A 126636-nucleotide genomic window follows, 5' to 3' on the forward strand; every position below is an offset into this window, starting at 1 on the left:
TGGCAGAAACCACAGGAAATGCTGCCCTGTGAGGGCAAGTCCCTTGAAGCAGCAAGTCCTGCACTCATCTTCCCCTTAATTAATGAATTCAGATGGAGACAGACAGGGGCCCACAGTGACCCTCGTGGGAGCCTGTATCAGCCACCCCTGATCTCTGCTGGGGAAGGCTTTGGGCCAACTTCATACAAGTTTTTGGCTAGACTGGTTCTGCCAAGCAAAAAAATGAATGTCCTTACTCTGAAAAGTAGTGCTCTGGAGTTGGATCTGACACAGCTCTGCCATTGCATCATGCAGACACATCATCAGTGCCCTTCAGCTGGGCTCCGTGAATCATCACAAGATGATGCTGACAGGAACGAGAAGCCAGCTTGGTGATGTCTTCTTCTGGCAGCTACTTCTCTAAGATGGGCCACAAAGCCTGTGTGCTCTCTTAGGTGCCATTTACACAGGGAAGAGAGTTTTGCTTGTCTTTCAAAGACCACAGTTTAAAAAAAACGTGGTTTTATGCTTCATGCAAAGGTGGATTTTTCCCATGAACGTGCTTATGAAAGCAAACAAAGAATCCAGCATTCTTCGTGGGAGCAAACCCCTTATCCTAAGCCACTGTCCTGATGTGAGGGGACAACCACGAGGTAAGCCCTGCTGTACCCACCTGTGCCACTGTTCCTATGAAGGCAGCCAAGGAAGAGGGTGGCAGAGACTCAAGGCTATTCCTGTGTGGATGGGACATGCTTCCCATGCTCCTGTGGGCTGGAGGAGACTGTCTGGCTCTGCACCTACCCACTGCACAGACTGCCCATCTTTGGTCTTTTTCCATTTACGTGGGGATTAGTCATGCCAGGGCTTCGATGTTGCAACTTTGATGGTGTAATTCTGCCATGTCTTTGGTAACTCAGAGTCTTCTTGAACAAGATGGCAAAGTTTATTGTCTGATGTGAAATGCAAAAATATTTATAAAGGTGAGTATTAAAGTCCTTCTGGATGAATTAATGTGTCATCAAAAAATGAGAATAGAAATGGTGCAGAGGGGATTTTTTTTGATCTGTCATTGCAGACCACTTTCAACTGTCAATTTCTTGATAAACATTTAATATTCATTACACAATTCCATTTTGACATGAACTCTTCAAGGACGCATAGTTCAAATACAGCAAAAACCACACTTCTAAAAGAAAGTTAAACTGTTCCCGCTCCATGTAGTTATTGTAGTCTTTCCAGATTTCTGTAATCTCTTCACACCAGGGAGCCTGTGGGGACTGTGGTCATTGCACTTTGTGATAAACATCACGGGCAATGAGCTGCCCCTACTGGGGACAGCCCTACCCCCCCATGGTAGTCACCCTATGAGAAATGCATGTGAGGGGTGAGGAGCAGGTGTCTGGCTCTAAGCAAACTGCAAGGGCTCGTGCAAACCTGTGGCTCAGGCCCATCCCCTTCCCCATCAAACAAGGTGTAATTCCCCTTCTGAAGTGGCTCAGTTTGGCCTCTTTAGATTCATGCATCAAAAGCACAGCTAAAACCAAACATCACCTTTACTCAGGCTGCACAGGCATACAGAATGCTTACCCTGGTTTGTTTTGTGTGGATCACATCCTGCATTCACTGAGTTTCTGTTAAACATATCAAACACATTTTGGGGGGTTTCCCTTCAGCCTTCACAGCATCCTTCATTTCTTGCCCTCTGGGGTCATCCTGCTGCTGTTCCACTCCGGGAGCTTACGAGTTTTGCCCAAGTGTTTGTGAAACTCCCTGCACCATAACAAACCTTTTTGAGCTTTGACAGAGCCTGGACTGATGCCCTGAGCAGGGGGGATCCTGAGGGGTCTGCATGAGCACCAAGCCAGCCCAAGGCTGCTGAAGGTGCTGATGGGAGGAAGGTGAGAGTCCTGCCAGGCTGAGAGATGCTTTTGAAGGCTGCAGCTTCATCTGATATGATTTCATAAAGCTAACATTTAAGGGTCAGATAATGAGATATGCTGCCTTCAGACATTGCATACACAAACCCAGCCCACTGCTGAGACAAAAGTGGCTTTAAGCCCCGTCTATCCATCTATCTGATCCATCTGTTTGCCTTTTGCCAGCTGGCATGAAAGGTTCTTTTATCTAAAACTATTTCCAGCTATTTCTTCTCTCAGAATCTCCAAAGTGTTTGCATGATTTGAAAGAACTATTTCCAGGATTTTTGGCTGCACAGCATTCAAGCTTCAGATTTTATGACAGGTATTTGAGCACATTCCCTTGCTTTTGTAAGGACTTTTACAGTAGGTCATCTGTCATGGGAAGGGTGTGTCTCCTGCTCCAAGTGTTCACTTTCTCATGTTATTTTTGATACCTCCTTAGCAATTGCAGGTTGGCAGCATATTACTCCTGGCAAGCCAAGTCCAAAGAATGAGCAGGGAAGTTTTGTGTGTGTGATGAGTCTCCAGCTGGAATGGGGAGAGGTTCTGGGAGGTGAGAGGTGTCTCATTGTGGCTGCATCACTCTGGGACTTAGTGGGCTCTGGGATTTGCAGATGGCCCATTTCAAACTACACAGACACCTCCAGATGTGAAGCCCAGAGCTGCTGCTGAGCTCAGTACTGCCCAGGGAATGGGATAGAGAGAATCCTTTTGCTGTTCTTGAGAGCCTGCCACTGAGACATTGGTAGTTTTTTTACCCAGATCAGCTATTTTGAAAAGACATTTTTATTGCTGCTCAGCACATGGTGGGCAGTGATGATTGCTATGTTTCCTTATGGCAGTACCCAGGCTACTGTATGTTCAGTTTTTTAGGAGTAGCTTTCATAGGTCCAAGTGGGAGGAACTGTGAAGTGGATTGTACCTCACTTGTTTCAGGGAGCTTGAATAACATGTATTTGTCTGCATATCAAACAGCCACAGTTCCCACTTCCCTGGGTAGCATCCACATAAGGGAGCAAACCCTGAAGACTGGACTGTCCCTCACAGTGATGCTGGATGGTGACATAAAGCAGAGAACTTCAGCTACCTGCTGGAGAAGTGTTTGATAACAGTCAAAGCTATTGCCTGCTATGTATTTCAGCATAAAAAGAAAATCTCTGTTTTGTTGTGCTTTTTTAATTTTTTTTTTTTTAAGATGTAGCAATCTGTGTCCAAATCACAGGGACTCGAGGGAGCATTCTTGGCTGAAAAAATTACTTCTGAATTTGGCCTAACATAACTTTAAGATAAAAACTTTCATGTAATCACTAATTCACAGTCACAGTTGCTTTGGCTTCTCTCATTATCATTCCTAAATTATTCTTTTCATGCTGGGAGTTGGATTTTCCTGGCACTACATCTGTTTTTCAGCAATGTATACACCACAATTGCTGACAACTAGGAGTTGGATCCCATGTTCCTCGACCCTGGCTGTAGCTTGTTTTTTCTGGCACCACTTTAAAGTCTCCCATCTGCACTTGTCTCCTGATGACCAGCGGCGGTCCTTCAGCTGTGTGAGAAGTGCCTGATGTTATCCTGTTGCTCTCGCACTCCTCCAGACCCGTTTCTCTGCCGGGCCATGAGCACAGCCCTCGCCTATTCCTAGACAGAGACTTATCAGGGCCAGCCATGGCAATGCTCCCATCCCCTTCCAGCCCTCCCCTGTGGTTACTGGAAGGCCCGTTGGCTCCGTGTGTTTCAGCGTAGCAGAAATACTGCTCTGCTGCTTCTCTGGTTTTCCAGTCCTCTTTGCTTTTCTATAGAAATGTCCCCCTGCCTCTATTCGGTCTAGGCTCTGTAGGAGATCACTTCTGCATCCTTCAGCTGCTGAGAGCCAGAGGAAGAGCTGTGTACCGGTGTCTCTACTTGCCTCTCATCTCCACTGGGCTATTTTTGTTCAAGCCTGGTGCTGGTTGCGCCATATCCAGCTTACTCATAAGATGCCGCTGTTCCTCTTAGCATTATTTTGAATGAGTCCAGCTGTTCTATGCTTGAATTCCTCCTCCTTGGCTCACCAGGAGTATGACTTTTTTAGGGATGTGTGCTGTTTGGTATCAGGCAGGTGCCCTTGCTCAGCCAGGACGCTGGGTATTTCTCTGGGCTTACTCTGTAGTTTGATGTGGGCACGGTGTACTTGACAGATTAACAGTGTGTTCATTCCTCCTCCACTGCTTGTTTGGGTTTGTTTATTTCTGTTATTCCTGTTATATTCAGTTTCATTTGTTATTTTTGGCTTTGTTTTCCAGGCCCCTCTCCTTTATTTACTTTTGTTCAGGTTAAAGGAATCCTTTTTTGAGCTTTCTTAGTATTTCGAGGGAAAACTGATGAGTGTTTCATGCCTTTTAATTTTGCCTCACCAGACAGGGCAGGCAGGAGCTTGCACATACATGTTCTTTCCCTGTCCTCATTCAGATGTCAACTGACTTTGATCTTCCTATACCTCCCAGCATGTGTTGAAGCTTTACTAGGCACTCAGGGTTTCCATTACCCCCATACCACAGCTGAGATGATATAGCAGTTTTCAACCATCCCTCTTTTTGCTGTCATGCACTGGCCACTGCCAGGAAAGCGTTACCCCAGGCTGGGAAATTAGTGGGAATGAGTCCCTCCTGGAGCCCAGCTCCCACCAGCAGCAGCCCTGGTGGTGAGGCACGTAGGCCTGTCTCAGTCAGGAGGGGAGCAGTGTCCCAGCCTGGCTGTGTTTCATGGAAAGCCATTTTTCAGCTGATTTCCTTTCCTGACTGCCAGTGCCCCACTGGTTTCCATGGTATTCGTGGTTGTGTAGGGGTGGCAATTTCAGTATGCTGGCAGCCTTCCAGGCTGCCTCTCCATAAAACCCCGTATGGTTTCAAACGTGTATGTATATATATAAGGGTTTTTTTCTTCTTTTTCCTTCATCCCACAGAGCTGCTGTGTGCTTTTAAGCAATTAATCTATTCCATCCTTCGCTTATCTCACAGGCACAGTGTGAGGTTGTGCCTGTTCTTGCTGGCAAGTGGCTTTGAGGTTCCTCTGATGAAAGGTTTGCTGTAAAGGCAAAAAGTGATCAGAGCCATGTTATCGCTCTCACTTCCAGGGGCTCATACAGAACATCCTACTGAAAGAATAACATGGTCCCAGTGACCACAAGGGATTCTTGGAGCTGAACTTATATGGGCTGGCATCCCCATCACTTCCATCCTATCACATAAGGGCTCCTTCCATAGCTTCATCCACTTCTGAGAGCTGCTGTGGTCACTGTCGGGGGGTGTGAGCTCCCAGCCCAGCCAAACATCTGTAACAGCAGTGCAGAAAAACATCAGAAAATCTTGTTACAGAGGAGATTCTGTCAATCCAGTTTTGTTTAAAAAACAAAACCAAAACAAGCCAGGGCTTTGCTCTAAGCAATATTTGGAGTGAGCTGAACACACATCTGGTATCAGGTTCACGCAGGCTTTCATAATGGTCTCCAGCCACAATAGTCTCATTTTTTGGAAGCGAGTCATTGCTGCTCTTCGGGTTGAATGAACTCTGATCAGGCGTGGACCTCAATGCGTCAGGGTGAAAAAACACCTCATGTCTGGGCTGTGGGAGGCTGGAGGGGTTGGAGACAGGGGGTGCTGTGTTTGGACACACACAATGGCCTCTGTTACACATAACTTGAGAAGAGTGATCAAATGGTGACCTTCTTGGCTAAAGATGGCAGGACTGTGATTTGTCATTTTGGCTGCTGTGGGCTCTGTTTAATCCGATAGGATAGATCTGGCAGCACAGGGGAGTACCAGATTGAAGGCCCTCATTGCTGAGATGGGTTTAATGGCCCTGAGTTGAAGGAAGATGGTCCTTGGTCTGCTAAAGGGAAAGGGGCTGTAAACTGCAACATGTATTAACTATTTCTATCTGAAGAAACCACAGGAACTGATAATCCAGTAGTAACAGCTTCCCCTGGAATTATTTGTGCACATGTTTGGCTCTGAAGCTTTTTACCCAGCTGGCTGGAGGTCACAGTGAGTACAGATAAGTATTTGCCAAACGCTAAGGAGAAGACAAGACAAGGCCAGAAGCTCTTCTGGTAGCAAGGCAGAGCATGTTTAGCAAATGCTGCTATCTCCTGAATTGGGGTGAGAGATTTCATCAACAAAGTACGCAGGGGAGCTCCGAATACAAGCGGAGGGCAGGAAGAATATGCTTTACAGCTTTTGGTTAAGCCAAGAGAAACCTGAGACTTGCTTTTTCCTTCTGAGTCGAGGACTATCTGCCAGCCTGTCCCAGGGACCTACTCCTGCAGATTAGCATCGTGAAACTTCCAAGCCAGGGTCCCTGTCAGCGTGGTTCATATCAGAGATCTGAGTTTAGCACCCTCCTTTTTGTTAAATCAAAATGTGTTTTCATTTTAATACATATTCAAACATAAACTGTCTCCTGTAACTTTTTCTCTCCTCCCTTTGCTCCTCAGATCCTCTCTCTCCTGCCTACAACTTCCTTCTTCTTTCTGTTCAACATTTAATTCAGGGTCCATGCTTCTCTTTGCCCTCTTTCACACCCCTTCCACCCTTCTGTTGCTGGGAATGTGAGAGCAGAGCTATAGGGGTGGTAGTTTTTCCTTTTGCTAAATGCAACTTCTCCCAAGTTGAAGGGAAGGTTGAAAATAAATCAACACAAAAGTGTTACTGGCAAAAATGCTACAGAGGGGAAACTCTGCTAAGACAGATTTTACTCAACTCAGAGGGGTATGAAGAAAAGAGACGAGAAAAAGAAATATGCAAAATATCACAACTATTTTGTGGCAAATGTGGGGGGACAGAAAAGAAGGGAAAATACCTTCACATTTATGGAATATAAAGCACCTCATGTAGCATCTCTGTGAGATGGTTCTCTCCACTTTTGGTAAGCTTTCATCTGTAGAAAACTACAGACTCTTTACAACAGAGATAAAGGGCATTTTTTTCTGTAGAAGTCTCTTCCCACTTGTCCCTGCATCCTCATTTATGTGTTTGCCTTTTAATCTGAAATTGCAAGCAGAGGCAGAGGTCTCATAGAGTCAGAGTGCTGCCAGTGCCCCCCAAACCACGCACCCAAGGCTTGCACAGCCCATTTTGTGTTGTGGAAATGGCCTCTGGAGGCCTGGCTCTCATTTGTGAATTAAAGCTTTTAAGATCTCCACAATTTCAAATGACTGTAGACAGTGTAGGGAGTGACTGTGTCCTCAGTGTTTCCTGCAGGCCCCAGCAAGCAGGACTGATGCTGGTGGCTGGAATTGGTGCCCTGGCCTGTATCACTTCAAGGAGAGAGTTCCTGATGGATGCTTTGGGGAAGCAGTTAGTTGGGTTCATGTTTCCAAATCAATCCGTGAGAAGCAAGCAGGGTGTGCAGAGGTACTGACTCATTTCTTGATCTGAAGGAACACTCTTCTCAGATAAAAATGTCTCAAAATTGTCAGGCAACAGATGTCATGTTACAGACAGAAGCAGAAGGGATAGAAATCTGTTTGGTTTAGTAAAAGGTAATAATTTCAATTTATCTTCCTTCAGGTGATGTTCCAGGAGCTGGCTGCATGCATGAGAGGAGTGCTGGGCAGGCACACTCAGCAGCACCTTTCTCCTGAAGCTATGGCTCTGAGAGTGTCTGACGTTGTCCTTGCAGTGGCAACAATATCTGGGTTAAAAGGGGCTTCAATTCATCTCTGGTTTTATTCTTTTCCACATTTGCAAGAGAAGACAAAACCTGAAGAAGCTCTGCTGTTGGGCTTGTAGTCAATGCCTCCTTTCTCATTGCAAAGGGGAACGGTTGTAAGAAGTCTGAGCAAAAACTGTTCCCTCCACACTGTCATTTAAAATAACAAGGAACAAGTGCATGTCGTAGACACCACTTCTGTCCTTCAGATGAGTGCTAGACACTTGTCAAGCTGATGTGGAGTTCAAGGATGGCCAGGAATGAGCACAAACCAAGGCTGCTTCCTCTGGACCTCCACCATAGAAAACTTGACTGCAGGTCTATCAGGGATCAGAGGCTTTCCTTTTGTTCTCAGAGGACATTTTTATTAGCTTCCTGATAGAAGTATTGAGCTGATTGGAGAAATACTTTTAGGTCCAATCCTAATTGTCTGTGAGAAATTAAAGACCAAAAAGGAAAAGGTGGCTTTTGAAAACCAATCTGACTTACACTGCTAACTATCTTGTGTGGCGAGCAATTAAAAAAAACACCAACCAACAACAGAAAAAGAAAGAAAACCCAACAACCCAGAACCAGCAGGCAAAAGGAAGGTAAGAGTAGCAGCAGAGAGTGTTGGAGATTCTGTGAGCTCTGTTCCCAGCTGCCTGTTGTGAGTGTGAGAAGGCTCAGGTAGCTCTCAGGAATGAAACCCTGCAGGTCTGTGGTGATGACATACCCATCTGCTACGGACCAGAAGATAATTCTGACACAGCTCATTACGTTTCTATTTCTGACTAGGTCCATTGTTGGATTTAATGAATAAGTGATGTTTTGAACTGATAAAAACCCTGCAGCAAATTTTCCATTTTATGTTGTGAAGAACAAGCCAAGAGATTCAGACAAGCTGTAAAAGGCCTTTAACATATGATTTCAGACTTAAGTCAAAGTGGGAGGTGCATCTCAAAGCTAACTTGAAAGTTCTCTCACCTCCGCCACCGAAGTGGAGATAAGATTTCCACAGACTAAGCAGTGTTATCTCTAAAACGAGGCAGCAACTGCTACCAACACTATTGTAGTTTGTTATCACAGGGAAATATAACGTATTATGAAACATAAAAATGGTGATTAACTATTTCACTGCTATTCATTTTAGAGACAAAATACTCCCTTTGTTTATCCCACAGTGTGCATCTTCCTCCTTCTTCCTGCATACCCAAGGCCGACCTTTCCCACACCCACCTGCTAATGTTTCCAGGCTTGATCCTCACACCTTTGATCATGCAATTATTTCCCCGAAGGAAACCACTTGCTACACCAAAATCAGGGAATGTGAGAACAGCATGAAAAAAGAAGTGAAACATCAAAATGGATCTTTCTGGGGACTGCCACGAAAGTGGTGCAATTAAATTTGGCATTAAAGTTTTTAAAAGTCTGCCATCAAAATGTAAACAAAGCTGCCACAAAACTTATTTTTTGATTTAGGATGTTGATGTCAATGACTGTCATGACTTCATTGCACAGTGTGGTTCACATTGTAGTAGATTACAAAACAGCCTGGTAGAGTTAGAAAAACTCAGGTCTGAAAACACTGACTAGTTCATACTCATAAATATTTTTTTTCAAAAGCTCAACAGTAGGTGCTCTTTTCTGTGCCTCAGAGACAAAGAAAAATGAAGTCATAACATCCCTCAGACAGATTTTTATGAGTCTAAAGACCAAAAGTAATGTCTGGCACAGATTATTTAACTGGACTAAAGGGGGAATTAATTCCCTCTGAGACAGGGAATTTGATTTACTATTTCCTTACGGCTTTTGGTAGAATTAGGAGCATGAGAACCTGGTCTGGTATGTGATGCCACAGGAGGTTTTGCCACTCTCACATCTTGGCAGGACAGGCTGACTATTATGGATAGGGTTTGTTCTGCCTGTCAGAAAGAACAGAAAGAAACTGACTTTACCCCACAAAGGACTTCTCTGGAATTTCAGTCATGGCTTGGTGTTCCTCTGTCCCTCCTTTGTAGAATTCATTTTTCCAAGATAATTCCAAACCCCGGAAAAGGTGCAAAACCCAACAATAATTTAGACAACATGAAAGTGCTGCTGGTAGTTTGTAAAAAGGCTCTGAAGGAGAGGGTGCCTTTCCCTATTCCCAAGGAAACATGTCCATGACTGAGGAAAATCATTTTGTGTTCAAATTGCTTCTGAATTCTCCAGAGGTTTCATTGTTTTTCCTTATGCATATGTGCCTGCTTCCCTGTAACTGTGGTCTCCCCACAGCCACCTTCCCCACCCTGGCTCCAAGGGGACCTATGGGGGTGTGTTAATGCCACCCTGCAGCACCCAGGATTGGACACTGATGGGAAAATGTATATAAAACAAGTAACTGAACACTTCCAAAGGTAGTGACATCTGCGTGTGATTACTTGTTTGGCTGCACTGGCTGAAGCTGTAGCTGCTAACTCAGCAGACTGTAAGTAGACACTATTGTCTTCTCAGTGAGTTCTGGCTGCAATTCAGGATGTTAATAGTATCTAGAGAGCTATAGGAGGCTTGGATCCCATCTATCAGGAGCCACCTCTCTCTCCACATACAGTTACAGGAGCAAGACTGGGGAGATGATCTTGCTGACAGTTCCCTAATTTAGCAATGAGCAACAGGCATTTGTTGGGGAGATCTGTGCTGAGTCCAGTATTTATTAAGCTATCACTTAGGATCCAGAATGGGTGCATTTATTTGTAGGGAAGTCTGTAAAAATCTTGATGGCTGTTCTAACATATGTTTATGCATCAGAGTCAATGCTAGGGGGATGCTTTCTTTTTAAATTAGGAATAAAATATCCCCTAAAAGCTAAATATCTGGACATGTTGTTGTATTCTTTCCCCAACACTTACGGCAGCACTGGGAGAACACCCCAGCCAAGCTGACAGGCAGCCAAATATAATTTATGGCATGTTTTAAACTGATTTGTTGACTTCATGAAAGGCCCTGTCAAAAAGAACAGTCCCCTGAGTCCTAACAATGATAACAGTTATATTGCATCAGCGCTGAAAAACTCTTGGATAACAGTGAACCTACCCTGAGAAATCTTAAATTTAAGGTGCCTGAACATTGGATTTTCTGAAAAGAAATGAAACTCGAGCTATCGTTTCATAGTTCATTTCAGTTTTCTTCATTCTTTGTTCATCTTATTTTCCAGTGATTGGAATACTCTCTTCGTAGCATGAAAATAGTTTCCCATATTCCAGTTAATTAAAACCAAAGATATGTGTTGTTTAAAGGAGATGCTGCTAACAAGGCCATGCTAAATTTCTCTTAGGTGCAGCGTTGAATTTGCCAGTGATATCAACATGTTTGTGTCTGCATCAGTCTGAGCCAGAGCGGGACACTCCTGAGCCTCCTATCAGCTGCATTTCTCCCCTCCGTGCTTCACTGAAGCAAAGGGCAACCCCCACGTGCTGTTTGTGCCTGTGCTGTTCAGAGCTCCCTCACCCAAGGACAAGACACACGTCCTTGCTGTATCTGACCCGCATCCTGGGAAGCTCCCAGTCACCAGACCCAGGCTCCTCTGCCACTGTCCTCCTTGTTCTGGCCCCATGACCGTGCTGCTGGGGCAGCCTTGCCCCTGCCTGGCTGTGAGAACAGTGAACACAGCTGCAAAGACCATCTGCTTGCTAAGGTCTTTCCTCCTCGTGTTTTTTATCAGTCTTATCTGCAGTAAGTTCAACTGTGTTGTTTCATTGGTCAGAGTTCTTCCTGGTGGAAATACAGTGCTTCGGTCAGAATATTGTCTTCTAAATCTTGGTAAATTTGACGTGTTCTCTCTTGTCTCCCCCCCTACCTTTACCTGAACTCGCACCCCAGATTTACTGTCCCGCAGCTCTGCAAGTTTTCATTAACCTGACAACTTTTCTGTACTTGGTATTGCTGAATATCAGGATAGCAAAATCCTAGTTTACAGATAAAACAATATCACAGGAAGAATTATAAATATGTTCTCGTCTAAGCACATATAACAATGAGTGAGCCTGTGACAGTTTGGATCTCTGGTTTCCTCCCACCACCGTGGGAAAAGGAAGCAGTTTCTGTGCTTAGACAGCAGCGATTGCCTGTCCGCGATCATCTGTGCGGTGAGGCCGGGGTCAGCCCCTCCTCGGCGCTGCCAGCTGCAGGCACAGTGCGGTGCAGCAGCTCCTGCTCTGCACCTCTGCACTTCTGCACCTCTGTATCTGCACCTCTGCATCTGCACCTCTGCATCTCTGCATCTCTGCAGCTCTCCACCTGTGCACTTCTGTACTTCTGTACCTCTGCAGCTCTGCACTTCTGCACCTCTGTACTTGTGCAGCTCTGCCTGCCACCGCTGTGTGACCAGAGCAGCCTTCACAGCCACGCCGGGACCTGCACATTGCTGAGAACACCTACAGGGCTCAACATGGCTTATGGAAGGAGGGGAAATTCTTGCAAACTGCTCTGATGGCAAGTGTGTGAGATTAGTCCAAGGGAGTGATATAAACTCAGGGAAAGCAGATGCACAGCCCCATGCCCTTCTGTAGGGTGTTTTCTTGATCAGCTTTGGGTTTTTTTGTGAAACTAAAAGCAAATAATTGTATTAAAAATGGCATGTCTTTTTCCTTCATTTTAGGAAAACATAGAACAAAAATCCAGTCCATTTTGTGGAAAGAAAAGAAACCAAGAAGTACTTTAAGGCAGGATATGTTTTTGTACAATTTCTTGTGGAGAAGAACTCCTAGTATTAATTAATGAGCCAAAACTAGAACCAAGTGAGACCTCTGTCATTTACTTCAGGCTGAGCAGGTTTTCATACACATCATAAACAATTACAGTAATTTTCTTTTACCATCTAAACAGTGAAAGTGCTGTGCAACCCACATGGCAAGGTTCTTGTTTTCTCTGAACAAAGTAGATCTCATTTCTTTTATTGGTAGGTACAGCTGGGCAGAAGGTGTGTTGCATAGTTTGGTGTCTGTGGAACTAGGAAAGAGCATTAGATTTTGGTGCTGCAGAAAAAAATATTCAGTGTTGGGTTTTTTTTCTTGGAGGTAAAACTGTTCTAGCTGTTGGGGGGTGAGAGTTGGTGTTGGTGTCGCTTCTAAAGGTTATTTTTTGACGTTCACATTCCACAAATAACAGGAAGGATACTGTGGTTAACATGTGGTTGCAATTCTGGAAAGCAGCAATACAAATTACAATCTGTGATTCTATATTTTATTGTCTCACCAATATCCACGTTAGATTTGCATAGACTGGAAGTAAAAATGTTGTAGGAAAGATTAAAAACATTTTATAACTATCAGTGCAAGTTCACCTTGACGTTAGGAATGTCAAACTATGACCCTGGCCAAAGCATCACAATGATGAAAATCATGGTACAATTTATTTAATATTGCTTTTGATGATCACAGTATCAATAAATAGATTACATCTATTTCATCTGTTATGGCTCGTGAAGAGAAACGGAATTATGCAGAAAACTTTAATTATCACTAAAATTGTAACTCTGACTTGCAACTACACCACTTAATGCAGCAGCATTCAATATTTTGAGGTGTGAGATGGGATTTCTGAATTTGTATTCTACTGTTGAAACTGTTATAAGAATTTTAGCACAGGGAGGCATTTCCCATAATCAAACCTTTGGTGATGCTCAGATATGAACGTGCCTTCGGTGTGCAAGGTGTACTTAATAACATTTTTTTTCTATGCTACAGCCAGTAAAACTTGTTTGAAAGAGCCTTGCTAGGCCAGAACATCAGACACTACATTGCAGTCACAGTTCTCCCATCAGCTGCTGTCCTCAATTTATCCCTTTGGGCCCCGTGCAGTATAGCAAAGGTTAAAGAATACAAACGGCTGAGTGGGCTCACTTTACGTTTGTTTTGAAATCATAAATTTAAGAAGTAGAAAATGGTTTGCTTGGAAGAGTCAGGTGGCTGCAGCCACACGAGCTGAGTGGATTTCAGATTGGACATCAGGAAGAAATTCTTCAGAGGAAGGGCGATCAGCTGTTGGAACGGACTGCCCGGGGAGGCGCTGGAGTCTCCGTCCCTGGGGGCGTTTTAAGTAAAGCCTGGACGTGGCACTTAGTGCCGTGGTCCGGCTGACCGGTAGGTGATCGGTCTTAGGTCGGATTCGGTGATCTCAGAGGTCTTTTCCAACCGAACTGATCTGCGTTTCTGTGCCTTGCCTGGGCTCACCGAGGGAGAGCAGTGGGTGGCACGGCCAGCGCTCCTAGGGGAGCTCACAGGGACAGAGATAACGGGGGCTTGAACCCGCGGACCGGGCAGAAGCTCCGGGGTGTCTGACAGGCAGCCCCCGAGTTCAAACACCACGCAATCTCAGAGACCGCTGAACATTTCTTTCTTGTTGTTACAGGCGTTTTTTGTGAATCCTGAGCTCACGCCTCCCCGCCGACAGCCTCTCCCCACAGCCAGGCTGCACGGCGGGCGCCGCTCGCCGCCTTCCCGCGGCCTTCCCGGGAAGGTTCAGCGGGGCCTTCCCCTTCTCACGGAGCCGCCCCTCGCCCTCAGCTCCCCTACCCGGGCGGTGCCACGGGCCCCGCGCCCCCTCCCTCAGCCGGCGGAGCTCCGCCCGCCGGCCCCGCTCTGCCTACCTGGAGCCACCTCGGTGGGGCGGGGCGGGGACGGGCGGCCGGGCCGGCGGCTGCAGCGACTCCCCTTTGTGTCTGGAGCCGCCCGTGCTGTTGGGGAGGGCGGGCGAGAGGGGGCGCGGGCGGCGGAGCTCCGGCCCTCGCTCGGCTCCCGCCCGCAGCCGGCGGCGGGCAGGGGAAGGAGGCGGTGCGGCCCCTCGCCGGAGAGCCCGGCGCGGGGGGAGGAAGGCGCTGGCGGCGCGAAGGGGCTGAGCGGAGACCGGCGTGAGGAGGCCGGGCCGGGCCGGGCCGCCCAGCGCTGTGGAAACTCGGGGCGGGCGGCGGAGGAGGGGAAGGGCCTTCGCCCGCGGAGAGCAGCCGGGTGCGCTCGCAGCTGGAGCCGCCGAGGAGGGGCCTCGCCGCCCCGGGCCCCACCTTTGGCGGGGTGGCCGGGGGTGGCGTCGGTGTCTGCGGCGGGGGCCGGGGCAGCGCGGAGGAGCCCGCCCGGCGCGGGAGGCAGATGGGCCGGGATGCGGCCGCAGCCCTCGCCGTGAGAGCAGGGGGCCTCGCCGCCGCCTTCCCCGGAGCGTGAGGCAGCGAGGAGGGGCGGCCAGAGGACAGAGACCTTTGCCGGGATGGGACGCGCCGCCGCCGTGAGCCCCTAGCTCGCTCTCCGTGCCCCGGCCGGCCCGCAGGGCCCGCGCTGACCGACACCGCCGAGGGCGCGCCTGGATATGTTCCCTTCCCAACCGGGCGCTTTCTTCGATGTCGTGAAGCTGCGTGGGAAATAGCCCGGTTCCCAGCGGGGTCGGGAGCGTGCCGCCGTCCTCCTCCCCGGCGGGGGAGATGCCTCGGGGCTGGGAGGCAGAGCCAGGCGCTTCCCCCGTGTCCGCTGAGCGCTGCCGGCTCCCGAGGCATGAAGGCAGGCGCCTGTAATGGAGTAAGAGCGAAGACGGCTCCTCTCATCTGCCATTTGCCCTTCCAGACGGGATTGTAAACCGAGAGAGTTAAGGAAGGCTGCGCGAAAGCAGGAGGAATTTCCTCTCTTCGGGGTTTGCCCTTTTTTTATTTTATTTTTTTTTAAACCCCTTTTATTTTTCTCCTGCCGGCTCGAACCGTGGCTTGCCCAGGTATGCCTGCCTCACTGCAGCACCTTGTGCTGGTGCTCCTGCTCTCCAGTGCCACCCTGCTGCTCGGCACTGCGGCTGGTGAGTAGCCACTGGGTGGAACGGACTGGCCATTTTGGCAGCGGCAAGGGGGTGGGGTCCGCTGGTATTTGGGCGCATCTGTGCCTCCTTACAGAGTGGTGTGCATCTATTTCAGCGGCGAAGCCTGATAAAAGTTTTGAAATCCTGATACGTTAAGTGTCTCGGGGAATAAAATCTGCTTTATTGTGTAAATGAGCTCGACCTGCGCTCAGTAAGAATGCTTTGCTTAGATCTGCATCTCTTGTCTAATAACTTACTTCAGTTTTGGAAATATATATAATCTTTTTGTTTTGCATGCCTCGCCCTTTGTAAGGTAATGCAGGAATTTTTAATATATATTTTAATCGTCAGCGAAGCTGTGCCTGTTTTGCTGTGGGATCTTCGGGCACAGCCATTTTTAATTTTATCAGCATCGGTGCTTCCCGGGGCCTTACACATGTGCTGTAGTCTTGTAACAGAATTACTGTAATGTGTATTTTTTCCCCTTGGAGAGGTCGGAAGCAAATACGGAGCTATTTCTTTTGTCATTTGTGATTACAGAACACAAAAAAACCCCGTTATTAAGGAATGCTGAAAGGTCTTGAAGGGTACTTTTTTGTTTTTATAGCAAGAAGTTGGAAGCAGAAATGCTTAGAGAATCTTTACTCATATATTTGGACATTCTAGTCCTATTTTTAATTGTGTTCGGAAGCTCAGTGTTATGTATGCAGTGTTGGAAGAGAGATGTGTGTTGGTCTGGCATCCTTTGCTTTTCTGTCACGGTGACAGATGAACATGTTGGAGCCTTCGAGTGTAACCCAGCTTTGTTAGGCAGGAATACCAATTGTTCTTGCAGTATGCATTTTCCAGCACTTTTGGAAGATTCCTACGACTTTTCTGTCGTTTTACTGATCGGGATCCAATCTGCAGTGCTTGCTTTTTTTTTCGTGTTATTTTGAAATCTGCTGGGTATAGTTCATAAGTGAATCTTGCTGGGAAAATTACTGAATCTTGCTAAGATGACCCCACAAGCTGATGGTAGTTTCCATGTTGTATTTCAGTGAGGTCTTAAAATTAATTTGTCAAAGTTGAAGATACTTGGTATCATTATTAGGAAGATCCTGCCTAAACATGTTAGGCAGTTTCTACATTGCTCTGACTGGATAGTCCCCGATTTCCTTGCTTCTGCTTACTAAGAGGTCTTCAGGAATATTCATAAATGAAAGGCTTGATGTTCCCTGTATCATCCTGACCTTTGACTGCCATTATTTTAGATGGATGTCTGCAGCGTCTCTCTGTGGTCGTTTTTGAGGAGTGTTTTTGTTTTTTTCCCCTCTTCTCTTTTTTTTTTTTTTTTTTCCCCGGGAGAAGGGACTTCTGAAGGTCAAAAATCGTGGTATTAAAGCACATATAAATCAAGAATGTTCGACATTTCAATTTTTCTTTTAAATGTATTTTTTTTTAAGTGTAGGCCTTTTTTTTACCCTTGTGAAAACTTCAGTGAGTTGGTAATTTCTGTGCCCTGGTGAAGAAGGGTTGCTGAAGGAGCAAGTACAGATTTGTACCAGGCCAAGGGCTGGGCAGGTGCTGTAAGAGCCCATTTGCACGGTTTGCCCAATTCACTTCAATTCTGACCTGGCAACAGCATTCACAGTATTTCAGTTCTGCCTTGTTAAAAGGGTATTAATGATGCCAGCTTGTTTGGTTGTTTTGTGAATAGGAACCTATTTTCCCATTGTGATTTATTTCTTAATTGTGAAATTTTAACAATTCACGTTTAAAAAAAAAAAACTTGGTCATAATCCTCTGTAAAAGTAACTACATGGATGATTTGGGCTTTAGTTAAAGAAGCTAATGGTTGATTTTAAGTTTACACTGCATTTCAGAAAAAAATGTCTATACATGGGGAAGCTACACTAATGTGTAATTCTGCCCTTTTATGTTCATGAAAGAGCCAACACTCTTTTCTTCTCTTCCCCTCCCCCAAAGTACTCACTGTATGCTCCCATCAGAGTGAAAATGCTGCCTTTGTAGCTTTGAAACCCCTATTAATTCTTTCTTCTGATTAGTGTACAGATACTATATCTCAGCAGTGTATAGAATTAAGTGCAAAATCATGACATCAGAGGGAAAGTATTTTGATAACAGGTTTTTAAGTTTCTGTCTGGAGGAGAATATCTGGGCTTCTCTGGGGAGAGCTCCACAAAGACCTGGGCTTAGTATGGACAGGAAAGGGAAGATAAGAAGATGAATAAAGAAGATGACAAAAAAAAAAATTACCGTGGGGCTGTAGATGATAGTTCCACTCATAATCTGGAATATGAACGAAGAAAGAATGTATTTTTTCCTTCCCCTTTGTAACTGAAGATGTAATAAAGAACAAGCTCTAGATTCAGAAATATGTGGTGAATATTAGGAGGAAAGTATTACTGGCTTCCTCTGTAAAATACAGATCTTTACAGTTATCTGGTAAATCTGCATTTAAATAATCTATTAGTCCTTGTAAAGAGAAATGCTTCAGTGAGGACATTTTACTGACAGCAGCCTTGGGTAGAGGTTTAAAAAGCAGTATTGGACAAAAAATGGTTGGCAACACTTTGTTCTTTATTTCTCAAGTTATTTGGAAACATATTTCTAAATATATTGTTTAGAACTATGAAACATACATAAATATGTCTTTATATTGTAGAGGATTCTGGTGTGTTAATCAGGAGGGTTTGTGCCTGAAGACGTGGTTGGTGAACCTTTGAGCTGTTCCCCAGTGTTGTGAAATAATTTTGTTTGGGTGTTTGTAGGGACCAGATAGTAAAGATACCATCTTTCTTCATTTCACTTGCTTACGTTTTTTGATATGCAATACTGAACCACTTTTCCTTCTGCATGCATGTCCAGGGTAGACAGCATTCCATTGTCTAATGTGTAAATTTTTTGCAGAAAATATAAGGTGAAAAGTAAAGCAAACAGAATGTCCTTTTATCTTGGGGAGTTATTTTCATAATTCTGTATTTATGTGGTTCAACAGGGCTGCGAAAATTAAACTGTGAAAGGAATTGGATAGAGATTGAATTATTTCTTTAATGATAATTTCAATTATTAATTAAAATGAGTGAACCAAAGAATCTTTATCTAATTCTGTCTTGCTGGTTAAAGTTACTTTAGTGTCTCAACATAATTAGTTTGAAATGTGAATTGAGTGACACAAGGAAAAACCTCCTTTGGACATTCAACTCAGTTCTTCTAATTCAGTGTTTCAGATTAGTAGCTGACTCTGTGTATCTTGCATATTAAACAGTGGGGTTTGTTAAGTCTTATCTGTACCCCAGTTTCTTCTTATTACTAGAGCTAAACCCATTGTTTGTGTTTGGTTTGTTTTTTTTTTTTCAAATGTAACCTAAAAATGCAGGTTGTTTTTCTGTTTGTGTTGGGAGCAGTCTCAGAAATCTTAGCCTGGGAGATGAAAACCAGGCTGTTGGCTTGAGGAACACACTGGTGTGCCTGATGGATAACCACAGCACAAGCACAGCCTGGACACCAGGCTGGGGCTTCGTGGGCTGTCTGCTTGTGTAAAGGAGCTGTGTAGATGGGGAAGAGCCTTTTTCCCATTAGGTGAATCAGCCTGTGTGAACCTCTGTGATATTTCAGCTCGGGTGCTTCCAGTTTCCAAGCCAACTTCAGTACTGGGGTACTGCGCTGTGCAGTGTCGGCACAGCCTGTGGGGAAGTGGAAGCTGTGCTCATCTGGTGGCCAAAGGAACCCAAATTTCAAGCCCTGAGACATAACACAGATACCTTGCTCCAGTGGGAATGGATTTACCCTCAAAGGAACCATGTATAAAAAGTTAACTTGATTATCTTCCTGTCCTTTTCTGATGAAGGCAAGCCAACCTCACTTTACCCTGGACAAAGAGGGAAGCAGAACTGTATTTCTTAAAATTATTCTTACAGTGAAGTTTGTTAAGTGGTTATTTTGATGGCATCTACCTAGCACTTATTCCAAATTCCTGTAAAAAAAAATTTGTTCACTTCTACATTGTTGTTCCCCTTCCTTTTTATATTTAATTTATCAGTAGTTTGTATAGTTGGTGGCATTGTTTCCTTGGCAGATACCATCTTCCTCTGCCTTTCTCACCAGAGAAAAAAGAAAATGATATTGGGTTCTTCAGAAATGTTTTATTCCTAATAACAGAGTGCCTGGTACTGAAGCTGCATTGTGTTTGGACTCAGTCTGGCTTTGCTTTCAATATGTGCTGTCATTTTCTGGGCAGAATATAACTTCATTGCCAGGGCTGTGAGCTGAGTGTAAAGTTTCATTTGGAACAAAATGTTTATGCCCTGAATAAAACAGGCTGGGTGATGATTTAGGTTGGGTAGGACTGGAATCTGTGCATAGCTTACAGGCAGTAACTATTAATTTTATTGGGATAGTAGACTTAGTGGAGCTACTCACTGCTTGATTTTGACTTGAAGAATAAGTGAAATACACAAACTGTTCTCCAAAAACTAACATTTCAGTATGCAAACTGATTTTCTGCAGTGAGTCTTAGAGTGCTTTGTTTTGGGGTTTTTTTCTGTGGGGCTTTTTTGGTTGGTTGTTTTTTACTTGTTTGTGGTTTTTGGTGGTGTGGTGTTTTTTGGGTGTGTGTCCCCCCCCCCCGCCCCCTTTTCTTTTTCTGAAGCAGAAGTTCACAGAGCATAAGGCTTGAAGTGATTTCTTTCTCTCCTCCATGGTCTGGCTGTGTAAGTACAGACAATAATGTCTGTCTAACATCTCTAAAATCTCCAGTGGAAAGGGATTTCACAGCCTGTCTATGTAGTCTGGCCTGTTACAGTGCTTAATTACCATGTTTTTCATAATGCAACAGTAGTAGATCTTTTTTGCTTCTTTTATAATGCAAGATTGTTTAAGATATGCCTTAATTAGTATGTGGCAATCCACCTGAAAATGTAGAGTACACACACAGACAATGGCCAGAGAATATCAGTTTAGGTAAACTCCCATGTTGAAGTTTAGTGTCTTGACCTTGGCTACAGTAATTTGTGATGAAAATCCTGAGTTGACCATCAGTGTTTTTAAATGCAATTTTGCGTTTAAAAAAAAACAAAAAAAAAACTTTGAAAACTGTGCTCTTCCCAGAAGTTTGATTGCCGATGGTGCCTTCCTGACTCAAGATGCCTGTTAATCTGTTAATTGCAGAGCTGGGAGCTGGGCTGAGCAGCTGAGAATCTGATAGCAGAGGTCAGTCAGGGGGTGTGGTGAGGAGGAAGAAGGTCTAGGACAGGAGAGATCTGAAAGGATGAAGGATTCAGTCTGGTTTGCTCTGGGATGAGAACCAAGGCATATTAGACAGCCAGACAGAGATAGTGTCTGAACATTTGTCAGACTTTCTTGGAGAATGAGTGGAATGAACCTTTTACACTGGGAAGAGAGAGAAAGCGTAGTTGTAGGTAGCAGTTTTGAAGATTTCTGTTCTTTCTTGTGGAAATAAATGAGACACACATTCATTTAGATGATGCCTTATCCTTCTCTTTTTCCCTCAGTCTGGTAAGTTTGAAAACCACAAACTTTTGGGTGATGAAGATATTTTGTTTCAAGTCACTGGGATGTGTCAGTTTTGTCAGTAGCCTTCTTGGGTTTGCACCAAATCGTGTGTTTTGTTTTGAGCTGTAGATGTGTCTACCTTTTGCATCTCTCGTTACTCTGTATTTTCTCTTTGGTTTCTTATCTTTGAGAGAAGGAAGGAAAAATAGGCAGTATGGACATAGAAGACTGTCTTTGACATCTGTGAGCCCTTCTATCTTCACTTCTAACTCTGTAATCTGTTAGCCAGTTTCAGCTGTATGTGAAAGATGAGAAAAGTCTCAAGAGATTAATTTGCTACCATGTTTGTTAACAATTAGGAACTCAATACAGGAAGCACTTCCAAGGTAGAGGTTTTTCAAGGGAAAAGAGGAGCATAACTCAGCCCAGGTAATTCTCTTTGCTTAAAACTGGCTGCCTAGTCAGTGCAAGGATGTAAGTGTTGGTGCATACTCTGTTCTGTACTATGCACAGAATATTTTGTTTCCTGTTCACCTGGCATGCTGTATGAGATCTGGGGGAGAATGAGGGATCCCTTCTGTGGGAAATGTGGGAGTTGGCCAAGAAGTGTGGGAGAAGAGTCACATTTCTAGGCAATTAGTTTGACAGTGTAGTAGCCAATTTTTTGACTGAACTTGCAAAACAGTGCCCAAATCACTTTACTGAATGGCTATTGTGCACTTATGAGCTTCATAGTGTGTATGAGTAACTGAAATGCTATGCATTGTTTTTCACACTTTCAGAACTGCGTTTAGTTGATTGTCCTGTGTGTACACTGTAGTTCAGATATCCCACACATCAAGCTTCCTTGTGATCTTCTTTTCAACAGTGCTGTAACTCAGGCTTTTCCTTTGAATGCTTTTGTAATGTATTATACTTGCTTCAGTCTGTGAAGTTAATGAAAAATAGTTTTATTCTTTGTTTAAGAAGAAGTAATGGGAAGGTATGTACTGTCACCTTCTGGGCTGGAGTAAGTGGCAGACAATGACATAGGTAGTGGTACAGGGAACCTTGCATTACTTGCCCACCTGCCTCTAACAAGTCAGTACAGTCTTACTGTTACATCCAGCCAAAAGCTGACATTTATGCTGCCTATTCTACTATATATCCTTTGACTGTTTTGACTTGTAGGCAGGATAAGTGTAAGAAAAGATGTGTATGAAGCTTTTTTTGGGTTTTTTTTGGTGGTGGTGAGATGTCTGTAAGCATGGTGGTAGGTCACATATGTTAATTTGTCTCCATACATTAGAGAATGCAGCACTTCATTAATATCAAAGTGTTGGGCGTTGGCACTGTCATCTCATCATTCTTGGCATGAAGTGCACTTCCCTCTGCATAAGTCACAAAGGTCAGGTTCACCTGGTGTGAGAAGCTTTAATGTAGTTCAGGAACAAGAATAACTGACTGAACATGCTCTACTTCTCTTGCTTTTGCCTTATGAGACTTCTTCAGTATGGTTTGGTTTCTGTTAAAAATAGAATATTTTATTTCTACAATTAAACTAGAAGATGGGTGATACAAGACTCCTAGACCATCCTTGTTAAAGAACCTCAGTTAGATTTTTCCAAGGATTAAAGTTAATCCACAGTCCTTTGTTAGGCTTCACAAACTTGTATCAGGAAAAATAGTGGGTTGTGATACCACTAAAACTACATCCTCTAGTAAAGATTGTATTAAATAAATGATCTCATAGCAGTATGCTTAGTTATCCCCTATAAAAAAATGCTTGCTCTTGTTAGTGATGGAGTGGCTGTGTTGTAGGTAGCTTGTTGCTGAATGTACTTGAAAATTAGTCCTTCCTTCTGATGCTGTCCTTCAGAGAGAAGTCAGTAAAGCTGGTTCCTTCTGGGGGCTTAGTGTGCCTGTACCTTCCAAGCTGCAAAAATCTTGGTGCAGACATATTTTATGCAGAAGATAATGTGCTGTGGATTTTTGTCAGTCTTTTTGTTTATTTAAAACCTAAACATGAGAAATTATTTTCCTGTATGTGTTTGTAGAGAAGGGACTTGGCTGAAAAGTTTAAGATGTTTTAAAATTGTTACCAGTTCTTAGAAAAAAATGATTGTATTCACCTATATATGTAAAACCAATATGGTGAAGAAAACGAAGGTTGTATTAGGGAAATTATAGCAGCTGTCTTTTTAGTTAGACAGTGGCACTGCCACATATATATTCAAAGCAGGCACTTAGCCCAAGAAGCAGCTTTCTGTATTAAAATAATTTCAGTTGCAATCAGAGAAGGATAAAAGGAACCTTGTAATGAAGTTCGTCTGGATGCCACCACGGTGTGGGTTTCTTAAGTTTGCATGTGTGAAGTTCTTTTCCTTTATTTCTGGCTGTAATGGCCCAGGCTGGGGAGCTGCAGGCGGAGCAGCTGCCAGGACCAAAATCCGCAGCCAGGCCCGGGCTGGGCAGCTGTAAGAGGGGCCTGGGACCCGGGGGACACCCCAGGGGACACACGGGACCCGGGGGACACCCCAGGGGACACACGGGACACACGCTCCTGCCTCCCTGCTATTGCAGAAGTTCTCAGCTCAGAAGTGGAAGAACTCGTTCCAGCCTTCTGTGCTATTCTTACTCGGCTCTGCAGGCAGGGATGGATGACTCAGTGAATTTAAATGAGTGAAAAAAAGATGTGGAAACAGTAGGAAAAATCATTCCTCATGCCCACTGTGGCAGTATTTGGATCTCTGTGAACTTTTTTTATATAGGAAATATGCAGATTCTCAGTTCTGATGTGTATGATACAGATACAATGAAGTGTAGAACATACATGTATGTATGGGGATGTGTGTGTCTTGTATCCTTATGTACTCGATGTGTTACCAAAATTTCAGCCTACCAGTATGGTCTGCTGCTAAAATCTAATATTTTAATATTAGCAAATTTGGTGTTCTTAATTTTCTGAAAGTCCTTGTAAATGGCTTATTTTGCAGGATGGATAAACTTTACACTTATTAATTACATCCAAATTCTTTCAGGACCTGTTAAATAATTTCTCTTTTAGTTATGCTAGAGTGAATCTGACCTAATTAAATTTTAGTTAAATTTAATATCTAGTAGTTAATGCTTTTGCAGCAGACCACAGTTATTTGGTCACAGTTGTTTCTCCTTGTTTTAGTCAAGAATTTTAAATCTAGTAAATATTTTTCTTGATTTTTTTCCATATAGACTTAGAAATGTCTAAAGTGGCAAAAAAGAGAGACTTTCTTTGCTTTGTTTCCTGTCAGAGAAGTAGTACCATTAAGGAAACTGTCAGCAAATTTAGCTTCCCTTCTTTTAAGAAATTCTGGAATAGAATGTTTGAGTGCAAAATAGATAGCCCCCTAATTATTATTTTACTAATCTTTTTGTGGACTGTGTAGCTACTTAAAACTGAAGATATGGCCTTTGGGCACAGGAATACACAGTCCAAATATGACATCATACAGTAAATTAATTTTAAAAATTGAGAGAAGGGGGGGTTTGTTTAAAGTAAGGAAGACTAGTGATACAGTAATAATTGCTCAAACAACTTTGTGGTTTCACTTTGAGAATGTAAGGATATTTTCTTATTTTGAAATGTGCAAGGGGAAAAAAAATCAGTGGGGTTCTAAGACAGTTGAATAATAAGTGGTGCCATAATATGTGAGGGTGGTAAGAACATTGTAAGCAGGATTTGCTTCACTGAGGAAATGTAGAGGCATTCAAGAGGGAATGTGCAGAAAGGGATGTTGAATTGAGCTCTGTTGAGGAATGGAAGAGTTAAATGTGGAAACAGCTATTCAGATGTTACCTACTTTGAAGCAGTCATCAAAACAAAGTCTTTCATCTTGAAGAAGTGAAGGTCTGCAAAAGGAAGCAAATATTGTCAAAGTGATATCATGGCCAGCAACTTTTCTTGAAAACAAATTTTCTTGACTGGTTTTGGAAGAGTGGGAGAAGGGTTAGTAACAAAAGAGCTGAGTTGAGAACATAAGGCATGCAGAAAAATAAAGAATGGGCTTTTAATGTGGTATAAACAAAACTAGGAACGGACTTGGTGATCCAGTAAGGAGGGAAGAAGATAGGTGGGGGAAAAAAAGCTCTCTGCAGTTAATTAGGGTTCTCATTGAACACCCAGAGACCCTTAGTGAAGAAGAGTGAATTGTGTGTAGCACCAGGGCAATGTGCATTGTCCTCTTACTCCTGGATGCCCTGTTTCAGAATGAAGCTTGCACTAAGCTAAGGGAGAAAGCATCTGAAATTGCCAGTAAATCCAGACTGTGCCTTAGAATTCTGTCTGAACTGCACTGTTTGTAGCCAGTGTTTATGGTGATAGCAGCAACAGGTTTTTGTTTGAACTGTAAAGAAATAGATGGAAACCAACATTTTAACTTTCAAAAAACATTTGAAGAATGTTTTTATGTGGTATATAATGCAAAACTTTACAGAGCTTTTTTACAGAGAGCCTGAATGGCCATGGAGTTTTAAGTACAGTACCTATGTTTTAGTGTTGCCTTAATACAGCAAGATGAGATATGGCTTCTCTTTGGTGCTGGTTTCATGTATTTGTTGTGCATATGGGATCTTTTCTGCCAAGTTTAAATCTTAAAATGTAGTTAAATCCATAGTTCTCAGACCTCATTTAACGACACTATTGTATATCACTTCCAGTCTTCCTGTAATATGTTAATGCATATAATGCAAAAGAAAAACCCAAAGACATCAACAACCTTCAGACAGGCTTCTAATTGAACAGAAATCAAGATAATTCTACATACTGAACTTTTTTGCTGTATCAGCTAACTTGTCTTCTGTATGTGATTGCTGAGGGGAAAATGAACATTTATGTGAATGTTCTGTATTGAAATGGAAATTTTAAAAAGTCACTTTTCCCTTTCTGTGCTGATGTGATGCCAGCTCTGAACCTCTCAGTGTCGCTTTTTTCATGTTTTTCTGTTCACACTGTAAGCTTAAACCCAGAATCACTTTGGGACAATGAAGTCCAGTACCGTTATATTCTATTTCCAGATGCTTATTATACAAGATGCTGGTGTAATCCCACAAGCCTTTTTAGTATTCCTGTGTTCTGAATACTTTATTCATTTGTACATATTTATAGTTTGTTCTTTGAACTTGACAGAGGTTTTGGAGATCAGGCATTTTAGTGAGACTGCCAGGAAACACTGAGAAGTAAGCCTATTGCAATATCCTGGCTTCCCCAGATAAAACTAGACATCCTGGCTGGATGTTTACCAGTGTTATTACAGAAGAAGGTATTTGTGTCTTGATTCTTTCCTAGATTTGTCCATCCTTCTCCACCCTTGCTTTTGTTATTCTTTTTTAGGATGGTTAGAATAAGCATGACGTGAATTTACTTTTGTGTTACCGACATGTGCTTTCAACATGTAACTGCAACCAACTAGTTTAAAATCTAGGAATACCACAAACAAACAGTTATTACATTTAGCTGAAATATTTAATAGCACGGGAGGATGACGTATGCGATGGAACCCGATAGTAAATTCCTTTGTGGCAATTACATAAAGCAGTTAGTTTCAGTGCTTAATTGATAACACTGAAGCTTGCTTCACTTCCGTGAGGTGTGGGAATACGAGGTGCAGAGGTAACTGCATTCCATCGAGTCTCAGTCTAGACAGGCAACAAGAGCATCATTCATCCTGTAGCAAACAAGGCAGGCTAATCACCTTCTTAAAAGTGACCTTGCAGCTGAAGAATGCGCCGTGGAGGGTACGCAGAAAGGCAAGTTGAGAGCTCAGTGCTATCACCAGCAGCACAGGTCCTGGAATTAAGGGTCTCACCTGAAAGGATGGGACCAGAATTGCAGAATGCTGGTTCCTCCTCTTTTTATAGGGGTGGTGGTTTTTGAAAGAAATTGTTTAATGAATTGCTATACGGTTAATTGTGTTTGATTGAAGGGAAAGCTTGTTACTTAGTTGAGGTGGGAGGAAGTTTGAAGTGCACTTTCATAGCAATAAGTATTAGGAGGCTTTAGTAGAAACTCAGTTCCCTTTAATTGAAGAGTAACAGAGTGAGCTTGGACTTTTTCAAACAGCATTTACAGGAAAAAGGCTCTTTTATTGTATTTTTTTTATGAAAGTGCATGGTGTCTATGTCTAAGGCATGGCAAAATTATGAGATGTGTGCTGTAGCACAAAGTGAGCCCTGTTTAAATATTTCTGCTGGATTCAGTAGCCTTATCTCTACACAGACACTACCAGAATTAGTTGGCGAGGACTTAGGAATGGAAAAATATGGAAGCTATTTAAGAAAGTGTGGAAAGGTATTTTCAAGTTTTCTTGGTTATGTGAGAACAAACATTTAATAGCACAGGAGGCACAAAGAGTGAGATGCACCATGGCAGCTTGAGGATAATTGTTACCAGCTCTAAACAAAGAGATGTAAAGGAAGAGGATGAGTTCAGATGGAAACTGGTTTGCTGACTGCTGTGCTTTGATTGACTCTGTGCATGTTCCTAACCTGTGGTAAGTGTTAAGATAGCTCTTGGAAAAAAGTTGTGAGCAAACAGATGCTGAGTTGCTGTAGGATAAATTAAGTAAATTAACATTGTAATTTAAAATTTTATGTTATCTGGCTTTGTGGACATCCTTCCATCTCCCTTGTTCTTTTTGAGCAGGAAATCATAATCCTGCAGATTAAGATCTAAGTGGAGCATTTAAAGAAGGGAAGGTGCAAATGTTCTTAGCAAAGAATGAGCACAGTTTTGTAGTTTTGTTTCCACTCACAAAATCAAAATTACCTAAAACCAGAGCATTATAAATAATCATGAAATTAGTCATATAAACCCTTAAACTATCATTATAGCAACTATCTGACCTTAATTTAGATGCTTTGTGCATAACTATGATGAATTTTATGAGGTGTTTTTCTCTGCAGGGCATTTACCTCATTTGGTGAAAATGGGGAAATTTCAAGGCCTTGCAGGGAATAGACTTTCACAGCTGCACTCTCTCCTGCTTCTCTCTTCCCCATGGATGTTATATCCCCCAGTTCAGAGCTGATTCTTTATGTGTGCTTCTTTCTTGATACTATCTCTTCTTAAATTTCACTTAATGCCCTTATTTCAGTTATTGTAGAAAGACATTTTTATTTCCACTTGAGCGTTGCTGTTTTATGCATTTCTTCTCTTTAATGAAAAGAAACGAGTTGTATCATGTTACTAAAAAGAGATCTTTGATAAGTGCTCAGATCAACTGGGGTGCATAAAGGAAGTGCAAGAGACTGAAGTTTATTCTTCCCTAGAGGAATGCTTAGCTTCTCTGACTCTTCTGGTATGCTTTCAAAAAGTAAGGCTCCTTTATTTTTCTCCTTCTATTGTCTTGCAGAACACAAACTCTGAGATTCTTAATTGACAGATGCACTGTGGATGTATAATTTGTTCTGGGGGAGATGCTGTAGAGTGAGATTAGAGGTAGTGTAGGACAGTCATTGCCTACTTAAACTTGGCTCAATATAGCTCACAAGAGGTGGATCACCTACTAAACTTCTTTTAAACATGCATGAGCTTGAGTGAGTAATTAAGGAAGTGATTTCAGATATATATTTAAATAATTCTTTCAGAAGAATTATAAGAAGCTATGGTTAAGATCTGGGGAGAGGAAGCAGGTAAGGTAAAATTGTGTGAAGGGCAATTCCAGTCCTTGAGGAATATGCAGGTTCCATGCCACAGATTTCCGAACTGTTTCTCCCATGGTGCTTTTTATTAAAAGGTTCCAGGACTTTTGAGAGGCAAGCTGGTAGTATGTCACTGAGCAGACAAAACCCAAAATTATTCTCAGCATTGTCAACTCCTGTATGGCAGGCGAAAGTGGGTGTGACAGTTCAAAAAGAAAATGATTATGCTCTCTTGGAGATCTGTATCTAGTCATTAGTGTGATAGCGGATACCTTGTAGTTCTGCTAGATTTATTGTGAATTCTCATCTTTGTGTTGGAATTGTATTGTGCAAGACAGATGAGATCAGTCTCTGGAAGTTAGCTTAGTACTGCTGTAGCCTTTGCTTGCTCTGCCCTTCCTATCCTTCCGGTTTTTATTCACCAAATGTATACAAATGTGAACACAAATACTGTCTTGATCTCAAATGTCTCCATCTGAGGACAGAGTTCCTTTCTCATGTCCAATACGTGGCATGTGGTAGCTTTTATCTAGTTCTGTTAAGGACTGCAGAAGACTTGTTGTAGCAGAAGACTTGTTCTAGCATATGACAATAAACCTCTCACAGCTTTAAAATAAACAGAATTAAATAAGAGTCAGAGTTAGCTAGGATTTTGGCAACGGTGCTCCAAGAGAGAAGCTCATAAATTCCTCTTCAGTGGTCCACCAAATATTTGCTTTTGGCCATCAGGAGCTGACAGTTCATGCAGTACTGTGTGTCTCTACAGATTCCTCACTTGAGTTTAATTGTCCCAGGTGCAAATGATCACACTTGAGCAGCAAAATCAGAATCTGTTTGGTGAGGTCTGCATCCCCTTTACACTCACTTGTACATCAGAAGCTTAGATGTGGATCCCCTGGCTGGCCTCAGGGCCCTACCTAATTCAGGCTTGCTATTTCTGTGTGGAGCAGAAATAGATGCACTCAAAGGTAAAGTTGCATGCTGCCCTTCAGGACAGACGTGCAGTATTTGGCTTTTGCTTTGAACCTGTGGCAGTATTGAAGGCAGTGTATAGTTCGAAGCTGCAAGCCCTGATATTTTGTAAAAGCAGCTGAGAGAAAAGGAAATAGTAGTTACGGCTGCTGTGTAAGATGAAGAAAGGAAATGGGAGCCTCCCTTAAGTGCAGCCACTAAGAAGGATAGTTAAAAATAGCTGCTTTTCCCCTCTAAACAATTGTCTAAGTTGCCATAAATCTTGTTTTTTCTTGGGACTTGGAGACAAGCCTCATTCCCTGGGTGTTCTGTTCTGAAACACCAGTTGTGTTTTGAGAACTTGCTCTGTGCACATTGATTACTGCAGTACAGATGTTTGGAAGGAAAAAAACAAACATCGAGGCACAACTGTGATTGTAATGAGCAAAAGCATGACAGTACTTAAAAAATATATGGACAGTGGATGGGAGGAAGACCACAGTGAGATGAAGTATCTTGCTGTTGCTTAGTGTGCCACCAAGAAAGAGGAGCAGGTACCTGGTTTGCTGCCACCAAATGCATTGTCATCCACTTCACCATCCATTTATTGCAATCCCAAACTGATGGATTTATTGAGATTTATCATGGTAGAAAGCTGATTGTGATAGCTTTGAACTAAGTAAAGCTGCTCTCAGAGAGAAAAGTTACGAAAAGTGGCAGCTTTATTGCAAAATATACAACTGTTACAGATGCCAGTTTTAAAAGGAAATTTTGGTTTTGGAAGGTTTAGAAAAATAATTTATTACTTTCTCAGCAATGTTAACGTCTGTGTTTCAGTTCTGTACAAAAAGTGCAAAAGAGAAAATGCTGTCATTTCCAATATATTTTGGAGTGTTTTACTTTGTGTCTTACACTATTGCTGTTTGAATTCTGATTAGTTAAACTGATTTTTTAATTATCATTCCTGACCACTACATTTCTTCAACTTGTTATGCCAAGCAGGCCACTGATTCCAAGTATCTGTACTTTTGTATCATCCACTCATGGTCTTGGTCTTTTTTGGTTGAGCTGCTTCTGAGATGTTTAATAAAACAGCTAAGAAACAGATGACTAAAGAGGTAGTATGTACAATTACCCAACTACTTAAATATGTTTTAATGACTCAGCAAAAAGTGTTTATTTGGTAGACGCATGGTGGATGTTCCTTATTTTAGATGAAAGTGAATTTCTAATCTTAAGTTGCATCTAAATTAGCAGTTCCAAGTGTCTGTACTCCGACATGCTTTCACTGCTTTTCTTAGAAGCAGCAGGAAACTAGAATGTTCCCTGTGAAACTAATTTTCTTCCTTGTCTTCTGACAGTGAATCTAGTTGGGTTTTTATATTATGAGAAAAAACAAATTGTAGAGATGTGAACACATTGCTAGAATTTCAATACTTTTGTTTCCCTTTTTTCATATTTGTGTATTTGCTTTGGTTTTTTCACTTTTGTTTCTTTCTTCTGCCCTGTGTTCTCCAAGTGTCTGTTCTTCCTGTATAGGAGAGGTAATTTGAGCCTTAGCACTATCCAGTTATGTTGCTGGAATGCTTTGCTGTCTAATACTAGTACATGTAGAATTATTCCGAGTCCTGCTTTCTGTGTAGATACCAAGAAACTCCTAGACCCAAAGGACATTTAAATGAACATATGAAACCCTAAGCATGTTTTCATTGAACCTTTTCAGAAGCTGTTTTTCACATTTCAAGTAGTGTGAGGGAGTCCAGTGGGTTACTGTCTGAGAATCAAGAAAAGCAGATTATATGGGTTTACTCAGATATTGCCAACTTCTCAGTGCAGTTTGGTGAATTTTAAGATAAGCATGCTATGGTGAAACTTTAATGTAGCTGTGGCTATTTTTTTCCTTGTAATCATTTGACTTCTAATCCCTTCCTATTTGTAACAACCCTTATTTTTGCTAATGGTGAACTTTGTAATTTTTCTTAAGGCTTTCTTTTTTGTGTGTGTGTGTGAGAGAGAGCAAGCTCAGGATGATTGTGTTCTTAATTAAAATTACTGGCTTTGGAATTGGGAGACAACATTCTAAATCATCTTTGGACAACTGGAACTTTGAGCATCCAAATTCTAAAATGGACAATGTAGTGTTAATAGATTCTTGAATTAAAATGTTCTAGTTGCCAAACCTTGCATTATGGCCATATTAAAACCATTATGAAAGTGGACATGGACACTGAGCTATAGATTTTTACTGTGGGAGAAGGATTCTACCTAGGTGCAGATCTCAAACTATATTACTGAAAAAGTACATTAGAATTAAAAGTATCACAATCTGATGTGGCATACAGATGAATGTGTGGAAGAGTATTGGTTAATAGATGGAAAGACAAGACATCTCTAATAGAAAAGGTTATTTCAATGATTTACTACTTGGAAGCAGATGAAAATTGAGTGAGGTACAAGAAGTACATATTAAAGTGTGCTGATAACATAATTGGAGATGAACTTTTTTCTGTCTTGATTTTCCCATGTGACTGAATGGCTGAAGCACCAGGTGGGCACTAGGCTAGTGTGAAGAATGAATCCTCTTCACAGGGGCCATGGAATAAAGATCTGTTTAAGCATGTGAGGAAGACAACCCATATTTGAGTTAGCCACCAGGAAAGACTGGACAGAGGGGAATTGTTCTTTGCTTAAAGTCTTTATAGATTTCTTAGTAAATAAGCTAAGGAGTAGATTTTTGATGATGACACATGCACATAGTTTGTACATAATTATCTGTCTCTGCTATAGTATGAATGTGTTCCTTCTTTCAGGTCTGTAGTATGTAGTCTTGTTGGTACTAAACAGGAATCTGCAGCAAACCAATTAAAAACACATGGTAGATTGCAATTTTTATTTGTTGATGTAATTCTCTAAATACTATGGAATACAAATATGCAGTCTTGTACCCAGATACCCCAGTGAGACCTTTCTGCTGTAAGGTTATGGAAGAAATTTAACAAGAGAAAAAAAAATTCAGCCACAAACTCAAAACATCGTTTAGTGAAAACAAGATGTTATTAAAAAGATATCTTGTTGTATGCTTTGAAGTGAGCAGTTTATTTCCTACTATTTGCTACAACATTTGTCTCCTAAGCACGACATTGTGGCCAGAATCATAGAATAAATGCCCAGGACCTAGAAGGTGAGCAGGGGAAGGGGAAGAATAAAAAGCTGCTTCTACAAAGCAGAGTTACTCTTTATTGGAGACCGTAAGCATTTCCAGTCTTTCTTTTCTCTATTGCAGCTGTATTTTCTCCCTGGCTTTTGGTCTTTTCACTTGGTTTTGACCTCCTTTGCTTTTGTCTGCTTTTCTGAGCAGTGGCACCACTGCTGCTTTTTCCACTGACCTGTGTTCTGCCTTTTCACTGTTTTTCGTGCACCAGCTTTCTTCATATTTTTGTGGTTTGTTTGGGGTTTTTTTTCTATTTTGTTTGTTTCCCTGAGAAAAGCAAGATTAGAAGACAGTGATGCTTTTACTTCCATCTTTACCAGAGCAGGTGCTTGGCTGCTGGATGAGGAGCTGAAGTTCACCTCAGCTTATTCATAAAGCACCAGATTTTCCCCTGCCCATGGAAGCAGTGTGCAACAATCCCACGTCCTAGAGAGACTGTAGAGCATGTCCAGCGCTGCTGTTCTGTGAAAAATTGAGTTTCCAAACTAGCAACCTCTTCTGAAGTTTTTCAGAGGCCTATAATTTTGGTACTTTGTCAAGAAAATGAGCAATCCTCTCTCTGTTCCCTTTCCACTTCCCCACAAGAAGAAAAAAAAAAAAGCTCGCCACAAACCAACCAGGAGCCACACCCTTGGTATGAGGCAGCCTGTCTGCCACAGCTTAAATTCAGCTTCTTCCACTTTTAGAATTTGTCAACAGAGTACTTAAAAAAAGTATTTTAATATGGACTTCACAACCTATTTTTTCTAGTCTTACTGCAGGCATGACAACATCCTTTTAACGGAGTCTGTTTTTAACTTGTAAGTAAAAAAGTACAAAAGTGTTTGCTGTATGAAATCTGTGACCTCACTGATAGTTTGGCAAATGTCTGAAGCAACTGAAAATGGAGTTCTTCTAAGATGTGTCAGATCTTTAATTACAGGCAGAATTCCAGGCTGGGTTATAATAAGTGTAATTACTCCCTCCCCTCTCATTTTAAATTAAAAGTAAGTAAATATAAATAATGTCAACCAACTGTCCCTCAGTGCTGTCCTCAATTGGCTAACACTGAAAAGATGGCTAACAGTGCAATTAGTTTGTAGAAGAGGTCCCTAAAACTTGAATTTCAGGTATATGAACATACTGAGGTGAAATAATGTGAAGATAAAGGAGAACAGGAGTACTTGTTGTGGTGGTCAGTTTAACAAAACTGAATCACGATACAAAGCCAGTGACAAAATAGACCTAGTGTGTTAATGTAAATATTTGCAATAACCTATTTGACCTGAATTATGATTGTCTTCCACGGTTCTGCAATTTTGATGAAAGCTTTCCTTCTGCTTGAATTTGTCTTGTAACCTTATTGATAATTTTTAAAAAATATCAGTTCAGTACTAAGCTTCATGGAGTTTGCATAGAGAAATCTGTAACTAGTAGCAGAATTTTTTTGAGAAGACAGGCAAGCACTCCATAATCTAATGATGGAGAATTGACATGGCTGCTATTCTGCAGCTTGTCCCCACTCCTGGTGCTTCTCAAACAAGCTACCATCTGTGGAGGACAGTATTCTAGTGACTGCTCAAGCTAGTTTTCTGCTCTGTAAGCAGAAGAATGTCTATTCAGGTGAATGTTTTTAATGGACCTATTCACAAGAGCATAAAACTCTCAGAGCTGCACGTGCTCCAGTTTTTACAGTCAAGCTTTCAAATAACAAAGCCTTGTGTCCCAGTGGAGAGAAATTCTTGTGTTCTGTCCCTTGGACAGTGCCAGTGGCATAAGCTGTGTGTCTGACAATTAGTTTTATGCATGAAAGTTAGTTTTAAAGGCCTCTAGAGGAGAAGTAAATGTTTGCCATGTCCCTGTTGTGAAGACAGTGTTGTAGTGGCTGTGCAGGTGAAGGTGTGCAGCTGGCTGCTGGGGATGAGGTGCCTTATCACACCCTCTGTTTCTGAGAGCCTGCATGAAGCACTGTAGTATTCTAATGGGGCCAGCAAGAGCTCTGACGTTTCTTAAATTGACTCAAGACTTTCCTGTGGCCATGAGATGTGTTGAATCTTAAAAGGAATATGAGAGACTGGCTGAAAGATATAGGGGGGAATCAGTGTAGAGTACCTCCTCCTTTTGTGTACACCTGGTGAAGCTTACAGTGGCTGCCTTGAAGTAGTTACCCTTCTTGGAGGGAATCTTTCATCCCCATCTTAATGAAACATACTGGATGGTTCCTGCAGCAAGGCAAGACTGCTCCAGGTCTGCCAGGCATTGCAGTTGATAGGGCACTGGCTGTTGTGGGATTCTGGTAAGTGCATGTTTTGACACTCGTGTTTTAAATTCCCTAGTGCTGCAGTTCCAGTCATTGCTTATGATGAAATCATGTAACCAGTAAATTATTTACAGAGGCAGGGCTGCATTGGCAGAGGTGCCCTCATTGTGAAGTGAAAGCTCCCTAAAGGAATGAAACAATAGAGAGTAGAATTGGAGCAGAATTTAAATGAAGTAAAGATTTTGTGGCAGCCAGTCAGAAGGTCAGATCAGGTTTGCTGAAGTACTGGCTGGGTTTGTCTCTGTCATCTGATACTGCAGCCCTGGAAGTCTGTAGAGCTTTCTGGTTTTGTTTGTAAGGTGACTAAAATGTGTGTTTGTCATAGCATTTTCTAATAAGCTGCTATGGCTTTGTTTATCAAGTAAGGGATTCAGAGATCCTGTTCTCAGGTATTATTAACGAGGTTGGGGAGACAAGGTCATTTCAGTTCAAGCTTGTTGAGAAGAGCAGAAATAATATATTTAAAACAACAGCAAACAAAACTACACTTCTTGTTCTCTACCTCCAAACTTTCTCCCACCCTCCACATCCCAGGTAAAAACCTGACTGTGAAGAGACTTGTTAGCAGATGGAACTGAGAAAAATGAGTTTAGAAGGTAGATTCCCTCCCATACGCACCCCCAATGGCCACTGAAGCTAGCAGATAGATTCTCTGAACTTTTCTAAATGTTGTTCATAAACAGTAATAGATGTCTCATTTGTTTTTCTGATTCTTAACTATTCCCTGTGATTTATTATTTCATTAGAAGCAAGTCATTATCCCACAGGAAACTGTTTTAGAGCTGATACATACCGCTATAAAAAAGAATTTTTTTTAAATTTTTTTTTTACTTTTCATGGTTCCTGTTTAAGGTAAGACCAGATAGTCAGTTTTTTTTTGAAGAATTCTGAGTAGCTTACCCTTTTATGAATGAATTATCTGTTGTTCTTAACAGCTGCAGCTGAGAAGTGGTGCATCATAGCTAGAAGATATTTCAAATCCTTTCAGCTGCAGGTAGTCATATGGTGGGATGGACTCTGCATTTCAATGGTTTGGAAATGTAATCTGTGTTACTGATGGTCTTGGAGCAGGTAGGACAAAGAGAAAACTTCAGGACTGGTGTGTAAGCTAGGCAGCTGGAAGCAAAGGCTAATTAATACTCACTTGTCATTAATTTGATGCAGAGTGGTGCTTGCCAGTGTCAGTGCACTGGGATTTACAAGTGGAGCTACAGCATCACCGTTCATACAATTTTTTGTTTATTCAGCAGTTTGTTACCTTGAAAATAAGTAACCCATGAGATAATAAGTTCTTCTGATCTAAAGTGTTTAATTCAAAATTCTAGCTGCACTTTGTGTAGGTAGTTTTATCAAGAAATACATTTCTCTCTGCTTTATCCCTTCCCCTGCCACCTTTCTTTTCTTCTTTTTTCATTTCAGGGCAAACAGAAGTAATTTCTCTGTGGGGATGGTGTTTAATGAGTTTTTCAAGATGACATATAAATGTGTAGTTATGAATGCTGAATATGGGGTTTGCATGGTATTGCTTTTGAAGAAGTGTCTACAATTAAGAGTAGTTGAGGTTTGGTGAGTGAGTGCCCTTTGAGGTAGGGAGAGGCAGAGGGGTACTTTACTTCGAGGTCTTTGCTTACTTGTGTCCCATTTGTCTCATTCTGGCAAGAGCCTTCAGGAGATTGAGGCTTCTGGAGCTGATGATTTAGTCATCCTTCTACAGCAGCAATCCATTGGGAAATCTCTCCCAGCTTCTCTCCTGATCCTAGCCATGTAGTCCTTCCTCTCCCTTGTACTCATCTGGAACCCCTCATTAAGCAGCTTTAGGTCTCTAACTGGCAGAAATTTAAGCAGTGTTTTTGTGGGGCTGCTGACCTAGTTTCTGCCAGACTGGTGAGTTACAGCAGCTCGTGGGGCTCCTGCTGTGGGTCAGCTCCAGCACTTGTTAAATGGTGCGAGTGTGCACTGCTTCTGTACCCTGCTTTGAAAGTTTCAGTGTTTCTGGCAATTATTGTGTGAAAGAAATTTAGCTCTGCCTGATCACTGTTTATTCAGAAACTTAGGGCTGTTAGATGGTGAAACACAATCTGTGTATGTACTTAGATTCTGTGAGTGGCTGGGTTTCTTAATAACACACATCTATATCCTATTGTAAATGTAAATTTGAAGAGCCTGTGGCACTTCCCTCTGGTGCAGAATGGTCTGTATTTCTTTTATGTTACTGGAGCAAGGTTTCATAGCTAGCTATCTAAACTTACCTTTTAAACATGTATCCAACTGATAACATAATTAATTTCTGTGGGTGAAGCAGGACTCTTCTGCATGATTGTAACAGCATGAAATATAATGTCACAACAACATTTCAAATGTGAAATTTGCTGTAGAATTCTGTAGAATAATACAATATTTATGTGCTGTATGAAATGTTTTACAGGGTATAAGCAGTTAAAAGCAAGGCTTCATTATGAAAGATCAGGGTGATTAACTAGTAAAGTTTGTAAGATAAAAATTCTTAAGAATCTGTTGCTGTGTGTTTTTCTTCTAACAGCAAATCTTTGAAATTCTTTCACCTTACAGATAGATTCACCTGCCTTCCAAGCTGAAAGACTTGGAAGCTATTTGCCTGCTTGTCTTTCCTTATTTTGGTAACCTTTTATGTTAAGGAGATTGAAAAGATGTTCTGAGTAATCAAACACCTTTTTATCTTCCATTATTATCAAGGTTCATTCTCATAAAACTAATTTAAGGTCATTTTAGTTGTGATGAAGTGCAGCTGTCTTGTGTGGTTAATCCGTCTTGATACATCATCTCTCTGTGAAACACTCCCTCTTCCCAGTGCCTTTACTTTATCCTAGAGGAAGACCTGAGATGTTTGCATTGGACAAGTAGTCTTGAAATTCCTACTTGTGTGGAAGGAAAGGCAAGTCTGATTATTTGCAACACTTGAAATTCCAAAGTCCAGTGGTATTTGTCCAGGAGTGAAGTTACTCAGGGTCAGCACAAAGAAGGAAGTAACAGATTTACTGCTCAGAGATGGTTCGGAAATGTCTGTGTGGAGTTAATTACTTGCAGGAAGCTGTATGGGAATAGGAAGTCTGAAAAGGCCAGAACTGGCAAGTTATAAAATTTGGGGAGAATCCAGGCACCTGTGACTAGCAGGCTCATTGCTGATGTTGCTCTTCAGCTTGAGTGATGGTTGCCCAACAATCTGTTTTTGATTTTGAGTATTTGAATGTGGATTTGTTTGTGTGGATTTTGTTTCTTTTTATTTAACACCCCCTTCCCCCCCCACCCCCGTTTTAAAATATATAATTACGGTAAATTTTTTGACTTTTTGCTTGGCTTCTAGAGGTGCGTCAGAGAGGAGGATAAAATGGTTTTCCATAAGGAAATCACTTTGTTATTAATTAATCCAATTACACTTTAATGCAGAGAACGTATGGGTGTCTGCTTTCTCTGGGACAAAGAAATTGATCATTTGTAGTTACTGAAATAATGAATGTTATCTCTACAGTTTTATTTTAAGGGATGTTCAGAGAGCCTTATTGCATATTGTGTCAAAATATATGCAAATTGACTACCCAGAAGTTCATTCAGTGAGCTATCAAAAATGTATTAGAGCACTTCAAGAAAATGGAACTAAGTCATCCTGAAGTGCTATCAGTAATGTAGGAGATGCTTTGTATTTCTCATTTCTTTACCAAGAAATTTGAAATTTCTTCATTGACTGGTAGATGCACCTAGTAATAGGTTGCTGTGAAATAGATGGTGTTACATTTTAGCTCCACAGAGGCCAGAGAATGAATCAAGTGCTATGGCACTTAGTGCTCAGAGGTTTAGTATTTTACTGTTCTCTGTACAATTCTATACTGTTAATTACTCAGTGCAGGATGAAGTTGTGGCTTGAACTTCTGTAAAATTCCCATAAAGGCACTGTGGCGAGTCAATGATTTTAAAAATAATTTCCCCGTGAAAAAGATCTTGGTTTTAATTCATGGATGTGTAGATGGAATCACACAGTGGAATACTGAAACAATCAGACAACCACGGCAGTTTGCTACCATGTCTCCAGCCAGCATCTGAAGAGTACAAATTCCTATTTCAGTGATAAGGCCACTTGCTCAAAAATACTGGTTTCTCTGCATGTGTAGAATTGTGAGATGTTTGGTTTGCTTTTGAAGGAACCGGTGAATCCTGGGGTGCAGCTTCTGTGACAATTGAAGTTGCTCTGAACCTTGACCTGGCAGGGACTACCTTTGTGGACTTCCACCCACCTCCAGTATGCACTGGTTGCTAACTGGTCTCACCTTCTCTTCCCTGCCAGCCCAGGGCTTCAGTGAGACCCTTATGAGAGCAGGCTTCTCAAGAGCAAGAAGCTGCTTACTCTCTCCCCCTGCTCCCAGCTTGTTCTTTCCCTGGAGCATCTCTCCAAACTGGCTCCCCAGGCAGCTCCGTGAGTGTCAGCTCTGTCTCAGGAGAAGCAGCAGGCAGGGGAGGGGAAGAGGCAGAATGGTGCTAATCCTGCTTCAGTTTGGGTTGAGAGGCAGTGTAATGGCCCCGGGAGAGAAAGGGAATTATCCCTGGATTACTGAATAACAGGGTTGTCCAGAGTTATTGAGCAGCCAATCAGGAGAAAAATCTGTCTCACCACAATTGGTCTGTGGAGCACAAGAGACCCAGTAGTTCTCTACTGGTGTGTAAAAAAAAAACCACATAAAACAGTTTTAAACTGCATTGTCTCAATGAAAACCTTGGCTCAAGTGTTGATGTTTTGGGAACTTCTTGCCTGAGGAAACAGAGATTTCTTTTTTTTCCTTCTGCTATTCCCTTTGATAGTTTACTTGATTTATAGGAGTAGGAGGCTTGTTTTGGGGCTTGACTATATTGTGCTTTTTAGTGATCTTTGGAGCAGACCTTTGCTGCAAGGAAAAAGGAACTGAAGAACTTTAAGCTGGTTGTGCGTGATACACGACTTCTGTTACAGTCTTTTGAATTTCTGCAGTGACTTTTTTTTTTTTTTTAACCTCTGTTTCTGTCTCTGGGTAACAGCAAGTGATGTGAATGCTTAAATGTTGGGGGTTTTCTGTTGTTGTTTGTGGTTTTTTGTTTTTTTGGGATTTTTTTTCTTTTGTTTTATTTTAAAACCCATGTCCACTTGAGAAGCATTTCTTTGTGTTATTTCCCAGCCCTTATCTTTTGTTTCATGAGGGCCTCCCTAGAATGCTTAAATATGCTAATCCCTGGCAGAAGGAGGGTAAAGGCTTTATAAACTTTTTGGGTTTCTTAGCCCTTGGTTACTTAAGATAATAGGAAAATGTAAATAATAAAGATATGTAAATAATGTGGATATTATTGTAGATACAGCTGGCTTTTTAGAGACTTCTGTAATGGGAGAGATAGTAAGAGATGAGAGACATTGAAACAGAAAACTTGCAGAGTTCTAAGGAGCTATTTCTAGCTCTGCTGCTGTATAATATTTGATGCATTTTAAAATAATATTAAATAATAGTTAAATTATTAAATTATTATAATGGTAAATAGATAAATAAAATAATTGCTGGTGTTCTTTAAAACTACTTGTTTAGAGTAAATCATCAGTTCAATTTTGCATAAGCTTATACTTAACCTATTTTTAATTTAAATATTTCATACCGAAGAGTTTATTGTGACTGGCTTTTTTTTTTTTCTTCTCCCATTTCATCTGGTGCTCCATTTTGGATTATTTGGTAAAGTGATAGCTGCATTATGGACACAAGCTGTTACTATGGGGTTCTGCATCATATTTGGATAAGCTGTAACCATAAGATGCAGAAGAATGTGCAATGTGTATATTGCTTGAGATTTTAAGACGGAAATTAAGAAACAACATTAAGAATTTAAGAAAGAACATTAAGAAAATGCCTTCCTTTTTGAAGAAAATATGGGACTGATGCTTAGACAGTTTCATGATTTTTAGAGATACTAGCATGAGCAAGAAAAGGACATGAAGACTATTGATCTGTTGATTTTATCGCTGTATTTATGATCTGTTGCAAACTTGCTAATGCCAGGTTCAAAATCAATTTCTTGGGGCACATACAACAACAAATGAACAAATCTTTGGATAAGCACAAAATTAAGGATACATTTGTGTTCTGCTGAATACTGGTCTTGAATGATAGGCCAAACCAAGACATTTATTTTGTGTTCATAATAAACAGCTTGGGTTTGCATAAAGTCAGATTTTTCTTGGCACTTAATTGCTTTTTTTATAAAGAAATACTTTATAATGGACTTTTACACAATTGGAGATTTTTTTTTTTTTTTTTTGTGACATGGTAAACAAATGGTTTTGGTAGTCAATTATGGACATTTTAAATGTCAGCTTACATGTTCTAAGGCTCTAATTGTCTGTTCCAGCTCTAGAGAGAGATGTCAATCTCACCAAGATTGACGAAGGTCATTGCTAGCAAAACGTTTTGTTACTGCTTTTAATGCAAGTTGTTTTGTGCCATTACCTTCCTGAAAAGAATATTGATTCATGACATTAAAGGGTATTGAATTGCATTTAAAATTTCATATTGCTTACCATCCATATTTGCATTTTAGTTGGGTAAGGCCCATTATAGATTTTCTATGGAAGTTGTGATTTGTACAGTTAGTTTCTTTCTAAAGACTATTGGCACATGTGCAGGATAGAACAGGATGATGAAAAGGAGAAATATCGGTGGAAGAAAAATTTCTAGAGGTTTTTTGGTTGTTTGGTTTTTTGTGTTTTTTTTTTTTTCCCCACAAAATGCTATAATCCCTTACTTAGAAGAAAGTCCTAAGTTGCTGCTGCTTAGAAACCAGAAAAGTGTACTGGAAAATTTTGTATGTTTGTGTGTCTGACATCTGAAACTGGTCAGAATTGGAAATCATCCAAAGAACACATGCAGTGTAAGTGTTGGATTTCAGAAATACTGTACTCTGTTACTGGCACCAAGTGAATAGCTGGAGGGAAACTAATGTAACACCCTAAAACCTTTTCACACCCTGAGCAGTGAGCTTGCTGAAATGCCTTTTAACCGGCAGGATAATCCTTGTAAATGATGTGCTTTGGGTCATGGGGAAAAACCTTTTCTCTCATACTGAAAATAAAGGTCTTCTGATCATTTTGCCCATACATGAAGAATGACCAAAGGCCAGTCTTATGCATTTCCCTGTCCCCTCCTCGCTGGACATCACGCAGGGGATTTGTGCTGCACGCCCGTGGTGGTACGAATGAATAAGGAGCGTGGTTTTCCAAAGCACATAGCTGTGCCTCCTGAAGGTGAACGGCCTCAGTCTGGAGCTTCACCCTTCCTGTGGTGTGTGCTTTGTCACCGTGTTGTCACGTAGGCACTGGTGCCATCCTGCTGCAGTGGGGGAGGTCCAGTGTCCTCGCAGCTCCTTCGCTCTGCTGCTGCTGCTGATCCTGCCGCTTTTCTGCTTCATTACCCTGATGTGGGTATTGTTGATGCCTTTGCACTCTGTCCCTCCGTCTGATTCAAAGGCTACCGTAGTGTATCTAAGGGAAAAGGTCTTTCACCTCCTTCTCTCTCAAAACACAGTCTACTTAGCAAATACTCCATGGTGTGATTATGGAACTATGTTGAGCTGCACTGTTACAAAGATTTAAATGGAATCCAGACTGAAATTTTAGTCCAGTTTGGTGAGAAAATTGTAAATGGAATAACAGGTTTTTCGTGATAGCAGGTTGCTAAATTACAGGTTGCTGAATATTGTTAAGAAGAGCAAACATTTCCATCTCTTCCATCCTGTTAATTATGCAGAATCAGTGTCTCTTCTCAAATATCTTTACCGTAGAAATTCTTATTTTTGCACTTCACAGGCATTCATTTGTATATATTTCATAATCTGAAATTAAGAAAGGGAGAGGATGATGTTGGTTGCAACCCTTTCCTTCAATACCATATAGTGGATTGCTAATTAATTTAAAAATAAAGTGACATCTAATACGCTATCATTATTTAGGTATACAGATGGTTTTACATTTCAGCTGATGGCAGTGTTACAACCAATGGATATGGGATTTGTGATTAATGTTGGAATGGATTGTCACGGTGATGGTAACCCAGACAGTGCTTTGCCCTTCTTGGGCAGGTGGACTTACCTGCTGCTTTCCAGCATCTTCTCTCTTGTACCCTCAATCTTCTTTATCTGTACTTATTGTTCGCTGGTTTTATTTTCCACACCCTGTGTGTGTGCTTGTTGCTACTATATTTAATTAGATGGTTTGCCTTAGCAAAATTATCCAAATGCAATGCTTTACTGAGCAGCATGCTAGGAAATGCCTTTCATGGGAAGGGCTGTTGTACTGCCAAGTGTCACCTGGAGAGACCTGCCCCCCCTTCTTCCTCTCAGCAATGGAAAGGCATTCGGTTTTATCTGTAGCATTTACTGCCACTTCACTTTGTGCTCACTAAAGCTTTTCCACATGCTTTATTGGCTACAATCTCTTGCTGTTCTTAATTCCTTGTTGGGTGATACACGACCAAGCAGGAACCTTTCTCCCTTACCTTTGGGAAAAGATTCTTCCATTCCAACAAGGCTGGCATGGGTGGAGGGAGCTAGTGCTGGTCCTAAACTAGGATTTACTTGGTGTGTTCATTAGAAACTACAAACAGAATGTCTGTAATGTAAGATTTGCAGAGTAAATGCCTTTGCTAAATACTGTATAGTTATAGTGTGTATGTAATTTTTTATGTTTAAAACAAAAGGCCAGGGCTGAGAAATGCTTTCAGCACAAGATGGTAATAGGAGTAAACTTCCTACGTGTTTGTTTTGAGCTTGGCAAGTGCTGGCATTGAGCCTGAGGACATGGGATTCTTTGTTGGTTCACTGCTGGTAATTTATAAAAGTTACCCTTTTCAGATGGACCTTGGCTGCCAGTAGGAGCATCTGAACGTGAGGTTTCTCACAGGATGTCCCTCCTGTGCACAAGTGATCTTTTTGAAAGGATGTGTTTGGGCCTTGTTAGCAAGGATTTGGGTTATACCCCGTAATATGATAGTCAGTCAAACTCAAATTGCAGTTTTTATTAAGTTTGCAAATTATTGGACAGAAGAGTGACATTTCTTTCTAAGTAAATAAACCCCTAAGCCAAACAAGAAAATCCTACTCCATAAATGGGTAAGAGATAGCACTTTCTGTGCATGATTCACTGTGTTCTGGCTATTTTTTTTTTTACTTGAAACTTAATGTAAGATCCGCTTGGAAGCAGAGATACTGCTCTCTATTGTGTAGTTAGGTTGCATTGTAATCTTTTTTGTTTTAAACCAAGCTTGTACTCAGTCAGAAAAGGACATAATCTAAAATACAGATAGGAAGCATAAAAATTACTTTCATTTAAAAAATGTGGATGTCTGAGTGAGCAATAGATTCCTGAGCAAATTGAATAAGTGGTGTCTCTAATGTGCTATTGAGGTGTTTCTTTAGTTGGTACTTGTTTAAAGAATGAATCTCCTTCTGCTTTGTAGAATTTGCTTCCCGTTGTAGTCATTTGCCCTATCAGTGATGCTTAGAAATCGGAACTTCTCTACTAGTGATTTATTTCTTTTCCCCCTCAAACATTGACTATATAACTGTGTTTCTGGCAATTGAAATTAGAAGAGTTTCTTTTGCACCAAGCGCTAGCTGACTTGACCAGCGCCATGTGTAAGCTTGGTTAATTGTTGCAGGCTGTCAGCGCCCGCTTTTCTCGGAGGAGAGTTGAGGCGACATGGGACTAGCTGAGATCGAGTGCGGGATACGCGATGCTCCAGAAGGCCTGTTTGTGTCTTTGTTCGCCCGTTTGTGTCTTTGTTCGGGGGGTAAAAGCCGTGCTTTCGGCCGGGCCGCGGTGCCGCCGTGTGGGACCCGGCTGTTGTGTGGGCGGCGCCGGCGGCTCCTTGAGCGCGGCCGGGCCCTCGGGGCAGGCCGGCCTCGGCGCTTTCCCTGCCGGCCAGCGCGGGCACTTCGGAGAGGGAACGGGAGAAGGAAAAGGCTGCTTCACCCGTCAGCTGCTGGGCTTTATCCTGCCCAAGGGGTTAGCCGAGTTCTTGGGAGGAAATTCCGGGGCCGTAACTTGTGCTGGCTCTTGTGAAAGCTGAGCGCGGCCCCTCCTGTCCCCTCCTCGGCCTTAGTGACACAATAGCTCGAACAGGACATTCAAAGGCTTTCCCCTGCTCTTGGTGCTGCTCCTGTTCTGTGCTCGAAATCAAACACGAAGTAATGCGTTAAAGACATAAACATCGCCACCTTAGAAAAACACTGTCTCGTTTTCGCACGTCCCATTCTTTGCGATCTGTAAATTATTTTTTTAAAAGATGCATTTAAATCCGCTTTCTTACACTGTAAATGATTAATAATTTGTGTAAGGCATGAAACTATTTTGGGCTAATATTAAAAGTGTATTCTCTGTACCAGTTATGGTGAAAACTTCAGGTAATTTGTAATTTTTCTGGAATACTCGGTAGCTGAGGGAATTGTAAGAGATCAAGAAAGAACACGTTCTGAGAAGTTCTGCCTGACTGAAGGATTTTCAGCTCTGATGCCAAGTTTTTCCTTCTGTATTGAACCTATGATTTTGATCTGGATAAGATTTAGGGCTTTCTGAAAAACACAGTAGCTCTGAGCAGCACCAGTATAAAAAGCTTTTCATTTAAGCGCTCCCCTGCTGAATGTTTTGAACAACTAAGATGAAAAACTGTGCCCTGAGATGTCTGTGCAAAGACAATCCAGAATAATTTAGTGTAGCTCAGCCATTGTAACGTGGATTGCTTTTAACAGTGAATTGGGTGTGTGTTACATGGATGTGTCTGGATCTCTCTTCTGTCTTTCTCTTTTGCCCAGAAGTGCCCAAAAAGATTGCAGGGGGAGCTGGGGGAAGCATGAAAATGAGTTACAAGCTGCTGCCAGCCAGGGCTGTCAGCTGTGAGACGGACTGCTTGCTCGTGTTAGCTGACTTGTTTTGCAGAATTGAGAAAACAACTCTCTCCAGACTTTTCTATAGAAATTACGGTCCCCTCATCAGTTTAATAGTTTATTTAGGAAGACGATGGCATTCTTAGCACAGCTGGGGAAACCTTCTCTACCTGAAGAAATAAATGGTGGCTTTTGTGGATGGTTGTACTGGCAAGGCTTATACAGTGCTGTTTTCTGTTTTGAGAAGGGAACCTGCTAATGAGTCAGAATATTCATAAAACTAACACATGGCCCCTCAGACTCCCTGGGCCTTGTGATTTCAGCAAAATCCCTTTGTGGAGATGCAGCAGACAGACTGTCATGCAATTTACTGTTTGGGACCTGTGTGTATCATTTTGTAGACTAAGGAGTGTGTCTTGAAGGGATTTGTTACTGTTTTTCACACAGTGGACTTACTTAAGCTTAAGGAAGTGCTATTGAATGAGATAAATTGTAATAAAGGAGATTGTATGCTGGTGAAACACTGCTGTTTGTACAGCTGCAGGTCAGTTAATAGAGGCATAAAGAAGCAGGCCAGGATGGGGATCTGAATAGTCCTACATTGTCTGAAAACTTAGCAGGGTTGGTGATGAAGGAGGGAAGCAGCCTGTTCCATACAGTGGTGTTAATCATTTTCTGGGAGCAGGGCAGTGCAAGGGGCAGTGCTGCTGAGTGGTTACACTTAGCTTTAAACCAACATTTGCTTTACAGTGCAGATAAGTTGTCTGAAAGAAAATTTACTCTTTTTTTTGTTTGCTTTTTCGCAGGGGTTTAGAATGACTGTAAGGATTTCACAAACTGATATTAAGTCAGTGTAGTGGTTGTCTTTTGCTAGTAAATCTTACATGTATAAAGAGGAGTGAACACTGAGCTAATACACAAGTAATGACATATAGTTGATACTTGAGCCTGGAGGGAGTTGATTTACAATATTTTGTAAAATACTGGTTTAATTTTTAGTGGATGTAACATCAGAGAGAGGAGGACCTACAAATGGCTATTACTTTCTGTAGATTTCTTTTTCAAGAAATGGCAGTTCTGCAAATACATAAAACAATACCGTTGAAAGCTAAAAATATTGGAAATACTGCTGACCAAGCAGAAAACTCAGATTTCCCCCCCCCCCCCCCCCAGTGGAAAGATAAATTGATTTGAACATTTAATATGTTAATAGTACACAGTGACTGATAATCGTGTGTAGGAAAAGTGTGACTGACCACTGCAACTTATTTGTTCAGTAATGCTAGAATGGGTGAAGAAAAACTTAAAAATTCTTATAGAAGCATTTATTATTGATTTTTTTCACCCCTAAGCTTGAGAACGAAATATTTTGAGGCAGATGTGAAAGATGTTTCTGTTTGCAGATTTGGGAAGTTGTAGCTTTCCTTGACACGGTCTAAATAATGCTGCACATTCGTAGAGCAATATTTTGAGATGTGGGAACTCTACAGCCATAGATCCTGCATGCCATCTTTGTGCTTAAAAGTAGCTGAGATGGTTAGAAGGAAGTAATTTCATTGAAGTTTTACCAGTTTTTCCTCACAAAATATGCACAAGTGAGAGGTGATCTCCTTAAATTTATTTAGCTCACAAAAAAAAAAGTTTTAAAGATTCTGAATAATTGTGAGCAGAAACATCTCTAGTTAAAGTTAAGCAGACAAGATATGTGGTGTTTTTCTGTGCCTTGATAGCATGCCAGAAATGTGTACTCAAATTTGCATGGCTGGGTTTGCATTTAGTACCTAAAGCTCCATGTATGTAATTTAGAAAATATTTTTTGGTTAGATATTTGGTTTAAGAATTTAGAGAACCCTTTAAGAAATGTTTTCAGTTGTTATTGCTGTTGATGGTAGTTTCTCATCATTGCTTGCAGGTTAGATATTGATACTGCTTGACTTTTTTCTCAGACCTGAACTCCATACATAAGATATCCATCAGAAATTGTAGACACTCCCTCTGTTAGGATTTTAAAAAGGGAAAGTTATTATTGAAGAAAAAGAATTTAAGTTACTACTTAGACATTTGTCAAATGACAGTGGTAACTTAAACCTTTTTCTTTTACTTCCCCCACTAGTGACTGTGAGATTCCTCACTGCAATAGATGGATTTTTTTAGGGACTCTAGTTAATTGGCAGCTGAGGTTGTTTTGAGTGTTATGCCCAGGGTTCTAGAAGGGAAGTGTGTGCTCTGTCTAGTGCTTTTCAAATATGGCCTACACAATATTAATTATTTCATGACCTGTACATTTCTCTCCATTATTTATTTTCCTTTCAGAAGGAAAATTCCTACTGTCCTCATTTTCCTGCTTCTGAATTCTTTGAGAGGTGCACAAGAAAAAACACAAATATTTGGCGTCTGCTAGGAAATTATTTTTCTTCCACTTGTAAGAACCGACCCATCTGTCAGCTATAGCAGGAACTTATCATAAGAACTACAGACAGTATTCTTTGATGAATTAACACTTGTTTTCATTTATGTGAACTGGAGGACAAAGGGCTCAATCTCCAGGGCGTGAGGATGTCACTAGTACATGACCATATTGCCATTTGGAAGTGGTGGCTTGCAAGCACTCTGTAAATGCTGGAGTCTGTGCCTGCTGTTAGTGGTGAATTACCCATCTTTGCTGGCACCACAGTCCTGCCCAGCCTCTTCATTTGCCACAGAAGATGCAATAATTATCACAAGTTCACCTTGAAGCTGAGGGGTACCTTCTGCAAACTCAAAACATGGATTAGACCAGAGCCTGGCAAATGTCCTGACATTTGTTCTTCAGAGTAGGAGCCAAACCAGAGAATCCGTCAGAATTTTCATTAATTCCACATGGTTTTGGCAACAGGAATACAGTGAAGAGCTGATACATTCTGAAGGTGTTCTAATTTTTACTTGTATATTATAGTGGCAAGTTACAGTTTGTACTGGCACCTGAAAGGGTCTTTTGGTTTTTCTTGCTTCCATAACACTGAATTTCACGCAGAGCAGTGGAACCAATGAACAAAATACACAATTGTCTGTTATTCACCCCTGGATGGCTGCATAAAAAAGAGAAGCCAGTGGTGCCTTTACTCCAGTCTTCTGTCTTTTCCTAGAGGTAAAACAACCCTGGATCTGTTTAGAGTCTCTATAGTATTTAAAAGAAAATATTATTGCTGTTAGTCTTTTCTAAGATTTTGATTCAAGAATTCACAGCCTTTTCTGCAAATTGCATCCAGGTAGTTAGGCAGAATTGGTTTGCAGCAGATGTAAAGATACCAAATACAAAATACACTGGATGCACCGTGGTGAGTCAAAGAGCTGGGCTGCCAGACAAATCTCCTGTAAATGTGGATTCTGGCTCTGCTGAAATATGTGGTAAAACTGCCTCTGACTTTAATGAGGTCAACCCTTGGGTTGTAAAGGGACTCAAATAAATACCTTGCATAACTCTTTTCTTGTTCTAGTGACATTTCCTGTGGGCATTTGGGTACAGATATTGATTGCTTTATTTCTTTTCAGAACTGTGAAAATAGGTGAATTTATCCAAGTCTGTGTGGTCTTTGCAAGAGCAACTTCTGCAGCAGATGTCCCTGCTAGTCTTTGAAGGCTTTGTAGGAAAGAGAGGCTCCTTAGAAAAGCAAGATAGACGTGGCATTTTGTTCCATCTGGAATCTGAGTGTGTTGCATCAAGGAAGTTTCAAGAGCTGCAGTTGCTATAGTGATGCTTGCAGTGATGTTTTTCATATTTATTTTCTTTGAACCCATATAAAAAGTAAAGCTTAAGAAAATAAAAATTGTCAGCCTCATTCTTTTAGCTTTAAATGGTGTCTGGAGTGGAATCTTTTAAATCAATTTATGCATGTCAAGAAAACTGTACGAAATGAAAAGAATGTCTGCTCTGTTCATCCTACCGCCAAGTGTAAGTTTTGGGTTTTAATAGAACAAAATTCTTGATTAAGATGCTGCTTGCGCCGGTGTAGGATTAATGTTGGTGTGTGTGCCTCAGCAGAAGGTGATGGGGGTGTAGATCCCATAGGATCCAATTGTTCATAATGCTTTTAAAAATGGACACTGCTGAGAGGGGCGTATGGCTGAGCTCAGATTAAAACAAAGCAAGACATTGCGTGTGGCTCTTCCATTTCCTCCCTGTTCTCTTGACACCGATCTTGCTTGGGAAGCTGTTTGCTCTGCTGAGAAGGAGCAGAGAGACCTCTGCAGTGTTTCTCAGCTTCCACCCTCACATCGTGTTTGCTTCTAACTCTGCCATTTGGCACTCGACCGGAAAGTAACTTCAGTGCAATTTAAGTGAAGTGTAAATGGTTACACGTGTATGCTAAAAAAGTTACAGAAGTGAGAAATGTGGCTTAAGTCTGATGATGGGAAAAGTTCTGGCCAAATTGTGTTTGCCAGAGGTCCTCTGAGAGCTGCTGTGCTGGGATTAAGTAGGAGGCACTTTTAAGTAATCTTTCCTTTGGCTGTAAAATCTCTTGTGCCTAATAAGCACCTTTCCTTTCCATTGGGGTGGTTCTGGTGCCACTCGCCCCTACCCAGCATGCTTTCTGGAGAAATAAGTATCCACGAGGTCTTTACTTTTCTGTCAAATTTGACTGGCAATTGCAGGTGAACAGTGTTTTATGATGGGCAGGAGAGGAGGACAGAGTCTGTAAAAAAGAACTCTTGTCTTAGCACCTGGTGTGTCCAGGTTATGTAGGGTTAAGAAAGGGACTGCTTTTTGTGTGGGTAGAAACAAAGCAGTAGGGGAAGTCTCCTCTGCTGTCGTTCTTACTGCAGTGCTGTGCCCATCCCCTGGTGAACGCACAGCAGCGTGAGCTCCTGCGGCTCAGATTGTGGGTTTGGCTGGCAGGCTCACCTGGGGTCACCAAGAGCATCTTCCACAGCAGGGTCTTGTGCCAGTCAGTTTACCAGGACCTGCAGATGTCTCTGGAATGTCCTCACCTTCCCTCACCTCAGGTTCTGCAGTTGCATATGCTATCCCATAAAATGAGAGAACAAATTACTACTCCTGTATAGGGACTTTGATAAGAACTTTGTGGTAACAGGCAACATTATAGTAACCAGGATGGACTTTATCTTTCTTATTTTCATGTTTTTATATGTATTTGGATGAAAGCCTGACTTGGATCCTGTCTCAGTTTCTTAATAATCCGAATAAAGGCACAGTGAAATGACTCGGGGCAAAAAATAGTGAAGTGTGGAGGCCAGGTCACAGGCTGAAGAATGCCAAAGACTGTCACAATAGAGCCACGCTGCATGCATCTGTTAGTGTGGGGGTTTTGCTGATACTTTTTTAATGGTTTAAAAACAGAAGAACTAATTTCTTCCTTGTGGACTTACATTGTGGTAGAAATTATTTTCTGCACAAAACTAGGTGAGAGCGACGGTCACTTGGCAGCTGCTCACAGGAATTGTGCTGTATGTACAGAGTGACCTAGAAAAGGTGTACTGGTGCTTAAGAGAGAAACTGGCAGCTGCTGTCAAATGCGTGGGGGAGGAGCAGGCATGGAAGTGATAAGGAGATTGGAAAATAAAATCAGCGGGGGACTGAATGTGGTGGGTCTTTGGAAGGTAAGGTACAATGAGGTTAAGCGTCAAGGGGAGGAATAGCAAGAGAGAACCTTACTGCAACAGGGAGCTAGAAAGGTACATAGTATTGACTTCTGTGGTATTGTAAAACCTGCCTGGAACTTCTAAGTGTCATGGGACAGATTCTGCACTCGCTGTTTCAGTAGCTTTTAAAGTCCAAATACTACTACTATTATAATGATGCCCATTTCCTTTGTTGGTCTTTCTTCATTTTCCTTTGCTATTACTCTACGAAGATGACCTGGCCTGGATTTTTGTGTTTATGTTTTGTGTTCTGTTCTCCTCTTCACAGAGAAGAGACTTACTTATCTGCCAACATTTTCATTTTTTTACTTCCAGTTTAGTGTTGATACCTCTGTCGTACATCCTTCTGGTCCAGTGTTCTCAGAGGGCAATTGCAACCTACTAATTAGAGGCAGGGGGAAAGGATTAATGGAAGCTGAGCTTCCTTTTATATTTCCTCTGTGAGATCAGCTGATTCTGTTGTTGGGATCTTCTTCACTTTAATTTCTGTTAGTGTTTTCTGGTCCCTGAATAATACAGTGACTGGGTAACATTAAACCCCGCATCAAGCAAAGTATTTCCTGTTTTCTCATCCTCATTGTCCTCAATGACGTACAAATGTGACTTAGAAAAAAAGGTGTAATGGAAAATACAGCTTTTAAAAATAAAGAAGACAAAGGCAGTGGGGATGAACTTGTGTTTAGACCTTCTTAGACATCTTTACTCGGATGAATGGATAGGGGGCCGGATTTCAAGAGATTTTATGTAAGAATGAAAAAAGCTTGCAAACCTGAGAGGTTTTACCTTTCAGTATTATGGGATAGAGACAGCAAGCAAGATCTGGAGAAGTAACCATGTTGTAAACAAAGAAGCTGAGGATAAAACTATGGTAAGCTGCTTTTCTTTAACTACTCTGCCTCGTTCAGACAGAGCATTTAAAAACTGTGAATGGCTGTTGTTTCATCTCATCTCTGACACAGGATGTTCAAAGAGCTTTAAATCCCCAGAAGGTGAGGGAGAAAAGACAAACTAGAGAAGCAGCAAGTAGGAAGGAATAATCTATTTAATCTAAAATCTTTTTGGAAAGCTGTGCTTTGAATAACTGGTGCATATTTATACTTCTCTAGTTCCCCCTGGGCAGTCTGTCCTCTTTTGACTGACTGTGAAATTCTGACTTTGGCGTCCTCTTCTAAGATATAGAAGCTATATCAATACCTAGATACTGTAATAAAGATGATCCTGTTTTTCTCCCTGTACAGGAATCTTAGGATTTAATATATAATTTAAAATTACATAGGCTAAAGCCAGTGTTAGTCAAAGTAAACCATATGCAGCAAAAAGAATGCCATGTCCATACTTGTGATAGAGATACACAGCTCTACTCTGCTAACATGATTTTTTTTTTTTTACCAGCTACCTGAGGGATGAAGTAAGTTGGTTAGTAGTGTCAGCAGAAAACTAAAGACACTTCCTTCTTTTTTGTAAGCAATGCTGTAAATACATCAGTATATTTTTAAATATGCTGAATTCTGCTGCTTTCCTGTTTGGTAGTAGCTCAGTCTCTACTAAGAACAATAATTCTTTCTCATAGCCTTAGGGAGGGAGAAGTATTTGGACATAACAAACTGTTAGAGGAGTATTTAATAAGAAGGACAGCTTTTTATTGAGGACTCTTGGAAGTTTCTATTTCATGTTTTTTTCTACACGTGAAGTGAAAAGATACTTGAAAATGTTTTGAAGATAAGCCTATAGCTTCCAAATTGTTCAGTTTTTTTCTCTTTCCATGATTTTATTCTAGCATGTATAAGGTGAAGGTCTCAGGGTAAAATGAATTTTGGCATTGGTTTAGTTCTTAGTGAGAATGGAGGAGAAGGCTGAAAAGTTAAACCTTCACTGCATGGCATCCTTACTCTGAATGGCAGTGTTTAGTAAGCCTCCAGTTCTCATTTTGTCAGGTTTTACTGTAAATGTAATTTATAACAAGATTTTCTAATACCTCATGCAATTCCTATTACATAAGTTCCCTTTTTATGTATAATAAACAAAATAACGAGTTATTATCACATTATCCTTCTATACCCTTCTCTCTGGCAACAATGGAGTATTCCTGAAAGCACTTTCCAAGTAAGCTAGCTGTCTACAGTCTATGATAATCAGCTGTAATGGCACATAGGCAGCTGGTTTGCTAATCCTTTGATTGCAGTATTAGTTTGTCTCAGAGATTCTGAAAACCTGTCTGATCCTGTAAATGTGTTTGGTGAGTGTTGTAGAATAAATTGCATCTTGCCTTAAGACTCTAAAACACATATTCAGGTTATGAGTTGTGTATGTTCTGGGTTTTTCCCTTTCCTGATAGGTATGTTTATGTTTAAAGGGGAGAAAAAAGACTTGTCCATCCTAAAACTGCTTAGCAAAATACTGAACTTAAATTCATTTAACACTGTAGGGATTAGTATTTTAATCACCAGAAATTGTCCTTATCTGGCTTATCACCCTGTCAAGTAATCCAGGCTCAGATCAGGATCTCTTATTTACAGAGAGATTGCAAGTAAGTTTTCCTTTATACAAATCTGCTAAAAAGAATAGAAAACCTACTTTGTAGGAACATATGGATTACTTAAAATATGCAGTAACCTGTACAAACATATATTTTTAATAAAAAAGTGAGTAATGCTTGTGCAAACATGAGTATCTTTTATGTTACACTTCAATTTTCATCAATTAGAGCCAGTTTGCTAGGAAATAAGTACATGAGTTAATAAACCTGATCTGAATTTGTTTAAAGCTGCTATTTTAATATTTGTTGCAAGTTATATTGCTTTCTAATGATTTTAGTTCAGCTTAAAGAGAAGAAAGTATCAGTTCATAGAATCATAGTATCGTTAAGGTTGGAAAAGGCCTCTAAGATTAAGGAGTTTAGCCATCAACCCAGCATCTCCGTGTTCACCACTAAACTGTGTCCCCAGTCATAAGTGAAAATGTTCTCAGCAGAGGAAAACAAAGAGGTTGATCACAGTTTTGGTTCAAAAGACACCAAATCAACTAAGTAATATTTATTCAATGTCCCTGTAATAAATGTGTGGTGTTGAAAGATTAAAGTCTTTCCAAAGAAGTGAAAACAGAGGAAACCACCTCTTTACTGGTAGATTCTGCCACTGTAAAGCCTCTACACTCCTGCGGTTTTTTTCGGTTATCATAATGAGATTTGGCATTTTTCCTTCCTTTCTAATCCCAAATGCCAGGATGCTGCTTGTGCCTATTTCCTGCCCTTTAAGTAGGTCTGAATCAGAAGAAGTTGAGACTCTCCTGGGCTGAAATGCTGATCTTGTCTGTGTCCGTGGTAGAGAGCTGCAGTGTGTGGGGAGCCCCCGCACAGCCTGGCTCTGTGCTCACCCTGCAGCAGCTGCATGGTGGATTAGGCTGGTTTGGCACCTGAAGAACCTGATGTTTTCTGCTCACACTTCTGCTGTGTCTTGTGAGATGTTTTAACCTTTGCTACCTGAGGTATAAATACAGGGTGAGGAGGTCAGATGGTCTTTGGAGCATAGCTCTAGCCATTATCCTCAGGTGTGCAATGCAGAATGTTTAAGCAAGTTGATCACAGTGTTTTCCTCGAGTGTCTCTTTTGGGAGTACCCTTCTCCATGCTTCCTGTCATTAGCATCAGCAAAGATAATTATAAAACAATCTTCTTCTGTTTAAATTTTTTTTTTATTTTTTGGTTTCCTTGTCCCCAGAAGTTTCTTTCCTTGGTGTGACATACTGTACTTTAGTATGTGAAAGCCAGTCCTTGAAATAAGCATGTTCATTAACCTGTCTGCGTGTACCAACTGTGCCCTTTTTAACTGCACAACTTTAGAAATCAGTAGTTAATGAAGAGCTTGTCTTGACTAGACACTGATTTTTTTTTTCTGACTATTCGAAGTCTGCAAAAGTTTGCCTATATCTCCTCCTTAGCCAGTGAAGTTGGTTTTGGTACAACAAAGATTTAAATGGAAAATAATAAATTCATAAAGAAAATGTATGAGGTGGTTTTAAATAGTTCAGTGCTGCGCCCATACATTTCTAACAATTTAAACACTTTAACATCAAAAAATATATGAACAGTGACCTCTGTTCAATGGGCTGATAACCTTGAAGTCTAACAGAAGCAAAAGTCAATATTTTCTGGTTTTGACCAGTTGAACAAACACCATAAATACCTTTAGCTGACAGTTCTTTCCCTTCCTGCTCTCAGTTAAGGAGCACCAAGTAGGAATGTTTGTAGTAAGTCCCAAGTTCCTGTAGCAGCCCATAATCTCTTACAGGTCCCTGATAGTCTGTCCTCTGCACGAGCTGGCTTTCACCTTGTGCTGGCTGCCTGAAGGTGCCTGGGGAGCTCTCGTGTTGGCCAAGCTCTTGACTCAAGACAACAATGGTTGGTGGGATATTCTGTGGGATACTAATAAATGTCTTGAAGAAAAAGACCTGAGATGTTTTTGATCTTAAACATACATTCTGTGAGGAGCTCTGGAAAGGTGAGAAGCTTCAACCCCCTCGTGAAGCATGTCAGGGTAGAAGCTAGTTTCTGCCTTTTGCTGTTCTTGTCAAAGCCGGATAGATTATGCTTCTGTGTGAGGGCAGAATAGCATTATGATTCTGGAGCTTAATTTCCTTGTAGCTTCAGGTCAAAGAATGTTTGCCAGTTTTCCAGTGTTTCAGCATATTCACAGAAGTGTGAGCGTCCTGAAAATGTTTATAGGAAAATGTTTTGTAATGTGCTGTAAGAGTTAGGCTGTATGGGTTCTGTGTTTTCCCAGATTTAAGGTACTGAAAAGTTCTCCAGAAAGTGTTTCAGTAATATCTGCAGTAGAAATGGCATGCCTGCTGGGTAGAAAAGTGAGTACATTTCTTGTGTTAGGGGATTAACAAGTAGCAGATCTTTTTCAGAGGGAATGTAAAGCAGACTCTGAAATAGGCAATTTTGCTGTGGGAAGTCTGTTAGATCTGAGTTTGGGGCATAAATACCACATCATTAGTCTGCTTTTCTGTTGCTTTTGCTGCAGAGTTTCCTGTGTTATTCCATGCAGATACTTTACTTTGACAGCCCAGATAAACAAAAGCCAGACGCTCATACCCAGAAAAAAAAAAATCTCTGAACTCCAGTCTAGGGCAAAGATAAAGAATTCAGGCTTTCTCAGTTCCATGAATAGACACTGGCCACTGGAAAAGATTATGTGTGACTAAGACTGTGGCAATTTCTACTCTGACATAATTGCTAAACAGTAACATGAACTTACTTATTTTTTATTTGAATGGAGACAGAGTCATTTAGGAAATGAAAAATATATAAAAAAACAATTGGAAAAATGCTAGACCTGTTAAAAACCTGTAATTTAGTCACTCTTTCAGATTAAATGTAGACCGGGATTTTTCCAAAAGTTGAATGTCTAAAATCCTGCCAATTCAGTGAAGGCCAGCTACTCCCTTCCCTGTGCTTTTCCAGAAATCTGGGTTTAAATGACCTTTAGTGCTTGTTGGATTAATTCTTGAATAAAGTGGAAGGTATACTTAAAGCTGGCTTGCAAAATACTTCTTGTTGTAAATTTTGTTTTGCTCTACGCTGTGAGTCTGTGAGTAGATTCTCTCTGAGGAGATTCACCTATGTGTAATATGATTCAAATACCTGTAAAGTCTGTTTGCTCACGGAGTAAAATAAGCAAAAATAATTTCATCTTGAGACAAGAAGGCAGTGCAAACCAGTCAATGGGATTTGAAGCCACAAGAATGCTTTTTGCCATGTGAATCCTCACAGAAAATCATCAACGTTATTAATTTCATGGAGGCTCTAAGATTTTTAAAAAATAGGACAAGCATTTGGAGTTAAGGGTAATTTTTTTATACTCTGTCCTCCACTAATGTGCTTATATTCTTAGATTAGATTCTCCCTTAAGTGAGTGTTAAACATATTCTGTGATTTGAGACTTCTGTGGTATTTAATGGTTTAATTATGTTTTATGCTAATTTGCTTCTACTTTCGAGTATTTGAGCTTAACAGCTTTTTCAGAAGACTTTCTGAGTGTGCTTGGACCCTTGTGTTTCCATATAGGGCACACTGGATTTTGCCTTAATGTGAAAAGAAAAGATTTTGGAAATGGCTCTAAGTTGAAGTCTGATGACAAAGATGAGTATTTTAAAGTTTAATGAAGTGAATGCTAAAATGCCATGACATTTTACTGTTTTTGTAACACCAAGGAACCTGCTGCAGTCTCTGGCTATGAAGCCTTTAAGTGTTTCTTAAGTGCCAAGTTGTGTGATAAATGTGGTCAGTCCTGTGTAATCACTGAACTGAGATACTGTTAAAGGTTTTTTTAACGTATCAGTGGGGTTTTTTCACAGCTAGCAGGTGATAATATATTGAGGCATTTCATATTTGTCAGAATGATAACCTTTTTCCACTACCTTTTTGTTACGTGCCTTTTGCCTTAATTCTGTCTTGTTAAAAATCAGTGGGAGTTTTGCGGGGGGGGTGGGAAGATGGAAGGAAGAAACCTGCTGAACACGACAGAACTATACAATAAGAACAAATATTGTAAGTGTGTACCTGATGAACACAGCTATTCAACAATGTTAAGGAAAATGCTGAATCACTGTGAGAGGTAGATTCTTTTTCTTGTTTAGTTGTGTACATTGTGGAGGAGATACTGTAAGGTGAGGGAAGCTGATAAGGGGCCCAAATAGTCAAAGGTCAACTTATTATGGCTGTAGATGAGGCTTGAGGGCACTTGGGTTTAATTCTGCAGTTTGTCCTTCTCTGACCCTGGCTGAGTCAATATCCTGATTACAGATTCAGCTTGAGTCGCTTCCCATATCAGGCTGAACAGTGCTCAGCCTCTTGATGTAAAGCAGTATTAACTATTCAAATTCACTTGACATTCTTGAATTTTGACCCAAAACACAGGTGTTGCTAGCTTTCTTGCCACCATGTCTTGTGCTCTTTGTAGATAGATAAAATTTTGCATCTGTGGTGACGTCTGGTTCGCGTGAAGTTTGCACGGCAGGGTTGTCTGGTGGTCCTCAGAAACATTTAGAAAGTTGTAGAAATAAGGCAGTGACATGGTTTATTGGCAGTAAACTCAGGTATTTTTTCATAAAATCTGGCAGCGTTTGGGAGCTACATAATTTGTCAGCTGCTAGCAATAAATCTCTGCCATCCTGGTTCTTCGCTGTGTGGCTTCTCTTGCATAAGCTGGGTTCTTCTAAGGCAACATTTCCTTTGAGAGTAAATTTGGGTAAAAGGAGAGCAAGGCCTTCAGTACAGAATTTGAGTTGACAATTGACCTTTTGGCCTCTCCGTGCATGGCATTTACATTAATTCCAGTTAGTGGAATTCCTACTATGGTGGATGCATCTGGTCAGAGGTACAGAATACTAATGTAAGGCTGCAAGGGGGAAACGTGTTGGTAGCCAGGAGCCAGTGGGGTTGTGCCAGTTGTGTCAGCTGGTCCCAGAGGAAGCCATGGACTATGTACCAAAGCAGTCTGAGACAGCAGTGCCTGAGTGGGATGCAAAATGTGAACCTTTTTCACAGTGTGACTCAATACACAATGAGTATACATCATGCCACATGGTCTGACTCTGTTGCACTTATTTAGTGCTAGCAGACAACTGGTTCTTCAGAATGAAGCTGTAACACCAGGATACCCAAGGACTGTTAAAGAACACTCAACAGGAAAAGGCTCCACTGGTGTCTCCATTGCTGCTGGTACCCTTGATCAGCCCAAAACACTGTGTTAGGAAGTGAGCAAGGAAAGAAAATAGATTTCAAATTTACTTGCTTGCATGAAGGCTAGGTTGAGGAGAAGGAAAGACCATGTATGCCTATGTACAGAAAAAAGACATTTGAATTTTCTAGTCTGTTTTGAGGGCAAAGACCTTGTAGTGAGCATAAGTTATTTTGTCATCTGCATGTGCAGTCAGTCACTTCGAAATGGGTATCAGTACTAGCATTCATTTTAGTTTTGGCACTAGTTCTCAATCAAAGCTTGGCTCTGTGTAATTGCCAGCATTTGAAACTGTGGTGTTAGTCAGCAGAAGCAGACAAAACCAAAATAATTTTCATCAGTGAAGTCTAAGGATGTACAGTACTGTGAACAGATTGTTCCAGATTTTAACACTGAGTATAAATTGTAAAGGGTTTATTGTCAAAATATATTTTACAGTATATCTTGAGGTACATGTTATGTCCTGTAAAATAGTTAATGGTTATGATGGTTTTTATTTCCCCTCTTATTCTTAGGAGGAGAGGAAAATATGTGAATTTACCACACATGTAAATTTCTGAAACATTTTTCTTTACTTTCCTGCCTCCTTTCTAGAAGTTCTGCTGTATTCTCTTGTGCAGAATTCCATTATTTCATCTTTGTGTCATTAAAATGTTAGTCCAGTGGTTGTGTTTTGGAGCCCACCTGGAGGATTTCTGATACAAGAGTTTGCTGTAAAGGCTGTGCAGCCTGCCTGACCAGACATTCCCTGGCTTTGTGTTGCCACCATGCTGCTCCTGACCTCCTGCTCAGAAAGTTTCCAAGTCATCTCAGACTGGTTTAGACCTTCATGCCCTCATGCCTAATCCTTAGGCAGACAAGTTACTTATTCATCTGACCAGTCAGTGCAGAGCCCTGCTGTTCAGTTGGTCAAACATGCTACAATACAGTATACTGGAAGTATAAATATGTGGAAGATTACCAATAGTTTAGTTTTTTTTTTCCTCCCACTCTAAGTTGGTAGCGAGGGTGGTCTGTCTGGAGAAGCATGACTTCCTTCAAAAGACATCTGCTTATGATATATTTTAATGTAAGTGGATACACATTTAGAAATATTTGTAATTAAAGCCTCTGAGGAGAAAAAGATAAAAAAAAACCCCAACATTAGAGTTTTTGCTAAGTGATGATTTCTTCAAGATTCCGCTTTTCTGTACATCACACCAGAATTCAGCTATCAGTATTTGAAAATATATACTCAGAGGAGCTTCCTGATGTATACCTTCCTTATAATACTTTGCATTATGAAGACACATGCTATCTCATAACCCTGTCTCGAGGGCAATGATGTTTCCCTCTACTGTGCAAATAAAAGAGTTCCACAGAAAGCTGACAGGGCCAAAATAAAACAGGTTTTGCATCTATGGCTGTTCTGATGAAAATCTCACTAATTGAAAGGACAAGTTACAGAAGAAACATCAGTCTTTGAAAACAAATCTGTTGCAGCCTACTGAGATTCCAAGTCGAATGCGTGGTGGCTTGTACTTAAAGAAATCCCATTACAGACAAACAAATGCTCAGAAACATTTTTTTTTTTTTTGCCTTTCTTTTTTTAAAGTCATCACCTCTGTGGACTTAAGGCAGTTGTGTAACTACCAACACGGTACCCCTGTGTGTGGTCTGTGATGGCAGCAGGTCTGTTCTTGCAGATTGCGTGCAGGTTTGTCTTCAGTCTGTTCTCACATTCTTTCATTTGTGACTGTTGAGTCACAAAATGTTTTGCCTGGCATTAATCATAAAGTGGCAAGTGTTTGATTTATTTATCTTTAATCCTAGTGATTAGACCGTGGAGTAGCATTTGAGTAACATTGGAGTCTTTTTTTATTTCCTTTCCCCTCACTTTGCACTTGATATGAATTCTGTGTATTGCATTGAATAGATGCAAGGTCAGGAAGCATAAATTAAGTACTAATGGAAGTGGCTTCCGATGCTATTGGTGAAAACATGACTCATGTTCTGAGGATTTGCACTTGGATTCCTGTAACTTTTGGTGTTTCTGTTTCATTGTTTTCAGTAGTTGTTTTCCTAGAACACAACTAGTGGTCATGAAAGAAATACTAAATTAGAAACAATAGCCATGTATTCATTTGTTTAAACTCATCCTAGTATGGATGAACTGTATGTTAGTTGCATACAGCATTTCTGACATGGTAAATGCACTGGTAATTTTCTTCTGATCTGTGCTATTCAGAAATATCTTTAGTGGGGAAAAAAGGCAAATACTCAAGCAGCAAATATTTCAGGGAGTTTTTGTAGTGAACAGACAGAATTCACTTACCAGTGTGAATCAGTTCTCTGTTTCTGAGCAGCTGGAAATAACATCATCATTACAGGGAGAAAATACAGAAAAAAATCTATATAGCATTTTTTCCGTGATTTTTTCCATTCAGATTTTTTTTTTTGTTGACAGTAGAACTAATTCTAAGATGGTAAATTACATAAAAACCTGAGCTGTATGCCAAAAGGCAATTCCTGAAGCCCTGATCCTGTTCCTTGGGCCTGTATAGTGGTATGGGGATGAACTCTATGCCCCCAGACCACTGCAACGGTGAGCGGTGAGCGTGAACCACAGGATACACTTGGGAAACGATGGACAACTCCCAGTTCCTTTGTGATCCCAGGAAAGTAATTTATTGTAGGCTGTTTGCCCATTCTTCTCTTGGAATATGGCAGCAAGTTTTCACAGTCTGGTTCAAGTGAAGTCTGTTACAAGTGTGTGTGCTGATCAGACTCACCTGCAGTGGCAGCCAAGCAGGAAAGCTGAGAACATTCACTGTTTCTTAGATGACTGCCTGGAGCACCCATATTCCATTCAAATGCCACTCCTGTTTGTTTCTGAAACTGTATATAAAAGTGTATTTTTGTATACACAGAGGTGTAAAATGGGTTGGAGAGTTGGGGGTTTTTTCTTGTTTATGATAGGGAGTTGAAGGGCTTGCTGTGCCCTTGTTGGTTTTTTCCTTGGTGGAACTTCTGGGAATGGTGCCTTCCCCTCCTGTCTTTGTTAGAAGTCTCTACAGGATGAGAGAACTGAAGCTTGAGTTAATTTCATTATTTCTGTTGAATTATTTTTGACATTGTTTTTCTGGTATGCAAATATGAGAGGAATGGAAAATTGACATTTCATTATAAATCCTTCATAATTTGTTGTTTAAGTTTTACTTTCGGTCCTCTTCAGTGTCAGCCTATCTGTTCCTTCTGCAGTTTCTCCAGTAGCAAATTTTTCAGTGACATATGATACAATATTGCCATTTATTTATTTCAAAATCTCTAATGAAATTTAATTGAAGGGTTAATTAGAAAAGATCCGATTTTCTGATGAGTTCTATGTGATGAACAAACAGAGTTTACTATGAAATTTGCCTTATAAAGGTAAATTCAGGGTTTTAAAGGATGACTTCAGCCATGCAGCAGATGTCCTGTGTAACCTATGCTGCCATTTCCTTCGGTGTTAGGTCTTGGTTGTGTTTGTGTGCTGGGACATCTCATGTCTGGGCAGACACGCTGCATAGTTTGTTCTGTAAATGGCTTCTGCATTTTTCTCATTTGAGGATACACTGCTGGTGCCTGTTGGGTCTGTGAAATCTGTATGGAAAAGAGCACTGAACAGTGAAGTGCTTATGGCTCACTAATATCTGGTGAGCATACATGTCTGCAGGGATTTCACCCTTCATGTTTCTGACAGGTAGCCAATGAACTGGATGTATCAAACAGAGCAGTTCAGGAACCTCAGTCTTCATAGGATAAGTTACTTATTTTAATTGCTCTTGTTGTTTAATGAAGATCTTAACATTAAGGTATTTCTTTGGGTCTATTTGGATCTATGTGAACTGAAGACAAGAGAATCCAGTAGTTCTAGTCTTACTCTACCATCTCGCCTGCCTTGGAGACAAAAAAGAGCAAGTAGCCCAGCTGAGAAATAATTTTTGTGTCTTAATTGCACCTTGAGTACTGGGAGACATGCAAGAATTGCAGAATGGTTGAGGCTGAGAGGGACCTTTGAAGGTCATCTTGTCCAAGTCCTTGCCGAGGCAGGGTCATCTAGAGCCAGCTGCCTGGGACCATGCCTAGACGGTTTTTGAGTATCTCCAAGCACAGAGAAGCAGCTTTGGAATTGTTTCCAGCTGCAGAGAGTGTTAGTGGCTGCCCTCAAGCCCTGCAGTGCACAGCTCCCAAGGGCCAGGGAGATGTTTCAGCTCTGAATGCACCCTGCATCCCTGTCAGCTCCCAGGATGACCGAAGACTGACAAACAACGCCATCCGTGCGGAGCACGTGCGGCTCCAACGCCAGATTTTACCTTGAAGAGGGAAATTTCTGCTGAAATAGGTCAGATTTTAAAGAGGCACTCCAGCACTCCTGTGTGGTTTTTTGTAGTAGTATCTTGTAGTACTTCTTTTGGGCAAGGCTTAAGGCATACAAGCATACTCACCTAGGCCAGAGGCTGTTTTCAAGACCTGACCTAGAGGTATCCAGTACTAAAACTTTTAAAATCTGACTGGCTTCCACTGCCTGGAGAAAGAAATGCCAGAGCAGGAATGTAGTGAAATAATGAGCTGTAACTGAAGCAGTTCATCTATTCTGTCGTTCTGCAAGATGGTTTCTGTACATCTGAATGCCCTACCCAATTTTCTTCGGCGTTGTATCTTCAACAATGAACATACAGAGGCCATAGAGAAAAATAAAGTAGCTTTTGTTCCACGTCCCCCATTTTCCAGATGTTCTGTGCCATCAGGGAAGGGGCAGGGGTCAGCAGAGTATTGCAGTGGGTACTGCTCCCACAGGGGCTGTGCTTCTCCAAGTTATAATCGAAGCAGGAATGTGCAGTGATCAGCATGAAAAACTCTAGTTGCTGGATGAGTAACCTTTATTTTTTCTTGGAAAAGTTTCCCACTGAGATCATCTGACATTAAATTGTGTCAAGTTAACTCGTATTTTTATTACTTTACAAGAAATCTGATAGACACTCAGGTTGCTAGCTCAGTGTTATATTTTCTCATGCTTGCCCTATTCTCCCCTCTGCAGGTATTCTTACAGGGCAGTGCAGTCTTTTTAAATCAGAAAAGCCTGTGGTAGTTACTTTTATTTTCTGTAGTACATGTATGGTTGGACAGCATCTAGCATGACCCTTAACAGCTTCTCTTTTTTTTATGAGTATCTTGTCGTATTCTTATCTCTCAACCTTGATCCTAGGAGTTTTATAGAAAGATTAAGGGACCTGAAAAGTAAGCAGTTAAAGCTGTCTCAGTTGGTGGAGCATAGGCATGATACATGTCATTATTTTTTTTTTTCTGAGTCCAAGGCAAACTCACAAGATTTTGGTTTATTTTGGTCTTTTTTCTTCTTCTGTTAGTTCAAAGATTTTATTTTATTTTGTTTTAACATACTGAGGTGCTATTAAAGTGAATTTTCCTGGAATTACTTTTCTTTTTAAATAAGGAAACCAGATTTGTGTGGCTGATTCATAAATTCTGTTCTTTTAAATTAATTTTTCACAAACACAAATTATGAAAGGGCTTATATTGCAGCAATTTGAGTATTTTGCAAACAACCAGATCTTGGATGGCCTCAGCCCAACTCAGCTATCATATGCAACAGGTTTTAATACCTTCCTACTGCTCCTCAGAGCAGATATGTCCTATTTCACAAGGCTGTATACTTTTGTCCCATTGTGACTTGAAAATTGTAATTCTGTAATAGTTTTTTCCTTCTTTGAATTTTAAAAAAAGTTAGTCAGATCTGATTCCCTTATGGCAGTGGGGTCCTGTCCTTTCAGACGTTGTTTCTTGGCCAGTCCCATGTCATGGAGCAGAGAATGCAGGACAGATGCTTCACGCCTGGCATACTCAGCTGTCCTGAGAATAAAACTCCAGCATGCAACTGGCAAGTTCTGCTGGAGGCAGCATGTGCTGGCTGCTAATGTGTGACCTTTTTGTACTCAGTAACTTGACTAACCCTGCTCAGAGAGGTTTGAAAAAAATTGCTTATGAAATTTAGGCCACCGACTTTCTGAATATCAAGCAAGTCACTGCTTCACAGTGAATGTATTTATCACTGCAGAACTGTAATCCCAGATGTAAAGTGTTAATAGTGCCCTGAGCAGAGGTCAGAGGGCTGGGTGAGCAGCATGGACTGCCAGCCAGGTTCTTGCAGTGTGGGGAGCTGCAAGTGATTGAATTACACTGGCTTAAGAAGTTCCTGTCTCCTCAGCTGAGTTTTGCCCCCACTGAGCTGACACACAGCTCAACTGGTCACTCACACCCTACCAGACCAGTAGAAAAATCAGCTAAGTTGTGCTCTTTTAGTTACTGCTGCCACACAATAAACTGGGAGAACACTGACAGAGTGCTGGCCTGAATAGTGCAGCAATTTATGGTTGTCTCAGCATAAAAGAATTACAATTTTGAATCCTAATGAATAGTAATCAAAGTCTCTTGGTTTTTCATGTTTTTACACAATCACTGCACTGGTGACAAAGTGAAGCAGTGTTTTTGCACTAAGGCTGCCAAACCTGGCTTCTCTGGGGCCAGTGCTGAAGAATGATCAAAGAAATAAAACATCTGTGAGGAAATATTTTTATACAGTACCTTTAATAATTTACAATTACATATGCTATAATTGTACTTTAAATTCAAAATCTGTTTTTCCCAAAAGACCAATCTACTTCATCTCGCATCTTTTCACTGCCAGTGCTTTGATGGGAATGAAAGAACTGGATGAAATCTAGTTGATGGAAATATGTAGTACAAATTCTCACTGTGATGGGTTGTTTGCTGAGCTGTACTTCTGAATAGTATCTAAGTGCCTTGTAGTTACACACCTAGAATTTTTTAAAAGTATCTTTTCAGAAGACCTGAATCATCTTTTTTTATTAAAGTTAATATTTTAAGCATAGAATCACTAACAAAAATTATTTTCCTCTGTTTGGCCAAAGCTACCCAGAGTGAGGAGCGGCTGTGTGCGTTTAAAGACCCATATCAGCAGGACCATGGAATCAGTGAGAGCCGAATCTCCCAGGAGAATGGCACCATTTTGTGCATGAAAGGTAGTACCTGCTATGGACTTTGGGAAAAAACACGAGAAGGAGACATACATCTTGTAAAACAAGGTATGTAACAGTTCATTTTTAGTGCGGTAGTTTTGTTACTTGTTTCACTTCTTGGTGATCTAGCCAGCTGATACAAGGCTGCACAGCTGCTAAACCAGACCTCTTGCACATCGTCAAAATGCAAAATTTTTAACTTCCCGTTTAACATTTTTAAATGTGAGCAGAAAGTTTGTTTGAAATTAATGGCTTCCCAAAGAGACCAAAGACATCGATGCAAAGCTGAAATAAAAGCATTCGAGTTTCTTGTTACTTAGGAGGTCCAGAGGAAGATGGCTTTCTTGAATTTCAATGTATGCATTGATGTAATGATAAATTTAACAGTAAGTGTCTTATTAAGTAAAAGGAGTATATTTATTTTGATTGGGTGCTTGTTTACAAAGCATATAATTCACGTATCAGTGCTGTAATTCAATGCTGTTCTGTGGGGAGAATGAAGGTAGGAGGGCTGAAGGGCTTTGTAGTTTCTGGACACATGTTTTGATTACCATTCAAAGGGACTCTGCTTTTCTTTATTTGGATGCAAGTTAATATGGTATAAGGCTGAATGAAAATGCAGCTGGTATTTGAAAATAGCCTGTGGAGTTGTAGTCCACGATTCCTGTTTGATCTGCTGAAGGGAGCAGCCCGACTGCTCACCTGTGCCCTACTGCTGCCTCTTTGCCTGCCAGGTATTTGTGGATAAATGACATTTAACTGCTGTTGACCATGCTTGGGAACAAACAGCTGCTGCAGGGACAAAGGATCTGCTATTAACAGGGCAATACGTTGTGATCCTGTAGAGAAAGTCCAGCGATGCTGACAATGAGGAAGGGCAGAATTTTGAGACTTGCACAAGAAGCACAGAGCTGTAGATGCAGTCTCATGGCCTAAGGAAGGAACTAAGTCACAATTCATTTGGACTGTGAACCAGAGAGTGGTGATATGGTTTGTGGTATCACAGAGATGAGGAATGGCATACTTCTGCTTAGCAGGCTCAGAAATTCAGGTTTTTTCATATTAAGCTGGACACCTCTGACCTTGGCCTTCATCCCTGCCCACATTTTCTTCTCACTGGCTATGGGGAGTTCTAAAACAAATTCTTCGGGTTTTGGTTTAAAAGGTGGTAGTAAAGTCAGACAAGCAAATGATGACAACTGTTTTCACCCCACTCTGTAATGTTTAATTAGGTAATGTATGGATTTCTGTAGATGTGTTTATCCAGTCCGTAGAACTAATTTTATGCTTGCTTTAAAGAAAAATAAATCTGTCCTTTGCTTCCTTTTACAGGTTGCTGGTCTCATATAGGAGACCCACAGGAGTGTCACTTTGAAGAGTGCATAGTTACAACCACCCCTTCCTTGATTCAGAATGGAACATATCGCTTCTGCTGCTGCAGTACAGACTTGTGTAATGTCAACTTCACAGAAAACTTCCCACCTCCTGACCCTACTGATACAACACCGTACAGTAAGTCAGATGTTTGTCTCTGTCTTTCATGGTATAAAGGTTTTAAGGAAAGAGCCTTCTTCTGTGCTGTTAAACATGAAACCTGTGACCTTTCTGTGTCACAGAGATGGCAAACAGAACAGAGCTTTCCCTTAGGAAGTTCTTCACACTCATATTCCACATTGCTCCACAAAGAATGAGCTGAATGCTTAGAAGAGGATTGTTTGTATGGGCAACTTCTGAATGCAGATTATATTTTTTCAAGATGATCTCTAGTCTTGTGTGTTTTGATGTTTGAATGCCCAGCCTCATAAGCCTGTGGAGGTATTCAGAAGATTCATGACTTCTCTTGAGAACAGGCCAGTGGTTTCATTAACACTACGGTATCTTTGGAAAGTTTGGCCTGTCTGTTCAGTCATGAAGAGTGGTAAAGCTGTCAGACTGCTGAAGCTCTCTCCTAGTCTCTGAAATCTGTCTTGTTTCTTTGGCATATCTCTGGTAAGGGCTAACTTTGACTTAATGTTCAAAGAATACTAGTTTGAGCAATGTAATTTTCTGTTCAGTTATTTATTGTAAAATCAGCCTAACATACAGTTCCAAATCAAGGGATCAGACCCCTTAACCTGGTATGACAGGAGCAAGATCATAACTAGCAGGCACACTGTTACGCTGTGCTCCAAAAGTTAAGAACCTGTAAAGAAGCTGAGTTAGTGGCCTAATCTAAACATTTGGGTAGCCTTTTCTAAATAAGAATTGTGAAAGGGAAGTTGAATAAAGTTAGATATCTAAATGGAGGCACATACTGTTCTGTATGTCAGAAGTTCTCTGTCAGTGGAAAGTATTTTGTGAAATGAAGATGTATAATTAGATAGCATTTACAGCTGTGGATTGCAAAAAGAATAGTTTGTGTTTGGGAGTGATAGTATTTGAATTAAATTCTGTGTGAAGATAATGATGCTTATCACTGGTGCTTTCAAAAATGTCTGTAGGGTCTAGTATTTGTAAGGAAGTTGGATCAAAATGAGGGTTTGGCATGCTAAAAACCAACAGTCTTCCACTTGGAAAGTGTGTACAATATGAATAGGTAAAGAAAGCTGGTAAAATATGCTGCCTTTTGGTTGACAGTGCTGTTTGTAGAACCAGTAAATAATCACCATTTGGAATCAGTGTCACTGTGCAGTGCAGAACAGACTCTGCTTGACTTTGGTAAGAGTCATCAGATTGGGCTCCCCAAATGTGACTGGAGTTGGTGTTGTGCAGGGAAATTAGACAGGAGGAAAACCAGGTGTAAAGGTAATTCCTTGTCCCTTTTTGTCCCCCCAAAACAGGAAGACCAGGTTCTTACAAAATGACTTGTGCTTGTTCTTCTCATAGGATGAAAATTGGAAGCTGAATTAATTCAGTTGTTGAGCGATAAGATCTTCAAATAATTTTAAATGCAATTTTTGATACCAAAAGATCTATCTTGACTTGTAAAGTTGGGGGGGGGGAGGAGGGGAATGGGGGAAAATTAAATCTGTAACACAGTCCTGAATTCACCCAGCTGTAATTGAGTGCTGCAGCATACATTTCTACTGACTCAAACTGTTTTGTGTTATTGTGTCACCTTTCATTTTCATAATAGGCAAATTTGGCTTTAGGCATAAGCACAAGCAAAGCAGGTTGCTTTGGAGCACAGTTGTCTGTCTGCTTTGGCTGGGTTAAGAGATGGAGGTGGGCCATTCCAGCAGCAAACATTTGCCACTGTGTTTTATTTGTAAAGCTCTACCATTGCTGCATCTGACAGAGATGGGGCTGCTCCTGGCTGTCAGCATTCTGGTAGCACTGTGGAGGCACTTGAGAAAGCTGGAGGGGTGAAAAAGCAGGGAGGCTACAGCACACAGACCCTTCAGTGTTACTGACCCCCATTCCAAGTGCTGGAGTGTTCATGGTCTCTCAGCTCCTCCCAGAACCCATTTTGGTGCTGTAAGATTATGTTTTGGCACATTAAGTACAGGATTCTTGCTTTGGCAAGGTTGAGTTTTTATAGAATTGTTGGGAAGCTTCATATTAGCTACTGGATATCTTTCTTGGGCACTCTCCCAGCTTTTCTGTTATAGTTGACAGAATGTTTTAAGGACATTAGCAAGTTATCTGCACAGGCTGTGGCAACCTGTGTTACCATAGCTTTTAGGTGATTGAATTGAACAGGTCACAGTCACATGGGAAATCTTCTGCAGAAGGTTATTTCACTATAGCCTGTGAACTGTAAGAGCACTATTTTTCATCTGTATTTTTGATAAATAGTTCTTGAACGGCCCAAAGTGAGGTATGAGACCTCCTAAAACTGTACTTGTGATACTGGAAGTTCTGAAGTGGAGGTGACTAGTGTACAATTATGTGAAGCCTGATGAATTCAGCCAACAGTTAGCTAAGTATTTGTAAACACTTTTCTTCTCCTTTCCAGTAAAATCATACAGAAGAAAAAGTTCCTGGAATGACAAATAGAAATTCAGCTGTAGATTAATAACTAATGGAGCCTGAAGACCTTGCTGATGACCCTAATCCATTTAAAGCTTAATTTCTAAGGAAAATTGTAGTTTTTCTTTTAAAGATGTTTCCTTGAAGCTATATGAAGGATCTGTGGAAACAGCAGAATACTGTTAGGACTTTGAACTAAATCCATCCAGAAAAGTAATGGAGGAATAAAACAATTACTTTATACAATCTTTTGGTTGCAGTTTTTCTAGGATACTTAACAGTGGCGTGTTGAAAGATACAGCTAGATTATAAATGATTCAAGAAGACAAAATTAAGATCTTAATACATGTTAGATCTGTAAAATGATCATTGTCGTAACATAGCAATTAGAAAAAATAAGTGTAATGTTTAAGATCATGTTAATGTTGTTTTTCGGATGTCAAAGCATTTATCTTGCAACTGTATCTGTGTAGAACAGAACAGCTTACTTTTTTATTTTTCCTTCATGTTTGAGCAGGGTATAAATACATGTAATCAAACCTGTCTTGTAACAAAATTATTATAAAAATGAAAAATAAGATTGAGGACAAACAGGTTCTTGAAGCCTGAAATTTAATCCTTACTGCTTCTTAATGTGCAGCTGGTAATTTAAAATGATCATACATCTGAGTAGTCATAATATTCATCTCTTCTATCTTAAAGATAATCCAGGCAGATTTGAGTAGCTGTTGCTAATCCCTCCAGGTAGAATTTTGCAAATGCTGTAGGATGGGTGATAGTCTAGAACCCACAGTCTGGAGGTATTAAAAAGGCAGAGATTAAGATAGCTGTTTCCTGATGCCAGGAGAAGTAGTGGTTGGAGAATGGTGTTTATTTCTGATTTCAAGATTTGCCTGTGAAGTTGGGAGCTACTCAAATGCAGAAGTTCAGAAACAACCAATCCTCCTCTATCTTTAACTTACACTTCTTGGGAAAGATACACCTTATTCTTCTGTGATAAATCATTCGCAGATAGATTCGCTGTTCTTCCATGTTAAGTTTTCACAAAAAAATGACCATCTTAACTTCAACCAGCATACTCATATACCCCATAACCCTATCTAAAAAGGGCCAACTTTGGCTTCCTGGGTCAGAGTTTGGAGATGTGTTTACTCCATTGGCTTTGTCAGATATTTAGTTTGACTTGCTAAATATCTGCCTATTATGACTGGAGAATGCTTCTTAAATTCTGAGACTGTTTTGAAGACAAAATCATTAGTTCCTCAATCATTCATAATAGCCCGTTAAATAGAAATTAAGTAGCTAAGGACTTAAATGATCTCCCTTGTTGGTCATAGATATATTGCTGTAATGAAACATTCACATTAAAATAACATCAAGATGAAAGCAATTTTTAATTATTTTTTTCCCCTCAAGGCTGCTTCCTGGGGCTGCAAATATATTAATGTAGCAGCAACTGAGTGTTAAGAATGTGTTTTTCTATGACACATGATGCATTTGTGTGATACGTGGAAAAAAATCTCTGGCAGCAACAGTTGAGCAGTTACTAGTACGTGCAGTTGAAAATTGTGTAGGGTTTTCATCTCATAACAGCAAATGGTGGCTACAGTTTTTAGAGTGTTTAGGAAACCTCTCTTGAATAAGAGCACTGAGTTGTGGGTAGTAAGAGACCACCTCATACAGTCAAGGTAGTTGTTCTTCACTCTGAAACACTGGTAACAGGCTTATCTTTCCAGTGTGACATTCTTGCCTCTCTTTGCCAGCCTTCTTGCTACCTGTATAAAACAGGTATGTAAAAGTGGGTCTTGAAGTGCTCATGGGATTGTGTGGAAATTTTGACAAAAAAACCTATAGTTTAAAAAAAAAAAAAGTAGTTACAAATGTATGTGGCTGGGAGGGGTTAATTATGGTAATAAGGAGATAGTTTTCATTTAAGTATTGTTTTTGAGAGGCAGCAGTTAGACTCACGTAGCTGTGGGCACGTGGCCCAAGCTAGCTCTCACTGAAGCTGAATTAGACCATGTCAGACTAATTTTGGAAAGTTGTAACCCTGCTCACTCTCAGTTGTCTTGAGCTGCTTTTTCTGGAGAACAGCATCCAATATTAATTTTTAATTGAAATGCATTTACTTCAGCTAGGTTGCAGCACCTGTTCAGCTAAGTTTCTAAATCTAAAAAAAACCACTCTGTAAATAAGCTTTTTCCTTCATGTGCATTATTCTCTTGGTTATCAGGTAATTTAGATGTAAAGAGGAAATAACAAATCTTTGCAAGATAGCAGATCTCAGGTTTTAAAAGATGAAGGTGGGAGTGATCTACATGAGGATTAAAACTTGTACCCTTGAAAAGTAAAACTTGTGCTCTTGAAATGGTTGAAAGTCAGGCACCTCTTCCTTCAGTGAAGAGTTGAGGCATCCTATGTTGTTAATGTACCTTCACTATGTTATAAGATGGGAGGAAATATTAAGGCAGTAATTAAGGGCCTTAATATCTCCTAAAAAAAGAGGTTTACTTTGAGACATCTAAGCATTTGATGCGAGAGGATGATACTGTGCCTCTGAAGAAGTTGATTTAGGGCACTGTGGAAAATGAAGTTGCTGAACTGGTGAAGGAGATAGAAGTGAATGTGCATGGAGATTTCTTAGCATGAGTCTCCCAAAAGAGAACATCTGTGGAGCAGCTGATATAGGGGTAAAACAAAATGTAGGGCTTTTTTTAAACAATTCTTTAATATACTGGCTTCATTATGAAATATTTGGATTTTTAGCCAGCTGTTGACAAATGTGTATTTTCCTGAACCTTCAGTTTGCCTTTCTGTCTGAAATTTAGTGCTTAGTGGGGCGTTTTTTGCTGTTTATTTGGTTACAGGAAATTAATTAGCTGCGGAGGGGGCTGTGACACTGGGTACACATTGCTACAAATGCTTACTGATAAGATTTTGGAAACGTGTGCTAATTAAGGCTATGGCTTGTGCTGTTGCAACTGAGGGAAAAGTGATGGTGTTGTGGAGTAGTGTTGGGGAGGAAGAGTAGAAGTGAAAGTTATTGCAGGAAGCACAGTACTAAAGCAATTGCCATTTAGAAATTCAAGTAAAAGCCTTAACTTCTGTAGAACCAGTGGAATGTTTTGTAAGTCTCTCAGGATAACTGGTAATGCTTGTTGAGTAACTTCAGTTTCCCATTAAAACTGCATCTATCAAAAGCAGAATCTCTTAAAGATTGTTGGTAGCAGCACTTACTGTTTTAACTTCTAAGACATCATAGTCTCCTGAGATTAAATTGGAATCTTTACTGAATTTAAAAGTAAAGCTTTGATGTGAAATTGGAGTCTTGCATGTGAAATGTTAGCTGTGAAGGCAAAACCTCCTTGGGTGGAAAACTTTATGTGTAATTCTTTTCTCTTACACAAGCATTTAATCAGGAAGATGAAGTGTTTTACTTGCACTGACATTGAAATGTTGTGGAAATGTTTTTAAACTTCTGCTATGCACCAAACCCACAAAATGGTGAAAACCATGTTAAAAGAGCAAACGTGTTTGTTTGAAAAAGCAGAAACATTCCAAATATTATTTTTACAAAAAACACCAATAACCCAAAACCCAAACCTTCTTTTTTTTTCCCCCTTTTACAAGTACATTCTTTTTTCCTTTGTCAGACTCCTGTTGGAGCACACTTACTAGGAAAGGTAGCTGCAGGAATTAGTAGTGCATTATGACCTGGAGGGCTGAGGGCGAGGATCTTCACAAGTTCTCTTAAAATTACGCTGGAATCTAAAAAAGGCTATTTTTGGGTGCAAGGTGGGATTTTTTTCTGTATCTTGAAGCTGCAATATAGTGTGTTTGTGAAGTGCTAGAGCTATATTTGCACTTTGTTTCAGAGGGCTGAACATTTTTCACGGATCCTTAGAGATTTCAATTCCTCAAGTACCTGTGGGCTCAACTTTTAGCTTATTTGCTTGATGCAATTGTCTGATCTGCATCTTTGTCATCCTTGAAGTAGCCTGCGTGTTTCTAGTGCTCCACAGTGACTGTTTTATTTACTTTAAGATCTAAAATTAAGAAAGGAAACACGATTTTTTTTTTCGGGTCATGTAATCATTGGTTTTGCCACCTTCAGTAATAGTGAAAACGTGCACTTTAAGTTAACCAATATCTGTAAATAAGCAATTCACAAATTCACAGTCGTATCATGTGCAGTTCCTGAGGCACTGATTTGCATCTCAGCTGGAAGTTACTTGCTTATGTTTTATGCACTTCTAAGAGTTTAAAGATCTGCAAATATCTTTGGGTAATACAAATATAATAAAGATACTGTTTCCATTTACTGGGAATGCCGAGTACTGTCAGACTTTAATGTTGTTGTTATTACATGTTGTATAATACATTCAATGGCATCATTAGCTGATATCTTTTGTGACAGTGTGCACTGGGGCTTTATTGTGAATGCCTCATAGACACAAGGTAAAAGTTGATAAGGCTCCCAAGAATGATACTCTTTCAGAATGAATTAGTGGGAAGCTGGACTGTAAATAAAAAAAGGTAGCAGATAAGGAATTGTTTTGCCTCATCTCAAGACATAATGGAGAATAGACAGGGGTGCTATACTTCTTATGTCTTTATTCACATGCTGCAATATGCAGTGTAGTACACGTAGGCAATATATCATCATTATTCTAAACAAACCCTACATTGCTACTGAATACAAATAATAATTTGAGAAATAGTAGCTCTCTAGAAGGCAGATTGATGTATCAGAGCACCTGATGGTGATAGGCTTCAATAACTATTCCACAAATATTTTAAGGCTGGGTGCTGTAAATTTTAACATTTCAGTGGGAGTTAAGACTATACCTCTGTGGAGGCATTTTTCCTTTAAAGATTTGTGGACTTTGTTTAGGTAACTCTGCTCAACAAAATATACTGACTGAATTAGCCAAGATGGTGTACATTGAAGTCATTGCCAAGCAAAATGGAAACACTGTTTATGTTTTGTGGATGTTCTGCTTGTCTGTGTCCCTGTGCTTTTTCAAATGTTTATTTTCACGTTGGCTGTGTTGATCTCCTGCTTTCCCTGTCTTGTCATGCTAAAGGCTCCTTGCAGTGAGCTGGGATGGCAGAAATGGCTGTGCACAGGCTGCTCGGTGGCTCCAGCTCCTGACACAAGGCATTGGCTTCAAAATACTTCAGTTGTATCTCCCTGGGCAGCCTGGAGCTGCTGGGCTTGCTGAGAACGCTGTTCCTTGCAACAGGATTTTTAGCATGGCTCTGCTGTAGTTTTCTCGAACAATTTTGCAATGAATGGAGTTAAGATTAAAAGGTGCAAGAGCTCTGTGAAGTTTGGTTATAAAAGCACTGCTAGGTGTTGCCAGCTGCTACTAATAAATTCATACCCTATGCCCAGCATGGTCATGGTCTTTGTCCTCAGACTACTGGCATAACAAGATGCAGACTTGGGACTGGAGCTGTTAAGTGCAAAACAGAAGATCACTTACAAATACTGGGTTATTTGCTGTTCAGTGCTATTAGGCTCATCTGTGTAGAACAGTGTTTAGATCATGGAAAACCTTTCATGTCTTTTTCTTGCTCCTTAATTAGACATTTTGAGGAAGCCTCACTTGTTTCTGTCCTTTGTTCTAGTTTGCTGACAAAAACCTGATTCTGTGTCATGGCTTTTAGATGGATAAAATTTGTCAAGAGAGCTTTAGGTTCTTGGCATTTGACTTGCTCTTAGAATAGCCTGTTAGCCCAGCTGCTTTGCACTCTTACCTGAGTTGCAGCTACAGCTCAGCACAGTGCCTCAGAGGAGACTGAAAGTCCAGACAGACACTTGGCCCTTCAAAGTTGGTCATTAGTTGTGTTTCCTTATTGAGCTCGTTTTGATAATTTTTTGCTTTATCTGAAAAATAATGTGGTCCAGAAAAATTCAATACATTACTTAACATTGATTTCTGGCTTCTTTCCTTATGAAGTAGCATTCAGTGTATCTTCAGAGAGGCTGCTATCTGGAGGAAAAATTCTAACGACCTCTCAATCTGGCACAATCCTAGGAGCTCTAGGTAAATAAAGCATTTGTTTTTTGACAGTGTGATGTTGTTTCTAAGGACACTTGAATTAGTTTTAGACAAAAGAGCTGGGATTATGTAGGTTGGGTGCCAGGAGGCTGCAGGCAGCACTGTGCTGGATTAGATCTGGCTTGCAGGTGCTGCAGCCAAAGCCTGAACTTGAGACTGACTGTGCTCAAAGTGACTCTTCTTTGTGGGATTTGATTTCTTTCACACCTGTGCTGGTGGACCATCTTGTGTTGGGAGTATAGAAAGGGTTAGGAGCCATACTTGATAGAAGCTGTGGATTGTCTCTTTCCCTTCATCCTTTCATCGTATCAGACAAAATCTTTGCATGTGGAGGGATATTTGGGATCAGTGTTTTTAATTAGTTTTCCTTACAAGGAAAGGCTCACGTCCTTCTTATTAAAAGAGCGAATGGCAAATTAAGCTAAGTGCCTCGAGTGTTTGGATTGTGACCTTGTGACTAACTCTGGAATTCTGAATGTGAAGTTTCATAACTGGGCATCTAGCTCCTGACATATGTCATCCTGGCTATAGATATCTCCATTATTGCTGAAGAACTGAAATGTCAGGGTTGTTTTGAAGTTGCCTGAGGTGATCTTTTGGCTTTTTGGCTAACAGAACACACGTGCTTGAAGAACAGAGTTCATAGAGCATCCAGGGGAGCCAGCATAACCTGGGAAGCATCACATCAGGATACTCCTGGTCATGTTATCCCTGATTATACACCAATTGCAGGTTTTTTTCAAAGCTGTCATTTCCAAGATGGAATAATTCCTATTGTTGCTGTCCAAATGGAAGATGATGGCAGTATATTCACTAAAATCATGGTGAAGTTTCCTGTGAACGTAATTGTATTTAAACAAGAATTCACGTTGACACAATAAGTCTGTTTACATTTGTGTTGGTTGTATAATGAAGAAAGCTTTCTGTGGCTAATAGGTTGGACTAGAGTGTGGTGTGAGTTCCTGAAAAAGTTTTAAGGAGACCTAAGTGAAGTTGTAGAGTTCCTCAATCCATAACTATTTTTTTATACCCATGCTGAGTATTTCTTCGTGTCTTTTTATTTTATCTTGGTATTTTCTGGCGTTACTCTTCTTAGCCATGCTGCAGTTTTGCTTTCTTTCTGTGGTAGGCTTGGGAATGTTCCTTATATATTGAATTAGCTATTGTTGATGTATACCATTCACTCTTATTATTTTTGCTGGTTTGTGTTTCATAAATAAAATGAATGGTGAGGTGTTGCTATGGACACTAATACATAAGCATTAGAGTTGGGACACCAAGTATTGTGTCTATTTTTGTGTGTGACAGAGACATTTTTTCCCATGTTGCAATTCTCATTAGGACTGAATTTTGTGGTAGGAGATCAGATTTTTCATGACAGCTGTTAAGAGGTCTGTGGATTTTTGTTGTTGATTTTTAGCTTCCCTGCTTTCAATATCAGAATAGGTATTGATCTTTTGAAAAACCAAACATCAGATTGATCTAGACAGTTCATACATTTCTTTCTCAGAAGTCCTTGTTTGTTTATCAGTGTTTTATTTTTGGGATACTAAGAGGTTTTATTCTGTAATGCATTTCTTAATTTGAAATAAATCAACATATTAATTAGCCTTAAAATATAAAACCTTTCTGAGTTTTACCCTATTCCAGTTTGTTTGTGCAGTATACTTCCATGCAGAAGCAATTAATGGAAGAACATTTGCTGTATGGTTATGTCTAGGGGGGGAGAAGTTAGGAATTCAATCTTTAAGGGCAAGGAATGTACTGAAAGAGGGAAGTGTGAAGATTTTCTATTACCTTAGCTTTTTCATTTTTTTTAATTGTGCTTCAGCTTTTTTCTCTTATTTTGAAGTAGAAAGATAGATTTGTAATTTTCTGAGAGATCTGAGGAAGGAGTTTTTTCTAAGACATTAATATCAAGCTGCAGTGAGACAGGAGTTTGTGATCCAGTTCTTTTAAATTCCTTTGAAGATTCCAGTGAAGTGGACTCAAATGTTTAATCACCACGGTTTATTTGAAAGGTTCACTTAAAAGCATTTATTTGAAAGGTTGAGCCTACAAAATACTGCATATATGTTTATTGGCATTATTGTTTCCTAAAAGTTTCTGGAATACCTGTGAATGATATTATACAGCTTTTGTCTTTGGCCTGGATTTTTGCCTTCCCTTGGACTGGTGGCATGAGGCTCATTTAGAATCTGCTTGCAGGCCTGTAAGTATTTTCTGAGACTAGCAAAAAGTTCCTTGTTTCAGACATTCATATTGACTTAAAACTGTATATAGTTTGAGAAAGGGTGTAAGGTATCCTTACATCTTGTGTGAAAACACTTCTCATTTTCTTAATGCTAGAGCAGGAAATACAAGTGTTGGAGCTGTAGCAGAGAAAGTGATGGGGTTTTTTTCCCCCTATGCCAAATAAAAATAATTATTTTTCTCCTATTTCTCTCTGTCTTTGAGTTGTGGTTCGGAGCCCTGTCTAACAATTTGTTCACAAGCTGGATGTGTCTGTCTGAAGGAGTGCACTGCTGATAAGTGCTCTAGACAGCTGAACCAACTATATGGAGCCACTGCAACACTTTTTGCTTGGTTGTAGTTCTTTTTGTCCTATTACAACATTAACCTGCTCTAAAAGTAGTGATGCATGCAGAAGTAGAACTTAAAACCCCAGTAAATTAGTACTAGTGTTATAAAACAGAAGCACAGTTTTTATGTATGTATTCCTTTGACCTGGGGGGTTTTACTCTTCTAAAAAACTAAAACCAAAACAATCCACACATAAAAACTTCAAAAAGAAGCAAAACCCAAATCCACCCCCTGATCCCCAATAGAAGAAACAGACAAAATAACCCCCAAGCATGGAGAAAATACCCACATTCACACCAACGTGAACTCCTGACAGGGTAGACATTCAAACTGCAGCAAATATACAAATTGGTTATATTCAAACTGCGGTTCTGTTTTTCCCTATTTCTGTTCTCCAAGGATATAATTGCAGTGACTGAGGCAAAATGGATGATGCTGAGCCACAGTGAATTGCACTGAGCAGCGTTCTTCCTTTGGATGCAGATCCAGACACTGCTGTTCCGCAGTGCTGTGCGAGAGCAGAGTGGTGAAAATGTACTGCAAATTAAAAGCCAGAGAAACCAGTGACAGACGAGCATTTAGAGAATATTTTAATTGGTTATTAGAGGGGGTTTTTTTGAGTTGAGTTCGTGTGCCGTTGTCAGCTCTGTCAGCAGAAGGATGGTGCAGGTGAGGCCGGGTTTGGGCGAGCAGAGCGCGCTGTTGTGCGTGGGACAGTCGCAGCTGTGACTGTTCCATTGGTAACCCCTCTGGAGCAAAGCAGAGCTGCGTGGGGGTGAAATCAGTGCAGACTGCAGCCCAGAGCATCACACATCCCTGAGTGCTGTGCCAGCCCCTCTGGGGGTGCTGTGCCCAGGCCCTGCCAGCACTGCCCGGGCTGGCACGGCGAGACAGAGCCTAGGGAGGTGTAGGCTGTCCCTGCCCTGCTGCGGAGGGTTAAACAGGAGACTTGTGTCTGCTGCTAGGAGAATAGCTACTGAGTAAGAGCAGTGGGAGGGAGTGCATCAACGAAAAGGTTTGAAACTAATTTGAGATTTCAGTGTGCAGCTCAGGTGTGCTAACATTACTTTTCCTTTTTTTTTCTACAGTTAAGTGTTATTTTTAGGAAGGTTAGTTGGTTTGGGGTTTTTTTGGGGGGGAGGGGGCATTTATTTCATTTTGTTCAGTGTGGTTTTGTTTTTTATTATTTCAGTTAAAACTGAAAACATCAAGCTTTTTTTGTGGGGGTAAAATTTTTTATAATAGTCTTGGAGTGTTAGATACCTGTGATGAAGACAATGATAATTAAATATTGATAATGGGGGGGGAAACTCATAAATTGTGAATCCTTGATTTCGCTGGATATTCTAGAATAGGTCGAGTGAAGTAAGGTACTAAAGATGTCAGTCTGAACACGTTCTCCCAACTCTGCTGAGCTTGATCCTACACTGAGCTGGTGTGCGATATTATAATCTGTAGTAGAATACTCAGAGCAGGGAGTGGAGGTGAGCACATTTAAGAGGACCCTGACTGTGTGGTCACTGTGCTGTGATTGCTGTGGAACAGAAGTTTCCTGTTGTATATGGGGACACAACACTAAGTATTTGATTAGCTGAGATCATGTGTCACCTAAATGTTCATAAAGGACATGTTCATTTTATGCCTGCACACTTACATGTGAGTTTGAGTGAGTTGGTAGGTGGACATAAACAGGTAAATTTAGAGCTTTTTCTAGATTTTTCTACCTGTATAAGAATTGAAATTACTGCTTTTTAGGCATTCATAGTGCTTAAGCTGAATCTGATGGGTAGCCTAGCACATCTGATGCCAGAAGCATGACATGAATTTCTTCCACTGCCTTAATGTCTTTGTAATCATGGTAATGGGTTATGTCTTATTCCCAAAAGTGCTGTTGGCACAATGCTGGCCTGTGCTATGATAGAGCCCTTGAAATGAGGTTGGAAGGCAGGCTTTTCCATTCCTTCTAGGTGATTGTGGAGTGAAACAGTTACCAGGTGGGTGCACGTTTTTCTGAGGAGCAAATGTTGTCTTGCAAATGCCATCAGCTTCCATCTGTAATGGAGCTATGTTTTGATTGTTTGGTAGAAATGTGGTCAAGTGCTTGACAGCTTCATATAGTTTTGCAGTGTACTGGGCTCCTGACAGACCTTTCCAGGTGTTGAGACTTTTCAGGAAATGACAGTTTAGAAATAAAACTAGAAAGTGTGTTGTGTAACACGGAACACTTGTGCTTCCTTTTTTAAAGGATAAATTGGGAACCACAACTCTTGTCTAAAACAGTAGTACAGTAATATCTGCTTAGAAGCATAACTGGTGTGATTACCTGTGAGTTGTTACAAGCAATAAGCAAGGAAAACAAGGAAAAAAACCCCAAAACTATGAAACCATAGTTAAGACTGAAAGCATGAAGGTGATAGGCAATCATCAATCCTCATTTTTGTCCTGGTTATGCATTTACACTTGGAAGCTTATGGACTTGCATGTTCCTAAATCTAGACTAGTGATTGAGGATCTCTCAAATTTTGAGTGACCAAACAAGGATGTGTTAAAAGTGTCTTCAGTGAAGTGTAGAAATGCTTTGATGGTGACCAGTTGGGAACCAGAAGAACTATTTGAAAACCTTGCCTGTGACTGCATGTATTTTGTGATGTGTAAAAGTGGGAATACCTGTCAGAAAGGAGATTGTCTGAAGTTTAATTTTGGGATTTTGTTTTGCAAAAGAAGATTTCTACTTGCTTAATGGGACTTGAGGTTTTTGCCTTTCATTTAATAGGATTTCATGGTACAGTCAGGATTGGAGTAAATTAGATTGACAGAAGACTTCTTTATATTCGTTTTTTTAAGGGCTCATTTTTCCATTCTAATTTCTACAGTATCTGTGTAAGTAAGTATCTTGTGAAGGTACCAGTTTCAGACTTACAGTTCAATTGTACAGCATAATTAAAACAGCTGAAACCAATACTCAGGGCTGTGACCAGTTTGGGGATTGATTTAAGAAAGATTTTATTACATGGAAAGTACATTCAAAGTAGAAGAGTTACAGAAGCCATATCATTCAATATGTAAGTTTCAGTCAGTCTGTGAAATTCATCTAGCAATCCCGCAGATTCCATCATCCTTTGCAAGTAATTTCCACAGGATTATGAAACGTCTCCTCATGACCTATTCAGATTTGTGTTGAAATATTTATTCCTGGTTTGAAGCAAGTTTGTTACCGTAGGGCAGACAGAACATGTTATACAAGTGAAGTCAGCTGTAACATGAATTGATAGCTTTGATGCCAGCCTTTGTACTCGATTGCCGTGTATTTCTCTTGGCAGGGATGTTGCCTTAGATAGGGTCCTTCCTCCCCTGCCGTGGTCCCCCGTTGGATCCTTAGCACGCTCCCAGCTCAGCAGAGCCAAGGCTGTGCAGTGCAGCTGTCGGGCACTGCTGGGCTGGAGCAGCACCTGGGAGTAGGAGGCAAGGGATGCCCGAGCTGGCACTGGTGCTGCAAGAGCTGAACATCAAACGATGTCTGTATTTCATCTGAAATCAAGCACTTAGATCTCTAGAGGGATTTTGCATAAGTGCAAACTAAGGATTGCTATTTATCATTATTGCCTTTTTCATCTTCATGCTATTTTAAAGTAATCAGAATAACCTTTGAAGTTAGGGGGGGGTACTGTTTTTCCCATTATATAACTAACTAACATAAAGCTCTAAGAAGCAAAGTAACTTGCCTAAGGTCAGGCTGTTGTGTGTCAGAGCCTGAAACACAGTCTGAGTTGCTCTTTGTTTTACATTTCAGGTTCTGGAATTTTTTTCTTTCCTTTAGGAAAAGAAAATGCATTTACACATATCTCACAAGCACTTGTGTGCCCTCATACAAGATGCAGTTTTCTGTTTGAAGCGGGTCGCTCCGGCTGGTGCCTTGGAAACAGAAGCTGTGTGTCACAGGAAACCTGTGATTTTGCTGGGGTCCTCGAGAGGTTGAAGCCTTTTTCCTCTCACTGTGTCATCTCCTGCCCTGCCACGTGCTGGCTCTGCCACTGCTTCTCCTTCTCATGGGCCTTGTCAGGTTCCCACAGCCTTTTTTGTCCTTTATTTCCTTCTGCTTGAGGATGTCCCTAAATAGCTGCATCTCATATCTGTGATGTATCTTTGAGAGAGAGGCTCTTCCTGCTTGGAAACCATCTGAAACTCCATTTAAGCAAGGACAGTAGAGGGAAATGGCCCCAGCTGAGGCCTCAGAGCTGGGAAGGAGAGGTGGCTTTCAGCAGGAACCAGCAGAGGTTGGGCTGCTGTGCCACCCTTGTCCGCTCGCTGGCACGGTCACGGGGTGGGCAGTGTCCTCAGTGATGGGCTGGGCTGTGTGGGACCAGGTGAGGAGCAGGAGTGGAATTCTCTCTGGTCCCAGCTTTCTGCTTCATTGCTCAGTTCCTCCAAAAAGCCATTTCATCTGGGAAATATCTGGTAAGATCAACCAGTAATGATGTTAGAGCACAGAGAAATGTAATGGTTATTTTCATCTTAAAATTACAGGAGGCTTCTAAAATATTTTTTAAGTCCTAGAAAAAGCATTTGCTAAAGTTAGAAATTTTTTGGCCACATAGAGGAGATGATTGGGGATAATAAGGGAATAGGTAGGATTAATGGGAAAAGGGGACGTACATTCACGTTAGTCTCTCCTTCTAAGCCATGATGGCAAGAGCTAGGGCAGATGTGTACCTTTTGGAATACTACAGGCATTGTCTGAATTAAAAATAGCCAGACAAACACACTCTTTTCCTAACTGGGAATGCTTCTAAAATATCAGACAGGTTTTACTCGCAACTCTGTAGTGTAAGCCTTCAAATTTAAAATCACAGAAGCTGTTATGTACGAGAATGTACACTCTACAGAGTTGTACTGGAAGTATAGAAATGTTCTTGAATTAAGCAGAGTAGGAAAAGTTAAGTTTTGGTACTAAAATACTTGCTACACTTGAGGATTACACTTGAGGATTACAATATTAAGCTGATTTAGGGTATTACATCTGAAAAACTAGGACATAAACCAAACGTGTGATGAAAGGTTTTGTCAGAACTCATTCTTACCCTGTTTGTCTTGATCTTGGGCTTCTACTTGAACCAGGTTGGCTGTCTAAAATTGCGCTGTAATTCAGATTCATTGCGCTGTAATTCAGATTCATTGCATGCTTAGGGAAATGCTTTGGCATAAACACCCAGTACGATGGTCATGTCTTTTAAATCAGTTCATTCTTCATTGCCTGTTGCTAAGGTTGACAAGGTTCCTGAAAGTCAGTGAGAGGTGTGCATCTCTCCTGACAGGACACGAGTGCTCTGCGTTCCTGCCCACGCGGGAGCAGCACCACATCTGTGTGCTGTGCTGGGAGCAGAGGCACTGGCACTCCTTCAGGAACCTGCTGGGACAGGCCCAGACATCCCACACTGCTGGGGCTTGGCTCCTTCCCACCGAGGGAATGGCTGCCGAGGGTTTCTGTAGGAGCAGGGGCAGCATCTCTGACTGCTAGCCAGCGTTCCTGGGCTTCAGCGCTCCTGAAAACGTGAAGAATGCAGCACATGGGAGCAGAGCTGCCTTTGCTGAAGGGTCTGAGGGGTTGGTTCTTAGCTCACCCGTATAAAAACAGGCGTTGCAGTGTTTTGATGTAATTTTTGGGCTCTATTTTTAGCGCCTGGGAACATTACAGACATGGAATATATAGCTATTGAGTCTGTTGGAATTAAAATAACTTCAAATATCTTTAAAGAGGTTTTCTGAAGCACTCTTTTTTTTTTTTTTTTTTCCATCGCAGCACATGTAGTTTTTGATCAGTGCATTACAGAGGCTGGAAGTGTGCCATTGCATTAAAGCTGGTGTTACCATTTGGTTTGGTAAGCAGGATGTTCTCTTGGTCCAAGATGAATGTAAGGGGATTATGTAAATGTTTTTTAGAAAACATTTTTCTGACTTTTATTTCAATATGGAAGATGTCCCCAGTATGTTAAGTGCTCAAATTAGTTTTCCATTAACTTGAAGGTAAGGTTTAGGTGTACTCAAAACCAGTTTGCCTGCAGAAGCAAAATACTTTTTTATCTCCCTAGTAATCAAATATTTATTGGTAAATAGGGAACTTCAGAAAGAATAATTTAAATTTAGTTTTGTGTTAGGATTGCTATTTATTTTAAGTACATCATGATTATAAGGTTTTATTCAGCAGTGGTAAAATTTGTGCTGAAGGTGCCTGAACTCCCAGAAGAAAAGGCAGAAAGAGAAGTTTTGTTGGGTTTCTCTGAACTCATTAATTTCTTCTGTACACATGTGACAAGCTGCTAATTCACCTCTCTGTATCTAGTCATCAAAGAAGGAGCAGTTAGGGATTTCATAACCCACTCTCCTGCCAAAGACACTTCCACTCATGCTTCATTTTTGAGTTTCACGTGTCACTGCAACCTTCAGCATTCAAAATGAACAAAAAAGACCAATCTGAACACCCCCGCCTGGCTCCAGACTGGGTGCTTGGTGGCAGCCAGTACACCAGAGAAGGACAGAGGAGGGGAGTTCTGTTGAAGGGATTCTATCTCTGGGACTGCCTGGCTGCAGGAGCAGCAAGGGAGTATTCCTTTTGGAGACAAAGCTCAAATCCAAATTGCATTTTCCAGCAGCAGATTTTTGAAGAGAGGTCTGCCCACTGAAACTCTGCCATCCCAGATGACTGACTTCTAGCTATAGCAGGATTCCTCTGGAGAAAATAAATTTAACAGCCCAAGCTGTATGATGTTTGGAGGCATTCACTGAGGAGGCAGATGGGATCTGTGATGCATGAGTGCCAGGTTTTGATGTTACTTCAAGTCTCAAGAGAGGCTGGTGCTTTCTGACAGTCCAGGTTCCACATAATGATGCAATTATGTGAAAAGTGCCTTAAAATTTTAGCTCTCCTGATGCGGAGAAAAATATGAAAAGATGTGTCATAAAGGGCACCTTATGGCAATAAGTATATAGAATTTTATATAAAAAGTTAAAAGCAGTCAAATATGATGATGCTGAGTGCAAAGTGGAAACATATTGTGGCTGTTTAAATCTTTTCTTCAAACACTGGAATGATTGGAAGCAAGTGCAAATTATCTGTTTCATCTAAGCCAATAGACTAGAAACCAGAGACTTGCTGTTAAGTCCAGGGAAAACATGCATTTTCAGTTATGAAAGAAAACTGCCTTAGGGTTATGGATTGGCAGGATTATTCTGTTAAAGAATGTTGCACCATCTCCCACAAAAAATACAGTCCCATTGTGTTTTCCATCTGCGTGTGCACCGTGCTCAGTCCTCTTCCATAGGAGTTATCTTGCTAACTTCATTGTGCCTTCAATTGCCTCCAAAAATTTGATGTGAAAGAGTGGTTTCTTACCTAAAGTTTGGTAGAAGCATTGAAGATGGTCATGTTGATAACATTTTGTAGTCCTACTACAAAATTTGGACAGGGATCTTAATTTTACTAATAATTTATCAAATGCTTGCAGCAAGATGCAACTTTACCTCTTATACATGGGTTCATAAAACAGAATTAGGGTAATAGTTATTTTAAAACACGCATCTATAGAAGCTTAGGGTCCCTAGCAGAAGTTGTTAGGAAATGCTATTTTTTTTCTTTCATCATTGTCAGCTATACATAGATTTAGTAGAAAATTGGGAACTGCTCCTGCTGGAGTTCATTGTAAATGTCTGTAGACCATAATTTAAAGGTCTTCCAGTCTTGTTGCTTCAACTTAACTAAAAATATAGATTTAAATGCTTTTAATTAAATTGGTGTAGATAGGATTCTTGTTTTCATTATTATGGTAATTGGACCTATGTCCCTGGTATCTAAAAGATTACTAACAGATTTATTTTTTTTTGTTATAATTCTCTACTTATTTTTTTCATTACATGTTTTGTTCACTTCTCTGAATGAATTTAGGATCTACATAAAATAGTTTGGAGTTGTTCTGGCATAGTGTTTATATCAGAGACTTTCTTGTCATTTGCTCTAATGTGATGAAGGGTGTACTCTCTTGCTGCAGGACAGTGGATCAGGAAAGACATAGTGGTCACTTGGTCAGAAAGAAATGTTGATTGCTGTCCAGAAAGGAGGAGAGGAAAAAAGACCTTATGAGATGTTTTGGTTAGGTTGGAATATGCTGCTGGAACACAGTAAGGGATGCATATTTTACTAGTTGTGGAGAATTCCGAGGACATGTTTGATACAAGCTTTGTGTAGACAAAACAGATAAACAGATTATTATTGAGATCTGTGGGTCCTTGGAAAAGATTGCTAATTGTATATTTTTTTCAAAGGACCAAGATCTTATCACTCTCGTGAAAATTGTGCAGGGTTACTGAGAAAGGAAATGTGACTTTAAAATCAAGTTGAATTAAATACACTTGAAAGGCCTGTTTCTGATCTGCAGAGCATATTTGCAGTTATCTGCAGCTGAAGGCCACGTTGCCCCCACACTGCAGCCTTCATCTCACGCTGCACTGGGGACAGAACCAGGAGCTTTCCCTCTTCCTTCTGATCTCATCCTCGGCATCATTGAGATTCCTTAATGGAAAAGCAACTTCTGCACCAGATTGGCTATGAACATATTGAGTCTATCACATCAAAGAAATAGTTGTAGGATGGCATGAAGGCTCTGCTTCTTTTTAAAGTGATCTGTATGGGCAGATCTTTTGAATCCCTGTGTAATTTCACTGACTTTGATCAGAGTCCATACAGCTGTAGTTGTTTTGAAGAATCAGATGTTACTGTTGTGCTGTGAAGGTTGAAGGATGGAGTTTTCCTTATTTGTTCAAGACTAATGTTGCTACTTATGTGTGATACGGCAAATTAAATAAATGTTAATGTTTTGGTACCGATCAGTTTCAAGATCCCTTGGCTTTTGATACATAGCTAGAAACTCTGTGGGAACATAGGTAATTACTTTTAAAACTGATTTGGATCATATAGAATAATTGTATGTTTGTCTAAAATGTTTTTATACAATGCTTCTCTAAACTTAAATGCACACATACATTTTCTAGAATTATTTACTACTGTGTGGCAGATACACAGCTGTGAGTCATTTACATGAAGAGCAGGCAGATTTCTGAAAATGGAATGAAAAGCTTTAATAGGAATATAGAGATCTGGTGGAAATTTTTTGTGCAAATGTCTTTTATTATATGAACACCACCATGTAAATATATGGCATTGAAACCACGTTCCGAAGCCGAAGGTTTCATATTCAAGTGTTGGAAGGAAACAATGCCATTGCTTGGACTATTTCAAGGCCGTGTCCTTTTGTGTGTTTGTGTTGGGATACAGCCTTTAATTACCCAATCAAATTTTCCCCCTTGGGATTCCTAGTTTTTCAACTTGGTTAACAGTTCATGCCTTTTCTCACGGCTGTCTCAAGATGTCTTGTCATAATAGTCACCTCTCTGGTGTCCCAGGGAGCTGTCTGGCCATTGCACCTGGTGTAGTACCTTTGGTGTAGGGACAGAGAGAAGTTCTGGACAGCTTTCAGCTGCCATGGGGAGGAGTCTGTCCTTCCTTCTCCTCATTTCCCATTCCATTTGCTTCATACTCTCTCATTTCAGTTTTACTCTTGGGGAAACAATGTGTTGAATGGTGAAGTAGGAAATAAAAGAACTCCGCGTGGGTTCTTCACAGTTCATCATCCAGGCTGGAATATTTGACTTCCAAGAGCACAGCTGTGGGTGCTGGAACTGATGCTGGGACGTTGGCAGTAGTGGGTTAGCTGGTGCTTGATCCAGAGCAGCCTCCTGTCTGCAGGTCTCACAGTATTTGCTGAAGGGGAAGGAAGATAGAAGAATGGTGCATCCCTTTCTGGCTTCCAGGAAGGAGTTCTGTATGTTTACAAACTCATTTGCCATTGGCTGTTATTATCTGGCTTTGTCTCAGTTTTCTCTGATTTGTCACAACATTATTTGGTCATAGGATACATGCTAACTTTGAAGTATAGAAACAGGAAGCCTACAGAAGAGGCTTTAATTTTTGAAAGTTCAATTAGAGAGAAATAAAAAGTTTTTTCAAGCATAGGTGCAGATTGGAATACTTTTGTCTTAATTAATATCACAAGCTTATGTTTGTAATGGAAAAGTTACTTTGCAGTATTCTTCATTCTGTGTCATTCCTGGGGAAGGTTAGGAAGGCAGCAGTTGGAAAACTTCCGTGTGCAGCAGTATGGAAGCTTAATCCAAAAACCTTAATTCATTAAAGATATTGTCTAAGTGCTTGGAAACTGTTGTGGCAGTAACCTGAGAAAAGGAGGAGAAATGCTTCATGTGGTAGAAGTGCCTGCAGGGAGTGTCCCAAGTGCAGGGCTGGGTTCAGCCAGATGACTCACTTCTGACTGAATACTGCAAGCATTCCTCTTCAGGTTCCTCTGAAATACATTCCCCATTATTTGTGTGTACCTTCTCCATACACAGGAGCTGTTGTACTCGGGATTTTGGAACCTGAAAACAAGCTCTTTATTGATGATGAGGTCAGGACACTTCTGGGAAAGGTGGCTTTTTGGTTACTAGCTGCTCCCCAGCCAGAAGGAGGTTGTCCTTCTGTTTTAATAAGTTATTCTTTGTTTCTTTTTCTTAATTTTATATATATATATATATATTTACACTGTTTGCTGTGATATCTCTGTGTGCTGGGATTGGTAGACTTGAGTAAACTACTGACTGCTATCAGAATTAGTGGCAGAACATTTCAAGACACAAGTGTGTGCCTGCATCTTTGCACTGTTGCTTGTAGACCTGTGAGCAGTGCTCACCTTCCCATTCAAGTGGGAAGAAAAAGAAATTGAATTTTAAGGTTGTTTGGGCCTTACAGTAGTTTCCGTTGGTTTTAATTTTTTGTTGTGGCACGTTTTGTTGTAGATCAGGGAGCCTAAGTTGAAGTTGGAAATAAAAGCCTCGCTTAAAAATAGCAGTGGAACAAGCAGCTTCACTAGCCTTCCTTTCAGCTACAGTAACATAAATTGGAGGAAGCTCTGACAACGTCTTCTGTGTACCACTGCAGGTAGAATTTAGCTCAGCAAACTACTCTTTAATCATTGGATTTTCTAGAGTCTGCAGCTAATTCTGCTCTGATTTGGGAATAACACTGAGATACCAGCACTCCCAGTCTGAGATTTGAAAACTGTTTTGAAATCAGTTGGTATTTGTCACTAAGTACACAAATATTGGTAATTATTCCAAAAATTCAAATGAGATTGTTGAGTGGTTGTTACACATGTTTAAAGTCAGTTTGTATAATGACATGATGAAAAATACTGAAGCTGTAGAGCACATCTGGTCCTCACAAATTAGCTTGAAAAGCAGAGTCCACTGATTTGAGGGAGGGGCTTTCAACAGCTGAAGACCAACCAAGTTTTAGTTCAGAAAAATGTAGTATCAAATCATAGCTTTCATAGTGAATCTCCTGATCATGATGAGTCATGGGTTTTTTTTTTTGCCCAGACCGTAAGTTCATGGAAGAAAGCACGAAAAGAAACTTGTGTACATGTGCATTTTGCATCCTTAATTTAGAAGTATCTTGCTTAAAGGTTAGTGATTACTTTCATTGACCTACACTGATGTGTCTTTTGGTGAGTTAGTTAAAACACACTTCCAAATAATACCAAGAGAAATTTGACTCTTGTGCATATGTATATTAAAAAACTTGTATTAATTACTTAGAAGTAGATAAAAGAGCAAATGTGAACCTCTGCACATGCCTTGAGAGGTCCTATATGGTTCTTAGCTAGGCATTTAAAGGTGGGTATGGTGTAAAGACTAAATATATCCAGAGAAGGATTCATAAAATTAGTGAGTTAATAAGAGTTTTGTTAAGTTTTGCAAGGTTTTAAAATTGGATTAATGCGTGACATACCCTTTTTGTTCTGTTTAAGAAAGAGCGATTATCTGACAACATCCAAAGTTATTGTTTTATAAAGCAGATAGAGGGTTGATAGAAATGACACTTTTGAGGGGGGAGGGAGGGATTTGAGCTGTCTGAACCTTTTGTCATTGAGGGATTTGTGTGCTTTCCTTTTAGTGTAGGTTTACAAGCAAAAGATAGTAAAGTTGTTCTTGCTGGGAAATGACTGGCTGTCACACACAGCATTTTACTCACTCATGCTGTTTTGAGCTGCATGTTAGCTCTCTGTTGAGATGTTCACTTACCCTTGCTAAGAAATTTGTATTTATTTTTGAATTTATAAATATTGCTCATCACTCTGACAGTAGTAACTTTCACTGTAGGACTTACTTGCCTGTTGAAACATTGACAATGTTATTTTTAAATATTTATAAGAATTGAAAATTAGTTCAGGAAAAGCCAATCTAAAATTCTTACGGAACAACTTTGCTTTAAAAAAAATGAAAACATTCTTTCCTCTTGAAGGCCAGGGAGGTCTGTGAGGTGGCTGCACAGCTACCCACTAAACAGAAAAAGCCCCCAGAGGGGAAGGTCCATCAGGGAAGGAGAGAGAAATGATCCTTTTCTCTGTGTGTTTTTCAGCTGCTGATGGGTGCAAAGTGTTATCTTGAAATTTTCTGGTATCTCTACAGCCTGCAGAATGTCACCCTTCAAAGGCTTCTAAGGGGAGTGTTCCAAGGCAGCCCAGAGCAGCTAAATCCCATTCCAGGGTAGAGGAGGGCCCTCCTGGTGGAGGCATCTTGTTAAGCCTTTGCTTACACAGAAAACTAAGGAAGAGCAATCAAACGTGGGCATCAGATCTCATTTGGCCAGCCATGGTGGAAATAAATTATTGTTCTTTATTTGGTGATGGGATGGCAGCAAATGGCTGCACTCTAGTTGTGCAGTCAAGGAAAATGCAGCTGGGATTATCACCAAAGGGTCAGTCTCTCAAAACCTGCTGCTCCTTAGGACATGCTAGGCCCTGTCTTGAACTGATGCAAAACCTGCACATTATAACCCGATGAAATGGAAATTCCATTCATAAAACTATGAAAGTCAAAACTACCATTTCCCTGCCAGCAGTTACTCTTGTAAGTAGTTGCTCTGCTTACACTTGACATATTTCATACAGCTTTGTGTGATGTAACAGTTTCCTTTAGGATGTTGTGGGTTTCAATATATATGTATGTCTATGTTTTGAATTCATAATTTAGGTGACAATTGTAAGGTGTGTCTTTTAATCTCCTCACTATGAAAGTCACAGTTCATGTTCCACATTAGTGTTCTATGGCAGTAACTTGTTTTCATAGTAAAAGTTATTTTACCAAAACCAGTAGTGATGGTATTTCTGTTGACGGAAAAAAAATAAATTTGATGATATTGTGATTATCACAAGCTTTCTTTTATTTAAAGGGAGTATCAGATATGAGCTGCGTGTCGGTTTTGGTAGGTGATTTTTCACATACTTCTGTCACAGCTGAAATTCTCTCTGGCATTCTGTTTCAGCAGCTTTTCATTATTTGCCCTTACCATTATGGTTATGTAAAATGACAGTTGTTTTAAATTTGATTTTCCTTCTTATCTGGTTCTCATGTGTCTGTCCATACTGGGATTTTGAAGTAGTGAGTCATGTTGAATTTCCTTTAAATGCAATTCAAGAAAAGTGAATTTGTCAGTTTTTTCAGCTAGTATAGACTGGGATAAATTGTATTTCTGTCTCACCTAAAAGTTTATGCAATGTTTAAGTCTTGTGTGCATTTTATATTTTGTGGTTTTAGTGTAGTTAGGTCTCATTACAGTCTTTTAAGGAGTATTTTTTGCAGTATATAAGACATGTTTAAACATAGTTCCCAAACTTGGTTTTGAAGCCAAAGTAAATGAGGTCTTGTAGTGCCACATTCCAGTGATTCTGACATCAGAAGAGTATCTGCACTAATAATTTTTTGTATTAAAGTGGCTGGATTTTTATATGCCTGCAAGAAGAAAGATTGGAGTCTGACATGGAGAAGCATTTCAAGGCACTAACAAATGTTTTCATGAAATCTTTTTTCCTCTCTGGGAAAGTAAAAAACCCAACCAAGAAAACCTGAAAAAGCAAGATACTGATTTTGAAAAAAAGTTAAAAGCTATTTTACGACAGACTCAATAAAACTAGTTGTATTTAATTTTGTTGAGTGTTATATTTTTGTTTCAGGTTTCCTGATTCAGTCTGTAGAGGTATTTCTGTCTTTTTATGTATTAAGAAGTAAGAATTATGCCAAAAATTATCTGAGCACTGACACAAAACAAATCAAAACCTCAAAGTATTTTGAAGTATTTGCTTAAGTGGGCTTACGTATGTTTTAAGTATTTGAGTGTGAAACATTCAATTTTCATCATATTTGCAGCCCAATTTGCAAACTCGTGAGGTTTTTGTCCTGGGAAAAACAACAACAAAAGAACCTTGGAAAGGTGACAAACCTGATTCATACCAGGAAACTGGATTAAGGCACAGATAACAGATGAGGGCTGCATCAACTTGGCCTTGTATGGCTGTGCTGAGCTTTGCCAGATAGAAGGAAGAATCTGCTGTCAGTACCTCTCGCTGCAGAGCAAGGGAGGACTGGGAAAAGCTGCTGATGAATGTGAGCCCAGCTGCTTTTGAGCTGGTCTGCTCCTTTGCCATCCCTGATTTTGAGAGGAAAAGGAGTTCAGTAGGATGTTTGACAATCCAGAGTGCATTCTTCTTCTCGTTGTTGTAATAAACAATTACATGTTTTATAGTGTTGATTCTTTCAAATTTACAGTTTAAGAGTCCTCATCTTGTTTGCTTTCAGATTCTTCTCATTCTTTTCATCGAGATGAGACCATTGTTATTGCCCTGGCATCTGTGTCTGTACTGGCTGTTCTGATAGCTGCTCTGTTCTTTGGGTACAGGATGCTTGCAGGTAGGGATTGACAATCTTTTTTGGCTTTGTTTTTTGAAATTGTTCGTTTGGCTGTTGCTCAGTTATACTAAGGTATTCTGTTCTCCCCAGTCCCTATTATAGGCTTGTCCATAATCTGCTCCCCTTTCTCCTCTCTGACATTTTATGGTGATATCCCTTTCATAACAGTTTGGAGAGAGTTATGACTTCTCTAAGCTGGCATTTTGGGACCCATCTTTTTCCACAAATCCTCTGCTCAGCACAGCTTCAGTGAGGTGGTGAACATGCTTTATAGTTGTTGCCAGTGACTTTGAATTATCAAAATAGTTGTGTAGCAGCTATCTGTAGCTTATCAGCACCTTCACTGCTCATTTTGCTGCCTTTGAGAAGATTTTACAGGACTCCTTTGTACTTGTTACATCCTTGCCTACAATATATAATTCTGCCTGGTCCAGGTAAGTTGCATTTTTTTCACTTGGAGCATATCCAGAAAGGAAACTGGCTGATTTCTTCCTCACCCTCTTCCCCAGGGGACCGTAAACAAGGTTTGCACAGTATGAACATGATGGAGGCAGCAGCATCAGAGCCCTCGTTGGATCTGGATAATCTGAAGTTGTTAGAGGTAAATATTCAGCTCAGTTATGAATCTTTGTTTTTATTCAATATAATGCTTATGGTCATATCCCAGGCATAGTTACAGAAATTAATGTATCAGTGCTCCTGCAATGTTTTCTTCCAAATTGCAGTTTCAAGAAGAAATTGAAATTAAAAAGAGGTTACTGCAGGTACATTTTGTAAGTAATATTGTTGGTATTAGCTAGAACGTGTTTTACCTTGAGAACAAGCACTGGGAAGTAGTGGGGGAAATGAGAATGTGCTGTATTTCAGCATTGCATCAAAAGATCCATCTTTTTTGCTCGACACTGCTTGCTTTTAATAGTGTCCTACTGTAGGAATTTGAAATTCTGCAGTAGCACTCTTGGAAAATAGAATGTGCTGCAGATAGGGCAGTATATTTCGGTAGTGGTGCATTTCTGTGTAGTCATTCTTCAGTGTGGGGCACCATCTAGCTCCATGGCTACTAGAGGCCAAGCAGAACTTTCTGCTCAGCTTGGTGTTAGGTGTATCATCACAAAACTGCAAGATGTTATGCTTCCAGTTGGTGTGCTCGATGGAACAATATGGAATTTTTAAAACCTATTAGCCTATTTCCCTATTTATGGGGAAAAAAATGAGTAGAATGAGTGAGATGCTGAATGGTGCTTTCCTTCTTTTTCCCCGTAGAAACCCCACCTAGAGATGCAGACTGCAGACATGCAGTGTGAGAGTCTAACAATGTGCATTGCAGAAGGGTGCAAAGCCCCAGATGAAAGCACTTGTACTCATAATTCAGTCTTGGAGGAAGCAGTGACTTTTTCCGAGTCTGAAAATTGATAGGGATCTGCTGTGGTGTCTTCTGTCCTGCTTCTTGTGTCCTAAGGAGCTGACCCCTTGCCTGCAGTCACAGGCTGTTGCAGGACAAATGTTTTAACCTGTGCTTGCCTTTTGACATTTCTGTGGGTAGATTACATTCCAGATTTGTACCTTGAACTGACTTGCTGCTGCTTTGCAACCCAGTGATATTAAAAGACTGAGAAATGGAAAGTCTCTCCATTAAATGATACTTTATTTTTGTAAACTTTCCTGTAAAACAATTTGATCATCTTTAGAAACATTACTTCTGTTATCCCTTCTGTTTTCTCTTCCTCCTCCATTTGTAAGTATTTCAAAAGTAAAAAAAAAAAAAAAAAAAAAGGCAGCTCACAAAATCCTTACAGTTTCATGTGTGGGTCTTCCTGAAAAATATTTTAAATAGGTGCTTAAATTCTTATGTAGTTGGAATTATTTGAGCTTTAGGAATTAAGGCTCTTCCTGAAAGTGGTCCTGCAATTTGGTTTAGAGTAGAGACCACATCTTCTGCAGTTACTGTGGAGATGTGAAAGGTGTTCTTGAAGACTGTTTAACATAGTGGGGGCTAGAATAAAGATTCCCATTTAGTCAGGAATTACTTCCTTCTGTTAAAATCTGTTTACCTCTTTTGACATGTATTTTGCACTACAAATGCATATTTTGTTATTGCTAACCTGGAAGGTACAGCTTATGAACTGTCCTAAACCTAAAATGTTTTGCTTAATGTCTGTGATTTCTGGAGAGAAATAAAATTGATCACATAAAAGCTATACATCTTTAGTGGGCAAAAGATAGTAAGAGAATTAGCAGCACAAAACACACATTTTATTGATTCTGTACATAAAAGTACTGAATAGCTTATTTATGATATATCTACTGGATATTCAGACTAGAAATCGATTTAGTAAAACCTATGTTGGCTTGTGCTGAGGTTTCCAGCTCCAAAATAACATCTGTGAAAGCATTCTAATTCTGGCTTTTATTACAAAATACTGTCTTCACTGTTCATGTACTATAAGTCAGGATAAAAGTTGGCATCCGATTCTTGTAGAGTGAGAACTTTTGCTTTGCCTTCATCTGTATTTTTTGTACTAATTCTTTATCTATTTTGCAGTTGATTGGCCGGGGACGATACGGAGCAGTGTATAAAGGTTCCTTAGATGAACGTCCAGTTGCTGTGAAAGTATTTTCTTTTGCTAATCGTCAGAACTTTGTCAATGAGAGGAACATTTACAGGATTCCACTGATGGAGCACGATAACATCGCCCGCTTCATTGTGGGGGATGAGAGATTCACTGCGGACGGCCGGATGGAATATTTATTGGTGATGGAATATTACCCCAATGTAAGTGCTTCAAAGGAATCAATTGGTTGGGTTAAGAACCCTAAGGATAGCCACGTGAAAAGGATGTACTTTAGGTTTTTTTGCTTTCTTGCACAGTAATGTAAAAATAATCCATATAAATGACCATTTTAATGGACCTTATTGTGGGTTACTGCAATACCCTTTTAGGTTTCCTAGTTAGTCCTACCAAATGTAGTCTTACAAATTCCTAGCTCTGTTTTGGTGCAAGGTTTTTTTTTAGTCCTTATTCAATGACAGAATTTAAAGAGTTCTTTTGACTTAAAAATAATCTAATAAATTTAAAACTTCCTAATATTAAGGCATTATCTCTGTCTTGTGACCTCGTTCAATAGCTGTAAGTAGTGGGGTTTTTTTACAGTGAAATGTGATAGATACACGAGATTGTTGTCAAACTAGTTTGTGGTACTATAAATCATGGTGCCTTTTTATCCTGTTACCTTCTTTAAAGCTTTCTGTGGCAGATACTGATGATGTAGGACATGTCTTAAGAAGGCAGCCTTGCTTTATCTTAAAATTTCCTCAGCGTAACTGAATGTTTATTTTTCTCAAATTCATGGATTAGAGTACTTAATGTTCTGTGTGTGTACACACATATACAGAAACATTTAAAAAATATGCAGTACTAATGTGAATAATACATTCACTTTCCTGAAAAATCGTAACATGTACATGGGGGTTATATATATGAAAGTGCAAAAAATTGTGTTGTTTTTGTTTTTGGCTTTTATTTTTGCCTGTGTATGGGAAAGAATTGTAGTTGCTCAGTTGAATAATTTTTATAACAAGCTTTTTGGTCTCAAGTAAGAAAAACTCATATTTCCTGCAGTGTGTGTAGGGGATGGCTGAAGCCTGACCTTTTATTTCTGCCTTTTTGAATATCAAAAAAGAGCAGAACAGTGCTAAGTAGCAGTAATGATGGCCTGTCTTAGGGTTTTTTAGTCTCTCTGTATATGCTTGTATTGAAAGTTAAATGCACCCATGGAAATACATACCATAAACATAAATAAAATGAATACATGTATGTATTTACACACACATACACTATGTAGTAACTTAATGCAACAAAGCACAAATACAAGAAATGTGTCTTAACTGAAACTTTTAAGTGAGAACACACTTGATCATGTCAGCTTGTAAGACAGGCATCTAAGAAGAGATTGCAGAAACTAGGAGTGACCATGAAAAGGGTCGTTTGTGCCCATACCACGTGGACAGTGGCAAAGCATGGCACATCTTATGAGAAAATATTTTATGAGAAAATATTTTATGACAAAACTGGCATATTTTCATGCAATGAAGTGAAAGTTAAGTAAAATCAAGTGAGTATTCTACTGCTGGGAGGACATAGCAAAACTGTCTTCATAGGTGGTCTGGTATTGCTGTTTTCTTGAATGAAAGGATTTTCAGTTGAAGTGTAATTTGATTGAAACTTGTGTCCTGTTGCTTATGTAAACAGGCTCTGTTAATGACCTGATTGAATGTACAGATGAAGCTTATGACATCATATTATCAGAGTCCTTCCCAATGTGGTATTAAGAACAGCAAGATTAGTCTAAAATCAATCCACTGGTTGTTTGGAAGACATTGGAAAAAGTGCACAGCAGGTGTAATTAATGCACAGTGTGATCTGTAATTCAGTGAGCAGATGTTCTGCTGTATGTGGAGTTAACAGCAGAAAAGGAAGCCTGCTGTGGCAGCCCTGCTAGAAGGGAATTGCAGTGTTCAAACTGGAGCCATAAATCTGATTTCAATAAGGACTAACCAATACAAGATGTGCAGGTGAAATATTCCCCATCCGAAACAGCATTCTCCAGCAAAATACTTTCCTTCCTGAAAATAAAAACACACAAACCAGGGCATTTTTACACAGAAAAATGTTCTTGGGGTGACCTTGGTGAAAGCAAGACAGATAGATTTGACCCACGTTGTGTTTTCATCCACACAGGCCTTCAGACCAAAGGAAATAGGCAAGTAAGAGGGATGATATGTGTATTTATCAGTCAACATGCTGTTCTGATGAGGTGTAGCAGGTCTGTAAAAGAGTCAGTTGTGAGGGATGGCATAGTTGGAAATACGTAATAGCCACAGAATTATCACCCCAATGGTCAGATACTCTTGTCCCTTCAGAAGAACAGAAAAATTGTTCTAAAACACAAATAGAATCTCTCATTGTTAAAAACAGGAGTTTTATCAAAAGTTATAGTAAGAAAAAATATCACAAATTAAACATGCAGCTCATGACTCTGACAAAATAGTCTTAAAATTACAAATATATCACTGTTTAAATCTTGACTACAGCCTTTCCTGGTTAGCTTTTTAGCTTCACTAAAAGCATAAAATACAGCCTTCAGCTAGCTTTAAAAACATCAGGTGGTGGGCAGGCTTTGCAGCAGAAAGATCTTGAAGCTGGTTTAGTACAGTGAATATTTCCCAGGCACATCATGATGACAGTCCTGTGGCCTCCATTAGAATGGGCTGGAATCTCAACCCACCTAGCCAAGAAAAAAGGCCAAGCTTATGACATTTGAAGGCTAATAGGGTTTATATTTCTTACAAAGCTATAAACAACAAGGAAAAGCATGAAATTGCTTTATTTCTAGGTGGATTCAGAGCTTTTTTTTATATATTACAGAACCTATTTGAAGATCATATAACAGCATTTTAAACAAAAACTACTTGTGTAAACTTGCACAAGTGACATTCAGTCTGTGTTTTCACTGAGGACGTCGCCTCTTGAGGGGTTCCTTGTTCTGCACAGACTAAGTTTGAAATTTCCATGATTCTGTTAAGAAGTGTCAAAAAACTTGGTTTTAGTCTTAGCACTGGATTAAAAAAATGTCAATACTTCAGTCACTATGAATTCTAGTATCTGTGTGCCTCCATCTGGATTGTGCATCCATGACATACCTGAGTGTCAGCTCCAAAGGAACTCATACCAAATTTCTATGAACCAAACATTGTAGAACTTACTTTGCAATGGCATGTATTTAATGTTGCATCTGATGTTACACATTGGTGTATCTCTAAGATTAGACTTAAATAGGCAAAATCAGGGTTGTTTGTAATCCTAAAAATATAATAAGCATGCAGAGTTAGGGAGATTACCTGCACTTTGTGCTTGAGGATTTAATTTGTTTAAGTACATTTTCATTGGGGACTGGGTCAAAGGTGTCAGAATTTGCAGTGTCTTGCTCTTGTTTTGGATTGCAGTCTCAGTTTCTAGAATATCTCAGTATCATAATTGACACACTTCCTTTTGGTTTTCTTAGAGATTTCATGACAAATCACTAGAAGATCCCCCATTTTACACATCTAACTTTGCTTTCAAGAAAAGGGAGGAACATGACATTCTTTTTTTTCACGTTTCTTCAATGCATGTGGACTCACTCCTATTTGGAATTACCTTTGGGGTGGTTTTGTTCAGATACATAAATAGATTATAGCAAGACTTGTGAGAGATGTTGGGCATTCTCTAAGTGATAATAGTCTAAAGCCTGCATTTTGGAAACCCAGGCTGTTACGTCTGCAGTTGCCTTTGTTCTGTTCTACAACAAGACTTTAATAATTGATATAATTTTTTTCTAGAGACAATCCCAGTTATTCTGTGACAAAACTTCTATTTCTCTTTAAAGAAATGAAATGGCAGCACTGGAATTTAATGAAACTTCAGTCAAATCTTGTGTTTTAAAACATGTGGGTAAACACATAAGCAGTTGCAGGTTTATACCTTTTAGAAGCAGTGAATAAAACTGAGTCTCCAAAATATTTTGAGTTATTCTACTGGACAATGATTTTAATCCATGTTTTTTTGTTTTTGTCTTTTTTTGGGGGGGTTCTTTTAGGGTTCTTTGTGCAAATATTTGAGTCTCCACACAAGTGACTGGGTGAGCTCTTGTCGTTTGGCTCACTCTATAACTCGGGGCTTGGCGTACCTGCACACGGAGCTGCCTCGAGGAGGTAAGGCCAGGAAGGGATGCAAAGATCTCCAGGATATTCTTACTTTTATCAGGTAGTAGATCCCAGCCTTTCTTTTGTCCTACTCTGAGTAGGAAAACGATGAATGCAAATAGAGATTGCTCGGAACTTCTGGTATGTTCCCTCCATGTGAAGAGCCCCGTGCTGTGGGCTCTGTGACCCTGGTGTGAAAAGGCTGAGTGTGAGCTGGGAGAGCCCCAGGGAGAGGCAGGAGAGGGCAGAGCTGTGCAGTGCTGCTGTAGCATGGCAACAGATTGCTGAGGACATGAAGCACTGGCTGCCTCTCTGGCAGAAGGCAAACAGATGAGGTGTTGTGTCTGTTCTTGCAGCTCAGAAACAAATCAGCAAAGCAGTTTTTAGTTTGTGTGTGAGCTGTATGCTAAACAATGAAGTCTTCTAACCTCACTGTAGTTTTATTTATTATATCTCTGGATTCTTGTCGGAGGGTGTGGGCTAGTCTTTGCTGTGTACAAACAATACTGCTGGATTCTGGTACTTAATTAGAGTAGTGGCTGTGACAGTATATTGATTTGGATCTTTCTATCTCTGCGTGCATGCTTCAGCCAGTGTTTCAGCAGCTGAAGTATCATAATTATAAAGTAGGTATTCTGAGATCTGTGATGCAGAATCTATCAGGCTGCAGAATATGGCCTGGCACTGAACATTAGGTTTTTAGCAATAAATAAAAGGCTGGTTTCATTATATCTACACTAAGGTGCTAATGTTCAGATTAAAATTTCAAACTATGTATCTCAAATGTTAAGCATGAGCACTAGCAAAGAATGGCAGCTAGAGATGCCATTAAAAGTGCTGAAAATACCCAAATCAGCATTCCTGTGTGCCATTGAAAGTGCAGCTATCATCTTAACGTCATCATTCTGAGATGTGCAGACAGGTGTGGCCATCAGCAACCAGAAAATGTGTAAGCTTTCCATCATAAAGGAGAAGAGAGCCACAGTCTGTGAATGCCAGGAAGGAATGCATGGAGCAGAATAAATTCCACAGTAAAACACGTTCTGTATTGCTGGTTGCTTTACTAGTAAAGTAAATAAAAACTAGGAACAACTGATATTATTCTTTGGAAAAGATCAGATCCTTTGCAAGATGAACATGTTAAGACCCTCTGGAATAATATTTTCCCCATATCTTCTGAATAAGTGGCAATGGTAATTCCAGTTATAATGTGAATAATTGGTGCTGCATTTGGTACAGGAGTGTGGAAATGACAGAGAGTATTTGGAATGGCTGTTAGGGCTGTGGCAGCAGATCTGTGTTTAAGTATACAATGTCCCCACTGCCAAAATAATGCTGAAATATCCCTTGGGAAGAAGACTGTTGTCGAACATTAGAACTGTATATGGCAGTAGCCTAATATATCATACAGTTGAAACTCTGGATGCCAGTCAGTTTTCTCTAGGTAGCTTCCTCTGGAGCTCATCATAAAGAAGCAAAAACATCAGCTTTCTAAAAAAATAAGTTGATTCTCTGTTTATAATAGCTGAGCAGACATAGAGAGTTCTCTCACTCTGGCAAACAGCAGAATTGCTCAGATAGTAACAAGCACTTTGCGTGTGTCCGAGCAGACCATTACAAACCTGCCATATCCCATCGTGACTTGAACAGCCGCAACGTGCTGGTGAAGAATGATGGAACGTGTGTGATCAGTGATTTTGGGCTCTCCATGAAGTTAACTGGGAACAGACTGGTACGGCCGGGTGAGGAAGACAACGCAGCCATTAGTGAGGTAAGTACAAATGGTTGGATGAATGTTCAGGTGGTACAGTTTCTCTGATGGGGGATGACTGCAGTATGGGTGAGAAGTAGCTCAAGCCTCCATATGAAGAAACTGGTTTTATTCTCAAGATACTCTTTACAAACCTGCCATTTTGAGAGGTGATGGATTGGCAGAGTGACGTTTCTGTGTGAGATATGGGAAGACACAAGGTACGTTTGGTTGCCGTGTTCTCTGTGATTATGTGGTGCAGGTCCCTTTGGTCTTGTACTGCAAATGCTAACTGAAGGTCCAACTTTCTTTGGTTTTGGCTTTAATTTTTGGTTTTGGTGTTAATTTTTCTGGAATGGTGACATACTACATTCTGCATCTTCTGCTTGACATCTAATAAGAGGCTACTGAAATACAGTGAGACTGTTTTAAGCAGAGTTCAGTGTAGTTGTTGCCTGTGCTTTTAAAACTTCATATGGTGTTCAAAGAACATTCTATACTCTGCTAATCACTCTCCCTTGGAAAGCAAGTGCTAAATTGAAAATACCTAGTGCAGAAGAGCTCCATCTAGATCTTCCCATACTGAACAAAGACACAGGGAAACTGCTGGTTAAAATGCAGGGATGTGAGATAGTCCTTTGATGAAATACTGCCCTACAAGTACGGATGAGTAAGTGCTCTGATCTAAAAGATGTCCTAGTGAAAATGAATAGGTATCTTCCAAGAGTGTTAATAACCTTTGACTATAGAAGATGGAGGGTGGAACCTTGCTGACAGTCCAGGAATAGAGAACAAGTTTCCTTTTCAGCAGGATCCTCTTGCATTATGATACATACCTTGGTGTTTAACAGAGTAATTTCAGGAAAAAGAAACGCTTCTACGGTATCATATTTCATATGAGCACATTAAGTAAGGGACAAAATAATTTTGTTTTGGTGCATACAAAAAAGTGAGAGTGGGGGAAGGGTTTTGTTATGACTAGACTGGTAAGAATCCAGAAGCTGAGGACATTGATTAGGAATGAGCTGTGTTTTCCTTAACTGTAGAAAATACCAAGCAGAACAGGGCATTACAAAACTTAATCGAATTTGGAGTTTATATCCTGATGTGAAGCTTTGATTTGATGTTTTCCCAGGTCGGTACGATCCGCTATATGGCCCCAGAAGTGCTGGAAGGAGCAGTGAACTTGAGGGACTGTGAATCTGCTTTGAAACAAGTAGATATGTATGCACTGGGCCTTATCTACTGGGAGATATTCATGAGATGTACAGACCTCTTCCCAGGTAACTGAAAAGAACTGGAAAAAAAACCAGAATAGTAGGAAGTGGCACCAGCGACCAATTCTCTCAATTGCTTCTGCCATCCAGTCGGTGCCATCTAGTGTTCGAGGTGGTGCTTGTCAGGACGGTGCATGTGAGAGCAAGGCGTGGTTCCTGCTTGAAACCTTGGTGTTACCTGCTCAGACCTCGTGCTAAATGCCATTTGAGCGTTATTATTGCTGTTAGTGTTGTCCAGAGTTTAAAAACACTGAGAGTTAAAATGACGGCAAAGGCGGTGTTTTCAGTTCTCGTACCTTTATTTATGATAGGACATTGAAAATTGGGGGAAATCCTCCCTGCCTGTAACATCAAGCAAAAGGAAGCAGACTTAAAATTTACAGGTGAGATTGTGCCACATCCACCATCTTCTTCCCAAGCTGCAGCATACAGACTGAATCTAAAATGCAGTCCAACAGCTGTGCTTTGTGTGCAGAGGCTTGTCATCTTGCTGGGCTTCCTCCTGAATGAGGTGCATGAATATAATCAGTCATTGGCATTTCACAGAAAGTAGGTGTCATCTTCAGGCTCCAGGACATTCCAAACGTGCCACTGAAACAGCAAAGTCTGAGGATGCTATCCTAAGTTGCTGAACAGCACTTAGTTCATTTGCAGTTATTTCAGCCTTTTTTTGGAAGTTAGACTTGGGGAAAGTGGGGAATATCTTGATAGACAGCAACTTTGATAATGCCTTTCATCAGCTGAAAGCCTTTGCTCTGCCTTTTAATCTGTGATTGATTTATTTTTTTTTTTCCTTTCTTTCTTTTGCTAACAGGGGAATCTGTGCCAGAGTACCAGATGGCTTTCCAGACTGAAGTCGGAAACCATCCCACTTTTGAAGATATGCAGGTCTTGGTGTCTAGAGAGAAGCAAAGACCAAAATTCCCAGAAGCATGGAAGGAGAACAGCCTGGTGAGGGACAATATTTTCAAAGAAACAGTGATTTAACCAGCTTTAGGATGCACTCATTTCTTAAAAGCAATTCTTTAGATTTTGGGGTTGTTTTTCCTCTTTGTTAGTAGTTAAGGATTCGGAGTTGTTTCTGTCTGGACTTTTTAAATATTGAATTCAGTTTTTAAAAGTTATTGACATGAAAGTTAAATTTCTTTTAACAAAAAATGTTATTGTTGTTGTTATTGCATGCTGCTGTGTGATATACAGAGGATAACCTGTTACATTAATTTTGGACATTATCTGTAGTGTACATGAAGTGCCCATGTGTTCTCCATGTTCTGAATAAGAAACACAAAGCCATTTTTTGCCTTTTGACATCTTATAAACTAATAAAATTCAGCTAACATAGCTGGCAAAAACATCAATAAAACTTCCAAAACTAAAATTGGTAAACACTGTAATAAACTTTTTGAACTTGTATAGTCCTCAGGATTTGCAGAGGCCAAAGCTTCTAGCAATCATTTCATTATAACTGCATAAAAAATTTATATGGCTTCATTTGATCTGCAATTTTTATTTTCAAGACTATAAACATCATAATATTGTTTGTTGTTTTGAATGAGTGTAGCTGTGGCTTACAGCCTTGCTCCTGCAAGCCAACAAGTTAGAGCAAGTCAGCTGAGCTCTGGTGAGAGTCTGTGCTTGCTTTCATCTGCAGCAAAGGTCAGGTAATGTGAATCCCCTTGGCTTGGAGGTGGCTGTTTGTCTTTCTCTACCAGCCAGGTGCTATGCAAACAGTTAATGGGTTCCACCTGATCCAAGGTAATACAGCTTAATTGCAAGTGTGAAAATGGCATATTTGACTGTTATTTTAAAAGAGACTTCTTGTTACTCCCTTACTGAAATGATGCTCTTCAATCTTCAGAGACTTTGGTGGTTGATAAGTTTGTAGCTACTGTGCAGACAAGGAGGAGCCCAAAGCCTCACCTGTGCTGGTACTTGTAAATGTGTAAACCTGCTTTGGGAGAGGAGCATAGCCTGCAGTGGTACTCTGCAGTAAAACATGTTGTAACTGAGCTGGGAGCTTCCAAGAGAGGTGCTTTTATTACACACTTTTGGCCACCCTGTCTCAGGGGCAAAGAGGGCTAGAGGGAGAAAGAGAAATCTGTACCCAAACTGTATAGGAAATCAAACAGCAGCTGGTTTAACTATAGCCACGTTGGTAAATGAAGTGTTGGAAGAACCAAGCTTGACAGCTCTTTCTGAAGAGAATCAAAACTGAAACAGTTCAAGGTTTGTTTTGTTTTGCAGACTGCCATTTAAAATGTTAATTGTATTCTAGCAAGCTGATAGACTCCAGCATTATTAGATGGTCTGCATATTTAAAATACCTAACACATTCTTTGTGTTGTTACTATTTTTTTTTTCCAAATAATCAAAATGGTGATGATAACTCCAGTTCTAAGAATTTATCTACATCATTGCTTTAAAAGAAAAGAATAATCACAGGTGTCAAACAACTTCCTCCACCCTATGCCAGTCTAGGATAATATCTGAATGAGCACTCTAGGGCAGATAGTGTAGAAAATTAAGCTCCAGATAACCTCACTCTAGACCCATGTCCTAATCTCCTGTATCTAATGCATGGGATCAAAGACTTCTTTCCATTATTTAAAGCTCTGCTGATATGTTGGGTAATAATTCCTTCATGCAAATTCTTCTATGAGACAAATGCATTTGTCCTTTTCATTAGAGAAATATGAATAAAAAATAATGGATTTTTAAAATCTCATAATTAAGTTACTCAAAAGATGTGGAATCCTGATTTGTGGTTACCTATGCAGTCTTAGTCTGCTTCTGGAGCCATCTATGATATGTTACAGACCTTGATTATCAGTATTGTTTTTTGCAGTATAAAGCAACAACCTGAGGACAGGATGTACATAAAATAATTAAAAGGCTTTAAACTGGGTTGAGATGTTACAGAATTCTTGTCTCACTTGCCTAAGTGGGGTCCATGCTTGACTTCAGAGGTCAGCTCTGAAGGATATTAACAGAATAATAGAATAATGCAGATTTCTGGTCCCTTCTGTCTTTTTGATGAGTGCTAGTACTTGTAAATAGCTATTTTTAGCATAGTTGTCTTTCAGCCTGAAATTAATAGAAAACACATAATTGTGGTAAATGTGACGCTGAAGAACTTCAGTTTTGATAACTGTCTATACTGTCTCTGCTGTGTTCCTTTAATGATCCTTAACACATCTAAAGGAAAGGATCTGCCAGAGGACAGACAGTATTAAATTAAACACTGGTTGAATTTGCTGCTGGTGAAACCTGTAGGGGAGAGTCCTGCAAAGAGGCAAGGCAGGAGATTAAGGTGTCCACTAACTCAGTCTAAACTGTGACAAAATTGGGTCCTAAAAGCTGAATGAAGACATTTTATTGTGGGAGAGAAAATGGATCCAGTACCCCATCTTGTCCTTGTCCCCGAGGGTGTTTTTAGGCTCGTGTCCCTCAGCTAAGGGGAGGATATTGGCTTATCCCCTCTGTGATCTGCTGTGGGAAGGGAGAGAAAAGGTTTTCTTGTGGGGGAGCTGGTCCCCACCTGTGCAGCCAGAGCTGCATCACGGAGCAGCAGTGACTGCCAGGTGCAGGCAGTGCCAGGAGCCCACGGTGGGTGAGGAGCCCTTGGCTCATGCTCAGAGCTAGTCCTGGCTTCCAGTGCCAGAAGGGCACGAGGCAGTTCTGGCACAAAGGCAGTCAGCAGGACCCACTGAGTGCCTTAGTGCCCAGCTGGGATTATGCACAGTCCTCAGTGCTGGAGAGGTTAAAGCTGGGCTGTAGACGTGGGCTGTGCTGGCAAACCAGATCCTCTTTGTGGGCCACAGACTGGCAGCAGGGGCCCATAAATGTCTGCCTGGCTGTTGTACTCCAGATGGGGTGGAAACAGAAGTGTTCAGGGCTCGTAATTTCAGTTGTTTCCTCTCCAGTTCCCTGAACATATGGCAGTTTTGGAGGTCTTGAGCTCTAGTCCTGACTGTACAGTTCATCCTGCAGTGTGATGCCAGGAACACGTGTGTGTTTCTGTTTCTCAACCTGTTAAACAAGTGCAACAAAAAACTCCTCCCAGGGCACAGACAAATTCATTGATACTTATGAGCCATTTGGATGTCACTGTGGTAGACAGAGGAAGACAAAGATGATGAAGTGAGCACGGCTGTTATTTGCATTCAGTGCAGGGGAGCAAAGGAGTGACCATTAGCAGAACTGTGAGGATTACTGTGGCAGCATTTCCAGAATATCAGCAATCCTCAGTGCACAGCTCCCATAAGGCAAGGAGAGTGAGCAGAGCATGCATCCATCAGAGGGCTGGCTGAAGGTTGTATGGACATTGGTGAACTTAGGAAAAGCTAAGTGTCTTCCCAGTTGATGTCTGTATGTGAGGTGTGATATTAGACTTGCATATTGTGATTGTTAGCTTAAATTAACTTTAAATGAAATTGTGTATCTTCTGTTTCTCTCCTTCACTGACTTGTGGCTGTTTTCAGGCATGTGGAATGCTGCCATGAAACAGTGAATCAGAGGCACAGTATAAAGGTATAATAACTTAAAGGGGTTTTGTGTCCTGGCAGGCTGTGAGGTCACTTAAAGAAACAATTGAAGATTGTTGGGATCAAGATGCAGAAGCTCGACTAACAGCACAGTGTGCTGAGGAGAGGATGGCAGAACTCATGATGATTTGGGAGAGAAATAAATCAGTTAGTCCAACAGTCAACCCTATGTCAACCACCATGCAAAATGAGAGGTAAGAAGAGAAGACATTTGGGTTTAGTCAGCAGGAAGTGCCCAGTGCAGCAGTTGGCTCACTCCAGGACAGAAGCTACAGCTTGCTGCACCCATTAAGTGGTGCGTGTTACATGACCTAGTCTGCATAGGGGTACTGCATGACATAATCCCAATTGCTTGTGTTCTGAAGATCTCCTGTGTGTCCCCAGAATTCAGGCAGCTTTTATGTACAGAGCTGTATTTCTTAGAGAGAGGCCTTTTTAAACTGAGCTTAGGCAAACTGTCTGAGCAAGCTTGCCATGATGCAAAGTGACAAAGTCAATTGTCTTTAAGTACACTTGCTAAATGATGCATCAAACTTCTGTAGAGAGTCTTCTGCTAAAAACTATGAATTTGCAATCAGTATGAGTTCAGGAAATTACCAAGTCTCAAGCCAGTAGTTTTTCAGTTAACAAACTGCAGGGCCATTGTTTAAGTCATTGTTATTCTAACTCCAGCAAGAGAAGTGCTGCATGTTCTCTGCTTATATATGATCCAGAGGGAATAAGAGTTTGCAGAACTGACTTCAGTGCTTAATAGTATACTTTAGAAGTCCAGATTTGAGAGAAGAATAATGTTGCTCTATTTGATAGTGTTTATTGTCATGAAAAAATATTACATTCAATTCATAGAATACCTAAATTGCCAAAATAGTATAGTTTTCCTGGTTTAGGACCTTGTGATATTTTCCTGGAATCACTTTCTTGTCTGTTGGGTTTTTGTTGACCTTCTTCAGCTTCACTTCTCTGTATCTAGAACAGAACCTTAGCAGTGCTTTTCCAACTGGACAAGCAGCATTTTGGAAAAGTAGATTAATTTTCTCTTAGGAGAAAACATCTGGGATGAAATTTTGCCCTAGTAAAACCAATTTTCTTATCCCCAGCACTTTTCAAGAAGTTGCTGAAATACCTCACCTTGTACTGTCTGTGTCCTTAGTTTATGCACAAAAAGAAACAGAAAGACACTCGGCTCTCTTAGATGAGAGGCATTATAGTCTGAAGTGATTTTTACATATATGATCCTAATACTATATTTTTTTTCTTAAAGGAATCTGTCACATCATAGACGTGTATCAAAGATAAGGCCGTATCCAGATTATTCTTCCTCCTCCTACATTGAAGATTCAATCCACCACGCTGACAGCATAGTGAAGAACATTTCTTCTGAACATTCGATGTCCACTACACCACTGACTTCAGGGGAAAAGAATAGAAATTCCATTAACTACGAGCGGCAACAGGCTCAAGCTCGCATCCCTAGTCCCGAGACAAGTGTCACCAGTTTGTCCACCACCAATACAGCTGGCCTCACTCCCAGCACTGGCATGACCACCATATCCGAAATGCCTTACTCGGATGAAACAAACTTACACACTACAAATGTCATGCAGCCAGGTGGGCCCACCCCTGTTTGTCTGCAGCTAACAGAGGAGGACTTGGAGACAAATAAATTGGATCCAAAAGAAGTGGATAAGAACCTGAAAGAAAGCTCTGATGAGAATCTGATGGAACATTCACTTAAGCAGTTTAGCGGGCCAGATCCGCTCAGCAGCACTAGTTCCAGCTTGCTTTACCCGCTGATAAAACTTGCAGTAGAGGTGACAGGACAGCAGGACTTCACACAAGCTGCCAACGGTCAGGCGTGTCTGATTCCAGATGTCCCATCTGCTCAGGTCTATCCTCTACCCAAGCAACAGAACCTCCCGAAGAGGCCTACTAGCCTCCCTCTGAACACCAAAAACTCAACAAAGGAGCCGCGGTTAAAATTCGGTGGCAAGCACAAATCAAACTTGAAGCAAGTGGAAACGGGCGTTGCCAAGATGAACACTATCAACGCTGCAGAGCCTCACGTGGTGACGGTCACCATGAACGGGGTGGCCGGGAGGAGCCACGGCACGAACTCCCATGCTGGCGCCGCCCAGTACGCCAACGGCACGGTGCCCTCTGGCCAGAGCAGCGGCTCGGTGGCGCAGAGGGCCCAGGAAATGCTTCAGAACCAGTTCAGCGGGGAGGACGGTCGGCTGAACATCAATTCCAGTCCCGACGAGCACGAGCCCTTGCTGAGGCGGGAACAGCAGGTGGGCCACGACGAAGGCGTTCTGGAGCGCCTGGTGGACAGGAGGGAGCGACCGCCGGATGGCGGCCGGACGAACGCCAACAACAACAACAGCAACCCGTGTGCGGACACGGCTGCAGCCGGCACCCGGAACGTGGTGAGAAATGCTGGGCAGACCCAGCCCAGAAGAGCGCAGAGGCCCAATTCGCTGGATCTGTCGGCCACGAGTAGTTTGGATAGCAGTAGTGTGCAGTGTAAGTGCCCGCAGGACTGAATGGTTTCCCTGACGCCTTTCTGCCTAATAACTGCATATGTGTCTGCTTGAGCAGAAATGGTTTGTGTCTCTCCTGTCTCTCCTTAAAGCATACTTATTAAATCTCATATAAATGAGATTTTTCTCTCAGCACGATTTTAGTCTTTCTGGTTAAGTCCTGTCTCCATCATTTCCAGTATATTAGATCACTATCATCCTTCCGCATACAACAGAATAAATCTGTCTCTTTTCTAACCCGTCCATTTTGTCTCTAGGTTAACCTTCATTGTTCCTTGCAAGGTTCCCACCTTTGGTAGCTGCAAAGCATATTGAAAAAGTGTCCTATTTTTTCCTGCAGGGGGACCTTATACCTTTTTTTCCTCACTTTTCTGCATTCTCTCAAGAGTAGCTGTCTCTAAGAGGCATTGATTAAAATAATTTATTATAATAACTACTTATGTAGTAGTAGCTTCATGATTTTAAAGCCACTGATTTTACTGTACTAGTCCAGCCTAAATGGAGGGTCAGGTATTTTCTATTTTGCTGTCCTAGCTCCAACAGAGCAATTCTTCATCAGTTTGCCATGTACGTAAAAACTAATCCCAGTAATTAGAGAAGGAATTGATCTTAATAGTTTATTTCAGAATAACCTCCTTGAGAATTTTATGGCCAGAAGTCTGAAGTTACAGTGGAGCTTTCCTTTTTCCAGTAAGAATATAATCCTGCAGTTATAGTTAAATTAGGTACATCCTCTAGATTTGAGCCTGTTTAAACTATTGGAAAGACCTCCTGGTATGCATTTTTAAGAAAATATATTTCCAGAAGTCACTGTAGTCTTGAAAGGTGCTTGCAAATCTCGTGACTGTGTTTAGGAGGATGCTGTGATACTAGTGGAGTAAACTGAGATGCCAGGCATCTTTGGAAATACCACGTTTAAAAACAAACCAGAACATATCTTTCAACAAATGTAGTTGAATATTCAGCAATGGAATGTGTAAGCCTTCCTTTTAAGTAGGAAACATTATTTTTTGTCTTAACATGTTGATTTGAGTTGAAATCTTACCGAGATAAAGAAAGAAGTTTATTGCAGTGACTTCCTTTAATCAAAGGTTAAGTTAAAAGAAGGGGTTGTGTAAAGTTTTTTTAACTGATTTCAACTGCCGAAGTTTTATCGTGATTAAAGTTGGTTTTGCAACCCAGCATTCCAAGTCCTGACTTAATATCTCAACAGAGAATGGACCATTTTGTCTTCAGGTGAAATGCTTTGCCAGGTGGAGTAGGATTTGGGGCCTACCATTGAATTGCACTATTCAAATTTTAAGCTTTGCTGTCCAGTAGTAGCAACATGTTTCTGTACCTTCCATTGCAGGTAATATAAGATACTATGGTTGCAAAAGCCCCTCAAATGTCAAACGCTGGTTTTCCTGTTTGATGCCAGTGTGCATTGCAGGTAACACAGATCACTTCAGTGAATTTCTGACAGAGAACAGAATCTAAGCCTTGTTTTAGTGGCAGTCGTTCTGGTTGATACACCTGCCACGCCTCTGCCACACAGTTGCTTCCATGTTTAAAGATTTTGTTCTCTCGTTCTGTTTCACATAAATAACAACCCTGGACTCCAGTCTAATCTCACCTTCCTCACAATACTATTTTCTGTTCTGTTTTTTTTGTTTTGTTTTGGTTTTTTTTTGGTGGTTGTTGTTGTTTTGGTTTGTTTTTTTTGTTTTGTTTTGTTTTGTTTTTTTTGTTTGTTTTGTTTTTTTTTGTTTTTTTTTGTTTTTTTTTGTTTGTTTTTTTTTCTCCCCCTTCAGTAGGTGACTCCTCACAGGATGGCAAATCAGGCTCAGGAGAGAAGATCAAGAAGCGTGTGAAAACTCCGTACTCTCTCAAGCGCTGGCGCCCATCGACGTGGGTCATCTCCACGGAGCCGCTGCCCTGCGAGGTCAACAACAACGGCAGTGAGCAGGCAGTGCCCCCCAAATCCAGCACTGCTGTCTACCTTGCAGAGGGGGGCACTGCCACCACTATGGTGTCTAAGGACACGGGGGTGAACTGCCTGTGAAATACTTCAAACGCCGGCAAATGACCTTTTCTTTGTGTTATTGGAAACAAACATGCAGAAGACGTTTTAAAAAAAAAAAAAAAAAACAAAACAAAACTGCTTTCTCCTCCTGTCAGCAACCCCTACCAAGGACTCGCTTTAAATAGATTTCAGCTATGCAGAAAATTTTTAGCTTATGCTTCCATATTTTTTTATTTTGTTTTATTTTTTGAACGTTTTTGCACTTTTATTTAGTATCGCTAAAGTTAAGTCTGTCTGTTTTGACCACGGAATATATATATGTGTATCAAAGATGTGGTCTCAAAATATTTTTTTTAAAAAAAAAGTAACAAAAAAAAGTATTGCTGATAATCAGTTTGGACCAGTTTCTTAAGGTCACTAAGATCATAAGCAGACTATAAGACAGGTTTGACTGCAGTGGTGTCTTGTAACCATGTTTTGATTTCTGTGCACAAGCTAGTCTGTATATTTCTATGTTACAAAGTGTATTCTCTTTTGAACCCCTTATTTTCCTTGTGTCATGTTGAAATGTGCAATAGTCTATAGTTCACAGTAGGCTTTATTGAAAAGTGTATTTCTAAAACTGCCACATGTTCCCATTTTTGTATTTGTTGATTTTTCCTTGACAGTTGAGCGGTCAGCCGGTCATGACAGTGAACTTTGCACATCGTAGCCAGCTTGAAGCAGCTGCCAATATTACATTGTGCTCAGAGGTGACAGTGCATGAATTTTCCCCAACTAGAAAGGGCTTTAAAAAAGGAACAAAACAAAAAAAATCTGAGCTCCGTACCTTTCTTTGGATCCTCCCAAATCAAAATATGTTTCCTTTATAGTAGTAGATGCCAGCCTGTGAAGTTGAGTAACAAAATGTTGAACAAATGTAAGGAAACGGTGTCAGCCATTTTTTTCCATTTTATTTTGTGTGCAGTTTCACCCCCTGTATTTATGTAAAACCTTATTTAGATCACTAATGATGTACATTGAAAAATACGCTTTATTCAGAAATATTAATAATTGTCATACTTAAAAGCTTGAGTGAAGATAGGTTGTGAACGTATTTTGTTTACACAGAGTAAAAAAAATAATGAATCTTACTTGGCACAAAACAGTTCTGTGATGAGTCACAAGTCTTTCCTGATTTACCTCCTTACAGCCAGAATGGGGTAAAAATCAGCCTGATTACTTATGCAGGTGGGTGCATCCTAATTGATTGTTGTTGCCAAGTTGAGTTGAAACTCGTCCTCCCTTCAGAGTTCTTAGAGGCCCTCATTCATCTTGTTAAAATTTATTGCATGCTTTTAAAATTAATGTGTGTTTGTGGGGGAGGGTTGGGGATTTCTTTTCCCCTCCACTTAGTCCCTTCTTTCAGTTTGTATGCACATTGATTTTAGCTGTCAGTGAATGTGAATGTAATATGTATTGAGATTAATTGTTTTTTCACCATCCCAAGTAAACCTTTCCTTTTTTTTTTTTTTTGGAATGATTGGCTTTACTGTCTGCTGAAAGAAAATTCATTTTCCTATTAGTTAGAACCTCCTTCCACCTGAGAAACATTCTTTCCAATTGGAAACACTTCAGTAAAATCCATCTGGATATAAAAAGGTGTGACACATCAGTCTTGGGTAACGAGCAAAGATTTATCACTTCATCTGAAAACCGGTGATGTTCAAAGGAAGAAAATCAATTCAGTCATCCTGCCAGACTCCTGTGGCAGGATACTGGCAGCAAACAATTGCCTCCCCCAGCCTGTCTCCTTTCAGCTGACTGAAGCAGATGCTCTCTGCTTTTAGGCTCATTTGTTTCCTTGCCGTTTCACCATTTTTCCCCCCCGAGGTAAACTTTGCCAACCCTGTTCTTCTCTATCTGTTGGTGCAGCTAACCTAATACATGCCTTGCTCGCATCTGATTCTTGCTGTTCCCCAAAATCCCTTGCTTGTGCTTGATTACTATGATTTTTCTCTTGTAATGCTTCTTAACATTTCTTAGATTCTCCTAGATATCTCCGAGAGATAGCACTATAAATCCAGACTTTGATTAAGTGTAGTTGTAGAAATACAAGCCACGAGGCACATTTTGAGCTCCCTGTGTTCTTTAAGCACCAGTTCAAATAGTACCTCTCGTCTCTGAGGCATAATTATGTTTTCCCCCTGTATGATGCAATTATATCTCCCCTTTTTAAAAATACAGCCTTCTTCTGGTTTGACTTTTAATTCACTCTCTGGCTTCCCATCTGCTGCAGTCTCATGTCCCAGATGTTGAAAACCTGCCAGTTGCTCAGCTGGGTTTCAAAACCAGAATTTCTGGCATTCTGTTCATACTGCTCACTGTGGCTCTCTCTCTTCTCTTGTGGCCTCCTGCAAGTCTCTGTTTGGAGATCATGGTGGTGTTTTTTGGTGAGCACCCTTTGTGGTGTTGGATCCCTCAGTCCTTTCCCAATGACTTTTGCTTTGCCTTGCATATATCATCCATCAGCATTTCAGAATGTGGGCTGAAAACAATGTTTAGGACTCTTAATAATTCTGGGGAGAGAAAAATTACTTCTCTGACTGCTGCTCCTTTCTGCTGAGACAGAACTGCACCAGTCTTGTAGCCTTTCTTTGCAGGCCATGCCTTTGTAAGAAATCCATCTGTTTTGTGATCAATGCAATCAAAATAATTTTAATACCGGATGAAAATGTTGTTCTGCAGTTTTCCTTCAGCATTCTTAGACAGTACTTTTTTTCTTTCCTTTGTCTATTTCTGTTACTTGCTGGAGGGCCTTTGGAATGAATTATGAGTAGCAAGATTGGCTGTGCAATCTACCATGGATAAATATAATTTGTAACATGATAGAAAAATGTACTTTATCACAAAATACCCTATAGGTGAAAGGGATAAACATCGATTCTTTTTTAAAGGTCAGTCAAAGCAAACACTTAAGTAGGTTCCAAAATACTGTAATTCTGCACAACTAGATGAAATCAGATTAGCAGTGTGGTTTTAATGTTTAATTTAGTAATGCCATTTGTTTTCCTCACAGCACATAATCCAGTGTCCATAGAATACTTTCTCAGTAAGTTAAACGATACTGAATTTTATCTCGTGCCACAGGGAACCATCCTTAACCAAACAAAATACGTGTAAGAGAAAGAATCCTACAAATCAAACACAGGGACAGTTGATATTGTACAGTAAACAAGGAAGACAAATGTGATTCATTTCCTTGTGAGTTATGAATTTGCTTATTTTCTTTGGTTCTTGAAATGATGAAAGTTGATAATTTTCTATCAATTTCTCATGTATATTGCTGACAAGATAAATATAGCAAAATTAAAATAGAATGGTAGTGCAAATGCATATTAATTGTGCCACTGTCAAATAGGCAATAGTAGAATATTTGTTACAGTAATTTATAATGGATAATTCAAGTAAAATGATAGAGCAAACATTTTTTATGTTTGTCTGTATAAGACAAACTCCAAAATCCTGCTGGGTATAGAAGATGGCTCACTAGTAGAAGCCAGGGGAGTTGCTTAGGTTAATGCATTGTCTCTTGTTCTGTTTTCTGTAATAGAGATACCAACATAACATGGTTTTTAGAATGTGAATTCTAACCCTTTGAACAGACGTGTCTTCTAAAAATGGTATTTACAGGTCAGATTATCTGCAATGCTTCCCTGAATTTGTTTTTAATGCTTGACAGCTTCATATGCTAGCCAGTTAGTATTACCAAGGCCTTTCTTGAAGCTCCAAGATGCACTTACACTGCACAGCTAAAGTAAAGGTGTTCCTAATTTAAAAGAAAACCATCTGATAGTATCATAATTAGAGTATTTTCAGAAACAACATTTCCGTTCTTGTTTAGCTTTCTTAGTGCCACTCTTTGTGGTACTTCGTTTGTCTCTTGTTTTCATATAGAAAATTACCTTATTTTTAAAGCAACACATTTTGATGGTTTTTTTCTGTGCAGTGGGCACAAAACAATGCAAGGTGGATGCTGGCAATTTTCAGGAAACAAGCAACAAAAAACGGCCACCTCATAAATATGTCCAGGATGTTCATATTCCCCTACCTGTCAGCTTTCTCTAAAAGAAATCTGGAATCCTACCTGTCTCAGAGAGGAGAATAAGGAAGTTCTTTAATTGTATGGAGTAAATTGTTGGCCCTAACTTAATAGAGATGAGTTCTTACTTTAAAATATTAGTGTATATGTTGCACATGCCCTAGTTCCAGTGGTCAATGCATTTTGCTCTAATGATACTCCTTTTTTGAATGTTAAAAAATATCCACTAATATAACATTGCTGTGTCTGTGTTCAGATTACAGTTTTCTGTAATGAAAAATACAAAAGTTCATAGCTTTTCTGCCACTGAAATGTTACTTTGGACATTTCTTGCCTGATTAGGGAGAATTTTAAAATTGACATATTTAGTCTATACATTAGAAATTAGTCTGTAATTTTTACTTGTATAAAAATGATGGCTGGTCCCACTGCTGAAATAGGCTGGGTTTAAGCCATAGAAATAATAATTGCCAAGCACAGTAGCATATAAATGCCCTGATGTCTAATTGGAATATTTGTAGCAGCTCATCAAAGTCAGTTGAAACTGGATTGAGCAGTCTTTGAAAGTTGGATCATAGACTGGACAACTTAGTATTTTGCATAAATTTGGATTATTTGAACTTTGCTGTCTGGTCTCCCAGTACCCATTTTAACAGGTAAATATAGCAACCTTCTTTTTAAAACATGCTTACTATTTTTTGTTCAACCTCATGCCTTTCTTCAGTGAAAAAACTACACATATTGCAGCGAAGCCAGAGCTATATATTTTTTATGTAAACTCTGTATGTATTTAGATGCATATGTATGTTGTGTGTAAGTTCCAGGATTAAATTCTGTGAGTTACAGCATCAGATGGTAGCACTGGTAGAAAGTATAATGTGGGGAGGGTTTTTCATATGCCGTTTTAAAACTGTCTGTGGTGCATCACAGTAAAGCTGGGATCAGACTGTGACACCTAGTCCAGTAGTTCAAGGTCTCCCATGACAGACTTGTCACTGATTGTTTGGGCAGAATGGATTTATGAGAGGGAGAGAAGCCTGGGAATGCACATGACAAGCTTTATCTGAAGCTGAGTCATTTAAGATACCTCTCTCAAAGATCAAAAAATAACCCAAAACACTTAACACATGATATTTTTTACAAGGCTTTTTTATGTAGTAACCTGTAGTTATATATGTGGTTGCCATTTAAACACAGTATTTTAGTCCATTAAATCCAATTACATTTTAGGCTTCTATATTGTCATATGAAACTGTAGCTGTAGAAATACATCCCTTTTTTCATCTCATCGCCCCCCAAGTAGGTTCAGTTTTAACATGAAAAAGTAACAAATCAGATTTCTCATTTGGGATTTCTTCTGTAATTCTGTATTTCCTCTTACTGAGTAAAATTGGAGGCAGAACTTCCATTTCTGCAATACCAGATGCGGGTGCTCCTGCAAATCCAAGTGGATTTTATGTTCAGCACCTGTGTTTCTGAGGGAATGGGCTCCTCATCAGCTCACGGCTGAGCCCAGTGCTCTTGGAATCCAGCAGGAGTGTGGGCAAAGGAGGGGTGAGTTCTGCTGGCTGTGGTGTAAAACTTCTCTGGAGAGGATTAGCCCTAGGAAAGCTGATGTGGAATGTGGGACTGCAGGGGTAACCCTGACTCCTGAGCCTTGCTGGATGTTGCTGATGGGGATTCAGGCTCTGGAGCTGGGTCAGCACAGGGCAGCTGTAGCTTTGTCAAGAAGTGGAACTGCACTGGGGTAGTGGGAGTGCAAGGGTTCAAGATAAATCCTCATTTACACCAAGGCCCTTTAATGTTCATCTGGGCTCCATGCAGGTCTGTGTTAGCACTGCATTATTAATACAAATTATTTTTTCTGGCCATTTCTGTTTATTTCACTGTGGTTTAATATTCACATGTGCATAATAAGCAGGAACTAGTTGGAGTTATGCTAATTCATAGTGTAATCATCAGCTATTTTTCAAAGCCTCTTGCTGTTTTTATCAGCAATTGTTTGAATTTCCAAGTCATTTGGTTGGTTAACTTCAATGCACACACCATGCTTCCACAGCACAGGAAGGAGGGATTTCTTCCCAGGCCTTGCAGGCTTCTGCAGATGTATCACTGGAGTGTGTCCATCAGGGCACAGCCTCTCACCTGGTAACTGTTTTAAAGCAGAAATTATTAGCCTTTATAACTTCCTAGTTCCAAGGTCTCCCAAACCTCCACTTTTGTAGCCCATTCACTTGTTTTTAAGACGGCAAATGTGTGAGGTTTATTTCTAGAGCACTTGATTCACTTTCTTTTTTGTGCTTCAGAACTGTATCATGAAGTTTCATACTTCAGTCTTGTTTATTCAGAGAATAGTTAATGTTTCTGGTCTTTGTAGTTTGTAAGAAGTCACAAGAACAAACAGGCAAGTCCAAGTTATAGCTGACTCATTTGTCACTTTTGAATTTCCTGATCGGTGACTCTTCTCTCTTTCACACTGTTAAAACGTATTTAAAATGGTTTGTATGTATATGTTTTCTTGTCTGCTTTTTGTCTCTAGAGGAAAGCGTACTCTATTCACATTTATATAAGCTGGAATCATGTTTTACAATCGCTGTTGATTATTTCCCACCCCACCCCCAAATGCAGTATAAGAGGAAAATAAACATGGCAAGAATGAATTCCTAGGGTTTGGTCTTCTGTAAAGGCTGAAATAAGAAGATGTGAAACTGCCATTTTCCTTATGAAAGACTGTAAAGAGAGCATTACTTTCTGAGCGAGCTTTTCTAGGGGAAGAGGGGGAGAAATCCTAGAATATGGAGTCTCATCAGAACCCTTTTGTTAACGGGTATTTTTGGTTTTCCTCTCAAACGACTGAGGAAATATCATGTATGAATTTATAAATAATTGCTTTCAGTTATTTCTTTTGTATAAGCTGCCCAACACCCTAGCTATGCTGTATAAGTTGTGTTTCATGGAACAGTGTGAGTATGAAATAAAAAGCTAATTTTGGGGTTTTAATCATCTGTGGATGCCACTATGAAAGCTGACATTGTTAAAGCCACTACAGAGTTTTCTATGAATACTTGTAAGAATTGCTTTGTTATATATAACCTAAATAAAGAGATTGTATTGATACAGAGGCATTGGATAAGAACATTTAAAAGGCTGTTCTTTAGGCCTGAGAGAAAAGGCTTGCTGTAAAAATGGTGCATTATTCCATTTATTAAAGATCATATTAATGACAAAAAGCATGGTCTTTTGTTGGTGGTTCATGCCATTATTATTGGCCAGAAGTATAAACATGCTGCAGGAATGAGAGGAAGAGGAAACCCCCGTTGTAGCTGTGTTTGGTTGGAGGATAAGGAATTCCTTGATTACTAAGGGATGAATAAGACTCCAGACACCTTTGGCATGAGCAGGTGGTCCTGTGCAGTGGGAATCACTGGGGCTTGCCCTTGCTGGAGAGGTGCAGTGCTTCTGCTCCCTTCTGCCCCCCTTTCTCACTGGCCAGCCAGGTCAGGTGCTTGTGTTGGAACTGAACACAGTTTTGCAGACATTTCAGAGCAGCAGGCCTTGCATGACCTCTTGTCACACTTTGCCTGCTTGCTAAGTGTAAATGCAGAAAAACAGGAAAAGAAAACAGGAGGAAGAGGTATTAACCAAATACTTCTTCAGTTTTGGTCGGCACTTGGGGAAAGCACAGGATTGATGGCAACTAGGCACGTGGGGGAATTAAAGAATTAAAAGAGCAGCCCCTTACCCTTCCCACACAAACTATTGCACTCCCCTCTCCCCATGAAGAGACAATATCCTGGCATTCTTACGAGCAGAAGCTTCCCCAGCCTGGAGCTGCTGTCCTATCCAGCAGAACTGAAAAAGATGGATTGAGTTATTGTAGAAGGATGCTGCAAATTTCCACTGACTGACACTTCTCCGCTATACACAGATTGGTGGCATCCATCCTGCAGCTCAGTTGCATTGATGTTTTTGTCTCTCCTCCTCAATTATTGTTAATTTATTTTTCTCTATCCACAGTGGTGGTTTTTGCAAGCAAGTAAGTGGTGCAAGTCTCTGGTCAAAGAACTAACAAAATTCAAAGAAAGAAGGGAGAGACAGAATGAGGAGCTTCATTTCTTGCTGTCATAAATAAGGAGGAAGCAACAAAATGAGGCGAGTGTCTGCCTCTATGGCAAACACTCTCAGCCCCACAAGTAAACCTAGAAACCTTTGGCTACAGGAAGGGACCATGGCAGGCCTTGCTCTCCCTAGAAGTGGGAAGCACACTGGGAGTGGGGGCCAGCATGACAAAAGTAGCTGTGTCCCCAAAAGCAATTCTCACTCTTGGCTTGGCTGACAGCAGCCAAGTCCTGCCCTATCCCAGCAGGTGTGGCTGAGCCTTACCCTCAGGTCACCTGAGAAGCCTGACTCAGCCCTGCATGAAGAGTGTGAATGGTGAATTTTACTGATAGATTTTTCTTTGGGTCAATAAGCTACTCAGGCTTAAGGAAGTCTCTTTGTAATTTGCCTGTGTGAGCTCATACACTCACCTCTGGCAGCTCTCACCTGCAGAAGGAGCAACCACTTTTATTTGCTTTTACTTGCTAATGTGAAGTGAAAGTAAAACAACAGTAATTATATTCCCCTTTGTTCCAGAGCAGTGATGCAGCTGCAGAACGTACTTTGTGGAACACAGCCATGTCAGTCTTCCATTTGTTTCCATTTAGGGCTTTTTCCCCTATTTACTTCTTGCTAATTCTGATGTTATGGAAATTCTCCACGTGCAGGAGATTATACACATCTGCTCACTGCCATGACCCAAAACACATTCTATTGGATAAGAAGGCTAATTTTCCACAGGCAGGAAAACTCAAATATACCAAAATATTTGTATAAATTCAGCTTTTCATGTTAACCTGAAACATTGTCATTCTCCATCCTGAGAGATGGAGATTTGATTCCTGGAATTTAAATGGCACACGTGGGTATTCTGCTTTTGTGTCAGGGCATCTTCTTTCAGCTCTCAGTACCATGGGGAAAGTCTGTGAGAAATCTACAAACGGTGATCTGAGCTGAAGTCATGCTTTGGGGATCACTGATGCCTCTTTTACAAAGACAACAAATAAGGCTGTCTGAGGACAGCTGGTCTGTGGGAGGTGATTAAGGAAAGCAAATCTGTATTTACTATGCGGTGTCTGAGCAAATGGCATTTCTAGACAGGGCTCACATGAGCACTGGAAAAATGTTAAGGGTGCAAATATTGAGTAATGTTGGAAACTACAGATACAGGTGCATTTCAATTCACAGGACAGGAGCTTTCCAGCACCCTCTATCACAGTCCATCAAGTCCTTTTGAGAACAAGGACATACAGTCAGTAGAGAGCAGGCAGGTGGTTTGGGCAGATAATGGACAAAAGCCAGTGGGCAGCACTTCAAGTACATGAGGTGGATTTGAGGAAGGAGAAAGCATGAAGGGAGGCTAGGGAGACTTGTTTCAGACATCAGCAACACTGTAGAACTCAGCATTTGTCTTTGGCCCAATTTCTTTGTTGTTGCTGCCAAGTGCTAACAGGAAAGGATAGTGTAGGGCGTTGTGATAAAGAGGGTACAGAGGCTGTACAGCTCGTTTTACCCGTGCCTCTGCTTGTAACAGGCCTGCAAACAGCTCCTGGGAGAGGTACAGGCCTGTTTGCTTTCCTCTGTCACCTATTGCAGCCTTTGTTTGGGAGAAGTTCATTCCACAAGCTATCAGATCTCCTAATCAGACCAGAAATACAGTTTTCATAAGGTACTTTTGTGCACATGGGTCTGTGTGCATGGGGAGTGAGACTGGCTTGGGCTCTGTTCCTGGTTCTGTTCCTGACAGTCGTGTGCTTTGCAGTGACTGGTATTTTCCCAGTCTGCTGTAAAATTGAAATTAGACCTGATTTCTCCATCTCCTTCCCTTTCTTTTCCTTTGCCCACCCCCCCTTTTCCTTTTATTGGAAAGGTAATAATTGATTCCTGCAGACGTGTTATAAAGAGTAGCTTCTGGCACCTCCAGGTCTCTGGGTTAGTTAAAACATCACGTCTGGCACAAGTCACTGCAGCAGGGTGTAAGTCTGACTAGCCCAGGCATTGCTGATGCACACATCAGCTGTACTGGTGCAGCCAACGTGTGTATGGGTCACCAGAGAGTTTCCTGCAGGACTGAGCTCTCAGACAGTGGAAATGCTTTATTGGCAACCTGTATTTCTGTTGCCATTCCAAGAATTTTCTTGCAGGACCACTAACAATTCTGAATCAGGCCTCAGAAATTACCAGCTTAAAATCACTATTAAGCAGGTTAATCACTATTAGCTTTATTTATAGTTTGCTTCTGGAAAACCAGAATACAACTAAATCATGTGTTAGTGCTTCACCCTGTGATCATGAGGGATGGAAATGTGCTTTTAAGGCACAGACAAGCAGAAGTTCCTTGCCCATTTGCATAAGCTGTGAAAAAGTGACACAAGAAGTATTTGCAGCCAGGCAGAAGCAAGCAGCAGTATCAAGAGGACTCGATCTGGGCACTGTGTTAACTCCAGCTCAGCAGGCAGCCACAGGAGGGGCTCACAGGTTCTCCTGTGGCAAACCAAAAACCTCTGGAATCCTTCCCCTGTCCTGGCTTGGAGTGTAGGAGGCAGGCAGAGGAACTGGACTCTGCTGGGGAAGTGGGGGAGGGAAGGAGGCGGAAGGGCAGGGTTGTTTCAGGATGAGCCCCTGGTGGGATGCCAGCTGGAAGAGCTGTGGCTCCGTGCTGGCTGTGGCAGAGCTGAGAGCGGCTCTTGCAGGCTGAGCTCTCGCTCAGGGTGCAGCCAGGAGGCAGGTGCCCCTCCTGCGGGAGGTGGGACAGCCCAGCACGCAGCTCGGGACGGACCTCAGGGAGAAGAGACACCCTCCAGGCTCACCGTGATGAAGCCATGCCAGCTAAGCCATGCCAGCCACAACTGCTGGAGGTGTCTGCCTGCTCCTGCTGAGCAGAATAGCCTGACACCTTGTCTGAGCGCTGGGCTGTGAGCAGCAGCGGTGCGTGGGGCTTTGCCCACCTTGGCTGTCTCCTCTCCAAGCTGACATCCTCCCTCTCTCAGGGATGGCTCTCTGGCTCTCCTGGAGGCAGTCGGCCTGAATGGGAGGTGCAGGGCATGAGGACCGGATGGTACCAACCACGGAGACAAATGATGTCTGGTTGAGATGTGACCAAACAAGTTAAAAGCTCCCCTGCCACCCATGGCTGAGTGCAAGGGAAGATTCAGAGCTCTGCTTGATCCATTCTTTCCCAGTAAGTGTTTTCCCAAATTGGAGAATCACATGCTCGTGCTTCATCACACAGTCTGCTCAAGTTAATTAGTTTAACTACAGAGCTAGTATATGTTTGTGGAGAGAGAAGAAAAATCATTTTGTCACTGCCTCTCAGTGCATGAATAAGCCATGCTAATATGCTTTCCACCAACTCTTTGCCTTTTCCAAATGCTATATGAACAAGTAGAAGCAAAAGAAGATTTTAGGCCTGAATCAGAAAGAGTGAACTCTCTTGTCTGCTCTCTTAAGTGTCTGTAGTTACATGCCTATTCATCACTTAACACAGGATGTTTATCATGGTCATAAAACCTACATTATTGAAATACTGTCATTCACCAAATTAATTTATAATGTCAACATTTGAAACAAATATTTTGTAGTATGTAATTTCATTGTGCCCACAGAACAGAAATTCTGGTGATGCCTTGCCAGAGCAATCAGTGTTTAATGTTTGTAAATTAAGAATTTCCCCCTGTAATTTGTCCATGTTCTTCTAACATGAGACTAGAAATTCAGAAATACGTGTCTAAACACAACACAAATATAGACAAATCTATTGTATTTGAAAGCTCTGCAAAGATGAGCTAAAAGTGCTAAGTTTTTTGAAAGACAAAAAAAAATTCCTTGCTTCCTAAAAGGTGGGAAAGGTTTATTATTGAATGGGAGGAATCGTGCAAATTATCGTCCGGCATCTTGTAGGATACCTGGGGGGAGATTATACTGTCTCTTGTTAAGCGAGCCACTTCTCTCAGTGTTACTGAAAAAAGATTCTGGAATGCGGTGGACAACATGCTTTTCCTGCTGTTCATTCTCGTCCCTCATGCCAGTCCAAGAGCAGTTTCAGGTCCCATCACTGAAGAAGGCGGGACTCCAGTTGCTCCTTCAGCAGGTGAGTGTGGACCACACAGGGTTATTGCTTAGTGCTGCTGCTGACGTTGAACACATGCTCAGAAAATCGATCTGTATGCATGGAAAAACACACACACACACACACACACATACACACACATGTAGGAGAGCTTAGCACTGGCTTCTAATGAAGCCCACCTCGTGCTTCTCCCAGGTGATTACGTGTGCCAGAAATGTGCAGCAGGAGCATCTCCCAAGCCTGCATGTAAACATTGCATTGAAAACTGAGTTTCCTTGTCAAAAATGTGTTATTTTAATGCCAGTGAGGCACTGAAGCCTCTGAATGTTATTTCTATGGCAACTTTTTTCAAAGATTCTACCTTATAAAATGTGGACAGAGGTGCATTTTGCATTTTTCTTATTGCATGGAGCTTGATTTATGTCCAGGGTCCCATCTGTTGTTTTTTATTGTTTTAATCTTAATACCTTATTTCAATCTGTTTGCTGTCTCAAATCCCCACAGATATTCTGGAATATTAACTAGGCTCTTACAGGTTTTGTGTGAAGCAAATTCTGTTATATTTGTCCTATTTTTTAAATGTCTTTTTTCTCCAGTTATGTTCAACACCCACATAAACAAACACAGTCTGCAAGGGAGAGATGAGAAATGCAGTGAAATATCCTGAGGCATAATCTGATGTTTAGATTAGACTCCCAGAATCTTTAGTCTTTCAACCTTCAATATTGCTTACATTAACTGTAGGTAAAAAAAACCCACAATCTCAAGCAGTAGATTGCTCCTCTACATGTGCTGCTTTGCATTTATTTAATTTTGGAATAAGACAATAGTGTATTTGAAGCTGCTTGAAGCGCAGTCATTTTCTGTAAGGTTTACTATTATTGCTATTATTTTAATAGAACATTTTTCATATACGAGCATTTTTCATTATTGTGAGCAGTAAGCAGCACTACTCACATATTTTAAGTCTGCAGTATCAGAAAACTCTCTAAGTATTATCTGTTTTATTAGCTGTACAGTGGGATTTGGGCCTCTCAGTTTAGTTAAACCTCTCTGACCCTTGTTTCTCTGCTTTCCATTTGGTGTTAGCCGTTCACCAGTTCCCTGACTTGTTTACATCCCTGCTTTCAGCACGTTCCAGATTTGTTCATGCAGCTCTGTGTGTTTGATCAGCCTGCCCTTGAGGGCATTCAGTATGCTTCAGCCTTTGGATTGATTTGTCTCTGCAGCATTTACCACACACCATATTTTAAGAAAGAGCCAACAGCTTGCACTTGAGGGGTTGGCTGCCATACCTAGGCTTCATCTCCCAGCACTGAGTACAGAGCAGCAGATTTTGGCAGGACTCTGGATGGGTGCTGAGGGCCTCCAAGCCAGCGGGGTTTGGGAGGGTTTAGCACCTCCTGGCGTGGCACTCCAGCCTGGTGTTGATAAAAATTCCAGGCGGAGAGGAGCTGGAGACACAGAGATGGGCCCTGTGCACCTGGGATCATGTGTGACTCCGGGGCATTTGGAATCACTAAAGTGACTGTGGTCACTAAAAGGCAGAAGGCTCACAGCCTCTGTGGGGATGAGGAGTTTCATTCCATTTTTCTGGATCACTGTTGGCACCATTACATTAGGTGTTGTGGCCAGAGTAAGAGTGTCACAGATCTGAAGAAACTCCTGTCTTGAGGTTCTGCATGAAACCACA

General features: G+C 40.5%; 1 protein-coding gene across 1 annotated transcript; it reads left to right on the forward strand.

Annotated features, from left to right (window-relative positions):
- The first annotated feature begins 15267 nt into the window (after positions 1-15267).
- Positions 15268-113234, forward strand: BMPR2 (bone morphogenetic protein receptor type 2). The gene is made up of 13 exons (XM_062498345.1): positions 15268-15380; positions 66281-66454; positions 67721-67900; positions 93727-93837; positions 94347-94438; positions 96380-96610; positions 100474-100588; positions 102190-102350; positions 103465-103612; positions 104421-104557; positions 108172-108344; positions 109412-110673; positions 112484-113234. Exons 1-13 carry the CDS (start codon positions 15305-15307, stop codon positions 112732-112734), a joined length of 3111 nt encoding a protein of 1036 aa, XP_062354329.1. The 5' UTR covers positions 15268-15304; the 3' UTR covers positions 112735-113234.
- Positions 113235-126636: the final 13402 nt, after the last annotated feature.

This window comes from Cinclus cinclus, chromosome 9, assembly GCF_963662255.1.
Source record: "Cinclus cinclus chromosome 9, bCinCin1.1, whole genome shotgun sequence".
NCBI classification, from domain to species: Eukaryota; Metazoa; Chordata; class Aves; order Passeriformes; family Cinclidae; genus Cinclus; species Cinclus cinclus.

Coding starts and splice junctions, on each gene's coding strand:
- BMPR2 (XM_062498345.1), top strand. CDS start 15,305: ATGCCTGCCTCACTGCAGCACCTTGTGCTGGTGCTCCTGCTCTCCAGT. Junction 66,455..67,720: donor CATACATCTTGTAAAACAAG/GTATGTAACAGT, acceptor TTCCTTTTACAG/GTTGCTGGTCTCATATAGGA. Junction 110,674..112,483: donor GGATAGCAGTAGTGTGCAGT/GTAAGTGCCCGC, acceptor CTCCCCCTTCAG/TAGGTGACTCCTCACAGGAT.